This window comes from Opisthocomus hoazin, chromosome 17, assembly GCF_030867145.1.
Source record: "Opisthocomus hoazin isolate bOpiHoa1 chromosome 17, bOpiHoa1.hap1, whole genome shotgun sequence".
Taxonomy (NCBI): Eukaryota; Metazoa; Chordata; class Aves; order Opisthocomiformes; family Opisthocomidae; genus Opisthocomus; species Opisthocomus hoazin.
Genome location: NC_134430.1, coordinates 476545 through 615508, shown reverse-complemented (window position 1 = coordinate 615508; position 138964 = coordinate 476545). Strand labels below are relative to the sequence as shown.

Genomic DNA, 138964 nt, shown 5'->3' with positions numbered 1-138964 from the left:
TAACTGGCTTTATTTTTGTAGTGAACTTATGCATTTTATTGTTTTTTAAGAAACAGGAGATCACAGGTACTTAAGCAATCAGCTAGGCCTCTGCCTGACTAGGTTACTGAGAGTAGCCTTAGAGCTGCTGGAGTATCTCTAATGTGAGAGAACTTTGCTTTTCCTACACCCCTTTCAAAATCTGTAAGAGAAGCAGTACTCCTGGAACTGAGTATAGACGGGGAGAAGAAAGCTTGGACTAGTCAAAACATTGTTTTGCCCTTTCTTCTCATCTAAATTGAGTTGATTCAGCGCATGTCTTTGACAAAGAGTCGTATCCAATAAATGCTGTTTGAACAGAACTTTGAAGTGTGGTTAGCTTTGATTCCTGAAATATTATTCTATGTGGATCGTACAAAGTCAAATAGGTAAAGTGGCATCTGCAGGAGACAACCTGATAATCATTCCTCTGTTTCAGCAGAAAAACTAACATGAGAACATTTTAAGTGGCATGTTAAGAGGACATTCGGAGTAAGGAACTTTGCTTCTCTAACTTTCTCTAAGATTTTTTCTAAAAATAAGCCTGTTTCTTTGTTAGCTAGTGCACTGTCCTTTCCAAAGATACCTTTTTGTCCTTGATGTAAAGCCTCTTTGAAGGGGCTGTAAACAAGGATGTTGAGACTTTGGGAATTTTTCTAGGTTTGGTAAAGTTCTGCTTTTGGCAAAAGCCAAGCCTACAGCACGATTAGTAAGGAAGGCTGGGAAAAGCTGCTGGTGGACGTAACTTACGCTTTGGTGTTAATATTTGATGCAGCATGTGATGTGGGAGAAGGTTTGTAGAACAACATTCATACATGAGTTTCCTTTGAAAAGCAAGCCTGTTACTGTAAATCAAACCTCAAGTCTATACCATGTGTTTGGAAATCACAGGAGGCTTTGGAAGCTTCTGAGTCCCAACTGCAGGTGGCAATGTTGTAAACTACTAAGCTACAAGTACACTTGCCTTGCAACAATTCGTTGTTGAATTCTGGTAACATACTAATTTAAAAAAGCCAGTTCATTAAGCTGTAAATAAAACTGTAACACACTTACTTGGATACAGATGTGTAAGTCTAGATTCTGCTTTATACATGTCTTTAACAGGAAGAGAAAATTACTAGAATGCCTAGCTAGCCCAGAGAATTCTTCTGTTAGCACGGTCTGCGTTTGAAAGCTGTAGTTACGGTCTTTAAGGCCCTGCGTTGACGTGCTTGTTACACTGTCGGCCATTTCGGTCTCCGGTTTAATGCTGAGGTATGGTTTTGTTTCTTAGTAAGTCCAGGAATTAATGTTTTTGCGAGTACTAGACAGTAGTACTATTCCTCTAGAGTAATGAGTCTGGAATGGCGAAGAGGTGCAGATGTGACTGGGCTGCTTCCCCAGACTTCCCAGCGCAGGCGGGGAAGCCTTGTGCCGCGGCAAGCCTGCCCAGCCACTCTGCAGCAGCAGAGGCACACCTTTGTTTCTGACTCCTGGTCTGTGTGCTACATATTCCTGATTCTTCCAGAGGATAAAAGGCCGTATTTGTGCTGTTATTGGGATTAACACATTTTTTTATGCCAGCGGCAAAAAATTGCTTGCGAAATAGCGTTTAGCACCTGGGAGACTGGAAGAAGCAGGCTCTGTAGAGCTCGGCGGCGTTACGACTGCATTTCAGCGTGTACCCGTTTGGGGTGGCTGTGTGCTGAGCTGGGTCTGTAGAGGGTGGGGGGAGTACAGCTCCAGGCTCCTCTTTGCAGAGCTGACGCTGTTGCTCTGCGCTGGGAGCGCCGCGCTTCAACCAACAATGCAGTTGGTATTCAAGCTTCCTTTTCCAGTTATCAGAGTGAGCTAATTGTGTCTGACATGAATTAAAGCTATCTGGCAGCTAATAGCTAAACGGATTAATCACCTAAATCCATTTTGCATGCTGCCTGCACCATGGGTAAGCAGTAGGTCCTTCTGCAGTTTTGTTGCTCGTGTAAATTATCGGCATCACTTCTGGCCCTTTTGCACACTACATGGCAGTTGCATTTTGTTTAACAAAGCCAGAACCTCCCTCTTCAGTACAAGGATTACGGGGGCAACAGGGAAGCTGGCTGACGTTGTTGTGGATTTGGGGGAGGTTTTGTTTGTGTATTGTTATTATGCTAGCCTGGCTGTAGTCTGAACTGCCCTTTAAACAGAGTGATGGGAAATAAAAAGCAACGCAGGGAAATAACCGTTCTGTCAGGCTGGGAGAGGCTGCATCCATCATGGGCTGGAGCAGTTCAGCCTACAGAGAGACCGGTGTCAGCTTGTGTCATCTGAGCTGCTGCTAGGTCTGAGCCGCTGTGGGCATGGCTGCAGGGACTGTCCTCTGAACAGAGCCAGCCTGGAGGGGAAAGGCTAGCAGACAGTGGGGTGTCTTCTTGGAATACCGCTTTTGCATCTTCTCTTCCCAAGAACTGAACTACGTGACCTCCAGGAGCCTGTGTTCTGCATTAATAAGTGAGGCTCTGCAGAAGGAATTAAGGTCGCCCATGTTTTGTGGCTGGTTCCATGAGAAAAAGTGGTTTTGCTGGTTGTAAGTTCAGTCATGATGAGTACAGCCCAGGGCTGAAAGCTGTGGCTTTCTTGTGGGAAGGATGGTTTGAGGAGTAATGACCATGATTTGCTAAAAGATTGCTGAGCACTGACTTTTTAAGATCAAAACTCCTGACCTGGACCAGAGCGCTCTCAAAACAAGTTTCTGTTAAGCTGCAGAAGGAGAGCTGGTGGTATGTTCAGCAGCACAGCCCAGCAGGGAGCAAGCAAGTAGCAGGGCATGTCTGTGTTTCACCAGGGCTTTTATAGTGCTGGAGAACTCTAGTCTTGCAGGGGGAAAAAGCCTTCCTGCCTTCCGCTGGCTGGCTGGCACAGAGCTCAGCCTGCCGACCCTCGGGACAGGGGCTCCTGCTCGCAGCGCGCGGGTGCAGCAGTGTGCTGTGCGCTGGGAGGGTGCTCGGGAGCCGCTGTGCTTGTGCTGCAGCTTTGTCCTGGGTGCGAGAACTCCAAAGTTCAGCCCAAATTCATAATGGAAGTGTGAAACTATTAATCTAGAGAAATAATGAGCAGGATAGGTACCCAGTGAGTTGCCTTCCCCAGGATGTGCTGACATTGAACTCCCACAAAGGGACTGTGTCAGATAATGATCCTAATAGGTGGCTCTTCCAGGCAATTTGATAGATGTGCACTATCAAGCATTGTCAGAAATAGCTCCGTATACAAAGCAAGCGTTTATCATCATGGACACCTTGCAGGTGGCCACTGATTCGGTGACATTGTAAGAAATAAATAGATAACAATTCCCTGCTTGCTGATAGAGGGAGTGATAGTTTAGAACAAATTAGAGCTGTCTCTAGGCAATTTTTACATGCAGGAGTTTTTGATTTGAAGGTGCAGGACAGCACATGCACCTCCTCCAGCTGACTTGTGTAATTCCACCAGAAATCCATGTTTCCTGGGCCAGCTGAAGGCATAACAAGGGGCACTATTCCTTAGCATCACTGAAAGAGGTGTGGAGGGGTTCATAAGTAGTTTCTCTTCTCTAAATAGGTGATTGGGAGAATGAAACCCCTGCCAGTTTGAGTTTGGTTGAACAGACTGCATCTCCAAATCTTCTGTCCAATTGCAGTGTCTGCAGCTAGCAGTAAAGATATCCAGCACACCAAAAATTCATTCGTTTGTGGAATTTGTCAGTGATATTGAAAGCACAGATAAGTCTCAGGAGTCAGGGAAATAACAAGAAAAAGTTATTTTCGAAGAAGATTATTTGCTAATCAATAGAACAAATTGTCCTAGTCAGGGTGCACACAAACCGACTTCTCAGTATGAGTTCCCACATCTCGGTGAGTTGGAGAGGGCTGTGTGGGGACCAGTGAGAAGTTCAAGCTGCTAGTGTCAAGTCTGTGATGCTTGATATGATTCCCTTCGACAAGGACTCAGCTTTCAGTGGCCTTTCTCAGTGGGGACGGGTGCTCTCTCCACTCCCATCCCAGCGTGCGTTTCTGTGCTGCCGGAGTGCAGCTGGGACATTGCACCGGCTCTGCGCTGACTTGATTCTTCCTTCTAGCACTTGATAGCTGAGCCACGTGCAGTTTTTAACGACATAAAAAGGTAATCTCCATCAGGATGATGAGTCCATGGATCCCCGGTCTGCAGCCAGCTGCGCTCCTGCCTGGCTCACAGATCGCGAGGTGCGGCCGGCTGGTTCCTCACCTTGCTCTCCACCCGCTTCTGCCGAAGGGGAATGCGCTCCCTGGAGCCACAGCCGGTGGTGCTGGTGGCTGCTGGCAGATTGCAGCGCGGCAATGAGGAGGCCCAGCCGGCGGCGTTCCGTGGCACGCTGCCGGACTCCCGTCGCACACAGACAAGCGGCCTGCGCTGAAGAGCTGCGATTCCACCTGCGGAAAGAGAAGTCACGGGTGGAGCAGCGATGCGCGTAGGGATTCAGCTCTGTGGCTCATCAAACCTTTCCCTCTGTGATTGCTGATGGAATGAGCGCTCCAAGAGCAGAGTTGCAAGGTTTGAACTATCCTTCCTTAGCTGGGGGCACAGCCTGCCAATGCTGCTTAAGCTTCTTTAACTTTGCTTTTTTTCCCCTCCTTTCTTTATGGTATTTTTTTTTTCAGTGAGGGTTTTTGGTGGGTGGTTTTTTACTTGGTTTTTTTTTGCTAACCGACAAAGATTTAACACAATTAACCTGACTGACATAATTTAACAGTTGGGCACTCAATTATGTGTAATGTATTAATTAGAAGACGTGAGTGGTGATGGGCTTTCCAGGCTGGTGTCTCGCCACAGGGAAGCTGTGCTGTGCAGTGTTTAACGATGGCCACGCGGCTTCGGACAGCCGGGCTCTGCCCATCTCCGTCTGCCGTAATGCAGAGTCCCCTGTGGGAGCTTCCAGCCTTTCAGCTGATCCCGTATTGCGTGTCACTGTGTGGCAGGGATTCCAGGAAACATCAAACACCGTGGTTTGCCTTGGATTGAGCTGCAGCTCGTGTTCCTCTGACTGATGGTGCCGCAGGACTCTGGGTGGATGCTGGAGGTGTGCGGTGGGAGAAGAGCCTTGCCTTCCCACACGTGTGAATGCCCAGAGGTGGGACGGGTGGTCCCTTGGCAGGTACACGACGGCTTAGCAGGGAGGGGGATGTTGGCTCTACGGATCTGGTGTTGGGGTTTCATAAGGAGCCAGAGGGGCTGTAGCTTAGCTTCTGGGAAGGAAATTGGTTGATGGTATGGACAGGTTCCCGGGAAGCTCTTGTTCTGTGTGTGGTACCTGCTGTCCCCTGGTCCACTGCTGTTACTCCTGCGTGGTGGAAAGCACAGCTGCAAGGATTGTGTTTGGTCACAGCCCCTCCCTCGGGGTCCTGCCAGCAGCTGACTGGCAAAATGAGGAGGGCTTTGTCCTCCCTGCGGCAGTGCCAGCCTTCGCTGCCTGCATCTGAGGGTCTGATGCATCCGAGGAGTCTGCTGGGAAGGGAACAGAGTCCCACTCCCCTCTGGCCACGGTGCCGTCCACGCAGGGTGAGAAAGCTGGGTGTGCTGAGTGCCCTCCGGCAAGGAGCACCCTTGTGAGCCCTTTCCTGAGGCGTACATCAACTGTTTCCTTCTGTAAGGGGTGCGCAGGAGGGAGGCTGGGTCTCAGCTTTCACAGCCTCACAACTGGAAGTTTGAGCCTGTCAGGAGACCAAAATAAGTATATTGAATTTATTCATAGATGGCAGCTTTCTTAAAGGCAGGATTTCTTTCACAGCTGTGCTGCAAGTCAGATCCATATTGTCCAGTGAATCTCGTTTACAGCCAGATAATATGAAAACTGATGTGACTGGACCTTACTGTGGAATTGCAGGGTGCCACTGCTCGGCTGTCACATCGGAGCTGGGGAAAGCATAAATGTCCTCTTAAAATACAGTGGTGGGAAACAGAGCTTACAGGGTGCGGACTTCAGAGCAATTTCATCCCGAGCTCTGATGAGAGCGGGGATGAAATTCTCTACTTATCTCAGAAAATTAGTGCCCATAAGCCACAGAGCTTTACATTCCTCTCTCCAAGAAGCATTATTACACTGAAAAATGGGATTAGACAGAATCACTAATTTTAACATCACACACAGAGAACAAAATCCCAGGCACCCTCCCTGTCTCTCCAGGGAAAGATTTATTGCCTGCTACAATGTAATTAATCTAATTTCTCTTAATAAGGGTGAGACAGTTAATAGGGGAGTCACATCCTCGGGCTCAGTTGCTGCCCCTGAGCCAGGGCAGTGCCTGTCCCCCCAGTGCAGCCCCTCACCCCGGCATCAGGCCCTGCCCGGGGGGAGCCAGTGCTGCCTCTGCCTCCCAGGACCTGGCAGAGGCCAGAGATCACCGCAGGAGAGGGCGAAGGGAAGGGAGCGAAGCCCTCTGCCCCGTGGTGCCCCTGCCCGGGTCCCGGCGAGGGACGCAGCCCTGGCTGTGCTCGCTGGGTCGCTGTGGGTGCAGTTACACTTGGGCTCTGCCGAGGAAGAGGGTGCTCGGGGGGAGCAGGAGGGAGCGAGGTGTTTAAGGCGTGAAAGCATGCGGGCTCTGCTCCCAGCACCTCGGGGGGAGCAGCCATCGCTGCCAAAGTGCTCCCAGGAGAGCACCTCCAACTGCAGCCGTGCTTATTTTCGTTATGAGAAAAGATGCTCTTGCAATCTGGTGGTCTAACGGTGTCCGCTGTCTTCTGCTGTGCTGGTGTCGCGCAGCCCTGCAGCAACTGGCTGTGAGCAGCTTTCAAGGGAAAAATCAATAGTTACTGGTTATGGGTCAATCTTCCTCATAACGTCCTTTCGCCGAGCGGGGAAACTGCCACGATTCGTGTACAATGTGAAATTAATTCGTTTGCTGTGAGGTGGTAACTGGAAGTGCTACCAAGGTCTCAGCTGCTGCTGTGACCCCTCCCTGGGCGCGAGCTGAGAAGCCCCGAGCGGGGCTGGGGCACAGCTGCACCCCTGGGTGGAGGGGCCGGGGTGGGGGGAGCGTCGGCCCGTTCCCAGCGTCAAGGCACAGAGCCAGTGGAAACCGGCGGTTCGTCCTTGTCCTGCATCGCTCACAAAAACAGCTCCGGGGGTTGGGTGCTGCCTGCGGCCTCTCCCGGGGAGCTCTGCGGATGGCAGGCAGCATCTGGCAGCGCGGCTCGGCCGAGACGGCCAGGGGGCTCCCGGGAGGGCCCGTCAGTGCGGCGGGTCGCCGGGCTGAAGAAGAGCCCGTCCCAAAGCGCTGCTGGTCTGGGGCGGACAGGCAGGCGCTGGCGGAAGGGCGAGCGGTGGGAACGGACCTGCCACCGTGTCGGCGTTCCTGCGGCGAGCCGGCAGCTGGGGGTCTGTCCTGCTGCCTCTCCCCCCTCGCATCGCTGGAGCCCCGTGCCTCTCGCACCCGCCATCCTGCTGTCCTCCCGGCTGGTGCTCGCCCCGACACCCAGCTCTCGGGGTGCTTGGCCAGGGCTGGTCCCCATGGCGGGGCTGGCTCCCAGCGAGCAGGGACCGTGGAGCCTGTCTGTGCATTTGCTATTACAGCAATTAAATCCAGCTCGGGAGAGGGTTTCTGTAGTTTTCTTTAGGACCCACGCCTGCTGCACGCTGTCTTTCCAGGCCTTTCCTTCTGCAGGGAGCCTCAGTTCACCTTCAGGAAGAACACTAATTGCAGAGTAATTTGGTGTGATGAGCATCTGCAGATGATTCCTTCTGTGAGCAGTAAGTGGATTTTTTCCGTTGCTGCAGCCTGCATTAGCAATGGCAGCATCTCGCTCGGCTCAGCCTTCCTAAGCGTGCGAACGAGGAGGGTCTGAGTTCGTACCTCGCAGCAGCGGCGGCGGCTCCCGCTGTTCTCCCTGTTCTGCTGCAGCGGTGGAAAGCCCTGGGACAAAAAGCTGAGTCAGCACGGAGTCTCCGAGCCCAGCAGCCTCTTCCTTCAGCCGCTTGTGGCTTTCCCTAGGGAAAAGCTGCTGCCAAGTGTCCGAGTGCCCCAGGGAAAGGCTCACGCTCCCCGCTCAGTGCCAGGCCAGCACCATCCCGTCAGCACTTGCTGCACGTCTCCCTGCCCTGCGCCGGGCTGACGCCCTGCCCCGCGTGGGGACAACGGGGACGTGGGTACCTGCCTGGACCCCCGGCCGGTGAGCCTGTGCAGAGTGGGGGCCTGAACACAGAGCCCTGGGGGGAAGCTCTGCAGCCTGCACTGTCAGATGTTCCTGTGTATTGTCTCACTATTCCCTGAACAAAAAGGTTGTGCATTTTCTTCCTACTTCTCCCTGACATGGTCTCTCCGAGAGTCAGAGGCGGAGGGAGCAGGACAGTGAGTAATGGCAGCTTGCAGACGGGTCCCCTCCCCGCCTGCCGTGCGGCAGAGCCGGAGAGGGGCAGGAGGAGGGCTCTGCTGCAGACGGAAAGCTGATTTCCCACTGAGGGTGACCTTGTGGCCCGGGAGCCGGGGAAGCTGGATCCTGATGGCACTTGATTGATGGGATCTGAGGAGCTGTTCTCCCTCAATGTCAGTCAGCCCGCCTCTGCTGCCTGCAAATGAAGGCACAAGAAATCGGGCAGTAGTCAATGCCAGATGGAAAGTGCAATTGAAAGCGCTTCTGTCTGGAGCGTGCGGCCCGGGGGGGAGCTTGGCCAGGACAGTGCTGAGCGCTCGGTTCGCGCGCGCTCAAAAATGCTCCCGCCTGCTCTCGCTGTTGCTCAGTTATTGCACGCGGAGATGACGGGAGACACGCTCGGTAGGAGCCTACGGGCAAGGAAACCGCTCGCCAAGAGCTGCCAGCTCTGAGTCCGGCCAGCTCCAGGCAGCTCTTGCAGGCCAAAGAAGAGATGCTGTTCTCTTGCCAGATAGAAAGGGGCAGAGAGCTGAGGCGCAACAGCTTTGCCCTTCACAGCAAACAGTGTGGGGCAAAGTCACCCTTGGTAGCGGTGAGAGCACCCGGCGGTTCCAAAAATGCACCCCGCAGCTCCCTGGGTCTGGTGCTGTGCAGGCAGGGCTGTGACCATGACAGCCTGAGGACTCATTAACTAATTGATCTGGGCAGGGTCTTGCCAGCTGCAAGGAAGGTCTCTGCTAAGCTCTTCTCCTCTATCTACATCTGCTAATGATCTGGCTTTACCTTCTCACCACTTTTTCTGGCTAAACCCTGGCGCTACAGTCAAACTGCTTCTGGTCTTTGTGTCTATTATTGGCCTAAAAAACAACAATTTGCTTTTGATTAGAAGTAGAAATACTATTTTAAATACAGAGCCACCACATTGCTCTTCCTGCTTCTCAAGATGTCCCTGCACTGGCCATATTCTCGCCCTCTTTGGAGGCTGAAATTGTTTGCTAGAGGCAGAACTGCCTTTTGGCTCCAGAGGTTGCTGAGGGATCTTCCTCTGCGGATATTCCATGGCAGCGCTCTCCTGGCCTGGTGCGCGGCAGCGTTGCAGGGTGTTTCCGTTCCTGGCAGAGCGGGTCGGCTTGATTCTGGGCTAATTCCTGCCTGCGAGAGTGGCAGCAGGAGAGTGCTCCCGGTCCGGCTGCCCTCGCGTCAAGGGGGAGCATGGGGACCCTGCTCCGTGTCCCACCACCCCCGCTCCGGATGGGAGCCCCAGGCGGGAGGGCGCCGCCACCATCCCAGTGAAGCTTTTAATCAGCCAGGGCGGTAAAAGGGAATCTGTCACGTTAAAGTGGAGTCATAAAGCTGCTCTGGAAACCACAGGGCCGTGCAGAATGGCTCAGCTGTGTTTGTTCAGAGCCCAGACATTTTACAGTGCCATAAACCTCCTGGCACGTGGGCTGAGGAGTGTAAATCCTGCTCTTACTCTTCTGCACTGGCTAATGGCAGGGGCATGGGACAGAGAGACACGAGCTGGCACGGGGACTGGGGCTTCACATCACCGTGTCCTTGGTCTCGCACAGCTAGCCTGACGAGATTTATTTTTTGCTGAGTAGACAACTCTGCGCTCCCAGGACACGACAGATGTTGCAGCTTCATCTCTGCAACACTCAAGGTAACGCGACTTGCTGAGCTTCTCAGGCTTCAATGATTTTCCTCTTTGTCACCAGTCTCCACGTCATGTCTCTTCCTCTTCTTTCTCTCGGTGCTGGCCCAAAGCAAGCGTCGTGGCTCCTCATCTGCCCTGACAGTTGGGGTTCTGCTTACAGAGGGGTTTCCTTGCAAAACTGGGATGTGCTGTGGTGGTTGTGCTGGAGGAGCCACTGCTGCAACAGGCTCTGCCAGCAGGTTCGTCCCCGGGGAGCCGGCGTCATGAGTCGAGCACCCAGAGGCACCGTCGGTCTCCGGCATGGGGCTGTCTCCATCGCTCCGGGTTCGGTCCCACTGGGGCTCGGGGACGGAGGATGCATCTCCTCGGCCTCACTGTGCCCACAGGGGCTGCAGCCACCCCAGCACTCGCAGTCCGGAGCAGAGAAGGGGATCCTGGGCGGGACAAGGGGTTTTTTACAGCTGCTTTTCCACCTGCCAGCTCCCTGTGGCTTCCAGCGCGAGCCCTGTTCGTGTGTGGGGACAGGGCAGCACCCTCCACCCACCCTGCTCTGAACGGGGCTGTTCCCTCGCGTCCCGCGGCTCGAGGAGTGACCGGGGTGACAAACTGCCGGTGAAGTTGTTGTGGGGAGTGTGCACAGGCACTAACGGAGTTGTAATGAATTAAATGCTGTTAAAATTGATGCCGGGCTACTGTAATGAATGTGCGTGTGTTGCGAGGATTAGGACACGGGTGTGATGAATATTGTCTATCAGCGCTGATAAAAAGCCTATCATCCCAATACATATTTTCAAAAACTAATTTAAGGCTGAACGAGATTATTAAAAATGAGGAGAGGAAATTGTCTGGGATATATTTAGAGCCCCTTGGTAGGTAAGATGAATTCCAGAAGTCAAAATACCGCCTGTGGGGTGAAAAGGATAGATGCGGATATTGAGGCAGCCCGTGATAAGAAGACAGGGCTGAGGCAGTCCTTCTGCCAGAGGAGAGCAGCTGGGGGAGGAGAGCCCGTGTGCTGGGGACCCGTGTGCTGGGGACCCGTGTGCTGGGCCGATCCCGCTGCGCCGGGGCTGTCCAGGAGCCGTCAGCCCTCGCCGGGGGAGTGGAGCACGGCATTTCTACTGTCCCCGCACATCTCTGCCCCCCAGCCCGGGCTCCGGCCGGTCCCTTCCCACCGCCGTTCACATCTGTGAATGTCTGTGACCGTTTTGCCGCTGCGTGGCGGGCACACGAGCTGCTGTAAGTGCTGGTAAAGGATCCCGGGGGTCCCCTGATGGGAGAGAGCTGCTGCAGAACAAGGTCTAAGAACGGCCTTTGCCATTCATCTTGTGCTCCGTACATCTGGAAATCAGAGTTTTGATCTTGACGGTTCCCTCAGTCTTTCATTTAATCTCTCTGTGCTGTTCACAATGACAAGATCATTAGAAACCCAGATCCTGTTGCAGAGCTCTTCCTCCCGAGCAGTGTGTAACCGCGCGGACGATGCCTGCAAGACAAGAGGCTTAATTGCGTTCTGCTAGCATCCAGGGGGATGTCAGCGAGTCAAATTTAAAGCCAGGCTGGATGGGGGTGGGAAATGCACCTCCATTACTCACCCAGCCTGAATGAGGTTTTGGTTTTATTATCTCCCGAAATAGCCGGTGCCTGGGAGGTGCTGATTGAAGCCATTTGAAAACATGACAACATCCTGAGGACAATAGGTGTCTAATCTAATGAAGCCAGAATGCATTAGCTAAGAGCTGCGTAAAGCGAAGAAAATGCAATTAAAGCATTCCTGAGGACAGATGTCAGCCTACATAGGGGACACTGAGATGAAGACCTCGGCAGAAATCTAATGAAAATAAATGATCTGTTTGAAACATTCCTCAAATCAATAATGGAGTCCAAGCCACCGCCACTCTGCCCCAGCCCTCGGAGGCTGCCACCTTGCTCCTTTCTCACCTGCGTTCTGCCGTGTGCTGCAGAGCCAGGGACAGGTCCGGGGCAGGTCGGGCTCCCGGGAGGACGGTGTCTGGGGGCGAGGGCAGCCGTGAGGACGGGCAGGCTGCAGGCAGGGCTGCCTGTGCATGCCCGGGGCAGGGTTCTGCCGTTCACCTGCTCTGCTCTCTCTTCCCACCCAAAGATTTCCGTTAGAAAATTCATTTGTTGTGCATGCACTGCGCCCAGCGGTGCCGTCCCAACCCAGCCTGGACCCCCGCCTGGGCAGAGCAGGGGGGCACGAGCCCACGGCCCCACTGGATGGCAGCTGCAGGGCTGGTGCCCGCTGGGCAGTCGTTGGCACGGGCTGCAGCTTCGCTCGAGGTCTGTTTGCGTTGGTCAGAAGGGCAGGAGCCGGGTCAGGGGGCTGGGGGCTGGCTGGGGGCTCCGACAGCGGGGCTCAGGCTTGGTGGGTCCTGCTGGCAAAGCTCAAGCCGGGCTGGGTGTCGCGGTGGGTCCCACCATCCGCGAGCTGGGGCAGGCACAAACCCACGGGCGGTTACTGGGCAGGGGCCGGTCGCACGCCCGCCTGCCCGCGCTGTGGACACCGCAAAAGCTTTGCCTTTGCAGCCAAGCAGCCCAAGAGCGCGTCGCTGCCTCATTCCCCCGGTGATCACCAGGCTGCGTGCACGAACAGGGAGCTGCCGTGATTAGCAGCAGTGCTAATCAGCCTGGCCGACAGACTGGGGCATTTCCCAGGCAAACGCCCTGTCCAAGGCTCAGGGGCTCACGTCTTTCGTGCAGTCTGTTGACAACACAGAATCCCGTCTCTCCTTGTAGAATTTTGTAAGTTTTTGTCTCTAAATAACCACTTAAAATACCTCAGGCTGCTGAATTTTAATCAGCCCTTTTCTTCCTTAAAGACTAAATCAGAGAAATCCACAGAACCTCTCAGTGCAGTCAGACATTGATGCATAGGAACCAAATTTCAGAGACTTCATCATCAATAACCACGGCTTCTTGCTGTGTCTTGTATTTTAGGTTCTCAGACTCTCTCTGACAGATTGCCATGTATTCCCTGCTCCTCACTGACACGGGAAGTCTGACGAAATCTTGTTCTGACCCCCTGCATCTCGCCCTCTGCTTCCATCGCTTGATGCTGGGGTGAAAGGCGGCACAGCGCGCCGGCAGCCCTGCGTCCGGGCACTCCCTGCCCCGCAGCGCGGCGGTCTCGGGCCCACTCCCTCCCGCCTGCTGCTCTTTCCGTCGAATGCCGTGCGGGAGCGGCAGCGTGTCGCCGAGCCTCGCTGCTCTTCCCGCCATCGAGGCTGTCTAAGTGAGGTCTGTGATCTGGGGACACGCATCTTCCCCTTGCCTTGTGACCAGTGTAAACAGCTGAATAATTCAAAACTCCAGACCAATATGCTGCTTCTAAAATAAAAAAATCCTGTTTCAACCCACCGAGGTGAGCTGCAGACCCTGCCCGCGGGCGGGTTGCTGGCAGCAGGGCCCCCTCCCCGCAGCCCGGGGCTGCCCGAGAGCAGGCAGGGCCGTCCCTGCCCGTACCCCCTGCCTGCTCGGACCCCCAGCCCGTTTCTGGGGCAGGGCTGGCTCCCCGTGCTGGTCCTTGGCCGCTGACACCCACGGGCACCTCCGGCTGCTCCCCAGCACGAAGCACTGCCCGCAGGAGCGGGGTCCGGCAGGGCCGTCTGCTCCCACCCCCAGACCCCACCATCCCGCCCGCTCCCTGCGCTCCCGGGCTCTGCCCTGCCGGGGGGCCCCCGGGGCACCCCCAGCTCCCGCACCGGTCGTTCTCGGGGCGTGCGGCCCTGCTGCCGGGCTCCGTCGTGCAGCCGGGGCGGGGGACGACGCCACTGCCGCCTCCACGGGTGTTTGGGGAGTGGGGAGGGAGGAAAGGTTCCTTTCCCGTGGCGCCTCGAACCGGACTTGTTTCACGCTCTCTCTCGAGCTCCGCTGTATTGGAGCTACATTTCGGATCTGGGTTTTCGGTTGTACAGCTAACACATTTGCACAGAGACACCTTCCTCTCTCGTTAGACTCTTACTCATGTTGTAAATAGTAATTAAAACCACCCACTTTTGTAAATTGCTGGCAAAAGTAACTCGCATCAAATCACGATTCTTTGGCAAGAGTTTAAATTGACAGCAATAAGTTTATTTCTAGAAGAAAGTTTTATTTTTGGGAGTTTGATTCATTATGTCACATCACATTTTGATGCAGTGTGATGTGATACCTGACACGTTGCATTTCCCCGCAAGTCAAAGCAGAGATTTTTATATCGCTCTGCTTTGTGCTGTGAGACAGCGTGCCAGCTTCTGAGAGCCACCCTGCTCTGATTAGGCGAGATGATACTCTGACAATAATTTTAACAGACTCAGGGAAAGTCTTCTCCTTTCGTGGGCAAATGTTACAGTCATAATAGAGCTTCCTTATAAAATCATTTAAGTGGAAACCAGAACGTGCCCCAGCTGCAGGCACTGTAGACTCTGCTCTGCACTTTGTCACGATTAGGAAGCCAAGGATGTAGCAGAGCCGACTGCGGATGCCCTTCTGCCCAGCTCAGCAAAAGCAGCTGCCCCAAGCGCTTGGATTGCCGGTACTTTGGACGGAAGGGACTCGGGCACATCTGTGAGACGGGTGCTCAGCTCCCGGCCCGGACCCACCGCCCCGAGGGCTCCCCCGAACCCGACAGGCGCCGACGCCGGCAGACACGGCTGGCGTTTGGGGGGGGTCTGCTAAAACGGGGTCTGGTGCGTCGGTTTTAATCTTCACCAGCAAGGATTTGGCAGCATCTTTACTAACACAAGAGACCCTTTTTCTGGGCGGGAACAAGCAAACGCGCAGGGCAGAGACTTGCTAGGAAACGTGCGAGCCCGACCCGCAGACGCCGGCTGGGCTGGAGGCCGCCTGTGCGGGAGCATCGCCCTCGCAGCAGGAGCAGCGCGGCCGACGCGTGACAGCCCCCTGGGTCTTACACTTACACACGTGTCCAGGCAGCACGAGGATAAAGTAATTTCTTCAGGATTCCTGGTGTTTAAATGGTGGCGAGGGAATGACTCTGTCGCTGTTCCTCACATGAACTGCTGTAATGAATTCTGCTTCTCCTGCAAAGCTGCATTATATCATCACTTAACTTCGCCCAGAAACAGCCATAGTAAAAGCAGTCTGGGTCCCTGAGCCTGTTTTTCCCCAGAGACGTACAGCATTACTCATTTACATACCACTTACCCTGGGAGCTTGTATTTACAGTCACAAACCGCTATTTATCCAGCGCACCAATTACCATCACCCCAGAGCACCTAAATCTCACAAAAAGCATTTTCACTGCCCTATCAATCCCTTCATCTCCTGGCGTTTAATAGAATTCACTTAGAAATATTTAGCAGCATAAAATCCCCCTGGCTGAGCGCCATCCCTGCAGCTGCCTGGAGGGATCGCCTGGCCGCCCTGTGCTCGGGACCCTGGGAGCAGTCGCTCCGCTCTGCTCTCCTCCCTGGCCCTGCAGCCACGGCCTCTGCGTGAGCGAGCACGGGCTGCCAGAGCTCCCAGCTGGGCAGCAGCGGTGGCACCGGCACTGGCACCAGTAGGGATGTGCTGGGTACCAGCTTCCCTACCGGGTCCATCTGTCCGTCAGACTGGGCGATCGCTCAGGGCGGGGGGCTGGCACGAGGAGCAGGCCAACAGCTCTCCGTTTCCAAGCTGCATCAGGACGGGTTGCTGGGGATCAGACTGAAATTCTCGTGGTTTGCCCAGAGAAGGTGGCAACCGGGCAGGACGGGGAGAGGCACTGCATGCCTTAGCACAGCTGAAAATAAGCTGCAGCAGGGATCGGTGCGAGATAACTGCCTGCAGGACGCTGCCTGGGTGCATCATGGCACTCGTGGTGGGACATGGCCACTTGCAGAGGACAAATTAAACTGAGCTGCCTAAACATTGCAGTGTGTTTTACTCTCTGCTAAAAAGCACAGGCTGCCCCAGCACGGGAATGTGCCCGTCTCTGCCCTGACTCCTGGCTTCGTGCTTTTTCTTTAAAAAGCAGAGGACCTGTTCCAGGTCTTTGGTCCTGTGGGGCATCCCTGCTGCCTCTGCCCAGGCCAGCTCGCCCGTCGCAGGCGTGGGGAGGGCGCGGTGGGATGCACAGCACACGAGCACCTTGCCCTGCACCGCTGCATTGGGCTGGGTTTGTGAGGGCCTTCCTCTGGCTCTCGTTTGACCCTTGAGGCCCGATCCAGAGCTTCGCTTCTTTTGTCCGCAAATGCAAAAACCCCACCACTGCCCCACTGCTGCCCCACCACGCCTGAGCGCTCTATTAAGCATCCAGCTAACAGAGATGCAGTATTCCCCTGGGAAATTCTCAGCGAGAACAAGTTTCATTGAAGAGAAGGAACTTGCAAGAAAAACCTGAATTGCCCACTTCTAAGTCCTTATCCAAACGTGCAAGGTTTCCCCAAAGTGCCGCTTTGTAACAGATGATCCAGGGCTCCAGCGGGGATAAGAAGCTGCTGCTTTATTTCAGCTCCATTATGGAATTTAAATACTGTGCAAGTTAATGGAGAAGTTTATGACTGTACATAAAGCAGGGAGCTGTGCTCCCACCGCGCTGTGCAGAGACCGAGACCCGCTCTCCGCAGGCTGCAGGTGCCAGGGGGTGCCCAGCCCGCAGCCCCCTGCCCGGGTGCCCCTGCCGCCTGCCCCTCCGCAGATGGCCCGCGGCTGCTCTCCGGAGCCTGGGGCTTCCGCGCCCGCGGCAGCCGGCCCTGCCACGCTGCACGGCTGCGCCACGGCTGCGGGTAAATATTTCATCGCCCATTTGTGGAGTGTGACTTAATGAACATCCATGTTCGGCAGCACCCCCGAGCCTGATGCGGCTGCATCTCTAATGAATGCGTTTGCTCAGCTGTTGCCAATTCCAAGCACTTCATGGAGTTTCTCTCATCGAATGAAAGTTTTATTAGGTGCGATGCAGACCCATGCACGCAACCTCTGCATCGCTCAGCCGCGCTCGCTGGCTTCTGCAGCTTGGGGTGTGCGGCCGGGCACAGGAGCCTCCCAGGGCTGGCAGCAGTCGCGGTGCCCTGTGCAATCCCAGGATGCCAGCTGGTCGCTCAGCCTGTCTGGTCTGATAATAAACCAGGACTCATTAAAATGGCCTTTTAATTACTTACATTCTCTAAGTCAGATGCCAACCTAAAAAAAAAATGGGTGAGAGGACAGGTGCCTGGGGAAAACACCTTATAAGGGCTCTTCATTGCAACAGAAACCCTCTAAACAACTTTGCATTCCTCTTAGAGTCATGGAATGGGTTGGGTTGGAAAGGACCTCAAAGGCCATCCAGTCCAACCCCCCTGCAACGAGCAGGGGCATTTGCCACTAGACCAGGTTGCTCAGAGCCACATACAACCTGACCTTGAATGTTTCCAGCAATGGGGCATCTCCCACCTCTCTGGGCAACCTGTGCCAGTGTTTCACCACCCCCATTGTAACAATTTGTTCCTTACTTCTAGTCTAAATCTACCCTCTTTTAGTTTAAAACCATTACCCATTGTAGGGCAACAGCCCTAATTAAAGTCTGTCCCCATCTTTCTTATAAGCCTCCCTTAAAATACCGAAAGGCAGAAGGAAGGTCTCCCTGCAGCCTTCTCTTCCCCAGGCTGAACAGCCCCAGCTCTCTCAGCCTTTCCTCAGAGCAGAGGTGCTCCAGCCCTCTGAAGGCTGCTTCTTTCCCTCCTTGCCACCAGAGACCTGCCGCCAGCTTGCAGCGAGCAGCTGGGTAAGGACACATCCCGTCCAGCAGCTCCATCCCCATCGCAGGTGTGCTTTGCTTCCAAACACCACGCAGCTAGAGCTGGAAAGGCAGCGGCAGGGGGCACGGCCTCTGTCAGCCCGCGGGCCCCTGCTGTCGGGGCTCCAGACATGGCAGGTTTTTGGAGTGCAGCAGAAGGAAGGCAGAAGATGGCCAGCTCGAGCTCCCCAAGAGGCGGCCATGAGGCAGAGCCTGTGCCGAGGCGATGGCGCAGGGACAGATCCTGACCCCATGACTCAACACTGTTCCGCAGCTTTTGTTGGTGCCCCTTCAGCTGTGGCTGCTGCCCAGGAAAGCAGCCGCTGCACGGAGCGATAACGGCTTCTCTTTGTCTGATGCTGAAGGTGCTTGTCAGCCTCCGCGAGATAAAAAGGCCAAAGACATTTATAACTGTGTAATTAAACGGCTCCTCTGCCTTCCAGGCAGCTCTTGCTGCTGGGCAGATGGCTCTGCTGTCAGCAGGCGATGGTAGGTGCAAAGGCAGCTGAGGTGACCCGCGGAGGCGGCACCTGCTCGGGTGCCGCTGCTGGGCACCCAGCCCCGTGCCAGGGACCTGGAGCAGGACGTGCCGCAAACCCCGGCGCTCGCCCCAGCCCGGGCAACCCTCGGCCGGTTCCTCACCGCGGCCGCTCCGCCGGACAACCCCGGGATGGGCACCCCTGTCCCGCCGCGCGGCCAGCGGCAGAGCGGGACGGTGCCTGTGCCTGGCCCCAGCGAGGGAGCAGCTCCCCGCAGCCCGGTCTCTGCGCGGCGCGGCTGGAACGGAGCCTGCAGCCTCTGCTCGAAGGAGCGGTGGTTCGGGCAGCTGGCGGTGGGCCAAAGCCAGGAGGAAGGCCAGAGCCGGCGCAAGGCAGGCAAAGCCCGGAGCAGCCGAGCCCATCCCCAACAGCTCCGTCTGAGCCGTGCTCACCGTGCCCGCGTGACGCTAACCCGTTACGGTCCGTGCAGTTTCAGCCGTAGCTGTAGCAGCAGAGCGCGGAGCGCTGCCGTACTGCAGGACACGGGCTCGGCTGCCTGTCTCCCGGCCGGGGCTCACACGCTCTGCCCAAGGAAAGCCGAGAGCTGCGGGACGCGCTCCCCTCGCCAGCGCAGCCTCTGCTTTTCCCAGCCGACGGTTTGGCCGTGGCCGTGCCCCAGCGCTCGCCCCGGAGCTGTCAGCTGGCTGCACTTCCCAGGTCATCGCTCCACTGCCAGCCTGCCCGTCGCCCGCTTCACGTGCTCGTCAGTCATTTTGCTGAGGAAAAGGCTGACAAGCCCCACGTGTGGGGTTTTAGCCTTGCCTGCAGCCCCGGCTCGTGCCGAGGGTCAGCGAGCGGTGCAGTTCAGCATGCCGAGGCACGGCTCTCGCGGCCCTTGTCCCTGTCTCTGCAGGATGCCGGGGCTCCGCTGCGGCGTGGCCGTGCCCATGGCATGGCTGCAGCCTGGCACCGCGGCTGGGAGGGGACCCAGCCTTGGCGATGGAGTCCCGGCAGGGAGGTGGGCGCTGGGGAGGGGCAGGAGGAGCTGCGGGATTTTGGCCATGCTCTCCTCACACACCGGGACAGGGAGAGATTGATACGAGGAGGAAAGCTGCATCCGTCCCGGTGACACCTGAACTGACAGATCGCTGATTATGATGACAGATTACACCGGCTCTTCCTGATAATTAGCAGTCATTCATATTTAAATGCTTCTCTTCCTCCAGAGCCAGGCTCTTTTTAATATTCGCCGGGCATGGCTCTCCTCCTGCCCATGCCCTTTCCGTGCTCGGCCCCAAGGCAGCGCGGGGAGGACGGGGGGCACACACCAGCGAGGCCAGGCTTGTCTGAGCCCACCATGCTGCTGTCACCGAGGGCAGTGGCTCGTCCCCTTCTCATCATCCCCTGTGGCAGAGACAGGGCCACGCAGCCCCTCTGCATTAATGTCCAAAAGAGGGAGGGGGAAGGTGATGGGTTCCACGTTGCGGCGGCTGAGTGGGAGCAAGAGGCATGAGCAGACCCGGCTCCTCCATTGCTGTCCCTGCACCACAGACCTGCCCGCGGGGCTGGCCGGGCTGCTTCAACGAGCACCACACAACACGTGTTTTATTCAAAAAATTTCTCCATACAAGGCAGCACCTGCCAAGTGCTGAACTCTTCCCTGACTGATCACTGCTGTATCTTGTGTTTTACTGTGTCTTAGCCATAAAAGCTTATTGATCCCTCCTTTGCCACCAGAGAACCACGTCCTCCCTTACAGTGTGCTCTCCATCAGTGCTGGGGTGAGCCGGGGCAAGAGCCTGCGCTGGGTGCACTGGGGTGCTGGGCTGGGCACACTCAGCTGCGGGCCAGCTGTGAACAGCGTGATAGCCGTGCTGTTTGCCGTGATTTTCCAGACGTTTTCTAGAGCCAGTTTTCTTCCTCAGAGACACTGCATGTGTCAGAAGCCAGTAAGTCCATTGCTGGATGTACGACACATGCACAGTTGCAGACCAGGCTGTAATTTTCCCCTCAAACCTCCGGATCAGGGAAGTAGAATTCCATGGAGAGAGGCTTTCTCTGGTCTGTTGTGCAGAAAATATTCACAGTCTGCTCAGCTCCATCAGCAGAGGGTGAGGGAAGAAGCAGCAGCAGCTTCAATGTCAGCTCGTGCAATCCATCACCGCAACAGGGCAGTCGTAGAACTGTGAGCAGCAGGTTACAAAGACAAAGCTTCCACCCCAGGCAGGGCAGGGAGATGCTGACACTGCTCAGTGCAGCCGCTTGACCCAGTAAGACAGAAAATTTGCCTCCCCGGTAAGCAGTGCGGTGAGCTGCTGAAGCATGGACCCGCGGTGTGACAGCTGGGCAACTCTGCTCCCTGGGTGGCAGAAAGGAAGGAGCCATTCTGGAACCATTAATTAATGCCAGCTAATTATACAGGTGTGTAACAACTCCTTTCTGGGCAATCACTTTCCTTATTTTTATTTTTTTCACCCTTCACACAAGGCATCAAGTGAGACAAGCTCAAACGTGCCAGGGCAGACAGGAGACAGGCTCCTGGGGCTGAGAGCCGGGACGGGGCCCTGGGCTGCTGGCTCCCACAGCCCGGCGGTCATGGACGTGGAGCCGTGCCTGCTGCCCGCTCCGACCGCCTTTCACGGTGCTGCTAACGATTTCTCAGCTCTCCCTGCAAGCCACCGCACGCAGCCTCCAGCAGACTTGTGTCTGTATGACACGATCTCAATTATTAATGGCTCGATTCACACGGCTCGGCAATGGCACAATGGGAGCATCGCGGGGCTGACGCTGACGCTGCCTTTGCTGGCGCTCGTGTCCGCCCGCCGGCCCCGAGGGAGAGCGGTATCCGCAGCTGGAGACCCCCACCACCCCCAGCATCACCCACATCCTCCACCACACCCCCCAGTCGTCTGTGCTGGGGGAAACGCCCCCAGCAGCACAGGGGTCCCCAGCCCTGCCATCGCAGCCAGGAGGGGAGGCATCCCACAGCCCCCAGCCGAGACCTTGCCAGCAAGGTCACAGGAGAGGGGTAAAATCATCACCCACAGAGCCCAGGAGGCAAGAGTGCGGATAACTGGACAAAAAAATACATCTGCTTGGCTGTGACTTGCAATCCACTATTCACAACCCCGCTTCAGAGCTCTAATTATTTCTTTATAGTGCCAATATAGCCCTGGCCAGGCTCCGAGGGAAGACTGGCTGAATTAATTGATCGACAGAAGGCAAATAGACTTCACCCATTTTAAGCACCCATTCAGTTCCTTTTCCTAGCAGCTGTCACCGTTGTCAGCATACCAAAACGAGCCTTTTGTACATGTTCTTTAGCATTAAGCAGCCTAAGAAAAAGAGAAGAAATAAGAACTAGTGAAAGAGTCTCATCGAGTTATTTCTAAACATTGTTTGCGCAGTGTTTGCATTGAACATGCTGGTCATACACTGCTTTCTTTCATTCAATTAAACAATTAATTACATGCCTTGAGCACAGTAACTCTGCAGTGTTTTTCCTCTGCTCAGCAGCATCCCCACACTTACACAGCAACACGTACGTTAGACTGACAATTGCCCTTGCATTGACAGCCCCACACTGCGAGCACTTCCGAGGTCATCCGGTCCCTGGGGTGACGGGGGGGGTTCCTGCCTGCCCGACGTCCAACCGACGGAGCTTTCTGTCCACAACACACACACGCTGTACTAGTTCAGTAATGGGTTCCTTCCCCCCTAACAGAGTGTCAACAGCAAGAATCCACCATGCTGAGTTCCACCGCTGCTGCCACCTCTGCAGCAGGAGCAAAGGCTCTCATCCCAGCACATGCTATTTAATAAAACAATGCTTCATTTCACGCCTTGCTGCTACTAAAAAACTGTTCCTTACCTGACACCTGCTCCCCTTGCTAACGTGGTACTTCTCATCAGAACGCCTGAAATGACCCACACAGACAAGCCAGGGCAGCTTTGGTGGTTGTTTTTTACTTAGGTATTTAGATATCTCATTATTGCAGTCTTCAAGCATAGTTCAATAAATACAAAATTAACAAAAATGTCAATAGATCTTTATTACCATTTATTATTACTATTATTAATTATTCCAAACCAACTGTGATTCCCTGTAGATGACTATAGTTCAAACATGAAATGCACACAGTGTCCCTTATGATATTATATTACATTTGTTTCAAGCTTATAAAAATATATATTGTCTCCTCATGTATGTATTTACAGTATATAACACATGGTTAATGAATATCAAAAAGCACCTGGAGGTGAACCAACTTGATTCCAGCCTGGGTTCCACACGAGGGGGTGTTGCAGGGTGCTGGCGACGGGGCAGCCGTGTCCCCTGCCCGCACCGAGCGGCTCCAAGCCGCAGCGGCTGCAGCCAGAGCTTCCCCAGTCCTGGCTCCCGCACACGAGGACACACGATGGAAACAACGTCCTGCTTCACAGCTGCAAGGCGCCGACGGGACGCGCCGAGGGATCCGGGCTGCTGGCCGGGAGCTTCCCCGCGCAAGAGCGGCGACCGTCCCATGCGCACAGGAGCCTGGGCACAGGCGCTTGCTCAGCTCCGCTCATTCATTACCGGCCTCCACTCTGCCTGAACATCCGAACCCTAACCCTCTCTTTACTAGCTCCAGCAAAGCCTGCAGATTGCAAAATGCTCGTTCTTCTCTGAACAAGCCAATTAATGCTAACGCTGCTGCAGAGAAGCCGAGGGTGCTCACCCAGTCCTGAGCCCTTACTGGCACCAGTGTGACCTGGGCTTCCTCATAGCCAAGGGAGGGGGAAGGAGCCTTGCACCATGTCAGAGGCTGGATGGGCAAAGAGACCGAAATCAGTTTGAGGCATTCCCCTTGGTTCAGCAGCTTCAGAACAGTGTTGCTAATTAATTTAATTATAAGGCATTGAATACTTCCCCAAAGAGAGATGCTGAGAGGATGCAAGTTAATTTTAAAATAATAAAAACAATCTATAGCTTAATCTGCTCATTTTATTGTCTTGAGTGTTGATGAGGAGCTCAATTAGAATTGTTTCTTGTTGCAAGAAGCTAGGTTAGTAAGCGTACTGCCATTACGTGCTTTTTCTTTTCTTTCTTGAAGGAGAGGCCATGAAAGGAAATATCTCGTTCCTGCCGAGTTAGAGCACGGTCCCATCCACAGAACCATACTGTCTAAAAAACCAGCTTTCTGAAACACCACATCTGAGTCCCTCACCGCAGTAAGTCAGAAAAGTAATTAAACACCGAATTTCTTTTGGAAACAGCTAGAGACACTCAAAGAAATAACACCTTCAGCTCTGACTGCAACAGAGAAAGTAGTATGGGAGCCTAATTCAGTGGGGAAACACCACAGAAACGACTGAAGTCTCCGTTTTACCTGGAGCACCCTAGCAGAGCGAGCACCATGCGACTACACGAGCGAAGGGCCCGGGAAGCCGCGGGGCTGCCAGCCCGGCGCAGAGCTCCACGGCTGCGGGAGGGCAGGGACCCCTGCCCGCACGGCCACGGCAGCTTCCCAAGGCTCCACGGCTCCCCGCGAGCTGCCGGGCACTGCGGTGCGGAGGAACGACAGGCTCCACACCAGCTGTGCTGAGGGTTCTCCCCCAGCTCAGCAACGCTCGGAGGGACGGAGGAGCAGAGCCCGGCAGCCCCAGGAACAGCCAGGGCAGCACCCAGGGCCAGCCCCTCCTTGCGCCCGCAGCTTTGGAGACGGGCTCTGTTCTGCGGGGCTCAGGAGGAACGTGCTGCTGCCTGCTCACGGGCAGGTCTGCTTCCCGGGCTCTGCAGCACTCTGTCACCTGTCACCAAGCCCTCCCTGAAAGCAGCCGCACCGACTGGAGCCAGCCTCTCTGGCAGCGACCTCCCAGCACAGCCCCCTGCATCCCAGCGCAGGAGGCTGCTGGAAATCTGAGCAGGGAGATGGGGAGAGGATCCGGAATCAAGTTGGTTCAGCTCCTGGCCTAGAGAACTTTAATATACTTTGTCTATAGATAAAATGTAAACATAAAGAGCATACAAATTGCACTTGATCCTTGGGATCTGGCATTTCTACCAAATGAAGGTTTCGGTTCATCATTATTACTTATCTGGGTGTGAAACCGCAGGATGGCGAGTGACCAACCAGACCGGACAGGGGCCAAACTTTAAGACAAATTATTTCCGTTACAAAACTAACCAAGTGACATTTGGGAATGTTTAAACCGCAGAAGTGGCAGGAAGGAGAGAGCTTGTTTACCCCAGAGAGCAGCGAACTCCCCGGAGCACAGCCCACTGCTGCCGGGACAGCTCCGTCTCAGCTCCGGGTCTGGGCTGGCTCGCTCTCCCTTCCGTGTTCACAGCTGGGAGCTCAGAACCAGCACAGGGGAAGGTGTCCTTCTCCCTGTGGGGCTGCGGGACCCGAGAGCGGCTGGGAGCGTGTGGTGCTCACCACAGCACTGCCCAGGAATGCCAGCACATAGCAGAAAATCAATTATCAACTTTAGCTGACACCTTCTTGAGACCCCTGGCCAGTGAAGTTCAGGCAGAGAGTTCTGATCTCCGACGCAATCAAGCTAAAGTATATCTGAAAAAAGTGAAATCTTGTCAGTCTTGAGCACCCCTGGACCCAGCCTGGCCAAGCGGCCGAGCGCCAGTGAAAAGGAACCACCATGGCTGAGGCTTTACTAAGCAGAACCTGGATCCCTGCAGCAACGTGTTCTGGCAGGGGGGCCAGGACAGCCACCAGCACCTACAGCTGTGCCGCTCTGCTTGGCCACACGACCAGGAGAGCAGGAGGATGCCCGGGCAGGGCTGGTGCCATGCCAGCCGCGCGAGAGGCTCCTCAGGGCCCCTCGCTCAAGCATCACTTAGAGTCTTCTTCCCTCGGAGCAGGCTGACAGGAGGATCTGGCTCGAATGGATTTCCAGCCACGCTGTGAACATCTCCCACAGCACATTCATTCCCTTTGTAAATCTTTGCCTTTCATCATTAATAATTCACTTGCAATACTTACAGATGATAATAAAAGGCCTACAAAACTCTCTACAAGGCTGCAAAGACCAATTTAATTAACTAACTTCAAGGAAACTTGTACTATTAAGCAGACGCTGTTTGTGCCTTCCGTCAGGGATCAGGCCTGTGTCAGTGGGAAGTGCCAGCGTGCAAGGCAGGACACTCCAGCAGCCTCTCCCTTCACTGCTCCCGACCGGCCCAGGGCAGCCAGGCTGCCGGAGGAGGAGGGGAAGGACACTCACCGCAGCCGAGGTGGCCCTTCCAAGGCACGCTGCCAGACCGGGCACGGGAAGCATCCACCCAGAGCACGGCCATGTCCGCTGTCCCTCTGACTCCAAACCAGTTCCAGGTTTCCATCCCATTTCTGGATGAATGGTTCCTTTCTGCTGCTTTGGGTTGAATTAGTGCTGTTCATAAAATCTTTTCCCCTGCAAAAGCTTCCAGACCTAGAGAGGGAAGAGCACTCATCCGTCTCCTGCTCCAAGGCAGTGCAGACGCTGCTGAGCGGGGTGCTCCAGCCCAGCTGACAGCAGGGAGTCCCCAGGCTCTGGTGTCAGCCCGTGACTGGGCACGCAGCCATGCTCTGCCTGCTTCGCTCTGCAGCCTAGGGACAGCAGTCAGAGCCCATCACAGCTGCCCAAGGGGCCAGCACGGGCAAGGTGCGGGAAGCTCTGCCTGCAAAACTGCAAGGCATGAAGCATAGCAGAGAGGCCAAAGCAGCAACAGATGCTTTAGCATCAGTGCTGCGCGGGCGGCAGGTCTCTGCCTGCGGGCTCAGTCTGCGTGCGGGCAGCAGTGCGCTGCCTGCTCTTGCTCTGGTCTGGAAGTTCTTGCCCCACCACTGGGCTCCAGCAGCAAAACGAGGGAGCAGGACCTGCACAAAAGGCAGCGAAGGCTGAGAGCATCAGCAGGGCAGCCCAAGGGCTCCACTGCTTGCCCTCTCTTGGCTATGGCTCTCCTCATCAAAGCTTTTCATTTCTTCCCCTGAAATTGTCCTGTCAAGAGAGCCTTAGAAACGTTCAGCACCATTTGCTCTGCACTTTTGTGGAGAATATTTGGTTTTGTTCACCAACTGTGGTGTCAAGACTCAGTGAAGTAGCTCGTGGAACGGAAGGGACGTGGCTGGGAAAGAGTTTCCTTCCCGCATAGCAGATGGGGAAAGTCACCTTCCAGAAGTTGATCGCTGTGGGTGAGCTGTGCTCTGGTCTCTAAAAATAAAAGCAATAAAAGCTCCTTGTGGGGTTACTAGAACATGTCGGCTTGTATAAAAAATACCCACGGATTTCACCAGTAGGATGCTAGATACAAAAATGCTGTCAGCTGTGGATTAAGACAGTGCACAAATGTCCATCCACCCTGTTAACCTAATTACCATATGAAATGGCATCATTACAGTTTGACTCCTCTTACAAAACAGCGCTAGCAAGAGCCAGGTCCACCGAGGCACACCACACGCGTCCCAGGAATCTTTGGCTTCCCTGGCACAGGGGATGGGAAGCCCTGCTCTCTTGCCACGTGGAATGACTTGTTTGGCAGCAGCCCGGTGGTTCCTACATCCCACCTGAAACCGTGAGGTTTCGGAGTCGGCCCGGCTTGGGGCCGGCTGGCTGTGTCCTCCCGGGTGCGCCACGTCCCTGCTCCGCACCTCTGCTCACACCTGCACGCCGCAGCCATGCATTTGGATCACCTGGGCCCGGAGAGTCTGGATCCCGCTCAGGATGGTCTTCTGGTGCTCCGCCAGCGTGATCCCCAGGCTGAGGACGTCTCTGCAAAACGAGCCTTGCATCAGCCACGGAAAACGAGCCCTAACGGCAAAGTGCTTGGACACCAACCACTCCCAGGCAAGGGCAGCGCAGGTCTGGACCATCAGGCTGCCGTGGACCTGCCAGAGCGAGAAATCCCCAGCCTGTTGCCCCAGCCGAAGCAACACAGACCCGCACCAGGAACCCGGGGGCAACGCGAGCCAGCGCCCAGCCCTGCCCCGCGCTGCCTGTGGAACAACTTATCAGTAAATTGCATTCGATTTGGTGCTGCTCCCTGGAAGGGACAGGCAACGCTACTGTCAGAAACCACAGGTTTAAATCTCAGCTTCAAAAACCAGCAACTGAGAGGCACACCACACGCAGCCCAACCCACGCCAGTGAGCTCCTACAGACACGTTTTGGAAGATCTGTCCTCTTGTTTAGTGACGCCTGACTAACTGCAAAGCAGAGCTTGCTCACGCTGCACCCAGCAACACGAGGTTATACCCAGGAAACCAGTTCACTTACTGGGCTGTCATCCTGGCCACCGACTCCAAGTAGCAGTAGCCTGCAGCGGTGAAGTTGTCTTTGTACCTGCCCATTTCTATCGCTTCCAGCCACTCGCCCACAGAGCTGAAAGACGGGAAGGCTGAGAAGGTACGCTCGGTGAGGGGGATGGAGGTGCTGTGGGACCTGCCAACAAAGCGGGGCGGTGAGGAGGGAGGAGGGCACGCACACGCGCGGTGGGACTGGCCCGCAAAGAGCGGGCAGCAAGCATGAGGGTGGTCACCTGGTGCATGTGGAGCTGGGGCACAGCAGGGCCTCCGGACTCTGCACCATCTTGCTCAGGATGTTGTGGATGTGTGAGAACTTGGGTCTCTGGCTGCGGTCCTTCTGCCAGCAGTCGAGCATGAGCTGGTGGAGGGGCGGCTGGCAGTTCACCGGGGCAGGCAGGCGGAACCCATCCTCCACAGCCTTCATCACCTGCAGCACCAGAGGAGGGCGGAGGGGACGGGGTCAGGCGCTGTGACACAGATCGCAGACAAGCCCCTGGGGCAAGCGTCCCCCCTCACACCCTCCTGGGAGCACCAGCATCTCCTCCATTCACCATGGAGCCACCTACACGCCAGCGGCAATGGCCACGCCGTCATCTACCGCGGGGCTGCCGGGTACTCACATCCTGGTTGGACATGTCCCAGTAGGGTCTCTCGCCGTAGGACATGACTTCCCACATGACGATGCCGAAGCTCCACACATCACTGGCTGGACTGAAGTGATGATACTGGATGGCTTCGGGGGCTGACCAGAGCACCAGGCTCTTCCCACGCTGGACGGGCAGAAGGGGAGAAACGACACGCTCACACAGGGGGATGCAGCCGATGCATGCGGTACCCGGACAGTCGCTCGCCATGCCCTGCCCGGCATCGCAGGGCAGGCACTGAGCAAGACTGCGTGCCACGTGCAGGGTTAGTACGAAGAGAAAACCTCTTCCTCAATTTGTTTTAAAACGGCCACACAACAATATGCTACATGGGAGTGCAAGTCCTAAAATATTAATGGGAGAGGAGAATGTCTCTGGGAAGAGCTGATGGCATTTTATACATTAATATTTAATGAAAACCATTTCAGAGCAGTGCAAACACACAGTCCCTCCACCGCGGCTTGCTCTCCTGTAATTAGCAATCCTCGTCTCGGTGTCTGCAGAGCCCCCTGTGTGCAAAAGGGGAAGCAGGTGACAGCCACCACAGCTAATCATAATTAACAACGGGGAGACCTTAACCCCAAAGCCGCAGCCCCGTGGTGGGAGACGGGTTCTCAGCCCCGGCTCTGCGGGCTGCTCCGTCCCAGCGGCAGCCAGCACCGGGGAAGCTGCTCAAGGGCTTTGCAGCACGACAGCCACCGCTGAGCGACGGCTCTGCCGGCCACGCTCGCCATGTCCGGCACGGTCGCACTTTGCCAGGGACTCTTCGGGATGCTCTGCCGGCGGAGCGCACCAAGTGTGCCTCGCTGCAGCTCGTGATAATGGCTGGAAAAGTCTTCCAAAAGTTCTCCTTTCCGCCACCAGCCTGCTCAGAACTGGCAAACGACCGCTGTGACGCCCGTACCCTGCACGGGGACACGGGCACCGGCTCCCTGCAGGCAGCACACATCAGCTGCCGCCTCCTCAGCGCTGCCAGCGCTCCCTGCAAACAATCCGCGCTCACCTGACTGAGGAATCTGTGCTCTTTAAAATATTAATGCCGCTTAATGTGATACGCTAACAGACCCAGCTGACGCAGGGCGTCCGCGGGGTACCAAAGGAAATACATCTCACTGCTCTGCGGTGACAAAACCTTTGCCACACCCCAAGTGAAAGGCGCCGAAGCAGCGCATGAAAGATGTGGGAGGGCGAGCGGGCCCCAGCGAGGGGCTCTGGGGCCTCGAGGCTCACGGGGTGCCTGCCCAGCCCCCCGGCTCCGCGCCCAGGGGCTCCGGGCAGCTTCCCCACGCGCAGGCAGGCACTCGGGAGACGCGCTGGCTAGCAGAGCTGATAAGGCGTGAGTGTGAATCAAGCAGGACTTAAATTCTTAACTGAAATCCATGAATTTCCTTAGATGTGATAAAAGGGACATAAGGAACCCCGAGGCTGCCAGCGCTGCCTCCAGCCGCTGCCGCCCCTCTGCCGGGTTGTGCAGACGTGCGGCAGGGCTGCGGCCAGAGCCTGAGCCGTGCTGGACGGCTGCTGTGCTGCTCCCTGGCTAAACGCATCGGATTTCTAGTGCAAAAAGAAACTTTAAGATGCAGAGTCTGCATTCTTACATGAGGAAGGAAACGGGAGCCTAGGAAAAATACTGGTTCCGGAGTAGGATTGCTATGTGTCTTATTAACTCCGCCTGTGGAAGCCGGCTGACTTTGGATTTGATCCTTACTCAGCATTCAGAGCAGGACGCAAAGCTCTCCAGTGACACCAGGCCCCAGCCCAAGTGCTCCTGGCCATGGCCATGCATTGCAGCCAGGCAGATCCACCTCTGCCGAGGTTTTGTGGTCAGCATTTTGCTTTCGGGGAACGTTGACAATGACATCTGGAAATACGGCTTACCATGGTGGAGAAGATGGTCTCCATCTTATCTTCTTGCGGACGTCTGAAACCAGTTATTTTGCAAGCCAGGCTGCTGTTCACAAGGACTTTATGGGCAGCAAGGCTTTTATGTATGTAACCCATCTCTGCCAGGTACTTCATGCCAGAGGCAATCCCCTGCAACATGCAAACGAGCTGGGTGGCCGTGAACTGTCCCTCATGCTTCTGTAAAAAAGCGGAGGAAAAGCCAAAGGTGAGTAATGCCCTGTTCAAGCGGCACTGCCAGCAGAGCCCGAGCGGGCGGCAGACCCCGCAGTTACCACCGGCTCCCACCGCACTCACCCTCAGAAAAGTGTCCAGCAGGCCGTTGCCCATGTACTCCATCACGATCATCATGGTAGTCCCTGCACAGACAGAGAAGGAGCACTGCGTGAGCCCTGCCCACTGCTGAGGCAGCTCTAACCTGCAGGCACTAGAGACCCGGGCGCTAACCTCCAGCGCAGTCAGGACAAGGAATTTGTCTCAGACAGTTTGCAATGAGCAGTGGGTCTGAGGCTTTCCTATGGCTCACAGATGGGAATCCACTGGATCCCAATATCAGATGCTCTTTTAATCAGGACACTGAACCACTTCACAAAGGAGGACAGCACTACTCAGTGAAAGCAAAAGCAACCAGCTCAGCCCAAGACTCAGGACAAAAATACCTCCTTACCTAATGAAAAGGCTAGTTAAAATCAGCACACGTGCTCACGTTTCTTTGGATTTACATGAATATCTATTTAACTACAGCATCCGCAGACTAGTTCAGCACACACACTCCCATGAGAGCTGGGAACAGAGAGTCATCTGTTTTACTGACAGAACCCCACTTCAATTTGCTTTTATTAAGAGTGCACAGTTTTGCTGCTAAGCCAGTCCTGCTACCTGGATTTATTAAACTAGCTGTAAGCATTTTATTAGTCATCAGAATGCTAAAATAGCTAACACATGAGGAAACACCTGATTTGCAGAGAGCCAACAGTACTGCACCTCCAGCACCAGGTCATCACCCCGGACCAACGGCGCAAGCACCTTGCTGTGCTGTACAGCCCGGGACCCCCTCACCTCTGGTGATGACCCCCTCCAGGCGGATGACGTTGGAGTGGTCGAACTGGCCCATGGTGCAGGCCTCCGCCAGGAACAAGCACTGCTGCTTCTCCGAGCACCCTGCCCGCAGCGTCTGGATGGCAACTGGCAGCTCTCTCTTGCTGGGCAGCTTCAGGCATCCCCGGCAGATTTCCCCAAACTCCCCTGCGCAGCAGAGAGAGGAGTTCAACAGCCATGGCGGGACTTCTCTCGCAGCCCCTGCTCGGCTCTGCACCTTCCCAAGGACCCCTGCAACCACTTTCGCATCGCTCCTTGGTGCGCTGCCACACACCCCTCTGCCACTCCAGACCATGAGAGAACCAGCTACCGGCCAGCCACCTTCATGGCTCCCTCACAGCTCTCAGTATCGCTGTGTAAGGACGATGCTTTACTGAGCTGCTGCAACGCACTACGAAGACAGGTTTCATACCTATCTATCTATATATATATACACACACACACCCCTGCTACAAAGCAAAGGGCAGCAGCCCTCTTCTGCGAATGTGCTTCCCTTTTGGGGATATTTTTTTTGCTTTGGGACCCCAAAGTGCACTTCTGTAGCACAAGTGATGTGTCTTGCCGTGTAGACAAGCAAGACTTTCCCATCGCTAACCAGAGGATTTGCCAATCCATAAACTCAGGAACACGAGCCCTGCATGGCTGCAGGTTTCCCCCGCAGAGTCTGTCTTCTGTTTTACCATCCTCCCCCATCTTTGTTGAACACGCAACCCTTCACACAAGTTATCAGCATGTGATACTAAAAACACAACACAATTTCTTCCTCCTCTTCCTACACCTCTAAGCCACTCTCTGCTCAAGTGCATATTGCGCTTTTTCCCATGAAGAGAAGATTAACCCCTGGCCGCCGAGTCCATGGTCCCCGGCCTGGCCCTTTCTGCCTCGCAGCTCAGCACGTGAAGGTCTGCTCCTCGTGGAACAGAGCGCGGCACGGCCAGGAGGGTTTCTGCAGCCGTTGAGGCAGAGCATCCCACTCTGCACAGCCACGTGCTTGACAACAGGAGCTACCAAATTCATAACATAAAAGGCCAATATTGGCTTTACAGCAAAAATGTGTAGCTATAAAAAGCTTTATTGATTTGAAAGCCAGGTACTTGTTAGGTCAGCAGTGAGACGAATGCATTCCCAAATTCCTTATATTTAACTGTCTTCCTGACTGATTTCTTTCTTGATTTTTGAAACACCAATTGGCTTCTGAAAGGTATGTGGGATTAGCCTCAGCTCCTCCACTCAGCAACCACAAAGATAATCTCCTCTTCTCCTCAGTGTCCTCTTCCATTCAACACTGTCCCTTAAGCTGGTGGGCAAGCCCTTCCCTTTTCCCTTCCCGCAGCTGAATTTATCCTTAGGAAAAGAAACTACAAAGAACAATCGTGTTTCCCATGTTCTGGCACATATTAGTGATTAAGGCTCTAGGGCCCATTGAGTGGATTTTAATTTGCTTTTAAGTTGCAGGCAGTGAAGTTGATGAAAATCAATAAATCGTTAAGTTCACATATTTCTAAACAGTTTTCATGTTGCTGCCAAACTGCCCCGAAGCAGATAACTGCTGATGCTTTCCGGTCCCCACCGCACTCGGCTGGGTTGTACTTACTGCCTCAGAAAAACAAACGGGAATGCGAAATCAAGCTCCCCAACAAAATACTCACCAGCCCCACTCCCGTCTCCCCACCACAAGCACGCACCCCCCCGAGACAAGAGCAAGAGCAAAGCCGTGCGGCGCTGACGGTGGCAAAGGACGAGGAGCTGCCCTGGGAGCCGACAGCAAGGAGGGCAGAGCCCACGGGCAGCGGCGGGTGGGCCGGCACGCGCCCACGGCACTGCGGGTCGGGCAGGACCGCAGCAGCAGCGTCACGGCAGCACCGCGGCCCTGGCTGCCGGGGCAGGAGGGGAGCGCTCCGGCCGTGGCACGTACAGCCCACGGCACGGCCACTGCCCCACGGCACAGCCACCGCCGCAGAGGGGCTGGCGAGAAGGAACTTGCCTGTCCCAATGATCCTCTCAATTTTAATGCTAGCGTTATCCAGCTCTTTGGCAAAGAGGTGCACGGCCTGCATAGGGTCTTCGCAAGTGTCAGGGTCGATGTACGTCCTCCTGGTTGGCACTTTAACTGCAGGAGAGCAGGAAACGCACAAAGGGCATGTGAGAAAGGCTCGGCAGAGCTCCTGCCCGCCTGCCCCCGGAAACGCTCTCGCAGGTTATCCATCTCCAGGTCTGCTGGCAGGACTACCTTGCCACCTTTTTATAAGCAAAGCAAAAGACACAGCTTTCAGGTTGCTAGGAAATTTCTTGCAGGATTACATGAACCGAATCGCTCTGCTCCACTGCCGCAACCCCCGGGTTAAAGCAGAGCGGCTCCTTCACCCTAGTGCAGCTCCCTCCCAGACGGAGCCTATCTGCCACCCTTGCTAATCCTCAAGTATCCAAATCATCTCTGTTCCCAAGACCTCCAGGAGAGATAATTATAGTAATGAGCAACAGCCATGTTCCAGGTCCCCTTGATTAGCAGCATGGGCAGCAGAATTCCTCCCACAGGCAGCCACCATCTGCCGCACAGCCAGCAGCCCTGCCTGGCAGCACACCCGGCAGCACCGCGCACAGCAACCCCAGCCCTGCAGAACTCCGGGGGGAAACAGCCGCCCGCTTGCTGGGGCCTCTTCAAAACCCTAAGTCACATCTCCTGAAAACAGACAGCCGAAACACATCAGCTCTGCCGCTGGCCGGGCCCCTGCTAGAGCACTGCTGCGTCTCCTCCTCTCCGGGAAGGGGTCACACCACGCCAGGCTTCCCTTCCACCCCGGCTCCATTCGCCTTCCCGGGACGGGGCGGCTGCTGCGCTCCCTCCTCCTGCACGGAAAACCTTTGTCAAGGCACGAGGCCCTTCAAAGCCAGCTGAAATGGCCAAGCTGCATCTGAGAAGCACGAAGGCTCTGCTGCTTCTGACATGCTTCGGGGAGCAGAAGAGCATGTGTGTGCTTCACAGGCATATGCCAGGAATCAAATGAACTCATCAATCCTGACATCTGAATTTCTGTTGACAACTGTTGTCTGCAAAATTATTGCTGCTCAGTAATCAAGAGTAGCCCCAGAAAACAAAGCTGTATTCTCACGTAGCCATTTGTGAAAAGCTGACGGAATAATTCATACACCCCGTGGAAAGCTGAAAGCATTCCCATTTCCTCTGGCACGGCAGTGACCTGCGTATGGGAAGGACGGACACTGGCTTATGAAGCTGTCAAGCCCGCTGTCCCCAGAGAGCCTGACTGCGCTGAGCCACTGCTCTGGGATAATGCGGGATGACAACAGTTCAGAAGCAAGGATTCAGGGCTGCTTTGCTGGGAGCTGGGTTATTAATAGCAACAAATACCGGCATCCCCACACAGTGGCCAGGCTTCACTTACAGTGGAAGTACAGCTCCTCATCCCCGTCCTGGCTGGCTTTGCTGTACCCACACTGCCTGCAACAAGAGTGAAGATGCACACCATTACCTGGGCAGCAGCCTCCCGCTGGGTGCAACAGCCTGAGGTCGCAGTGCTCAGGAGCAGCCCAGCCCCAGGAGCCAGCAGCCTGTTCAAGCCAGCTCCCAGCTCAGAGCCAGCTGCCCCGTGCTGCTGGGAGCCCCTGCCGTGGGGGTCCGCTTCAGCTCTCCTCCCCTGCCCCAAACCTCCTCTGCCCGTGCCCAGGCTGAGCCGCAGCTCCGCTCACCTCCTCCAGACCATCACACCGATCACCATGGACACCAGCACCATCAGCCCAGCGATGGCCACCACCGCGATGATGAGGACGGGGTTCTGCTCGCTGGAGGCCACTGTCACTGCGGGAGGGAAGCAGAGCTGGTTGGCAACGCGCCCTGGGGCAGGTCCAAGGCACGGGGCAGCCCTGGCCGCTCCTCCAGCGCCAGCCTGCATCCTCCAGCAAGGCTGCGGGGCAATCCACCCACAGTGCCAGGCCGCTTTTCACCATCCTCACAACAATTCACATCCTGGTTCAGTTGTAAGAGCTTGAGCTGGTGCAATCAGACCAACACGCAGGGCAACACTGCAGGGACGGATGGAGCAACCCCAGCGCTGTCACACCAGGCTCCTGGTTTTGACAGCACTGAGGACAGGTTCCTGTTTATCGGAGGGACATACTGAAATGTACGGCTTACAAACAGTATTCCTTCATCAGATTAATCCCTTCCCTTCCTCCTTTTGCAAGCAGGGGTATTAGAAAGCCACGTACTATATAAAATTTTTTTTGGCTTCAATTCATTCTGAAAATGTCTTCTGTGTGGCAAACGGATGCAATTTAAAGCCCTGTTAAACACAATCTGCGAGAATCATACTGAGCCAGCCACCTCAGGGCTTTCATTTCTAGCCAGGGTGGGTTATTAAGCCGAAGCCCTACCATCTCTCCAAGCCCTCTTTCAGTCAGTAAAATAAGATGCTTCTGGACTATAGTTATGAATGGAAACTGTGAAAAGGAAAAACCCCAGCAACTAACACTGATACTGGCTGACTTTATTCAGCCAAACGGCTAACAAGCCAAGCGTCTCATGAGCCAGGACGGCAGTGGGGGTAAGCAGTCATCTCCTGTCTGGGGCACACATCCAAGGCCAGCTGGATCTCCAGGCTGGCCTTGCCTCCTCTGCTGCAGCCCACGCATCGGCCACCCTGTCTGTGCAGACCTGGGCAGGACCGTGCCCTCAGCAGTGACACCGGCAGGGACCAACACTTGCTCTCTCCCAGCGTTGTTTGGTGACCCCACGGAAGGGACCTGGTGAGATCTGTTGCAGCACCAACATCGCACCAAGGCAAAACAGCCCCGCAGTCACTCCGGCTCTGCTAAGCCCTTTCTGGGGCAATCTCACTCAAAGAGAAGAGACTCTGTCCCCAGCCTCTACACCAGAGAGGAGCCAGAGACTGGCTGCCCTCGTTGACGAGCACCAAGAGCGAGGTCAGACACCTCCAGGACAGGCAGGCCAGCAGCAGCAACCTTGTTAAAACCAAATAAGAAAATGCAATTAACAGCAAGCCCTGGGAAGCACCTGCTTTTAGACCCAGAGCAGCAGAATCAGAGGAACAGATGCTGCTCCACAGAGCCAAAAGCATCTGGGGCAGGAGCAGCAAGCAGCAGCATCCCCACGATACAGCTCATGCTTCACGCCTGCATGTGTAAGGGACGATGAGCCTTGCCAACACTTACACTCTGCCAGCGTCTCCACTTCAATACTAGGGCTGTGGTTTCCATAGTCTGGCGAGGAAGATGTCCGGATTTGGAAAATATAGAGGGTGCCAGGCTTCAGGTTATTGACCGTCACGGCTGCGGATGTGGTTTTCACAGTTGAGTAACTTTGATCTCTCTGATCCTGTGAAATAATGATACACGGAGATCTAGCTGGACTGACAGCTGCGCCACGGAGCAGGCACAGCACACTATCTTCGCCTCGCCTCTGGGTCTCATCAGGACAGTCTATCTAAACATAAAACCTTCAACAGAAAGAATACATCTACTAGATGTCTCGTTAATAGAAATTACACAGAAAGGTCACATGAAATGGCAGACGGAGCCAGATGATGCACTGTGAAGACGGGCGGAGGACGGGGTGGCGAGGAGCAGCTGTGCCACCCCGCACGGCTCCTCTCCTCCTCGCTCCCCCGTGCCGGGGCTCGGCTGCTGGCACCCTCCAGCCCCCTCCCACTCCCCTGCTACGGCTGCTCGAGCCCTGGGGGTACACACGCGTGTATTAGCACCTGCTGAGTAATCAAAGCTGCCAGCAGCCCTGTTCCCTGGGGCTTTATTCACTTGCCCAGCGACCTACAGATCCCCCTGCCTCCCCTGCGGGAGGGCGATGGGCAGCCCCGCTCCTGCCGCAGCTGCTGGACGGGGGATGGCAGGACGGGCTCTGCCAGGCAGCCGGCGGGACGTGGGGTGACTTGCACCGCTTCTGCGTGCCAGAGCAGCAGATCCCCGTCCGCCTCCTCCCCACGCTCTGTAAAGCAAAACAAGCCCCAGCCCTCCCCTGAGCTCCCACCAAACTTCGCATGCTACCCCGCAGCCACCACCGGAGATTGCTCTCCCAGCCACGTCGGGTCCTTCCGCACAAACTTCCCTGAAGAAGAGGAGGCCACTGCCACCGCAGTCCCGGACCGGGGTTACCCGAGGCCACTTTCCACCAGGAGCAGGGCCAGGCCACGTCCCGTGGCTGCAGCACCGGCCCCTCTGGGATCCCACACGCGTGTGCTGCACCCTCGCTACGCCGGGGACCAGCCCTGACGAGCATCCCAGCCCCGCGACCTGGCACCAGCGCAGGCAGCAGCCGTTCATCGCACCGCTCCCAGGGCCCAGGATGTCGATGCGAATCGCATTTTCCATTTGATACGCTTTCCTTCTTGAATCTCCATAGTTAAATTATGTCTTTAAAAGCAAAAAGTAGCAACTAAGTTGATTTTCATGCCAGCATCAAGATTCTTATTTCAGTGAATAATTGCTGAGCTATGGTTTGAATTCCCTACCCAAGAAGGACATTTCCTCATTTCACGTACCCTGAGTATCTTGTTGCTGCAGCCCATTTGCACAGGAATTACCGTCTCGGGCTTCAGCATTTACCCTCACCCACAGATTCCTCCTTTCAAATCTATCAGATGCTGAAAATCACATTAATATGAATCAGCTTCAAGGTAGTTTGTTTCTAAATACAGAATGCCAACATGTCACCTGCACAGTTTGCTTGACATGTAATCAAGTTTCATAATGAGCCTGAGCACACACAGATAAGGTAATTTGTGGAACTGTGTCATAAACTGCTTTTATTTTGATTTACAGCATCGCCCCTGCTCTCTGCCCACCGGTGTTTCTTCTATAAATTCTCAACCCACCACACCTGTCAAATAACAGCTATTTTTAAAATTAAGAGACTGTCATAAAAACGTTTGCTTGTGCCCCCTCCCATGTGGAACATCACTCACAGCTCACTGAAGTCACAGGTTTGGTGGCACTCAGACTAAACCAGTGAAGACCACAAGGCCCAGCACTTTCCCAGAGAGCAGGCTATGAATACAGGTGTCATCTCATCAGATTTAGAAACCCCGTATGGTTTAGCAGTCCCTGGCTAGCTGGCTAATGGCAAGCATCCAGCCTCAGTTTTCTAATGTCCCTGAAAAAAGCCACCCAATGCATAAAAAAAAATGAGAATGAATGGAAATTATGAGCTTTACTCTTTCTCCCAGGGAGACGCCAACATTAGGGTTGGATGAAATCTTGCTGCAGAGATGGGGGAAAAAAACCACTAATTAACATTTACTCTACAAATATTCCATACTTCCTAAAATTTGCGTAAGCAGATTGCATAACAGTGTCGGAGAGGAAAATACTTTATTGCCCCCATTTGAAGTGCTCCTCTTTCGAGTGCCAGTAAAACCTTCACAACAGCACCGTACACAGACACGGGCTCCCTGCCTCCCTCCCCGCCGCTCCGTCCCACGCAGCGGGGGCCGGCTGCGACCGGGAGCAGCAGCACCGGGCACCGCGCACCCGAGGGCAGACTGGGCTGGCCAGGGAGGTACCCGGGGCACGATCCAGAGCTGGAGCCAGCCCCAGCACCTACCTTCTCGTAGTACTTGACCTCGTACTCGGTGCCATTAGCAGTCGGGAAGCCCGGCTCCTGCCACGACAAGGAGACGCTCTTCTGCTCAACCCTATCCGTGCGGATGTCGGTGACGGGAGTCGGCGCTGAGGAATCAGAGAGGAAAGCAGTGGGTGACGGCGGTGCTGCCGGGGGCAGAGCGTCCCCCCTCTCCGGCAGCGTGCCCCACACCCTCCCTGCGGCCAGCAGCACCCACACCCCCCCTCTCCACGCCAGCACAGTCTGGCACACTTTCTCTCCAGACCCTGCAAATTGCTCCTCACTCCCAATTCATCGGAGCCAGGTCTAGGCTAGCACAGGCTGTAACATGGCACGTGCTGTTGGACAGGAGTGGTGAAAACACTCTTCGTACACAAGAAGTGTTTCAACAAGATGAAAAGAAAAAAGAAATATTCTTGGTTTCTTGCGCCAGTGCTGCAAACACACGCTGAGCCACGCGCACACACAGAACGGCGCAGGGGCCGGCTCGCAGCCCTGGGCGCAGGGACCGCAGGGCAACCCCCACCAGGAGCCCGCGGCCTCTGCAGGAGCGCACAGCGCTGCTCGCTTCGCGAAGCGGCAAGCGACACCAGCAGCGAGGCCAGCCCGGCGCTTAACGCGGGGCTTGCTCCTGCAGACGAAGTTAAGTGCTCCCTGCTGTTTTATACGATTCCCATCAATAAAATATCCCACAGATGCCCTCCTTTATCTCTCAATCTAGCAAACAGACTGAAGAAACTTGAGCAAGTGATCCTGACTGTTACAAAGACATCAGGAAAAGTCACACTCACTTAGTGATCGGCTGTAGAGCAGAGCCCACGGCACACGCCAGCAAAGCAGGCACCAGCCTCAAACATATTTTAAAGGGACTAAGGAAAATCACACAGACTACAAAACATTTCACACTGTGAAAAAAATGTGTTTCGCATCAATATTTTAAGCTCCCCTAACATTGCGTCTATTCTGAAAAAGCAAACATTAAATTATTCACCACTCTGCCTGATTTCATAAACTCCACTCTGCTGTACGTGGGTTAACTCCTCTTAATTAACCAGTGTACCATCAGAAAAGGCATAAACCTAGATGTGGGCGCTGTGCCCCTCCACTGAACGACCCGCTGCATCCGAAACCCGACGGCGGCCCTTCGAGAGGGACAACAGCCAGCACTTACAGAGCTGAACCACGCAGCAGAGCGAGCCTTCTTAGTGCCCAGCCCCAGCTCCGGCACCCAGCCGTCTCCAGGAATGCTCGCCCCACGCGGTCTCGGAGCTGGGGCAGGGCAGAGCAGACCACAACCCACCCGTTTGCTGTCCACTGCTCCCGGCGTGGGGCGAGTGGCAGCTGGAGGGACACCAAGTGCCATGGCCCCCGAAGACTCCTGCGGCCCCGCACGACGACCCTGCCCACGCCGGGCAGAGCCAGCCTCTCCGCCAGTCACCCCAACACAAACAACGCACTGGGCACTGTCCCAGGCAGCTCCTGCGCCAGGGTCCTTCTTTCCAAACCAGAGACGCAGCCTCATCAGTTACCGCACAGCAATCCCAGGCCTGATGCCGCTGCACAGAGGGCAAAGACCCTCGCCCCGGGGCCGGCTCGTCCTGTGCCCCCTAGACCCTCCCGGCCGGGGCTGGGCTGGTGCTGTACCGTCTGCTTCAGAGGACCTAACTCAGCACAAACCGCTTCTCCACAGCCTCAGAAAGGAGAATGCATTTCTGCACTGGCTGCATTATTAATCTGCAACAGATTTAAAAGCCCTTTAAGATAGGAGCCGATGCCTGCCGGGAATACAAATGGCGTCGTCCCACAGTGAACATTTACATAGCTAATGCAGCTCTACTCCTGCAGGTAAACAGCTCCGTTCTCTCCTCAAACACACTTATTTAGCCCCATGCTGAGGCCAGATTAGAAAAAACACCGTATTAATTTTGCCTCCTGCAGACTAAATAGCATCTTTTCTTTTCCCCTGCAAATACAATGAACAACTGCTAATTCCCTCTTGTGACTGCTGAAGGGGAAGGGCAGTGTGAAAGCTGCACTCAGATATATTTAGAGGAGCAGGGATCTGACAGCTAAATAGGGTCTTGTTTCTTTGTTTAATTTTCCCTCTGAATCTGCATATCTGCAGCCAGAACGTCCCTGCTGCTGCCAATGACTTCCCCGAGACCATCGCACCACAGCTGCCGAGGAAGTCACTGCTGCTTCAGGTGTTCCTGAAGTCTCCCTTTCCCCTTGTCACAGCCCTTCTCTGGTGGGCTTTCATGATGAGGGGCTCCAGGTCTCGCTGGAGACGCCACGCTCCGCAGAGCGGCTCCACAAGCTGTGCCACCCATGGCTCCATGTCCTGCCTGCACCCCTGAGCTCGCTGCCCAGGAGACGACCTTCTCCCCGTCTGTGCCCATGGCGCAGGTTAAGCATCACTGCCACGCCTTGCCCGTGGTGCCCAAGCGAGAGGAGCTGGCGGCAGGAGCACCCCGGGAGGGAGACCTTCAGCAGCAAAAAATGTCAGTGTTCCAAGAAACTTCCCGAGCCTCAGCTAATTCTGAGCCACCATCTGCATCCGGAGACTCGACAGCTCGACAAGAGACATTGATTTTGAACAGATTACAAGATTAATTATGCCATAGTCTCTATGCGCATTTCAGCTCCTTCAGGAGCATGCAGTGTTGGGTAAGGGGTCGAGATTCCCACGTACACAGAAGAAAAGCTGCATCACACAGACGAACGCCTAAGGCGCGGGTTGGTATCATGGACTTGCTGCTTCACTCCCTACAGAGGACGGGGCACTTGCTGCCCTTACCCAGCCTCTTGTCCCCTACCCCGACCTGAAGCCCCCAGCGAGGAGGCAGCTCCTGAGCGCCAGTGCCCCTGCCCTCTGCCTGGCACCAGGAGGGAGCCTCTCGAGGAACGGCTCCTCGTCAGACCTCGTCAGGCTCCCCCCTCCCTAGCTTGTACGCTGGCTCAGGAATGGAAGATCTTCCCGGAGCTAAATCCGTCCTTGAACAGCAAAGATCCTAATGAGGAGTGACACCTCCACTGAAGAGCCGTCTGCGGCACAGCACCCACCCAACAGTCTCACAGAAATTATTATCTGAGGGCAGAGGAAGCAACAACACGTGCAAAAACATTTGATCAAATGGTGGGAAAATTATTTATAATAAGATCAAAGTTTAATCTCTTCAGATGAAATTGTTAGCCAGTTCCTGCCAAGAGGTAAGTGACGATCATCTGTCTCCGTTAACTGTGGCTTGGCAAAGGGTTTTCATGCCAATTATTAACGTAACCGCAGAGGAATAGGCAAGGACATGAGAAGCCAGAGCTGATTTTCCTCTGGCACAGCTACCAACTGCGGAGGGACCAAACCCCGCCGGCCGGCCAGGGGCCATGTCCGCGCAGGCAGGCTGGCTGCTCGCTCCCCCTCACGTAAGGGAACAGAAACGTGAAACGTGAAGTGGAAGGGGACACTCACAGTAAGAAATTGTGCCACAGACCAGCACAGAAGACAGACAAAATCAATTTTTTGTCTCCAAAGGATAGCCAATATTTGAATTATCTATGTTAAGGAGGGCTTTTTGTGAACAGACTAAAAATTTTGCTTCTTTGAAGGTAATTCTTTGTGATTTTTAACTGCAGCCAGATCGCAGAGCAGACTCCCCCTTCAGACCCAGGCTGTCACCCAGCTCAGCGCCGGGGCAGAGAGCGGGGCCACAGGCTCCGCAGGCACAGCCAGCTCCCCGCCTGCCCGCGGCGCCAGCCGAGATGCCTCGGGAGCGCTGCAGGTCGGTCTCCATCTCCCGCTCCCACCTGTGCCGCCCGCCACCGCGGAGCACCGGGCCGGTGCCACCGCAGCAAGCTGAAGGGAGTCGGGCACTGCCGCAGCACCAGGCGTGCAGAGCCGAGGACGGTGCCCATGCCGCCTCCAGACCCCGCGTCCTCCAGCGACGAAGCCACCGGCCGCCGCGCAGACCCATGCAGCCCAGCAGTGACACAGGAGGGTAAGGCAGCGCGGGCAGCCGTGTTCTTGGTGCGACGGGGGAGAGGCACCGCTCGCCTCCAGCCACCACGCACTACGCAGCAGCCATACCTGCGGGGCCGGTGGAGACGTTCACCTCGGCGTACTGCTGCCCCGACAGCGGGCTGACGCCCGAGACGCCGTTGACAGCCGCCACGCGGATGGTGTAGTTGACGTGAGGCAGCAGGTTCACCAGGGTGACGGTGCGGTCCACGAGCCCCGTCTGCTGCGGCACGAAGCCCACACCGCTGCCGCACTGCTCACAGCGGCCCCGCAGAGCCGCCGGGCACCGGCCGCACCACAGGCTGTAGGTCAGGTCGCTCCGGCCGCCCGCGTCAGCAGGGGCACTCCACTCCAGGACCAGCGACGACTGCCGCAGGCTGTAGACCAGGTTCCTCGGGGCGGAGGGTGGACCTGGAAGCAGAAGAGCGTCCGTGCACAGGCGCCAGGCCAGCGGCACTGCCCGGGGAGGAGGGCGAGCCTGCGGGGCCCCGGCAGCAGCAGCACAGGCACTGGCGGCAGAGCAAGAGAGCGCGGTCCTGGGCAGCCAGAGCACATGGCCACCCCAGGGACACGGACGCATGGATGCACAGATCACGGTGGGGACACCGGACAGAGGATCCCCGCCGAGGGACGCTCACGCAGCGCATGAGAAGTGCCCGGCTGGACCCGGCGGCTCCCCAGGCTCGGCTGCGAGGGCCCCGGGACACAGCCGCCGGTCGGACACTGCCCAGCCACGCTCGCTCTCGGGCAAAGCGGGAGCGCTTCTCATTGCTGCGCAGGCAGCTCTGCGGCATCCATCACTGGAGTATAGCTGGGGTCCAATCCAATTAACTAGAGGCCATTTAATTAAAATCTGTGATCTGTATTGACTAAATGACTGTGCCCTATATTTACTAGGGAGTCTACAAGCTTGACCGCAATCATCAGATTGTGGGCTCAGCCTGCAAGCTCCCCGGCGCAGGAACAGCCCCTCACCCCCTCCCCGCCGCAGCAGGACCCTCGTGCAGATGGGACACGTGTGCCCAGGCACAGCTCCCACGGGCTGGCGGGGGGACAGCCTCGGACAGCCCCCGGCAGCCGCCCGGCTCTGCGCTGCAGGACAGACGCGGTGTCTGGATGCCTTACAAAGAGACGCCATTTCAGCGAGACGTACGTGTGCAGGAGGCAGATGGTGGGTCTGACGGGGACCTGGAGTAGTTCTTCTGGCACAAACAGAACGTGGAGGCTTCCTCATGCGTGAAGCTGTGCTCAGGGCAAGGAGAGCAGAGAGGGAGACGGAGGGAAAGCTTGTAAAATCCAGGAAGGCAAGCTGAAAAGACGGAGAGAGGGAGTTATGGGAAGAACACCACAAGGTGAATAGGGGACACATTTGATGACTGCATTTCCCCATTTCCTGGGACATCCTTTGCCAGCCACTCACCAGCAGATATCACACTCCAAGCTACCTTCCCTGAGCACCCGCACAATCCTGGCTCCAAGAGAGATGTCCCTTTGGTTTGACCCAGTAGGGACATTTGGGTGCTGTGTCTCTGCACTGACTCCCAGGCTGTGGGACTCTTTCAAGAGGCTGGGAAGGGGCTGAGGAATGGTCAGACATCAGCTGGAGAAACGCGTGAAGGGAGCGGGAGGTTCTGGAGGAATGTTGGGGATGGGGTGGCTGCAGAAAGATCCAGGATATGGAAGACACATGGCTTGGGGTTTAGAGTCAGGTGAGCAGAGCAGAAATCACAAGAGAGCCACAGTAAGATGCAGCAACAAGCCCAAAAGCGGAGGAATATTGAAAACAGAGAAGTCAGAGACCTCATCGGTCACCAGAGGTTCACACACAGATACATCCATACCCAAGCCACGTGGCCATGTCACCGGCAGCTACGGCTTTACCACTGCGGATCGTACAGCCCTCACTGCAGGCAGTGAGCTATGTACTGAAGTTGAACAGCAGCAGTATAAATTTGCTTTTATAGGCCGTACACCCGCCTTCCTTATCCATTGAAAAGTACCTTTGATACAAACACAAGTAATTCACATGCTGGTCAAGGATTTGCTTGATCTTTACTACAAGCAGCAAGCAGCCTAGAAGCAATACCCCTAGCAGGACACCCGGAAGCTACTTCTGCATAAAAGACTTACCACTTTACAAAAACAACTAAAAAAGGCTGCAAAACTCCATAAAGCAGTTTGCAGCAGCTTCAATTTGACCATACAACACCTGAAAAGCGAGCAGCCTGCAAACAAACACGTGCCCGTCGCTGCTGGGTGCCCTGCGCGCACCTCCCGCCTGCTGCGCAGCCGTCCCTCGGCCGGCAGCCCCTCCGCGCCGAGGGTGACCCCAGCGGGGCCAGACCGAGGGGCAGGACTGCGGCTCACCTGGATTGCAAGCCAAACAGAAGCACTCGTGTTTCGCTCGGCTTCTTCATCTTCTCGGTGTGGTGCTGCTGTCTGCTATCCCTTCATCAGCTCCCTGAACAGTTAAACTTAATCACTTGTAAAGTTCCTAGATGAACAGCTCCACTAACGCACTCCCCTCTTTTATCATTTTTAAGGAGTTGGCTGCTGAGACTGTTCCTTTTAAAGCAGATTATTCCAGTGCACCCTGGTTCATTAATTTTTAGCATGATATAAAACTGGCAGCTACAGCTGTGATCTGAGGACAAAGCACTAGACACAGCACAGGGCGGAGAGGATCCTGCCCTGGGATGCTGAAAATGGGTGAACATTGAAGGGGAGGTTATTCCACCTACCACAAGGCTTTTAGAAATCCAGTGCCCTGTAGTCACGCGCGGGGAGGGACCGCAGCACCGTGGCTGAGGTTTGTGCTCCCAGCCGTCCCTTCACCCCCCGGCCGCTGGCACACGACGGACAGCAGCTTGGCAGAGCTAGGAGCAGCAACGCACAGGAAAGATTTTTGCTTCTTTTACACAACAGATACAGCCTCTCAAGGGCTGCCTAAAAGCCTTGCTCCTTGCCAGACAAGTTCTTGTGCTGTTGTGTCACCCAGCGCAAGCAAAGCCTGCAGAAAGGAGCAGATTTGGCCTCCTCAAGCCCATACCAGTCATGCCCAAGCAACGAAGAGAGACTTCCTCGTACCTGGAATGGAAATTGCAACTTTCCAACTGATGTGGACTCAACGCTACATTTCTCTAGCAAAACTGAAGAGTTCAATTGTTAAAATGGAGAATAAAAACATTGGAAACCTTTAAAAAAATGAAGGAATCAAAATTAGCAGATTACTCCTGGATGCCTCTTGGTGGAGGTTCCTAGCTGAACCAGACAAGATGAGCATTTCAGCACCTGCTGCAGTCACCCAGACACACAGGGCGGCCTCGTCGGTGGGCTCTCACCAGCAGAGCTGGTGACCGAGCTGGACACCGGACCCCGCAGCGGTGACTGGTGACGCACGGGTGTCTCTTGCCTGCAAAGTCGGCACTGGGCGAGATGACCCGTGCCCCAGAGGCCCCGTTGCTCTCACTGGCTGTGCTGGAAGCCCAGGCACCCCCGCCAGCTGCCAGGGTCCGCCAGACAGCTGGAGCAGCCTCTCCCAAGAGCTGCTGGAGGACGGATTTCTAGGAAACTGTGGGTTTCTAGGAAGAACGGATGTTTGCTCCCTGATCCTGCAAACTCTCAGCAACAGCCACTGCCAGTACGGGACAGGAGAGCCTGCGGTTCTGTATCCACCACTGCTGTCTCACAGTCTGCATGGCTCCAACATCAGACAAAGCTAACCTTTAAAAGCACAGGCTTGACAAACACAACAGAGAAGTAACATTAAGACAGCGAGCCGCAATGCATAGTAAATGTTATTCCCTACGTAGGGTGCTAGATAAAAAGGAAAAACTAGCAAATGTTTAAATTACTCCCAGAACTGCCAGCTTCCTCTTTATATTTGAGAAACGAAACCAAAACTAAAATTACATTCATACGACAGAGACGTAGTTTGCTTTTTCCCTTAGTTAGACAGCACTGATCACAACACGGGGCAGAAATATCGCCCCAACGCCCCGCACGCACAGGGCACAGCCACTTCCAGAGAGCCAGAGCCTGAGAGCACATCCAACCACGAAGGAGGCGGCAGCCAGATTTCAACAGAGAAACCCACCATAAGCATCTAGCACTTGGAGGTCTCTGCGGAAAGAGCCACCAACAGCAAGCCGAACACGTGCTGCGCCCACCCCCGAGAGGCAGGGAACCGGCAGACCCCCAGACCCCGCGCGATGGGAACAAGGTTTGAACTTCTCCGAACACCGGAGCGGTTCCCCCCAGCTCTGCAGAGACCCGAGCGCACGCCCAGAGCCGGCGCTGCCACTGAACCAGCGCTCGTCCCCGTGCTGGGAGGGCTCGGGGAGTCGGACACACGCCCTGAGAGCGGGGCCATGACAGCAGCTCATGGGCTTCCGTGCTGGGCATCCACCGCAGCCTCCGTCTGCTGCGGCTCCAGCTCGTCCCTCCCCATGGGGAGAAGCCCATCTCGTTACGGCGTCAAAGTCTGAACACTGGTGCGAGGTTCCTGCTCGCACCCTCTGTCAGGCGGAACAGAAAAATCAATCTTGTTTACAAACTTGATGGGACCTGAGCACTAAACCCAGCACGTCCCGCCACCATACCTCGGATTTAAAGGTGAGCCTGACAGTCACATAAATTTGACATCTTGCATTAGGAAACTGAACGTTTTCAACTACAAACATCTTCCAGGTTGTCTCTCTCTGTTTTCTAATAACAAGAAGAAGTTTATGGACGTTTCTGTCAGAAGATATGCTGGTTAGTAACTGCACAGAACTCCTCCGCTTGCATTTCCCAGGAACACGGGCACGCCAGCCCTGCGCCAGCACGTCCCACGAGGAGCCTGGGCGCAGCTCGGCCGGGGGCCTTACTTGTTAATTTTGTTCCTCGGTTGTCTGAACCTTACGCTTGACAAGAACAAAAGTGCCCCAGCACACGCGATGCGTCATGTGTGCACCTCCATTTCTTTTCTCAGATAAACTCCCACTCCCTTGCACCTCATCCCACCAGTGTTTTTCTGGTCCCCAGCTGGTTTACGTGTCCCTGTTATTTCACAGTGCTCGTTTTTGCAGGGGGGAAGGGGCAGCTCTCAAGAGATCAGGCCATCAATTTATAGAATGAAATTCTCTTTTTTGTACACTATTTTCTATCCTATTCCTTGTCCTCTGGTACTACTGCAACTTAATTATTAAATAATAAAATTCAGTAATACATTCTCCTAGAGCCAAAGAGAAGCAGCTGGATAGGTCAGACAGATTAATTGCCTCTCTCCGGCTCCATCATCGCTGCCCACACAAGCTACTCCCTGATCACCCGGCGTGCCTGATCCATTGCACTGACAGAGAGCGCACGTGTTCCCTCCTTGATCTAACGCTGTATGCACACACGATCTAACTAGTAGCAGAACAAGCCACATTGATTTGTGCTGCAGCTTGGCAGATTACCCGGCATGACACACCCACGGGAAGGGTTTCTCTTTACCAACTCATCTGCCGCAGCTCCTCGGACAAGAGCAGACAGCTCTATCCAGAGGAGAAGGCAAGGTCCTCTGTCACGCTCAGCCGGTGCCATAGGGAAAGCAGGGGCAATTGAGGATGCAGCATTGAAAAACCACATGATTTTCTACTCAGCTGGTGTGGGACAGCTTTAGCTTTCCCTCCCCAGCAGTTCAGACATCTCCACCTCACAGCACCACGAAGCCTGCCAACTAGGTGTTTCCAAGCGCAGCTCTTGGGCATAACCTTCCTCTCCAGGCAGGGACTCGGAGTCACAGCTCCAAGGATGCTGAAGCTGCTCCTTCACCAGCAACGAGCTCAACATTTTCTAAGCTGCAGCGAGCCAAGTGCACAAGTTTTGGCCTAAAAATTGGCAGAAGAGTTCCCCAGCTGAAATCCTGATTAATCAGCAAAAGGGCATCAGAGTTTGCGCAGCTTTATCTTGTTAATCAAAGAACAGTGATTACAAGTGACTCGCTATGTGCATCAAGTAGGACAGCCTGACGGCAGGACACAGCCTCTGTAAGCTCCGGGGTTGATCGTAGTCACTGTTCAAGCGAAGCATGGCCAAGATTTTACATGCAGCAGTAAAATGAAGTTATTCATCCCCCTGGCAGTATTTACCAGCTGGTCAGCAGCCTTTTACATTGTGCACTTACCATACCCACTGCCGCAACAACTGACTACCTCAAACAATCAGGTTAGTCTTTGTTTCCATACTTCAAAAAGAAAAGATTAACCACACTGACAAGCGGGAAACTGGGACAGAACAACTGTATGATTTATCTTCCCTGTGAGGGTGGTGAGGCCCTGGCCCAGGCTGCCCAGAGAAGCTGTGGCTGCCCCCTCCCTGGAAGGGTTCGAGGCCAGGTTGGACGGGGCTTTGGGCAACCTGGGCTGGTGGAAGGCGTCCCTGCCCATGGCAGGGGGGTTGGAATGAGATGCTCTATAAGGTCCCTTCCAACCTGAACCATTCTGTGATTCAGGAATAAAACTACTTAACCCAGAAAACTCCATGTTAATATTAATACAAAAAATCAGGCAAAACCCACCAAACATACTTCCTGCCCATCTCCATAGCTGGAAAAAACATGTGTGCATGCGCGTGTTCCCTTCTCCACTTCTCCGGTCACGCTGTGCTACGCTGCTGACAGAGACGGACTCACCTGAAGATCCCACCTGTGGTGCAACTCGGGAAGACCCTTCTAAAGACCGCTTCAGGACGCTGCTGTGGGTCTGCGCTTCCTGGCCCACCTCTATAAAACCAGTGACAGATGCTGGCATGGCCTCCTCTTGCCTTCAGCCATGACCCCCCTTGCCCTCCTGGATATGGGTGTGGACCACCACAGCTCTCGCACCTGGGCCCCGCACCGTGCACCGGAGATGCTGCTTCCTAACAAAAAGGTTATTAGCGATTCTGTACATACCAAGGCGGTTTCTGTTAAGAGCGGCCGTGCTGCGGCACAGCACCCAGCCCAGGGCAGCCAGCCGGTGGGCCACAGAGTCCGGCAGCGAAGGGAAGGGGCACGCAGCGCAGCTCTGCGCAGGCAGACCCCTGTTGGTGCCAGCACCTGGCAAAGACCATGGCCTTGGGTCAGCTCCTCCAGGCAGGACGTCCGTCGCCGGCTGTGGAAGGCGTTCGCTGCCTCAGCAGCGAGCTCCAGCAACGCCCTCGTAGCCACGCTTACCCCTCCTTGCCATTGGGGATCATCATCTTTGTACTGGAGTTTGTTGGCTTGTTTACACCCTCAGCATTTAGTCTTCATGCTTTCCGTGGGTTGTGCCTTTTCTTTTTCCTCTCCGAAGTGTTTCAGGTCAGCTTGTTGACCCACAAACCTTGCAGATATCTTTGAAGAAAGAAAAAAATAACACGAAGGACACTGCCTGCATTAGCACTATTGGACTTCTTCATGTTGCTGTACTCCTGCAGACAGCGGAAGAGCTGCGTGCGTGCCGGCATGAATCAATAACGCCTGCAGCTTCACTCAAAACGCCTATACAGTCATTTATAATTAACACTACAACTCGGTTGTCTTCCAGAATCAATTCCTTTCCATTTTTTGTCATGAAATTGTATTTGACAAAGTTCATCTGCTTTTAACAGGTGTTAATTTTCCCTGCTGAAGTAGGCATTCATAAAAATGCTACTTAGGAAAGACAGCAGCTCGGGGAAACGAGCAGCCGGCGCCCGGGGGTGCCGCAGCGAGAGCCAGCACAGCACCCAGGGGTGCGAGCACCCCAGTAGACTGGCAGCCCCTCGCAGGGGGGGGACAGACGTGGAGCACTGGGCCCCTCCAGCTTGCAGACTTGCACCCAACTCTCACCTAGCAACGGCCAAACTTGCAGTTGCAACCCCCAGAGCACAGAGAGCAGACGTGGCTGCTCCTGCGAGTTACCTAACTCGAGGCACACTGAAGCCCCGCGCCAGCCCCGTCGCGCACCCAGGGGAAGAGGTCTTCTGCTCCCCATGACACAGGCCACCAGCAAATGGCACAAGCCATGCACTGCATCAGCATTCATTTCTTGTGTCTCTGCAAACTCACTGTTATTATCAGCCATACAAAATATGAAGTTGTCCTCAACACGTCTCTCACAGGAGCCATTGCTACTGCTGACCCTCCCTGGGCCAGGCTGGGACATCCAGCCTCCATCTGTCTTAATTCCATTATCAAGCCAAGCAGTGACCGTTCATTAAGTCCCAAACATTTCATCAACGCTTAAGAGGAGAGGTGCTTCACCCCAGCCCGGCAGGAGGGACAGCGCAGCAAGCCCCAAGGAGGAGCACAAAGACCAGCATCGGAGCGGGCAGCCAGAACGACGGCTGTCAGCAAGCGCCGCAGACAAGGACAAGTTGCCCAGAACCAGACAGGGCACCTTGTGCAAAACGCACCGACAGAATAAAGCTTCAGCAGTGCACTGAGCTGGTGAAAGAGCTTTGTCAACAAATGTCCTCGGGTAACAGAGAGACTCCTGCCTTCCCCTTACATGCTGGGTTTGCAATCTTGCCATGTCTTCGTGCAAAAACTGTAATCAATACTTTGCAGGCAGAGAGCGATGCCGTTACCGAGCCCCCCTGTGAGGAAGGGAAAGAAATCGTGTCCAATCTCCGTGCCTGTGCAAGAGGGACAAAGTCAGCACGAGGGAGTGATCAATATGAGCACTGGGTTGGGTCTCCAGCTCCTCTTACCTCGGTTCCTTGCCTGCCAGGATGGGTATTTCAGGCTGTGCCACTTGAGAATTCAAAGGCAGATTGTCTTCCGCAATTTATTTTTTTTTTTTAATAATGGTTTTCAATAACACTTTTCAGCAGCCTACAGTCCAACACATTCCCAGAATCTCTGAAACCTTTAGGACAATGCTACTCTATAATTTTTTCCCTTGTTAAATAATTTGAAGAGCACTGAAATAAAAACGTATGTCCAGAGGCTAGGTCTTTGTGCATCTCCAACAATGAGCTCTTAATAGCTGAAATTAAATTCAGTGATTTACTCCAGAAGAAAATTAAATACCCAAGAATATTTAGTAAGACTTGAAATTTCTAAAAGAACGTCTTTGCTTGACTTCAGTGGCAGTACTGAACGGAACCTCATTGCTATTTATGCAGCAATGCTCCTCAAGGACACACTGAAGCAGGCACATCGCTGAGCCAACTGCAATTTACTGTTGTCTGTCTCCATTCCCTAATGGATCTACCAACCGACGCCCTGCAAAAGACTGACCGACCTGCATCTCCAGCGCACCCTGCCCCTGCCAAGGGCTTCATCTCACACAGACTCCCTCAGCCGTCGGCAAGGGATGTATTTCAAAATGCTGCATTTCAAAATGCTGCATTTCAAGAGTATAACCAGCATGTCCATCTAGCAGCCAGGTATCTATAACCTTAAGCCCGACAAGAATTCTGCAAATGAACTGTGATGCTTGTAATTTTCTGAGTAGCTTGCTCTAAAATTAAGTGTCATGGAGTAATTTGTGTCTGGCTTTGCCACAATTTCCATAGCCATAATTATTTCAGACACACTGTAAAACAGCAATATAATATGCAATCCCGAATGATAAATATCTCCAAGCTTGATCATTACTCCAAAGAGAGACTGAAGATCAAGCATATTTTACACGGGTGTTTCATACGCATGACTGATGGAAAGCAGCACCTACCATAAGGCATTACAGCTACCACGGAGGCCACGGCCGAGGGGGGCGGATACTCCAAACTCACTCAGTACAAAGCTCTCCACACCTTCAAACCGCCACTTTGCCCAGGCCACAGAGGTGCTCCAGCCATGTTCTGCTAGAACACAAGACCCAGGAGGAGAAAGCCAAAGCACAATTCAGAAAGGAAACCGAAATGTAATTTTCCTCAGTCATTGTTCCCTCAGCAACAGGCACAGATCTACGCCTGCCTGCTGTGCAGTCCCCGCTCCGCACCCCACGACCGCCCCGCACAGCCGCAGCGTGCCCGGCTGCAGCCCTGACAAGCGCTGCTGGGCTGCGCACCAGCACCGGCCCCGCCAGCGCCAGCCTGGCTGCGGGATGCCGGGGCTGCACCGGTGACGGGAGCAAAACCCGGTGCTTTGTGCAACTTACAGAATCCCAGGAGAAAAAACAAACTTCTTATGCATAATACGCAAGCATCAGTCAGAAGACAAAATAAACTCCAGAAGCACACACAGGTTTGTCAGCCAGTGTCTAAAAGATGAAACAACACAAAAGCCCCAAGCACTGCACATTTGGATCCAGCTCTTTTGTATTTAAACAGCTTCAGGAGGTATCTTTGCACTAAAGGACAAAATACTGTAATTTACTATTCTAAATTTCTCTAACTTTCAACTGAACTAGTTATTTTTCATCCAAGGACACTGCAGTGACATGACGCCCTGACGGGTCACACGCAACGCACAGGAAAGCATCTTACCACTGCCACTTCCCGCTCCCACCCCAAACTCCTGCTCGGCCAGCAAGCCCCAGCCGCGCAGAGCCCCCCGTTCCCAGCGACATCTCCCGAAAGCAGGCAGCCTGCTGGGAGGGCTCTGCTCCCCCAGCCTGCAGACCCTGCCTTCCTCCCTCCCTGCCGTCCGGCGGATGAGGGGCCGAGCCCCAGGCCAGGAGAGGGGCAGGGGCTGGGGCCAGGCCTCGCGCTCTGGCCGCAGTGGCTCTCCTCACCCCACGCCGCAGCGGCTTCTCCTCTCCCCACGCCTCAGCGGCTTCTCCTCTCCCCAGGCCGCAGCGGCTTCTCCTCTCCCCACGCCGCAGCGGCTTCTCCTCACCCCACGCCGCAGCGCATCGCTGCTGCAGCGCATGGCTGCCCGCCGGCCCCTCGCCGCGGAGCTGCCGACGCAGCCATGTGGCCCCTGAGACTCGCAAGGACACAAGCCTCGCTCGCAGCTGCTGTCATTACGAGAAAGATGGTGCCAGGAGCTCTCGGGGCCAGGCCACTGCTTTGGGACTGGTTTTTTCTTTGTTTGAAGTCGATGCCCGCAGTTCACCAGCAGAAGCAAGTTCACCAGCAGGCACCAGCGCAGCCGGGCAGCGCGTGCGGCAGGAGGGTGCTGCGGGCACTGCCGCGGGCCCCAGGCCCCAGCCCGCACGCTGCCGCTCCCGCAGCCGGGCCTCACGCTCCTCTGGCACCGCAGCCCGGGGGCCCTGCCATCTGCACAGCCCCCTCTGCCCGCACCTCTGCCGATGTGGGCACCCAGCGATGGCCCTTCGCTCTCCCGAGGAAGCGGAGACGAATGCCGCCGCCCGACACCCGCACCTGGGCAAGGCGCTCACCGTGGCAGCCTCAACGGCCGAGCACAAAACGAAAGGGTCCAGCACCAGAGCAACCCCTCTGCCCACCTCCAGCCCGTGACGCTCAGCAGCAACAAGGCAAGCACTGACAGGGGAAGCACAGCTGGACGCAAACGGAAAGGCTGCTTTTTAAGAAAGCACGCACTTTCTCTATTGTAGCACTTCCCTTTGGAAAATAAAAATCAAGGACTTTATCCAAATCCTCTTTTTTACAGAAAGACTTCCTTTTAAATTTGCTCTAAACATTGACCGAGTTCATGTCCAAGTAATGGCTGGCAGCGATGAAGAAACTACTCTATTTCACAGTATTTACAGCTGTGTTTTTGTCCACAAACCTACCACTCCCAGCAGGCAGGATGATCTTCTCAAAGGCTTTACTTACCCGTTTGTTCCCCTGCTATTCCAGACGCCAAGCACAGGAAAGATAACGCCACCCTTCCCGAGGTACCTGTGGCAAGGCACAGGCTGCTGCGAGAGGAGAGGAGAGGAGAGGAGTGCAGCGCTCTCCCTGCCCGCTGGCACAAGAAGTTAGAAGCCTAAGTGGCCGCAAGGGCAACTTGTGTTCGACACAGGGAGAGCAGGGTGCTAGGACAGGCTGCCCAGGCAGGCGGCAAAGCCATGGCGGGGGGGCTCAGAGGAGGACGAACCCCACCGGAGCGGAGCTGGGAGCCCCGCAGCACCGGGAGCCCCAGCCCGGCCGGCTGCCTTTGCACGGGCACGGTTCTGTACGGAGTTACTGCGGGGAGAGGCTGAAAACGGGTTAGGAAAACAGCAACAGCGAAGGACCGCAACAGAAACCACGCTGTGCTGTCACAAATCTTGTCTCCTCATTAACAGCAACAATTATAAGCTGCCATAAAGTGTAATTGTACTACACACAGTGTTCGATTCATCAGGCAATTACAGCCATTAATAACGCGGCCCAGCCTGATGAGCAGAGCGGACTTGCAGTCCGGCGCCCTTCATTCCTCAGCAGACACTGATGCCCCCCACAGCAGACCAGAGCAGCCATTTCTTGCCCACGGCAGCGTCACGCACGCGTTGCGCTTCGCATGGCGGGCAGCCAGCGCCCGCACCCAGGGTCCCCCTCACCGCCCCAACGCCGCGGCCGAGAGCACCGCGGGTGGCAGACCCAGCCCAGTCGCCCACAACAAATTCACTTTAAAACATCATTTTAAGAGCCTGACAAAGCACTAGAAACTACTTCCTCCCTAAACCTGGTTTCACTCGTGTCATCTCTGCACAGGTAAGGGATACAGCCTGCTAATTAGCCCACCATCTCCCAGAACGAGCACGGTGCCAGGCTGCCCTGGGCAGGCGATGCCGGTTGGGGAGAGCAGGGCACAGGGCATTTCCCCAGCACAACGGCAGCGCAGAGCCAGCTCCCACCGCTGCTGTCAGAAGTTGAGGGAAATAAATTGAGAAGGAAACTTAGCTACAGCACAAATTTACGTTTCTGTCAAAGAAGAGTGGCTGACAGATATTTTTGGAAACTGGTCTCCATCATGTTAATTCAACGTCTGGTTGAAGTTGTCTCATTTGCAACAAATCTGGCTGGTAAATATTAACCTTGGGCTTTGTTGAAATTCTCCTTGCAGATATTACAAGGGATTGGATGGAAAGGATGAAGCAGAAAGAGACAACTTTACAGCAAATGTCAGGCAGATCCTCCACATCACGGTTTCATTTACACAAAAGCTATTGCAACACACCACAAAGTAAACGGCATGAAGGGGCCACAGCTCTTGCCTGGTAAAGTTAAGGGTAAAAAGGCACCAGTGCTGAGAAGCCTACCAAACACAGCACAGCGATGGACAGGGACCATCCACAGGACTTCTCACTTGCCGGCCGTGCATCTGCTGTAAATGGGTTTTAAGATCAGGGTGAGCGCAGACCAGCATCTGGCTATAGCTATATATTAGACAAGAAAAGCAGTCTAAATGTATTTATAGTGACAGAACCTCTCCTCTTATTTGAGAATAGATGTTAAACAGATGCTAAAGCTGCTCGGTTCCACCCTAGAGATGGCTGCATCTCAACGATCCCTGAAATGATTCATCAGAAATGTGCAAACCCCTGGAAGCCCGTCAGGAGCACGGGGGCTCCTTCAGAGAAGTGGTGCGACACCAAGATGGACAGTACAAAGGCTCGGCTTTCTCGCAGCAGCAATTAGCAGTGCCGTAAACTCTATTGTCTTTTTCATCTCTCTCTATTTCACTGTCAGGGTACAAATGTTCCACCAGCAGCAGGATGACTTCAGCACTTAAATCACGGTTACGAGGATCACTGTGATCAGAGTGCCACCAGGTCAGCGGGAAGCGAAGCTCGCTCTGTCCGCAGCGAAGCCTGCGCCGCGCGGTCACACCACGGCCGCCACCAGCGCCGCCAGCCAGGCACAGCCCAGCCCGCCGGCACCCACCGCAGTGCTGACACCGGCCCCGCGCCGAGCGGCGAGCCCCCCGCCCCAGCCCCTCTGCCCGGCGAGCGGCCCCGGGGCACCGAGGAAGGCGGACGGCCGAGGGAGCGGACGAGGAGCCACGAAGCGGCACTCGGCACAGCCTGGGGAACCTGGGAGGGGGGCCCGGCCTTCCAACAAACACAGGGTCCAACCCCTCACGGCCACCAGAGCCGTGACGGACTGCGGCCAGGGAGTTCCACGGGCAACGAGGACCCAGTGCACCCCAAAGCCGCCATCATGGGACTGCGGAGGTGGAGCCAGCTTGCTGTTTTAACGTCCCCATACTCGCACCATATTTACCTGCCTCCAGCTCAAGGGCTTTTGTCCTTGTTGAAGAATTGTCACAGCCCTGGATGCTTTCATCAGAAGTCTTTTAATGTTATTCACTTAATGCTATGCTAATGCAGGGCTCTAAAAAACCCAAAAACTTTAAACCCTTAAAAACTATTTTCTGATATTTGACTAGACATCAGACGCTGCTTCACAGAGAGTGACTAATGACCTGCTTTCTATAAGAGGGGGGAAAAACTTAATTATGTCCATTAAATTACTTCAAATATTTTTCCTTAGAGAATATGAATTATTTAAACTCAACACAGAGAAACCTGAAACATTAGCAAAAGCCTTCTGGGACTCGCTATGTAAATTCCCACTCCAAACAGATGGGGAAAGCATGGCGAGCTGCCACGCAGCCACTGAAGCAATGAACAGCGCTGAGATTTCAATTCGATAGTTTTAATGAGGTCTTCTTAAGGAGAACGCCAAGCGAACAGCCACCACCCGGAGCGCCAGGAAAGGCTTCCCACCTCCCGGAGAAAGGCGGCGCGGTTGGCACAGTTCAAACCTGAGGAGCCTCAAGTAGCTCCTGAGGGGCAGACCCGATTCCTCAGGAAAGCTCGTTCTCCTCCTCTACCATACACCTCAAACCTGGAGGAACTGCACCTGCTTGGGACTTCTTTAGCTATTTTCCTCTCAATCAGTTTCCTACCAGGTGAAAAGGCAGAGGTCCGAGGCCTCACCGGGACACCAGGCACATGCAGCAAAGGGTCTTTTCAGGCATATCTCACTGCAGAAACCTCGCGGCTCCGACCGCTCCCCCGCCCCAGAGGAGCTCTCTGCACAGGGCAGCCACACACGCTGCCAGTTAATGACTGATGGCCAATTACAGCTTTCAGAGAGAAGCCCCTGGATGCTGACGGCCGGAGGGACAGCCGCTCCGGGGGCAGGGACGCAGAGCCGCCGCCACACGCGGAGCAGCCGCCACTCGCCAGGGACGGCCGCTGGTTCATGCCGGCACCCGACTTGGTGGGGAGGCAGCCGAGACCACGCTGAGCTGGGACGAGGTGCTGACCACGGCCCAAAACGGGACAGTGCCCGTGAGGAGGCACCAGCCCTGCACCCCTCTCCTTCCAGGGGCTCACACGCTCGGACCGCAGCAGCCCGTGTCCCGCACCCACAGGACTGATCCCACGCCTGGCTCCCGCCTGCCTGTGCAAGCGAGATCAAAGTGGTCACGGCACCAGGGTGACTACGGGGATGTCTGCTAAGGTAGAGGTTACATCCATTTTTACAGCTGTCATTAAACATAACCTTGCGAGTTGCAAAGTCACCAAATTGTTGTGTCAAAAGCATGACAATGGGGATATTAATGTTCTAGAGTAATTTTATAATTACAGATAAAGCTGTGGGAAATGCCTGAGTGCATTCAGAGCTTTGGCACATCTGCCCAGCCAACAGTGTGCTGCAGAGCAGCTACCGGCAACGCACCCCATTTACCCAATTGCCACCCTTCAAATTAAGGTCTGGCTGTTAGCTGGGGACCTGCAATCAACTAAAAGAATCATATTGCTGACCAAAGGCAATTCCACCTGCTTGGGCTGAGCTCAGGCACCGGGCAGACTGGAGCAGTCTGGCAGCAACATGGACTGACACAGACAAAAACTGCCAGAGGACACAGACGGCTTCTTTTACCTCTGCAGCCCCCATCCTTCTCCTCAAAGCCGGGACCACACGTGCATTTCCCTATGGGCACCAGCCACTCGCCCTCCGCGCTGCAGTGCATCCGGGGGGGATTATCCGCGTCCACTTCGGCGTGAGCAACACAAGTGCCCTTAACTTCCACCAAAGTCGCAAAGGCCGTCTCCGCCACCGTGTCCGGAAACACGGCCAGGTTCTGCATGGTGGCGAGGCACTTCTTGTAATAGACCCGCACGGAGACCAGCGCCACGCAGGCACCCACGTCCTGGAAGCCCAGGTGGAAGCCTCTCTTGCTCAGGTGCCCAATCTCCCTCAGCTCAGTGTTCAGCTTCATCTTACGCTCACCCAGGTCCCCCTGCGTGAAGCTCTCATCAGCAGCAATGGTGTCAATCTTGGTGTGCTTGCTCTCATGGACGCTAGGGCCCAGGTCAGAGTCAGACTCGACGTAGTACAGATTGAAAGTCTCCTTGCAGGTGCCCATCACGCCAGGGATGCTGTTGCAGTCCCGCAGGGTGAACTTCAGCTCAATGAAGATCCTCTGGCCATCGCGCCTGGCAATCCAGCCCGTCTGCAGCCAGTTGTTCTGGTTTGGCTCCATGACGTTGCAGACCTGGTACGTGCGTATCGGCTTGTAATTCTCATCCACGCCGCTGATCTCTTCCCACTGGGGAAAGAACACAAAGGGCGGTAACAGCTCGAGAGCTGCCGTGAGCAAGAATCAGCCGCGCTGGCAGGAACACACCGATCGGTATAAATATCACCGCCACAAGCCTCTCCACCTACAGGCCGTGAGATCATAGGCACTGAAGTCCCCAGCCCACCAAAACCCCAGGCTGCAGCAACACAGCGGCGCTGCTGGACCTCCTGACACCCGAGCTCTTCACAGAGGTGCAAACATGGAGACACAACTGGCATCAGACTGTGTAAAACATGAAACTGGGCACATCACCAGCTGAGAAGCCAGAGCCTTTGTCTCCCACACGCTCCTTGGATTTTCTGTCCCCGGGAAGGTGCATCGGCACAGCATTACCACACAGCGCAAAGCTAGATGGGGTTGGGCTACCCAGGGAAGTCAAAGATGGCCAAGCAGACGCGAGGCCAGTCACACCATCACACAAGAACAAATATCTTCGTGAACAGCAGCAGCAGCTTCTCTGTCAGGAGTAGTTTTAGCTGGAACAGAAGTCCTCTGACTGCAAGTATTTCCCCAAAGTTACCAGCAGAGATTCTGATTAGTGAAATGATGATTCAACCCTCACAGCCTTGAGGATGACCTGGCAACCTCCCAGAGCAATTCTTTCTGGGGGTAAATTTATGCAAGATTGCCAAACGCACCCAAACCAGAGTTTCTTCTGCAGACTAACAGCTGGGCAATGCAGATGACTCCAGGATCTATCACTACTCCCTCTGAACGGTTTGTTTCCATTCTGGAAAACAAACACACAGCAGCAAGGAATACAACTCTGACTTTCCTGACACGCTCTCTCCTGCGAGCAGCTATAGACTGACCCTAGCAGCAAAGCAAGGACCAGATCCAACAAACCCTGCGTGATGCAGAGCTCCTGACGACCCCCCCCAGCCCCAGCCCTCTTCCGAGAGCCGAGCTGATCCCCAGGAGTTGCTGGCATGCAAACCGCAACGCAAAGCCTTCACGAGCTGGTGCTCATTTGCTTATTACAGGAGTGTAAAATTCACTTTGAGAGGCGTTCCACGCTGGTCGTACCGCGCACACAACCAATACTTCACTTCTCACTCTGCTCTCCAGCGTGCCCAGCACCGATCGACACGACTGCTGGTGCCGGGCTGCCCTCCCGCCGCAGCCCGAGGGGCCCCTGCGGCTGCCAGCCCCCTCCACCGGCTCCACGCGGGGACTCTGCGGGACAGTCCCACCGCTGCACTTACCCCGTTTGAGGGATGCGAGGTCCAGCCCAGCTCCGCCTGTGACGCCTTCGAGTCCAGCAGGACAACTGCAGGGAAGACGACGCGTCAGAAAGCAAACCCACCGACGCGGGGAACGCCTGTCCATACCCACCCGGCCCCTCCGCTGGGCAGCCCGGCGCCGCGCACCCCTTCCCGGGCGCTGCCGGGCCGAGCGGTGGGCCAGGCCGCAGCGCGGGGAGCAGCTCCCACCCAGCCCCGCCGTCGTGGGAGCACCAAGCGGGACCCACGCTGCAGAGCTGCACACCCCGCGCAGACCTCGCGGCCACGCGGTCGGTGCCCTCACGTAACGAGGGCGACGGCCCCGGGCAGGCCGCAGACCCCGCCAGGGCACTCTGCGGGTCGGTCCCCCCGGCACCGCCGGCCCCGTCCGCAGCGCGCGGCTCCCCAGGAGCTGGCAGCTACCGGCGGCTGCTCTGCAACAAGAATCTCCTCGCCAGACCGGACCCTCCTGCCCCAGCACGGCCCCTCCGCGGGACGGGGCTCGGGCTGTCTCCCCCGGGCTCCCCCTCGCTGGAGGCCGGCCCGTCCCAGGCCCGCGGCGCCGGACAACGCTCGGCCGCTCCCGGGCCCGTCCCGGCGGCGGGGCACGGCGGCTCCGTCCCCGCTCCCGGCCCGGTACCGGCGGCGCGGGCAGCGGGCGCGCAGGGCTCGCCCCTCCCAGCGGAGCCCCCGCGCTGCCCCGTCCCGTCCGGCCGGCGCTGCCCCCCGCGCCCCGAGAGCCGCAGCGCACCCGCCGCACGCAGCCACCGCCGCGCCCGCGGGGAGGAACGGGAAGCGCGCCCGGAGCCGCCGGCTCTGCCGCCCGCCCTCCCGGGAGCACCGGGCACCGCCGCGGGCGGCCGACTCCGCAGCCGATGCGGCGGCACCGAGCGCCGCGGCCGCCGGGCACGGGAACTCGGCACGGCCGGGGGTGCCGGCACACCGGGTACCGGGGCCACGCCGCTCCGCCCGCCCGCCCGGCTCACCCTGCTCGGCGGCGGCGCGGGGCGGCAGCAGCAGCAGCAGCAGCAGTGGCAGTGGCGGCAGTGGCAGTGGCAGCAGTGCCCTGGAGAAGCCGCCGCCGCGCGCCGTCGCCATGACGCCGCCGACTCCGCGCGCCCCGCGCCGCCGCCGCGCTCCTGCCGCCGCGCCCCGCCCCCGCCCCGCGCCGCCAACCGCCGCCGCCGGGGCGTGGCCGTGGGCGGGAACGGCCAATCCGCGGCGGCCGCCGGGGCTCTTGGTGGAAAGGGGCGGGGAGAGGGCGGGCGCGCCGTTCACTCTGAAGCCTACTGCTGGCAGCTGCAGCGCAATCCCCGACCAGCTGCGTCTCACTGCGCGGTCTGCGGGGCGGGGTCCTGCCAGAGCGGGCTGAGCGCAGCGGGGCTGAGCTGTGGGCTGCCTGGGGCCGCTGCCGAGGGCAGGGACTGATCACCCCCCCCCCCCCCCCCCCCCGGGAAACCAGAGGACTGCTGGGGCATGGACAGATGAGACGCTGCGGCCTTCTGGGCACAGCCATGGCTGACAGTGCTGGGCCCCCCGCCGGAAGGCATTTGCTCCCTGCTGCCATCAGCAGGCACTCAGCGGCGAGTCCGGGCTTTACCCCTGCGCCGCGGGGCCCAGGAGAGCAGCGGGGCAGGTCTCGCAGCTGCGCTCGCCTGCCAGGGATGCCCAGGAGAGCATCAGAGAGTGCCAGGACCTCTGTTCTGCCTTTCTGTGCCGAAATTTGATTCCCAGCTTCGTCTCAAGGTCCTCTGAGCCCAGCAGCTGCTGTAGAAGTCCAAGCGGCCAGGAAGAAACCCGGGGACGAGGCAGTGCCAGGCAGGCGGGTCCGGCAGCCCCACGTGCCGGGCAGCGCTGCGGCAGCAGGCGCAGGGCGGGGAGGCTGCGGTGGGGTTGGCGGGGCTGGGGGAGGCAATCCCCCACTTGCTGCAGGCGAGGTGCGTGCCACCCGGCCCCCAGCCTCCTGCGCCGCGGGAGGAACTCGTCGAGGTTTGATCATCACTAATTGTAGGTGTTGCAGGTCCCTGCAAAATTTAGTCAGGCTGAACGCCCATCAGTTTCCCACCCGACGGCTGATGCCCTGACGCCGAAGCTTATGTAGCAACACTTGTTCCTGTGGGATGCTCCCTGCGCTGTGATTATGGGCTGTCAAATGTAAAACACTGCAAGTCTGGAATATAAATACTGAGCTCCATCCAGTGCAGCCTGGCCGGGCCATGGCACCCACGCACGGCCCCTGCTTGTGCCAGTGGGTGCTTGGACCTCGGGCCAAGCCCTGTGCGCAGCCCTCCGAGGGGCACCCCTGGCCTCGCCATCACTACCGGACCCCCGCTGCCGCCGCTGGCAGCGCCCCGTGAGCGCGGTGCAGGACACAGACACTGGCTCGGCAGGCGCGAGGAGCACCCGGAGCAGAGGGCTGTGTCTGGACGCGGAGGGCGGAGGGCTGGGTCGCGCTGGCAGCAGGACTCCCCTGCTAAACCAAAATCCATGCATGAAAGGAGAGGTGCGGCGAGGGCTGCGGGGGGCAGCCCAGTGAATGGGCTGGGGGGAGCGGGGGCTGCCGGGGAAGAGCAGCGATGCGTGTCTGCAGCAACGCACGGCACAAACCTCCCGGTGCCAGACTCTAATGCCTGAAGTCCGCGGTGGCCAACACACACGTGAGTTTGCTGGAGCAGGTATCCAGTGGAAGCCTGCTGCCAGTCAGACTCGGATTTGCACATTGCATAATAAGATTAATTAGATATGGTGATTACAGTTCATTTGCCTTCCGCCCCAGCTCCTAAGCACTCCCTTCCTGCAGTCGATACGACTACCCGTGTGAACACCTTGAACCACACATGAACGTCCCTGCAGGCTCAGGAAACCGGAGCAACCCAGGCACCAGCTCAAAACCCCGTGCGCAATGTTTCTTTAACCTGTTCCACAGGAATCTTGCCTTTCCAAGCATTTTTTTTAACACCTAAGGCATGTTTGCTTTCGAGAGGTTTGGGAGGCATTGCATCTGAGCATGAATCTGCTGGAAATCTGGGGCTCTTGGCCAGTAAAGAGCAAGATGCTGCTGCTGTGGCCATTCTGAAGAAATGGAGGAAACATTTTTCAAGCACGATGAGGATTCACAATTGGTTTTGACAATATATACCTCTAATACTTCTACTTGCTCTCTATGTCTTCCAGCACTCCCCTCCCACCTCAAAGCACCGACCGCCCCATATTCCATCTCAGCCCCAAAAGCTGCTATTCAGCGCCCACAGTAGTCATAGCCTGGCAGATCTGGGGCAGAGACCGGTAACGGGACGCAGACGGCCTGGCTGGATGCCTGCAGCCGGAGGGTGTTTCCAGATCTCCCTCCATTTCTCAGCCCCTCTGGAAACACGACTGCTAGCTTTTCTCTGCGTTAATGTGACCAGCAAGAAAATTCCCATCCATTTGTCAGTGCTCTTGCCGGCTGGGAGAGCTCGGCACGGGCCGGTGCTTTGCTGCGGTGCTGCCGCAGCGAACCAGTGCTTCGAGCCCGGCCGATGCTCCCACCTCGTGCCTGCAGGCCAGGAGCTCCCTGCGAGCCTGGGGTACAGTCCTGGTGACTGGAGTCACAAGTTCACATGACACAAACTCTCCCTCCATCACATTACAAGGCAGGGAAGCGAAAGACAGGTTTTATTTATAATCTTCCTCAAGTGGAAACCAGAAGAAGTGACCCTTGATTAGTGGAGATTTTTTAAGCCACCCAGGAATAAAAGTGATATTTAGTTGTCGTTAAAGGCTCATAACTGCATAACAATTTCATGCTATGTTAACTTCTAGGTTTTCTTTCGCATATAAATTTTTAAGGAGTAAAATAGAAAAACCCAAGCACTTGACCTTTAATCACAGTTATTTGTGTGATCAGTCAAGTGTGGGAAAAAGCTAGTTTGTGCTTGAAAGATGCCCTTTAAAACTAGATTGCTCTAATATGACACACAGCTCGGATGGTGTAATATATGGCATCTCGCTTACCAGCCTCTGGGGCACAGCAGCCTCCCATTTTGCATTCACGCGCAGGATCTCGCTGCTGGTACACTGGAAGGTATTAATGTCATGAAGCCAATCGATACAGACTCCTGGGACGGCTCCATTCACCACCGAGACCCACGGGAGGTGTACGCTCTCGTGTCGCTGAAGAGCCAAACAGGGAAGAGCATTTTCAATGTACATGGAGGATTTGATGTTAGAGATACGTTTCACTAGAAGAAGGACAGGTCATGCTAATAGAGTGCAAAGCTTTCCCATTTACGCGAAAGATTATTCCACTCACTTGTAAAAGCTAAGTATTAGAACAGCTAGAGGTATTTTAATTATGATTTTGAAGTATCATGTTGTTTTGGGGAAATGATCTCATGAATTTTTCTTTGGCAAGACTGGATGACTAAAAGCCATTGCTGGGGTGAAGGAAACAGAGCAGCCTTTTAATTGAGACTCCTGGATTTATTCATTATCAGGCACAGCTGATGACCAGGGACGGGCCTCTGAGCCCAAAGAGACGGGCTGTGGCACAGCCAAGCCAGCGCCAAGGACCTGGCCCCACGAGCTCAGCAAGCAGGCAGAGGGATGCTGTCCCCAGGACGGCACAGCAGACCTGCTACCTCCTCGAGCACCAGTGGCGTAACGAGGGGCCAGTTTCTGTAAGCAAAGAATAATAAGAATAATAAGCAGATATATAATAACAATTATTATTATATATATATAATATAGAGGAAGAAGAAGAAGAAGGAGGAGGAGGAGGAGGAGAGATACACCCGGGTTGTCTGGGCACCTCTGTCACTCACACCCAGCACGCAGGCAGCTTCCCCTTCCCAACTCCCGAGTGCCACCGCAGCCACAGGATGAGCCTGGAGAGACAAGAGTGGGAACGCAAAGACGCCGGCTCACCCAGGCTCCAGATTGCCCGGTGAACTTCTGCAAAGAGCTGGGGCCAGCACAGCCCCGAAAATGTGTAATTCGCCGAGCTGAGCTATTACCTGCTGTAAGTGGAGACAGAAAGGCAGTTTTGAAACCACAGTGAAAATAACCCTCCTGGAAAAAAAATCGATACAAACACCAAGGAAAGAGGATCAGAATCCGAGACCATCAATTCCTGAGATAAAGAGTTGAAAGTCTCAGTGGGAGGACAGCCAGATCTGGACTGAAAAACAAAACTTTGTTTCTTTTGCTGACAAATGACTTTCTATGCTAAAGGACAAAGGAGCCAGGAGGATGCGGGCCTCAGTATGTGGCTGTAAGAGCTGCCCTTGAAGAAAGAAGGAGCAGGCAGAAACCTCACGGCAGCTTTTGCACCTCTCCTTCCTCTTCCACACTTGAAAGGATTTTCTTACAACGGAAGACAGGGGATTTGTGCAATTTCGTGTGGTCTGGGGCATGTCACAAAAACGTGCTCCGGGATGAGTTTTGCTGCTTCTGCTGTGGCGAGGCCGGGGTCAGAGCAGAGCGGGCAGCAGCAATACTGCACACACGCGTCTGGCACTAAGGAATCATCCCACGCAGGAAAGCGGCCGAGTGGGCGCAGCTCAGACGATCCGCACCGGGCATCACCGGCGCCTCGCCACGCTGCGGCCCCGGCCGACCCCGGGGCTCCGACGCTGCTTCCCAGGAGGACCACGCTCCGTCGCAGCCAGTGCCTTCGCAGCCGCCGCTGACAGCGCCGTCTCACAGAATCCCAGCATGGTCAGGGTTGGCAGGGCCCTCTGTGGGTCACCCAGCCCAACCCCCTGCCCAAGCAGGGTCACCCAGAGCAGGCTGCACAGCACCGCAGCCAGCCGGGTTGTGAATATCTCCAGAGAAGGAGACTCCACAGCCTCCCTGGGCAGCCTGGGCCAGGGCTCCGGCACCCTCAGAGGGAAGAAGTTCTTCCTCGGGTTCAGCTGGAGCTTCCTCTGCTTCAGTTTGTGCCCGTTGCCCCTTGTCCTGTCGCTGGGCACCACTGGAAAGAGCCTGGCCCCGTCCTCCTGACCCCCACCCTGCAGATCTCGCCCCTGCTCCATCTCCTTGCTGCTAACCAGTAGAAATCACAGCGAAAATAAAAGTTGGTGTAAAGCTTCCCCGTAAATCTCATCATCAAAGCTGCACAGCCCTGCACAAGGAAAATACTCTGTGTATTAACTCCTTTTACCTTCTGTGTTGTTTGTCTGAAAATAAAAGCAACCAGAGCTATGGATTTCTTTTTAATGGCTTAATTCCTCTGTCAGATGTGTACTCTTTGCTTCAGGATCTCGTTACTATAAATGTTTTGCAGCAGCTCTTTAGCGTTTAAGGTAATCACATAAAAGATCCTTGTCTACATAAAGGCAGCTAATCTGGGTAAATGCCTTTAAGCATCTTTACATTTCTTGCTAATGGATTTCTAGGCAGCCCACAGAGATCCACATTCTAGAAAATAACGTAAAATATAATGTCTAATTTTTTTTAATGCTTCACATTTGTCATATACTGAGAAAATCCAGAGCTCCAGGCAGCGTAAGATCATTATACTTCTATAAGTAATACTCTGTTCTGTCATCATCAGTATGAAAGCAAGCCTTTCACTGGGGGCAAGGATCCACTCAGCGTTAAATTCCAACTCAACCGGAGACAAATTATCACAAGCTATTAATTAGAACCAGACAGGAGGGATCCAGGCGCTGCAATCTGGTGACAGATTCTGAAGGGCATAATGGTGCGTGGCAAACCTTGCCCTCTCCCCACCTCGAGTCATGCTCTGGGAGCAGCAGGAGGGCTCGTGGTGGGCGACGCTGTACCGTGCTTTCTGCTGCGCAGAGCCAAGCAGCTGGCGAAGGCGAGAGGTGAGTGCAAACCCTGGTGCAGAAGCCAGTCCCTCCCAGCGCCCCGCGTCCTTCCCGCCCCTCTGCCCGCTCCCCCCGGCGCTGGGGCAGGACCCTCTGGGCACGGCACAGCACCCTGCTGGCAGCAGCCCCGTCCCCTGCTCCCATCGGGGCCCAGGGCTCACCATGCCCGCAGCCCACCGCAGAGCTGCAGGGACCCAACGCCGGCAAGCCGATGCCACCTCACCCCACCTGGCGTCGAGGGGCTGCGATGGACCCCCGGCCCAGCGATGCCGTACCTGCCCCGCAGCACTCCCGGACCCGGCTGTCCCGGGTTGCACAGCCCAGGCTGGGTGCGAGTCCTCGTGCTGCCTTCAGCTCCAGCCACAAAACCCCTGCACAGGAAAAAGCACCTATTTTAAGAGCTATCTGATGTAATTATCTCTGTGGAGGAGGATCCAATGGATGCACAAGTGCAGACAGGCCACCTAACTCTGCAGATTTATTACACGCATTAATGACGCTCCCTGTGCCGTTCCCGGGGGACTCGGAGCCACAGCGGTGAAGCTCGGTGTCGGTGGCACGTGGGGATGGGGCTGCGCGGCAGAGCTGTCGCCAGTGCCGAGAGCACGAGGCCAGCGAAGCCACCGGCTGCTGGGGGAAGGCAAGCCAGCACCCTCAGCTCTCCTTGGGTGGCATCCAGGGCAGCCACAGCCCTGCAGCTCCCGGGGGTCTGCCCGGCCTCCCCCAGCCCCTCCACAGCGCGGCCATAAGCGGGCTCAGCATGGGGCCAGGCAGAAACCCACCTGCAGCCGAAGGCTGGCCGGGCAAGGGGCCCAGACAGGTAATTAGTATCAGACAGGAGATTTCAAAGGATTATAAATAAACAAAGGGAATCAATTATCTGATAGGAGGTTTGCACCAGTCACTGAGGCCGGAGAGCTGAGGGAGCCCACGCCGTAACAAAGCCAGACAAATGCGATCCCAGCCCAGCCCACAGTGGCACTCAGAGCCCCGTGCGGGGCCAACGCAGGGCTGGGACGCACCAAGGAGAAAGAATTACTTTTTAAATTTCCCAGGAGAAAACGCCAGTTTGCATTTGCTCAGCTCTGTCTCAGCACAGGGAGGGTTTGGTTCATTTTGCTCCTTGCCGAGTACACTGGTGCTTCTGGCTCCGCTCCCGAAGGTCACTCCAGCCCAAGCGCTGCTCGGGCGCACGCAGACGGCGCAGCAGCCCTGCTCGCTGGCCAATGGCTGGCCCGTAGGAGACCTGCAGCAACTGTCTCCGGGTGGCTCCAGCATTTCACGTGGAGCAGTGGGGGTTTGCTGGGTACAAGGAGAGGTGCCGGGGAGCTCCCCTCGCAGCCAGTCACGGTGCCCGGCACCGCCGCCAGCTCACTACGCCGGATGGACCCTGCCCTCCCTCGGCCACGGCACTGCTCCTCCCAACGCCCCGAGCACACGGCAGCCAGGGGACCGGGACGTCCCCTGAGCGTCGTGGCAGTCACCACTGACCGGCCACTGACCGTGACTCCAACACTCACCTGGGCAGCAGTGACTAAGAGGAACCGTCTGGTGCCAACAGAAAAGTAATTTAGAGTTCCAGAGGAACCCAGCTGTAATTTAGTGCTAATTTACGTCCAATTACTTCAAGTAAATATATTGAATTTGGGACTATGTCCTGCCCCACCTGTTCAGTCACTTCTGAGCAGCAGCATCAGAAACGCCAACCTCCTGCGCTGCCACAGCCGACGAGCGCAGGCACCGGCGCTGAGGCCACCCCACCTCAGGACCCCGGAGCCTCCCGGAGCTGCTCTGCCCCTTCGTGCTGACAGCAAGCGCAGACCTTCGTGACGGAGGTGCACAGCACAGCTGTAACCGGGCTGGGGGCGTCCCGACCAGAGAGACCCCCCAGCTCCCCGGGCGAGGCAGGTCCTGCCCCGCAGAGACGCTTTGCGGGCGGTGCGGAACATGGGGCAGGATGCCTGCACCCGGTCTGCGCACAGACCACTTCTCCACACTCAGACTGCCCCTGTGCTGCTGCTTCTCCTCCTCTGATTGAAAGACAGAATTGCAGACTGAGGGCTCTGGTGTCTGAGCCTCTGAGAGCCGGGGTCTGTGACAGAAATGGTGCTACACCTCAAGTATAATGGTGCAAACAACCATTATCATAATTTTGATACCAATTATGTGTAATTTGAACAAAGGAGTTGTCCCAGCTTTGATTTGCTCTCCTTGTATTCCTGGCTACTTTCATTAAAATCACTTACAGAGATTTGCAGCAGTTCTGTTTGAAGCACTGTCATTAGGATTTTCATTTTCAGTGGCGTCGGAAATAATTTCACAGCAGGCTGCTTATGTTTTACAAAGAGATCTGCAGCGTGTGGCCATCACTCATGGTCAGACGCGTTCCAGACCGACCGGTCCTGTGGGTCTCACAGCCGCGTGAGGCGAGCATCCGGCCTCGAGAGCCGGGGAAGGATGGTCCAGAGCAGCTGCGGCTCCCCAGCGAGGAGCTCTCACCACAGCCCGTGCTCTTCCCGGAGCTCCCTCGACTGCTCCGAGCAGTGCTGTGCTGAATTTTGAACCCAAGCCTTTCTAAATTTGAAGACTGAGTAAGTGCCAGGCTGGTTCACGCTGCTCCCGAGGGGACTCGCAGCTCTGTGCGTGCCTCCCCACAGACCCCCAAGGAAGGACCCCACCGTGCCAGCCCACCTCACGTCGATTTCCCTGTTTCACAGTGTTTCCCCTGTTTGCTAAGAGCTTTTTTACATGTAAGTCTTTGTGCTGATCACCATTTAAAATCAATTACCAAGATTCCTAACTTTATTGGCCCCTCAGTAAAGTGGCAGTAAACATCCCCTAACAACAAGGGCACTGAAGGTGCGGCGCTGAGCTGCAGCGGGTTTCCTCGGGGTGAATGCTGCTCTGGCTCCTACTCATTAGACAATCAAAGATGCAAGTTGCTTGACACGCTGATGAAGACAGACACTTTGGGACTCGCTCCGCAACTCAATCACCACAAGGCGCTCGCCAATTATCCCTTAGTCATGTGGTGAGGGTGGCAGGGAGGTCATGCAGAGTGAGACTTTTTCATTTGTCCATGATAAAAGAGGGTAATATACTTTGCAAATTATAATTAGCAATTTACTCCAGCTGGGGCTAATTCCTAGATGCATTTTGCACTCCAGGACTCGGCACTTGGGCAGACTCTAAATAAGGCACCAGCACGGTGCGTCCAGCTCCATTAAAGCTCTCCAGTAATTACAGAGCGTTTGGTGTGCAGCAGAGAGCTGGACGGCTTCCCGCACCTGCGGGTGCTCTGCTCCGCCTGCCGCCGTGCCAGACACGGCCCCCGGAGAGGGACCACCGGGCCCCAGCCTCGCTGCCCCAGGATGCCTGCCCTGGGGTCCTGCCAGCTCCGTCCCAGCGATGGACAGAGGGACCCTTCCCGGCCAGCGCACCCCGGCCCTGCTCGCAGCCACGGGCCCGGCGCTGGCCACCGGTGGAAGGGGCTTTGGGCGAGAAGGCCTGCAGCTCAGGGAAACAAAAACGTCGTTTCGTTATAAAGGTGCACTCACGTCCCAGGGTGAGATTGCCACGTACGTTCGCAAAAATACTGCTTAAATAAACAGAAAGGGAGGAAATGCTGGAGAGAGTGTCCAATCTGCATTATAATTAGGAGAAAGAATAACAAATGGCAGAAACAACCTGTTCCCATCTGCAGCTGCAGTTTGTTCCTACTGTATCTGAAAGGCCATGCACCAGCCGTACCAGGAGCTTTCTCTGGAAATGTATGAATGTTTCATTCAGCAAGAGTGGAAAAAGCGTCTTTTTGCGTATATTGCAGATTCTGCTGTAATGAAGCATCAGAGAGAATTTTATCAACGCGGACACTTTCCACTGTCTCCAGTCTAGCAGCAAACGTGGGGGGCTGCACGCCTGAAAGGTCTCAGTGCAGAGACCCAACACGGGGACAGGAGCCGGGGGTCACCCTGGTGTGGGGCCGGGCCTCTGCCCCACGCAGCAGTTCGGGGTCACCAGAGTCACATCTGGCCAGCCGGAGTCAGAGGGCGCGGTGCTCAGGGGATGCATTTGAGACATTATTCAACCTCAGACTGACTAATTTATCCATAAACCTTCCTAATGAGGCCGATAGTGCAGGAAAGCAGCGTTATTATCTGTAAACAGCAGCGGCTGACAGCATGTTTAATCACAGGCTGCGTAACGGTAACATCGGTAGAGGACACGATTAGACACTTCTCCAATTAGTCACACACCAAAGGCACAGACCGGAGCCCGCGAGTCACTTAACCCACAAACGGGAGGAGCAAAGATCAAACCTGGAGGCTGCCCCGGCGAGGGGGAGGCACTGCGGGCTGGGGGCAGGCAGGGCTGGAGCCGTCCCCGACGCCTCAGCTTGTGCGGCCGGCGAGCTGGGAGAGCCCAGGCACCGCGGCAGAGCCGAAGCCACCGCCCGGCACCGAGCGCCCGGTGCTGCCTTCCAGCTCTGCCAGCTGCCTGCTCCTAACAGGATTTTGTGATCTGCGGTGAATGTGCTAATGGGATAGAGAGGTAAAGAGTTCATCCTACTCACTTTTCTCCGCTTCTTTCCTTTTTTTCTGAGCATTTCACTCTCTCCTGGTTTTCTCTGGCTCACCTCCCCCTGCCTGAGTGCTCCTGAGGTCTGCAGATTAAAAGCATTGCATCAGTAAGATCCAGAAATTACTATGTGAATCCTATTTATCACAAAGCAAATAGTATCTAGCAGGCTGCAGCCTTGGGAGCTGCAGACATTGGCTTACAATGAATGCTGTAAAGGCCACGGAGTTTCCCTGTCCCCAGCCCCTAATCCTGGACAAGGCGGCTGCGGGTGAGCAGGCAGCTTGCCGGCCTGGGGCAAGCGCAGCGGAGAAGAGAGAGCAGCTACCGGGGTCACTGCCGGGGGACGACGGCAAGAGGGGAGCGGGGACAGCGCAGGAGGCACGGGGGTGGAGGAGGCAGAGCCGGCACAAACCGCAGGGAGCACCAGGTGTACCGGGCACCACGAGGCAGCAGAGTACGGCCCCGACCCTGGGATAACGGGGGCTGCAGCATCCCCGCTGCCAAGCCTGCTTCCACAGCAGACAGGATTTTAGCACATGCCCGCTCTTCTTCCTAATCCCAATATCTTGGGTTAAACCAGTAGGTCCTCTGTGGTGAAAGCCAGGTGTTTCGATTTATCTGTGAGAGATCTCATTATCAGATGCAGCAAGACAGACTCTGACCTTTCATGTCAGGGTCCCTTTGAACTTACTTTGCTGCCCCGAGGTACAAAAGAAACCATGAGAAATCAGTTTTCTTTCCTCCAAGACCCCCTAGTTTTCAAGAACTTTTAAAAGGCAGAGAAGCCATAACTGGGACATCTTCTACCTTTAAAAACGTCCTTCATCATGTTAGATTTTGATTAATCAGCCTCCTTCTCTCCCATCACTTCTGCAAGGGAGAGCAATGGAGACCTCCCCGCAGCCTCTCTCTGCAGATGGCGAGGAAGGCTTGGTCGGCTGGAGGAAGGCTCCAGCATCGGTGCCAGCCTGCCCTCCTGGTCCTGGTCCTGCTGGCAGAGAGACCCGGCACCGCTCTGGGTGTGGGACGCTCTGGTGGGTGCTGCCAGTTGATGGTTTCTGCCCCCCAGTACTGCTTGCCACGGCTGCCTCCAGGCTTTGAGACAGTTCCCGTGTCTGCAAACCCCGAGACGCCCCGGCTCGCTCCAGCAGGCACCGGGCCCTCGGGACAAGCATCATTCTCATGGATCAGCCCAACATCGCAGGGGATGAGGCTGCTCGCCCCAGCCCTGGCCCCAGCCCCAGCCCCGGCCCTGATCCACAGCCGCGGGGGCCCTTCTGACTCCGACTGGCAGCAGGCAGCTTCCTCTGCCTGCCAGATGACATGCATAATTCAGGCGAAATATTCATTTAAGACTGTCTGAGCCATGGTAATAAAGCAGACATTATGACAATACAGATCAATAAGTCCAGAGAGGATCCTTTGCTGAAACACGCTGCAATTGTTCAAACTAAGTCTTAATTGTGACAGGAATTGATTTCTCTTTTCTAATATCCCTGACTTTTAATTAAAAGGTAGTTAAGTAGACGATACATTTCCAGGATCATTTAGAGGCAGGACAACATCGCGGAGCATGCACTTAAAATGCAGAAATGGTGCCTTGTTAATGCAATGAGACCGCAGCTCGGGGACTTGCTCCGTGCTGATTCAGCAATGTCGGTGGCTGAGCGGGGCCCAGGGACGCCGGGGCCGCTGTGCCGCTCGCCCAGCCCGAGCCCCTCTCCGCCCCGACCTCAGCAGGGACAAGAGCACATCCCCACTTGTTGTCTCATGTTCCCCAGGGTCCTCCATCCATCTGCATTTCACACCCTCTTGCATACACGAGTGCCTCTAATGGCTCTGATTATCCTGCAGACTCCAGCGCTCTGCTTTGCCCTTGGACAGCAGGACGGGCAGGGACGGGCAGGGTGGGCAGCTCGCCAGGGAAGGCGGTCACCGCAGCACCAGCTGCCCCAGGAGCTCAGCAGGATGGGCACAGCCCCAGCGCTGCCTTTCCCCTGCTCCCATCCCACGGCCACACTCTCCTTGGGATGGTCCCAAGACGTGCCCACAGCAAGGAACAGGCCTGGATGAGGGAACAGTGGAGCCCCTGCGAAGGGAGGGGATGAGCTCCTCCAGCCTGTTTTTTTCACTCCCAGGAAACCCCTCGTCGGCAGGGCTGGCAGTGGCACGGCACAGCAAGACGTGCGAGGAAGCCAACTGTGAACCAGCCAGACGCTTCTCAATCATACTCTATTAGACTAAAACACGCCAAAGCACCTTAATCTGACTGGAGAGAGGCCATTAACATCAGAGACTCCATTAAAAGAAGAAATGGGGCTTTTATCTACTCATCAAGAATCATAAAGCAGAAAACCTTGGAAGACACCCATAAATCCCCTAGCGCATCCCCAGGAAACCCCAGCACTGCAGCCCGCAGCACAGCACAGCGCAGCAGCAGCTCTGGCACAGCAGCTCCCACACCAACCCCACCAACACATCTGCAAGGCCAAGGCATCTGCCCGACAACTGCCCACGACAGAGCCGCAGCCGCCCGCTCTGGACGCAGCAGCATCGCACCAGGTGTCCGAGCCATCCGCGAGCGCGGTCTGTCCCTGCCCAGCCATCCCTTGCCAGAGCACCAGGCTCCCAGGCTGCGGGAGCACCAAGATGGTTTCTGGCTGCGCTTCCCCGCATCACAGCGGCGTTGCCCTGCCTGGACCAGCCCACCCAGCCCTGTGGAGCCGAGCATCCAGGAGAAACCCCTCTCCTGTCTTCCAGGACGGGAGGCCAGACCCAGAGCCAGAGCTTTGCCAGGTTCACACTGCGCAGGCAGACGGGCCCCGAGGGACCATTACCTCCCATCACTTGAGTTCTAATAACAGAGCATGAACAGGACTAATCAAATCTCCCCTGCCTTACCACCCAGCCTGGTTGGTGCTTGGAAAACACGTGTGATGTAGTCAGGAAAGGGGCATTTGGACCAGGCCCACAAGAAACTGAGTGGTAATTCAGCAGTAATTTAGGGCTCTTCCAGCCACCTGGGAGGCAGAGCTGGAGTAGCGAGTCCTCACCAAGCAGCCTCTGCCCCCATCCCCATCCCTTGGCACAGCCGCCCCTCTGCCCCATGCTCAGCAGCTCTGCTGGACTCCACCACGCAGCCCCCCCATGCCAAGCAACCTGACCCGCTCCATACACCCAGGAGACCCCCTTTCCCCCCAGCCCCCCAGAGCAGACCCTGCCAAGCCAGCTCAGACACAGCTGCCACGGCACAGGCAGAGGATGAGAGATGCGTGCCACCTCCTCCCGAGCTCCAGCCATGGGAATGGGGAACACGGCTGGAGCAGCGAGCATCTGGACCACAGCACCTCACCTGCAGGCTGCGAGGGACGGGAAGGCTGCAGAGCTCCAACTCACAGAGGAGCAAAGCCACGTTTTCAAACCTGACATTTTTAACCACAGTGGTTGCAAGCACGTCTGTCATTCGACTATGGCCACAAGCAGCTGTTTACACTCTTCGAAAAGCATCTCCTCTTTACCCTTACAAATAAACACAAGCACCAGTATGGAGCAGTATGGTGAGCTGCCATATCAGTCCTCATCACAGGGCTTTAGAGAGAACAGCAATTAGTTCTCTATACCGGAGCTCCCTGCATAAATATCCTGCTCTGTGCTGACAAACCTACTTGACAGAGCCTTGCTCAAAGCCGGCAGCAGTGGAATTCGGTGAAGCAGCACAAAGCAGGCAGAGGTCCAGGTCCCAGAGACCCTGTCTCTGCATTACAGGTGCTGGGATAGATTTTGGCCATTCTCACAAAATGTATCTGGTATTTACTCTGCTGGTGTGTACCCAAATGGTCAGACACTGCGGCAAATCCTGTTTCGCTAGGACTGATTAGATTAGAGAGCAGAGGTGCTTGAGAGCTTGCTGATATTGCCAGGAAAGAAGAGCAAAGACTGAAGAAGATTCTCAGAAACATCCACGCCCTGCTATTCTTCCTCAAAGCTGTTTGTTCATGCCAGTTCAAAATGCAGAAGCATCACCTTTGACAATACAGTCCATTTATTTATATTATTTGGCTCATTAAATATAAGCCAAAACACAGGCAGTGACAAACGGTCTCCTGGCTTTTTGACCCCCCTCAACAGCCCCACCACGCTGTGTTGCTGCCAAACACACCAAACACAGAGCAACCCCTCCGCTGCTCTGCCCGTCACCGGGCTGCCGCGTGTCCGTGGGCAAGGCGAGGCTCCTCCGGCTGCGAGGACGGGCAAGCCCCATCGCCAGGCCCGCACGTCGTGCCGGGCAGCCGGGCAGGCAGGGAAGGAGCAAGGCCCGCAGCCACACTGCCACAGCCTGCTTCCCCCAAAGCCTCCTGCACAGCAAGAGGAACTCCAGCAGCTGAGCATGCGAACAAACCCCCAAGGGACGGATAACGCTGTCTGGCAGGGACACCGCTCTCCAGAAGGAGTGGGATAACCCAGACAAGTTCCCAAAGAACGTGCGGTGCTATAATAGCTCTTCATGCTGTTAAGCTTTTAATTCATCCAGCTTTGTTACCTTGGATATTTCGTTCTCTAAATCAATGCAGCCTCCAGAATGATAAAAACCTTCACTAATACCACTGGGTTATTGCCTAAAACAACAGCACACGATCTGGTGCTTTTTAGTTTGATTTTGCTGTCGCTTGGGACAGGATTAGAGAGAAATGTATCTACTAATTCTTCCAATATCCTTCAGCAAACATCAGTCCGGACCAAAGAGGACATGAGATGCCAGTGCTAGTAATTGGAAAGAAGCTCTTCACTTGCAGATGGTCGGAGACCCTTGATGGTACCCCAGGCTTTGACATAATTATCACAGGCACAGAGCAGCTGCCAGCCAGCACAGTACTTGAGCAAAAAGCAAGAAAGCTGCTTAATCACACAGCCTCTCTTCCTAAAACGGGGCTTTCATCCTTGTTCAAACCCTTCGCAGGGGTGCTGCGTGAAGCACAAATCAAAGACCACAGAAGGGGCTCACATACACTTAGTGGCTCTCCTTGCTCAGACAGAAATCAGCATTTTGCCTCTGACGGGGTGGAGGCAGGACCCCAGCCCCATGCTGCCAGTGCCGCACCACCACCTGCAGCAGGCGAGTGTCCCCTGCCTCATCCCTCGACCCGTGCTCCCGGTCGCGGCCGTGCTGGTGCGTGGGGACGGGACCGAGCCCATTCCTGCGCCGCAGCGAGCCCCAAGGCATCGGAGGGCGAACGGGCACCTGAGACACAAAGCGCGATGCCTGAGCCCCTCCACAGCCTGACGAGACCACCGTGAATCTGCCAGTAAATCCTCCTGTGAAGCAGCTCAGGGCACTTTCCCCAGGCCAGAGGACGGTGATATGGAAGGCCAGAGGGAATCATGAAGCTCAGGTCTTTCTCCAGTGCAGCCGTTTCTAGCTGATGAACTCCGCTTACAGCAGAAAGTGTTGCCAGGCCTGAAGCACAGTATTGCACTTTGTAATAACAAATCTCATCCCAGATACCTTACTCCTGCATTTTTCTCTGAAATATCCCAGTGCCCTGTGCCTGCAGTGCATTTCGAGCCCCGAGAGGTCCCCCAGCCATCTCCCCACCGCCCCACACCACTGCCCCGCGGCTGCCGTCTCTACCCAGTTCTGACTCGCCTTGCGGTTCTGGCTCTAACCTCAGTTTGTTGCGTTTTAGCCAACCGTTTGTCTCACGTTTGGCTGCAGTGCACGTGGTTTAGATCTCCTGCGCTCCCGGCACGTAACGGCCCGGACGGCTGCCTCGCCGCGGTGCGCATGGGCAGCCGGCCCGGATCGCTTGCTGAGGAACCCACCCTGCGTCTCGCCCCACTTTCCATTCACTGCTGGTTTTTCAGAGCTGTTCATAATCCAGCTAGCTCAAGTGTTGCAGCATCGCAGTGGCCTTTCCCAGACAAGCCAGAAGTTTCCAGCCGGACACCTCTGGCTGTGTGTCAAGTTCCAGCCTCCCCAGCCAGCAAGTCCCACCGCCTGCCAGTCACTACGGTCGCATCCAGTCATTAAGCTGCCATCAGCTGTCGGCCCGCCGTTACACCGCCAGGATGGCTGCAGTCGATGCTGACAGCGCTCCAGGGCTGTGTACACGCCTGCAGAGAGGTTTAGCCTCACCAAACGTGCCCATAAGGGAATGTGACAGTCGAGTCTGAGATGACTTCCCATCCATCCCCGCCTCGCAGGAAGCCACGAGGAGCGTTGCCTTCATTTGCACTGGCAGTGAGTGTAATTAACTTGGGTCCGCAGACAGCCCCAGGCAGGGAGCGGGGCTCTTCGCACACTCACGCACGGCGTGGGAGCCCTGCGGCACCGGGACCAGAGCCGAGGGAACAGCCTGGCCCTTGCGCTCGGCGCAGGACTGCAGTTTATGTTGTGTTTTCTCTTGTAACTCTCTGTTCCCGACCTTGCAACTGTTAACTCTCAAAACCTGACCTTAAGCCTTGCTAAACAAATTTTTCCCCTGCGTTACCGTAACGGCTGTGCGATGCTGGGAATGACGCTCAATCAAGGCAAGCGGCGAAGCAAAGGGTCTCCGCAGGGCACGCCAGGCACGCACGCCGCCAGGAAGCTTTGCCAGCTGCCGGCACAGACCCACGCCTTGCAACACCCGGACGAGGCACGCGTTTGCCTCCCTGCAGAACAGAGCAATAGCAGAAACCCCAGGGAGTTTCGCAGCGTTGGGAAGCAGCACCAAGCGGGGTCAACAGCCAGAGCCCAGGGCCAGGCAGAGACCCCATGGGAGGCAGCCGGGCAGAACCGGGCCAGCGGTGCGTGCCGCAGGGTGGAGGCTGGGACAAGCACGGGCAGGTCCACCGCACCGTAGGCACGGGCCGAGAGCTGGCCACGACCCACCACGGCCCGCCAGCCCTGCGAGACATCCCCTGCCCCAGCCTCCTGCTCACCCACCGGCGCTGCAGAAGGGCGGCCACAGGTAAATCACAGCAGTGACGATGTCTGGGAGGGGGAGCACGAGCAGAGCAGCCAGATGCCACGCAGACTTCAGAGAGCAGTAAAGTAATTAAGTATTGACTGAGAATGTCCTAAGCGAGCCCTGGATGCACATTACATTCTGCTTAACTCAATAATTACCATGTATATTATCCCTTTCTGCACTCTATCTTTATTAAGCTAAAAGGTCTGTAATTAGCTATTTGGTTTAAGATTTTAATTAATTCATATTATGAAATATAATTGCTTATTAGAGATAATATTCCACGTTCTATCACATCAGTATCTCTCTGTAATATTTTAACCAAAATACAATAGTTTGTCACAGTGGGTGAGCAGAGGTTTTATTAATCAGGCACCGGGATGCAAAACATCCTCTACAAAGCGAAAAGAAACCACCAAATCAGTGAACGATTTGGTACAAACCCAGTGTCGGAACCATTCCCCTTCCACGACTGAGCAGGCGCGGCCGCTGCAGCCTACAGCCGTGCCCCCTCCGCCCAGGGGGGTCCTGTCCCGGCTGACCAAGGGCGGCAACATCCCCGTACACGTGTGGCCACACGCCGAGCGCACACAGACGCCCGCACCGCGGGGTGACACTGCTGCCGAGAGCGGCAGCCACCGACGCGGACCACGTAGGAACACGAGCAACAGCCACCACCTCTGCAAGCAGCCAGGGCAGCCCCGTCGCGGCAGCGGCCACGGCAGAGCCGGTGAGCCAGAGAGCAGTCGGCAGGCGGGGAGGCAGCCACGCAATTTGCAGGGAACCATGTTCTTTGCTTAACGAGCCGTGTTAGCAAACCTCACCTGAACTTGTGCCTGAAACTTTGTATTCCCTTCGCATTTGCCAGCGGGCACAGAGAGAGACCGGCTCAGCGAAGAGGCTGCAGCTCCCACTGCCAAACCCAGCTCCATCGCCCACCACCAGCTCGATGGCCCGGCATCTGCGAATGTATTTAGCTGATGATTTAAGCTTTGATTCCGTTTAATTTAGATGTTAGAAGAGTTTTATTTTAGGACTTAATATGTTATTTATGAAGGTATGTCAACACAGCATATCAATTTAGCAGCTGCTGCGAGTTTACTATGAGACGCTGTTTAAGACAGGACAATCTGTCTCGCTATATAATGTCAATTCTGTAGCACTTACACAAATGCAAAATCACTGCAACATTAGAAACAAACAACAGCCATACCAGAGACTTAAAGAAATACCTTGTACACTGCACGATAAATTATTGACTTTATGGCATTTGGTGCTGAATTAAAATGATAAAGTTCTTATCTGCCGAAAGCTGTTTCCATGGTGTTGAAGCAGCAGATGGCCTTTCCTGGAGATAAAGGACTTCAAAGCTTTGCCAGTGCGGAGCAGAACTGGAGATTTAACATATGTATTGTAAAATTTAAGAGGCGAGCACCTGGCGGTGCAGCCTGCCAGAGGCTGGCATGGCTCTGCCTCGCCGGCGGCACGAGCCCCGGGTGTCCGAGCAAGGCCAGCACCCACCGCGACCCCCGCCCAGCCTGCCGTGCGCCCAAAGGCTGTGTGGGCCAAACCCGCTGGTTATCGGGGGCTCTTTCATACTTAGTCAGGAGGGAAACCCCAACAGTCACAGCCTTCCCTTCACTCACACTAACAGTGTGGTGGCCCTGTTTTATGAGTCATTAATTCCTAATAAGAAGAAAACTGCATGATGGGCTTTGGATATGAATAGTTTACTGTATCAGAGACAATCCATGATCTAAATTACCAGCTATAAATCAATTTCTGAATGTTGACATATCTTTAATAATGATAAATGAAGAATTTACGAATGCTGCTAAAGTTCACACCAAGATTTTCATTTATGAGCACGCCGAGCTCCAGTGGAGCCACGAACCCCAGGCCCAGCACCTTGTCCCAGCCTCGGACACCAGTGTGTCCCTCACCCGCACTCCAGCGACCGCCCACCCCTCGTCTCCCTCGGTGCTGCGGGGCTGGAGGTCCCCATGGACCACAGCCAGGCAACTGCCGGGGGGCCCGAGCTTCAGCGGCTGCTGCCTGCTTTGCCAGCTCCTGCCGCCCTCGGCTCCACGCTGCCGTCAGCCGGGACAGCGAGAGGCTCTCTCTCTGTGCAGTGAAGGATGCTCCCCTCATCCGGAACAGATCACTCTCAGGTGGTGCTTCTCCCTGACTCTCTGTTTCTCTTGACTCCACCTGCAGACACCCACTCCCACTGCTGTGAGGGTCCGGGGGGGGGGACAGACAGGGTCACGGGGCGAGCTGTGACTGCCTGAGCTCCCGCAGAGCTCGGGACACCTGAGCAGCACAGGGCTGCTGCCACGAGCTGCCAGGCTGGAGGGAGAGGGGCTGGAGCAGAAAGCTGGGAGCCAGGAGACGCCGAGCCGTCGGCTGCGAGAGGCCAACAGTGACCAGGAAATGGCATGGCCACCTGAAGACAGTCTCATTTTGTACTAGCACCATGGTAAGGGTAGGAGCTCCACCACGTACTTCACACAAACAAGACGTGAATAACCATGGACATAGGCACAGCCCTCCGTCCGTCTGTCCGCTGGCTCTGCCTGTCCGTCTGTGCTACCTGGTGCTTCAGGACGCACCTCCCCTATACGGGCTGTTGTTCTCACGCACGTGTGCCAGGACGGCCTTCTGGGCTGGAAAGCTGCTTTTCATTTGATTTCGATTTACTGGTGGAATTAAGCTGGTGTAAAACAGTGTGTGAAGAGAAAAATTACCATGTCTGTTTAGAGAGCGTAAAATAGGTACTTAACTGTTTGACCACTTAGATGGTGGGCTCCAAATCAATTTTCACCCAGCTCACATCCCACCACAATTAATACGCTGAAAATGATGCCTGTTGGAAGCAAACAGCGAACAATAAACAACCTCAGTGCCTGTCACTCCTCTCCTTCAGCCTTGCACTCTGCCCTTCTGCCCGTGCCTTGCCTGCGCCCTGGACTGCACCCGCAGAGCAGCCACGACCAGCGGCCGCGGGGGCCACAGCCTGGGGGGTCACGGGGTGCTCCCTGTGAAGATGGCAGCTGCTGCGAACCCAGGGCACCTGCTTCGCCGGGGCAGGACAGACCCCCGGTGCGGACGTCCCGGCAGAGCCTCCCACCCCCCCCGGATGGGGCCAGGGGAGCCCCCAGCCCCTTCCCTCTTTGCCCAGGCCATGGAGGGAGCCCCCGGCACCGGGGATGGGGCAGGAGGGAGCTGTGCTTGCCAGAGGTGCTACGCACATTTCAAATTAAAAGCAAAATTACAAAGCAATCCCAGCGACGTCTCTGCACCACGCCCAGCAGGACCTGCCGCTGCCCGCGCGCTGCCCGCCAGCACCCTCACTCCTCCGCCGCGGAGCCAGCCAGCCCACCCCGGCTCGGCACCGGCCTCTGCTTCCCCGGCCGGCAGAGCCGACCCTCGTCCCTCTTCCTCGGGTGAACACAAAGAGGCAAGGCAAGCCAGGCGGCTCAGGAGTCGGCCTGTTCCCGCTGTAACGGGGGTGAGAGCGTGATGGCCGGCACCGGCACCCCCGGGCCAGCACCCAGGGGTGCAGCCAGCACGCCCAGAGCCCCAGCATGGCGGCAGCTCCACGGGGCAGCCCCCTGGCTCTGCGGCAGCGGGCAGGAGACCGGAGGGGACCATCCTGCTCTGCTGTAGTGGGGCTGGAGCTGCTTGTGGTCGCGGAGGGCCGATCCCTCTCCACCCAGCCCCACATTTAACAGAGTCTGGAAGCGGTGCAGCGAGAAGCACCAAGCTATTTGTCCCAAGCCAAGGCCATGACAGCTCCCCAGCCTGCCAGAGAAACATTCATTGCTAAGCAAGTAATTAGTGGCTACAAAATATGACCAATACAATTACACTGAGGGTTTTTCTCCTCTCCCTGTCCAGAGTCTTGGCACTGAACAGTCTTATAATTAGATGACAAAACTGACAGCCAGCTCCAGTGAAACAGCCCACCCTCGCCTTTTGCAGACGCTCCCCAGGTGTTCTGCACCAATAATTACTAATCGAGTTATTTCTTTCAGTATTAAAAAGGCGTTCCACAGGTTATTTGCCCATAGTAGCACAGGCCCAGTGCTGGCAAACAGCCCCGTACCTGCAAAGCCCAGCGGGTCTGGGACGGCTTCAGCTCTGGGCTCACGGACGCTCCCAGATGTGACCCCCCAGCTCAGGACCCTCCCGTGCCCCACAAGCTCCGGGCTCTGCACGGCCGCTCCATCCCCTGAAACTGCCACCCCAGGGCACCCGGCATGGTGCAGCCCACCAGCATCCCACACACACGCTTCTCCGGCACATCGCGATGGGAGCCCTCGACGCAGCTGGGACAGGAACGTGGGCGAGGGACGGGGCAGACCGCAGAGGGAGAGGCAATGCCCAACGAGCCCTGCTCCTCTGGCCTGTGGCTGGGCACAAGGATAACCGGTGTGAGGGAGGACGAGCGGGCACAGAGGCAGCAGCGTGCCTGAGCCTCCTCTCCCGAAGGTCCAGCCTGCTCGCCCGCAGCCAGGTCCTCGCCGGCACGGGGCCATGCCCTCCTCAGCACTGTCTCATCCCAGATGTTCGCAGCTGCTGCTGGTGTGTCCTGGCTCAGTGGCACTGCAATGATGTCATCCATCTGCATTTTCTAAGACTATTTGGCAAAAAAAACCCCAAGTCTATAATTTGTCATTACAATACAGACCTCGAGAACAGCTGAACAAACCACTAATATTGAACAAACAAACAAACAAAAGCCCATAATGGCTTCTATCGAGCAGAGACCCAAAGCTGATGGATGACCTGTAGCAGCACAGGAGAATTATTTGTGAATTGCAATTGATTTCCAAAATCAAAATGTAAATTTTGCCTCACAGATGAAGTATCCAGGGAAGTTCTTGCTTTTAGAAAGTCTTCTCTCTCCCTGTGACTTTTTTTGGGAGAAATAACATTCACTCCAGCCAAGCCCAGATTATTTTGACTGACAAAGAGCGAGCTGGTTGAACTCGGGCGCTGGGGGCTGGCCTGCGCCTGAGCATGGCAGGGTGTCCTCAGCGTCCTCCCAGATGCCCAGATGCTGACACCGGGGCAGAGCGAGCAGCGCATGGTTCAGGACAAGGGCCTGCAGCGCTGGCGTGGCACGGGGCAAACCCCGTGAGCCACCACATCTCCCGAGACTGGCGGCAGTGTGAGCAGTGCCGGCCGCTCCCTCGAGCCAGCGCCGGCAGCAAGGGTCCCAAGCCCTTGCTGCATCTCAGCACAGAGCAGACAGCCACATCCCGCTGTTGCAGGGAACGGTGTGAGATGACTGTCCAAGCTGAAGCACCTAAACCTGTATTTTAGACCCAAATAGGTGCCCACCGAGGTTTCTGAAGGACCAAGCACCCACCACTGCACCACGGCCTTAGTAAGCGGCTCCAGCCCACGGCTTTACCCCAAGAGCCCACGTCTGCGACCAGCGAGCTCCGCAGCTCCTGCTCCGCCGCCTCCAAACTGGGCTCCGCACTTGGGCAGAGCTCCGCACGTCACTGTGAAATCTAAACCCACAGCGCTCGCCCTGAGCTGTTACACACCATTAACAGAGCATCTGCCACGCCGCAAACAGCGCCGAGTGTTCAACGCTTCTCCCGTCACCTACCACTAACAACATTAGTCTTACTGCTACGAACAGAGTGTGCAGCAGAAGGCCAGCGCCCACGAACGCCCGGCAATCTGCACCGTTCGAAACAACCCCTCTCCATCCCGGCACAAAGAGCCGCTGGTGCCTCTGAGCGATCCCGCCTGGGTCCGCAGACCCAGCAGCCCGGGACCGCACTTCCGACATCAGCCCCGCCGGCGGTGGCTGCCACTGGTGCACACGCTGCTCTGCTCCCAGCAGCTCAGCACCCGCTATTCCTCTGCATCCCCAGCCTCTCATCAGTATCTAACCCATGACAAACCCATTACGACGCTAAAGATTGGAATTACTGTGATCCCAGGCAGATGCCTAGGAACTGGCCCAGAGACACAGCAGTGTTTTGCAAAAGGCAGTAATAAATTACTAAAGGTCATCTACAATTTATCACTGCTTTGGATGCCAGACAGTGGCACTGCTTCACCTAGGGAAGCAGCCTCGTGGGTGCCAGAGCATCTGCTCTGACTGAGCCTCTAACAGCAACGTTTTTGCTTATTTTATTGGATTGGAAGTATCCCCAATAAGCACGCTGTCTGCTTGTTTGAGTGATGCCTTTGCCACACAGCACTGTGGATTTACATCCCATCCGCTGTGCACAACTGCTCTGACAACTGGAAAAGCATCTGGGGCGAAGACAAAGCTCTGCCCCACCAGCCCCCCCTGCACACCCCGTCCTGCCCGGCTTGGCCCTGAGGGAAGCGGCACCTCTCAGCATGACCCTGACCGTGAGGGAGAGCCCCTGCGGCGCAGAGACTGCAGAGCTGGCTGGCAAGGGGCACGGGCACAGACCCTTCCTCCCGGCCTCTCCATGCGCTTGGGCCACCCCCTGCTCCCTGGGGCTCTGCTTGAAGGTTGGGTGGGGGGTTGGTAACACCCTAGGGGCTCCAGGACCCTCTCAGCAGAGCCTCCTGCTTGCTGGCTGTCACTGCCCAGTGGGAAGCAGCCCACAAGCCGAGCCCTGCCTGCAGAGCACAGCACCACGGAGGGGCAGCCGCGACAGCCCCCAGCCCCCCATCCAGCCCCTCCAGCGGCTGAGACCCCCCACGACCCACCAGCCACGGATGCTCCCATGGCTCAGCGGCCGCAGCAGTGCCATTCCCCAGCCTGCACCCCATTCCTGTCCTCGCTCCAGGGCTGTCCTCACTCTTTTGGGCTCCGATTCTGCCTCTCCCACAGCCGGGGAGCAGTCAAGGGCACAGACAAACACTACACACAGCGAGACCCTGCCAGTCCACACTGGCAGTTACAGCCTCTCACTTTAGAATCAGGAAAAATAATTACCAGCAACTTTTGGAAGTAAATAAATGTTGGTGAGCTGAGCTGCCTGAATTATTAATGGTCAGTTCAACTGTTCAGACACCTTGGTCATTACTAAGAATATCTGATGCCAATAAAACTCTTTGCCTATGGTGCTGCCAATGTAAAAAAACGTGTATACAAAACCAGCTACCCTCAAGCACAGAGAAATTCTCTGAGAAACAAGCTCAGAGGCTCGCGAATCCCCCAAATGCACCCCTGGTGCAGGCTGGGTCATAATCACCAGGATGGGGCAACTATGCACAAAAAGAGGGGAGCAGGGAGCAGGCTGGGGGACAGCGGGACACCCCAGCAGCAGTGGGAGACCCAGAGGATCCGGAGATATTAAGAAAAGCTCACGTATTCTTTTGTCGCAAGTGCAAGGGCTAGACAGCAGCACATCAGCCACCTGCCCGAGCCAGAGGCTGCTCGGTGCTCGAGCCCGGCAGAGCTGCAGGAGACGCGAGACGTTTCCAGTTTCAGCCCTGCGGCTCCCCAGACTCAGTCCCAGCAGGGATGAGTCTTTGCCGTGCTCGTGAACATGCCAGAAACGGCTGCAGGTGACAGGCACTGCCAGAGAGATAAGACTATGCAGCACTGCACCGTGTTTTCATTTTCAAGGAGCTTTAAGATGCTAAGAAATTAACAGCGGCTTCTCCTGGGCACAGCTTTTGTCCCTGCATGAAGGTCTCGGACACCAGGCTGGCATCGCGGAGACACGCTGCCGCAGCCGGTCTGCAGGCTGGAGCTGCTCTGATTAGGAACAATTAGACGAGAGGGCAGAGAAACCCCGAAGAGAGCGGCTGCCACCAAACCGGGCTCCTGGCAGGGCTCCTGCAGCCGCTGCCAGCGGGGGAGGGTGACGTGGCCCAAGCGGCTGCAGACCTCACCTCACTGCACAGGGAGCAGGGACAGACCACCTTCACCAGCCCTTCCTCCGCTGTCACCCACTGAACGGGGGGGACATCAGCAGGGGCAGGGTTACCCCAGGGGTTGAAACGCACAGGTTCTCTGGGCAGACGGCCCTCCAGCCCCCTGCACCACACCGCCAGCGCCCGGAGCCAGGAGCTGGGTCCCTCAGCCCCAGCAGCCGCCCTCCCTGCAGACCCTCCTGCCTGTGCCCCTGGCCGTGACGGGGACAGGACCCTGCCACTGCGCAGCGCCCGGCCCGGCCTGCGCCTGGCTGGTGGCAGGGGCTGCCTTTCTAGATATCCCCTTCATCTCATCAGAGGCTGCTAGATTTAATTCCCTGCACTTTGGTATAAAGTCAGGGTCCCATCCGGAAAGCAATCTGTGCCTGCCGGAGCAGGCAGTCATAACATTTCCCATTAAAATGCAAATTTGGCTAAGTTTTCTGGCATCTCCTTTCCTTCCTTAAGGTAAAAAGAATATGAACTTGTATTATTTTTTCCATCAATGTTATCTCCCTCTCAGTTTTGTGCTAAGTAAAAAAGCTGCCCGATATACACCTTCCGCAAATTAAATTTGAATTGAGTCTGACAGCACAACAGGGATCCAGATTACGACGAGATGTGCTAGCCTAATTGGAATCATTTCCAGGAGGTTATTCGCAGAAGCGTTAACCACGGCAGGCACAAGTGGAGCCACACGTGGTCTCTGCACCGAGCGCTCATCTCGGCCGAGCTGCCGGGCGCTGCCGGCATCGCGCTCGCGGTGCGGGCCGGAGCGGGGCGGCTGCCGGGCGCTGCGGGACCAGCCTGCTCCCCGCGCCAGCAGCCCCGCAACAGCGGCTTCGCCTCGGCAGCGCGCTGGGCGCCGAGTTCGGTTTTGCTGATGGCTGCAGCCTGCCAACCACCGCCGGCCTTCCCCAGCCGGGCACTGCCCAGCCACGCCGCGGGCGTCCTGCAGCCACCGCCGGACCCGCAGCGCTCCGGGCGCAGCAGCCAGAGCCCACCCGCGACCCAGCCCAACAGCAGGGCCACCCCCCAGCAGCACAGGGGTGGTCCCAGACTGCTCCCCAGCCCCTGGGGCTCCCGGGCAGCCAGACACTGGCCCCAGCCCCATCACAGCCCCAGCCCCACCACGGCCCCAGCCCCAGCAACGTGTTGTGCCCCCCACCAGCAGAGGGGAAGGGACATCTGGGAACAGGCACCGGATTTCGGCCAAACATGCTCCGAATAATTAAACCAATTGTCCTGCTCACATTGCAGCTTTTAGAAGATGGTATTTCATGATTAAAACCCCAAATCCCTGTAGACTCACCATTTCTTTTCCCTTCAGACACCTGGAGGCAGGGCAGCGCTCTCTCCACGCCTCGGGAAGCTTGTCAGAGTCTGAAGGGTATTTAAAGGGTACAAGTATACACCACGGGGAAAAAAAATGAAAGTTATATTTTGATGGTCAGCTACGCAGAAAGCAACAGGGACCAGGCTGCCTGTCCCAGGACTCCCTGCCCAGAACTGCGCTTGACATGGCCTGTCAAAGTCACGCTGAAGCAGAGCGGCTGCAGAATTAACATGGGAGCACGATGAATTAATTACTATCTCCAGCTGCATTTCTAGCGGGGATAATTTCAGGTGCAGTGGTTTGAATGACATCGTTTCAAAGAAAAGTCTCCCATTCTCCTGACTAATTTAAGGTTAACTAAATTTGCTTCTCACCAGGAGACAGCTCATCAGCTCAGCCCACAGCAGCGACAGCTCCGCAAGCTCCCGCGTGTCCCTGAGAAGCGGGAGACACTTTGGGGTTTGTCCCCGAGAAGAAGCAGGGTCCAGCTGTGCCACACTCCCGCTCCTCTCGCAGAGCCCTGACCCATGGCAGCCCCGGCACCTGGGGCTGCAGCCGCCGGCAGCCCTGGCACTGCCGCTCCCACGCTGTCCCACCGCCCCACGCACAGTGGAGGGCCGCCACGTCGTCCCACGCTGTCCCACTGCCCCGCGCACGGCGGAGGGCCGCCATGTCGTCCCACGCTGTCCCACCGCCCCACACACAGTGGAGGGCCGCCACGTCGTCCCACTGCCCCGCGCACGGCGGAGGGCCGCCACGTCATCCCACGCTGTCCCACCGCCCCGCGCACGGCGGAGGGCCGCCATGTCGTCCCATGCTGTCCCACCGCCCCGCGCACGGCGGAGGGCCGCCATGTCGTCCCAAGCGCAGCTGGCCACCGTCTGTGTCCCCTGAAGGCTCCCAGAGCCGCCCGGCGCCGGGCGAGGCCGGCAGAGCTGGTCCCTGCAGGCAGCAGCCCCACCGGGTCCGTCTCTGGGGCCAGCACACCCTGCGCTGCTGTGGAGTCCCAGTCCCACCTCCAGAAACCACGGCCCCACCACAGCGGCCGCTGCGCTCGGCGCGAGCCGTCCCACCCCACCGGCGTGTGGGCCACGAGGCCCGGCCAGCCCCCGCAGCCCCCACAGCCCCCGCGGCCCCTGCGCCGGCCCCACAGCTGCCGCGCGCTGGGCGCACGCCCCACCAGGCCTCACGGCACATGGCGCGCAGGCGGCACGCGACGCACAGCAGAAATCTCCTCATAACCAGTAATTTCATGGCAGTTTGCGTCACGGCAAGACGAGGTGACCACGCCTGGCAGCGCTGCAGCCAGCCCGCTTCCCGCTGCCGTGGGCAGAGCTCGTGGAGAGCATCGCCGCAGACCCTCGGGAACACCAACGGACAGCTTTGTTGCAAAGAGGGGTCTGACCCAGCGCGCTCCCTGTCCCGGAGACCCCAGGCCCTGGGGACAGGAGTGCCCGCGGGGGGCCCCAGGGCCGCGGCGTGGCTCTCCTCCAGGCAGCACCGGCTCCTGGGATCCAGCACACAGCTCAGGTTGCAGCCGAAACCTCCGTCCCCTCGGCAGCAGCAAGTGAATTAGCAGAATCAGCCAGCATTAATCATGCAGAGAATCATTTGCTGGGGAATTAAAAAAAAAAAAACTAATTTAATCAAAATATAATTAAATGAATAGTTAATTTAACAATTCCACAGTGAAAACCCCTTGACCTCTGGAGCTGTCCTCCCTGCAAGCACGGGCTGCTTATCGCTCCAGTGCTTGGCTCTGGTAGAGTGGCACCCCATGGCACCCCGCCCCGGCACATCCCCACCTCGACCCGCCTGGAGCCCTCTCCTTGGCACTCACCCCGCAGCCATCTCCAACGGGGTCAAGACCAGAAAGGGTAAATTACAGCCTTTTCAAAAAAGGGAGGAAAAAAAGACAAGATGGGCATACACAGACCACATTGCCCTTAAGCCCCTGAAAAACTTCAGTCCCAATAAATATTTTTTAAGGAACTGGAAAACAGGAAGAAGACGAGCTGCAGCCAAGTGGAATTTCCTTCAGCAAAGGGAGCTGAGAATAAATCTGACAAATGAGTCTGGAGTGACTTGGGAGAGGGACTGCTGTCTGGGGAAGGGGACTCTCCAGATGGCCTCAAGGTCCCTTCTGTCTCTGTCGTCTACGCTTCTACAGGCTAATTCCTTAAATCAGCATCCTGCGGAAACACGCCAGGCATCCTTCCAGCTCTGGAGCTGGAAGCAGGGCTGGAGGACAATATGAATGGATATGCATGTGTAGCATGTAAAAGGAAACTGTATTTTTGCAATAGGCCCCTACAATCTCCAGAGATAAACTCAGGGGAGCATTTTGCAGCAGCCTCCTCCTGCGACAGCCAAGCCCTGGCTCAGAGATGCAAGGTGTGCAAGACAGGCAGAACATTCCCAGCTGAGAACTGGCTGTCTCGTGGACGCCCCTTCCCATGCGCTGTTTCACAGCCCTCTCCTGTTACAGGCAGACTAATTTCTGCAGCGAAAACAAGAACTGCAGCTCAGCATCCCCCTCTACGTATAAAAATGGCCCAGATACACAAGATCATCTCTCCTGGCTGTAACCAGCCAGTGGGTGAAAAATCCTCACTCTGAGCTTCAAGCATCTGGCAAGGAGGACTGTGCTCCATCTGGAAGCGTTTCCCCACACACTGGACTATCTCCTAGTCAAGGCATTATAAGAAAATAAATCAGAAGGAAATTAACATAAATATTGTTTGAAAGATTTAATCAGCTACAAATTGCAATGTTATGTTTCCAGCTTGATTAGCCCAAGCCTGGTTTTCTTTCTCTGTATTGTGGAGAAGAGTGAAGGCATTTAGAAGCAGCATTGTAGATCTCTGCTTGTGGTGATAGAGGAAAACCTCTCCCTGGCTGGGGCTAGCAGATGCCTCGTGTAGCAGGAGCTCTGGGGGGGCTGCTTCTTGCAGCAGAGATGGTGCCTCCTGTGCCACGCTGCGACGAGGAGGATGCTCCAGCCTTGCAGGCACTTGCTGCTGTGCCCACCAAAGCAGGACTGAGCTGTTTTGCCTTCGACACCATCAGTGGTGGGAGAGGCAGAGCCCTCAGACACAGAGGTCGTGTTTGTGAGTCTCACCCCTGCACAGGCACGGGGCAGTTTTGCCAAAGACGTCCCGACGGCCCCACCAAAGAGACGACTCAAGGCGCACCTGCGCCTGGCAGACCACGCCTGTACTGTGGCACTGCAAAGCCATACAGGTTCACTCAGACTTGCAGAGCTCCAGGAAGGACAAGGAAGAAGTCTAGTGTCAATTACAGCTAGAGATGGCCAAAATGTGTAAAAAATATTAAAGCAATTAAATAAATTCTCTGAGGCACCTTCCTATAACAAGAGTTATTCCTGGACTGCTCCAATTGACGTCCTGCTTCCAAACGATAACCTGAAGTCCATAATAAAGGGTGCTCCAATTATACCAGCTGTGAAGAGTCCTCACGATGACCACCCCTGCCATGTTACAGCTGCACAAAATAAAAAAGGATATGAAAAGCCACAGGCTTTTAGCCACCGACTGCAGCAGCAAGAACGACGTTGTGGACATGGGGAAGCACTCCATACACACCAGTAGGTGAGCTCACGGCGAGAAGCAGGAGTCACCCAGCAACTGCTCGGCATCAGACAGACCCGATCACTCGGCAAGGCTTCCAGACACAACCCCCTGACAGCATTTTTCCCCAACAGCTTCAACAGGGATGGAAGCGGTCAGACACTCAGCAGCTTCACCTCTTGTATCAACACGAACTAAGCCTGGCTGGTCTGTTGCTGCTCATTTGAATTATCGCTATCTGAGTTTGAACTGGCTCTGCTAATGACGTTCTAAAGATGCATCTTTACTTGGAGGGCAAGTGCTAATTAAAATGCAAACCATGTATTTCCTGCTCTGAGTGCTCATGCCAATGTGATTTCAACAAGGGTTGCAAACACAAGAGTCACCCTGATCTGTACTGCTCCTGTGAACTGGCTTATGAAAGTGTTTATAGTTCCACCTACAAGATCTAAAAAGGCATCTCTCTCCACGCCAGCAGAAGCTGTTAGTCTGATCAGCACATCCTAACTGGCAACGAGTGTATTCTCACTGCGCATCTCGGCAGACGGCTCGCAGTGTCCCAGGCACTCGCCACCGCTGCGGGTCCCAACGCCGCATCACCCCCTGCCCACACCGTTCCTGCCACTGAGTCTTTGCACAAAGGCACTCTGCGCAGCAGCAGGGTCCCCTTTTTGGACAGTACCAATGCCACCTGCGTAAACCACAAAGCTTGGGTTTGCTGGGTGCGTTCCAGAGGTGCTGACAGTGCCCGAATGCTGACACACAGGCAGGTCACTTCAGCTGGTGCTGGGTACATCACCCTGACAGCTACAGTGGGCTGCAGACACCCAGAAGTCAGAGGAAAGACGTAATTTATAGTGCCTGCACTTCTTGCAAGGCAACAAGGGCACCAGCCATTTCACCTGTGCCTGATGCGTGCCTCATCCTCTTGATGCCAGTGGCACAATAAAGCTGTCACTTGCAGGGGCACTGACCGCCCCCAGCACGGAACAAGCCAGAAGCAGAGGCACCAGCTGAGATGCTGACATGTTTCCCCAGGTTTCTGCCCACCGAGGCTGCTCACAAAGGCCACGCCAGGCTGTGGCAGAGACAAGGCTTCAGGCACCCCGTAGACCCCAGCGCCAGCCCCTTTCAGACAGGGCTGCTCTGCCCCAGGGCTTTGCCTCACCTTTCCAAAGACCATCGCCACCCACCCAGCTACAGGAAAACAGCTCGTCCTGGCCATGAGGGCCATCGCCTCCACCTGCACGCTTCAAAGTCCCCACAGGGAGGGACGACCTGCTGCAGCAGAGACCCAGCAGCCAGGGAAGTGGCTCCCGGGAGGCCCCTGCGGCTGCGCCGCTCACCTGGCATCACCGCGGCCTGGCCAGCTCCGTCCACGCAGGACGTGTGCCGTGCCTGCGCCAGCACAGAGGTCGGGAGCACAGCTGCACCCCCATTATTGATGGCACAAGATTAGCTTGTCTGAACAGGGGAATACATCACCGTAAAAACAGGAAACATTTGGAAAGTGGATGGCGGGCGTGAGCATGATGAATGAGTGCTGGAGGAGTCTGGCAAAGATCAATGAATAGCTGATGAGCCGAGGAACGCGACGGGGGGGCGGGGGGAAGCTCACCATGCAAATACAGAGGAAGCAGAATCAGGAGGGAAATTGCTCACAACGGTGAGACGTTACGGTGAGCCCCCAAACAGCCTTTACCGGGGATTCAGGCACCCAGCAGCTGGTTCTGGCTCTGCTCAGCGTCGGTGCGAAGCGGGGGCTGTGGCAAGTAGACTGCCCGCACTCACTGCCTTCCAGGGCCCAAGGAGGGACCCCTGCACCCCGCTCTGTCCCTTCCACCAAGTCATGCCCTCTGCTCAGAGCAGTGCCTGTCAGCACTGCAGGGACAGCCGTGGAGGCGAGAGGGTCCTGCGCAGGCAGACAGAAGGGAACTGATCCTTCGCATTTGCCTCAGCCCCTCTGCCCTGCGGGGTACCCGATTTGGAAGGATGAAGTAAGAGCAAAGGCTCGGAGGAGAAGCACCCAGAGACCCCTCACACACACACTTCGCAGATGACAGTACATCACCCAGCCTGGTGCTTCTGGGCTTTTACAGCAGAAGTTCCACAGACAGGCAGTTTCTGTGAAGACATCATTTTGGGGTCAGCTCTGTGTGTATTACAGTCCATTAGCAGCGACTGAGACAGCTGCTCACGAGCAATAAAGATACATAACCGCTCCATGGCACTCAGACACTGGGAAAAATCATCCCAGCGCGGGCTTTGCAAGGACCGGGCACAGCAGGAGAGCAGTGCCGTGTCCTGCCCTCCCCGGCAGCCGCTCACCTGCAGTGGGCAGCTCGACACTCGAGCTGCCGTCTGCACCGCGCCGAGCCCACGCCGGCACAGCCCCAGCGCAGCACTCACTTGTTAATGCTTTTAAGTATCCACAGCGTCAGCCGGTGCAGCTGCCGGCTCCAGGGCTCCCAGCGGCGGCCGAGCACCATCCTGCGATGGGCGACACGGCTCCAGCAGCACAGCAACCCGGCGAGGAAAAGGCTGGAGTCCGGCTCAGCTCACAGGGCTGCTCAGAGACCAAACCTTCATGGACGGAGGCACTGGGGAAGGCAGTGGGAGAGTCATCTCCCAGGACAAACATCCCTGGCGATGCAGCAGTAAGAAGCGTCCTGGTGCAGTAATTTTTGGGCACTTGTGTTTCTAGGCCTTCTGCACGACAGGGCACCTGAGTCGGGTGGGCGCAGGGACGGGACTCCAATAAAAACTGATCCTTGCAATACTGCAGGAACACGTATCACACGGGTGGCGTGGAGACCTGGACTCAGCCACCCCACCATTTCACCCGGTGAGATGTGGCTGCCACACAGAGAAGCGCTTCAGAAAAAAGCACTGGAGGAGAGGCGGCCACAGAACCTCCAGCCTAACGAGGCTGCTGAACACGAGTGGCCATCCACAAGTACCCAAGGACTGCGTCAGCTAGGCACTCACAGGAGGAAGTGTTACAGGGAGCAGGACATCTGCAGGCAGCAGTCACATCTAATTTTCTGCAGATTTAGCAGAGATGACCCTTTCAGAGCTCCTCGGGAATTCACAAGGGGTGCTGTCTCAGGGACCAAAGCTCTGGTTTTTCTCACCGTGCGTACATTCTGGTGCTCAGCGTGGTTAGCTGGGCTCCAGCGTGCATTTCACCACATGCCCTCAGCCTGCAGTGATCACACACCCCTCACTCCGTGAGCAACTCTGTCGGAGCATTTCTCTATCAGCTGACTGTAAGGAGGGGTAAATATTCTTCCCAATTGTCTCCTGTAGGTGAAGCTCAGCCATGCCGTTACATACCTTCTACTTTATCCAGCCTCTCCTATACCAAGGAGTTCTGTGCTGGGCATTGTCCTGTGGTCCACCGTATCCAAATAGCTAATTAGAGCTGGAGCACTAGTGACTATTTACTACTACTGCTCTATGTGCTGGAAACCAAGGGAATGCAGTGATCTATACTAAAAGCTCTTAACTGATTGTTCAGTGTTCCATGTTTTAAAAATTTAGATCTGAAGTTGCTTTATCCCCTTTAGAACCAATGAGAAAAAATATTTGCAACAAAAATGCAACTGAAAACACCATTAATTTGTGCTTTGAAAGAGGCTATGCCCACAGTAGCTTTCCCTTTTTTGCGATTTTAGCCATGCTTGGGCCCTTCTAAACAGCCATAAAATTAATTTATACTTTGTCTATATCAATAAAACGAGAAGTGGCAGCTCTGGATGTAAAACAAGGTTCTATCTATGACGACTCCATACACGTTCTCGCTAAGCCCCTAAGTCCGTCAAACGTGATGGACAACAATATCTAAAAATAAGCACTTCTAACAAAATCATGCAAGTCGCTTACCAGTTTTTAAATTAATAGCAGCTCCATAAACTTTACTTTTCGATGAAGAATAAATACCAGGGGAAACTTTCATCCATTCCCTATTTACTTCAGCTTAGCGCTGTCTTCAGAACAACATCAAGAGAGGGAAGTCCACATTCAAAAAAACAAAGATCAGCACACTAAGAGCCTATTTTCATTCTTTGTATTAGGAGGAAGTCGGGTCTACCTGAACAGCTCTTTTCTAGATAGGGGCCATCTGAATACTGTTAATTTTCAAAAGCACTTACAGTTTCATCTCAGTAGTAGGTTTTGATTACGTTTAGAACAGAGAAAAGCAGCCGGAGAACACCATAGCTATAACATCGTGAAAGCCTGAAAATGCCCTTTTCTGCCTTTGCCTTTCTTCCAGTGCAGGTACAATAAACAAAGACATGGAGAAAGTGCTAAGGGAAGGGTGGATCAGACACCCTCTTCATCATCCCATCCTGAGAACAGTCCAACATTCAAATTAGTGTATTTCAAAGGCCTAATCGAGTTAATAAATCAGACAGGTATTTGGGAACATAACAGCAGCACAAAGATTTTTTCTGGTTTCTCAGACTACAGCAGATGTGATACTAACACACACCCATCGCTCCACTTTCAAACCTTTTTTTTAATCTTTTGTTTATTAACCTCGACATAACCCATCAACCTTATTAAACAAGGCCATGAACACCCATTTCCTGAACGCGCAGGCACACGGTGCCCAGCTTTACCAGCTCTGCAGAGCCTCCTCAGAGTCTGAAGTCTTCAGATGATTCCGGTACCAAGCCATACTTCTGCCTCAGGATTTCCACCGTAGACGTCAGTGCACTGTGAGGTGAAACAGAACCATCAGAAAAACAGTTTTTAAGGATTAAACTGCATTTTCTGAGAAAGTGCAATCAGCTAGACGCAGTACTGCATTCTGAATCAAGGAGAACATGAACTCCAGAAACTAGTGTTTCACACAGAAACTTCTAGAAAGGGGTCTCCTGGGCTTGGAATCTGGAGCGCTCTTTCAGTATTTCTGAGCGTGCTGGTAATTAAGCTAAACAAGATTAACGTGAATGTTTGGGTGCTGTGGGGAAAGCAGCCAAACACAACCCACCCTAACCTGAAAGCTTCATTCCATTTAAAGTAAAGAAAAAGCTACAGTTCTGTTCATCCAAGAGTGCTCACCAGCCAGGACGAATGATGGCGAATTTCCCCGACACAGACAAGTCAACCACAGTCGACCCCAAACGAGCCTCTGGGCTCTGGGCATCCCCTATTTGGCCTCCATCGATGATCAAGGACAGCTGGGGCCACAGGTCTTGGAATTCCTGAAAAGAGAGATGCGGCTAAGAGTCCTGAAGATGGTTTGTCATCGTGTTTCCACAGACACTACTGGACGTTCTGGTGCCAGGGGAGGTGGTCTCTGGCCTCTGCCCTTCCTCTCTCAGGTCAGCTCACTTTCTTCTCTCATGAACACATCCTGGTTTGATTTCTGAGAACAGATTTATCTCAGACATGCAGGATAGCCACCAGGATTCTCTGGTTGAAGACTACTTAACTGCACCAGAAGCACACAAAAAAAGCTACAAGTCTATCGAGACATTTAAGGGCAAGCACCTGGTGTCCGTCTGATACCATGCCCAGCGTACACCATCATCAGGGTCACAAGCTTTGCAAAAAGACTTCTTCCTGAGTGACAGTTACCAGGCTGCGAGGAGCCGTACAGACAGCAGCAGTCTCACTCCACAGCCATCTCTCCTGCAGCAACTTCCGTCTTCCAGATTTGGCACCCGCTCCAAAAGCTGCGCAGAAGCCCTTAAACATTACTTTTCAACTCTGCCCTCCTTGCTTTTTAAAGTGAGGATCACAGCAAGACAGCTACCCCGCACCACATACCCGCAGGCTGCTTAGTTAACTAGAGATTACAATTTAAAAAAAAATAATAATAGCAGCAGAGAAATCCTTGTTTTATTGCTAAAGTGGCTCCCAAACCTGTGAGCCCAGGGCTCTCTCAGACTACTGCAGTAACATCACTTAGTGGCAAAACCAGTCTTACCGAAACCATCAGCGTGCTCCCCTGACAGCTGATGTTAGCGCTCGTTAGAGCCAGTGGTCCAGAGCAAGCTCGTGCCAGCTCCCTAATGAAGGGGTGGTTCGGCACACGAACACCAACCAGCTACAGGGAAGAAGAGAGCACGGTTTTACACGCAGTAACGGCGCTTTTTAACCTCACGTTGCCCAAGGCCCGCTGACGCTCTGCAGAACGAACGCATCGACTCCTGCTGAAGCAGCACTGATGTCAGACGCGCCTTCGTGCGTCAGCCCCTAACGCCGCCTTCTGCCGCGCTGAAGGGAGTCACAGGGAGCCCGGCACAGGGAGCCCGGCACAGGGAGCCCGGCACAGGGACCAGCGCTGGGAAGACGCCGTCGCTGCGGAGCGCGGGCGTGAAGGCAGCAGCACAGCGACAGCGCAGCGGCACGGACCTACCGGCGTGAAGGGGTTCAAGTCCTTGTTCAGCTCCTCCGAGCGCCGTAAGACCACGGTCACCGGCCCCGGGAGCAGGTCCCGCAGCAGCTGGTCTGGCACCTCGACCCGGCAGTACCTGCGCGGCGAGACGCGCGTCACCGGCGGCCCCGGGCCCCCCGCAGCCCCCCGCCGCGCAGCCGGTGCCCCCCCCGCTGACCTGTAGAGCCGGTCCACGTCGCCCAGGCAGATGGCGAGCGGCTTCCCGCCGCGCCGCCCCTTCAGCCGGTAGATGCTGCGCACGGCCGCCGGGTCCTGCGCCAGGCACGCCACGCCGTACACCGTGTCCGTCGGCACCGCCACCAGCCCGCCGGCCCGCAGCGCGCCGGCCGCCGCCGCCACCGCCTCCCGCCAGCCTGCGGCGCGCCGGCGGCTCAGAACGGCGGCCCGGAACGGAGCGGCCCCGCACCCCTCGCCCAGCTCCGCCACCTCCGCCCGGCCCTGCACCCTCCGCCCAGCCCTCAGCCCCAGCTCCGGCCCCCGGCCTCCCAGCGCCGCCAACCCCGCCGGGCGCCGAGCCCGCGCCCCCCGCCCGGCCCCGCCACTCCCGCCCGGCCCCGTACCCCCCCGCCCGGCGCCCCTCCCGCACCTTGCGGGTCCGGCGGGGCCGCGCCGCCGGGCAGCAGCAGACGGGCCCCGCGGCCCAGCCCCAGGCCCGGGCCCGGCGCCCCCTCCCCGGCCCGAGCCAGACCCGCCAGCGCCAGCGCCCCGCGCCGCGCGCTCCTCATGCACGAGCCGCTTCCGGGCCGCAGAGGGCGTCGCGGTGACGCACATCCGGGGGCGCGGCGGCGGGGGCGGAGCCATGGCGGGGGCGGAGCCGCGCGGGCGGCCCACGGTGGGTGTGGGGGGTCGGGAGGTGCCGGGGCGCGGCGCGTGACCGGCCGTGACCGCTATCCCCGCCGCAGGGGCAGGACGCGCTGCGGCGGCTGCTGGAGGCCCGGCAGCGGCAGCTGCGCGCCCGCATCGCCGCCTGCGAGGAGCTGACGGCGGAGATGGCGGCCCTGGCAGCCGGCTGCCGCCCGCCCCGCGCCAGCGCCGGCCCGGGCGAGGGCGGGCGGGGGGCGGCGGGACCGGCGCCGCGGCCGCCCGCCGCCCCCCGCCCCGCGGCGGGGCCGTCGGTGCCTGGCGGCGGGGCTGCGCGGGAGCGGCCGGCGGCAGCGGGCCGGGGCGCAGGGACGGGTCCCCCCGCTGCGGCCGCGGGCGCCGCGCTCTCCCCGGGCACCCAGGCCCGGCCCGACCCCCTCTGCCCTTCGGAATAAAGCGAGTTTGGCGCAGGCCGCGTCCCGTCCCCGCTGCGCTCGCCCGGCGCAGCCTCCACGTCTCCCCCCGGGGCTGGGCCCGGGCCCCGCTGCTGGCCGGACCCGCACTCGGGGGGCGTGGGAGCTGCGCGCTGTTCTGGCACCCGCGGGAGCCGGAGCTGACGGTGGGAGAGGCAGGAAAGAGCTCCGAGCCCCGAGGGCTGGGAGGGGCCCTGCGGCTGGTGGGGGCAGGGGGCTGGGCACAGGGAAAGGCCTTGCTACCACGACGTTTGGTTCAGTCCCTCTTCCTTACTGCCCCTCGCTTTCCCTAAAGCTCCCCTTCTCATTCTTGGAAAGCACTCGGTACCCAAAACCTTCAGCCCAGGGATCCATCTGCACCCCGGGAAATTCTGCCTCCCTCGCTCCCCCCGAGAGCACGGCCACCGGCCCTGCGCCCCTGCTCGACCTCGGGCGCCTGCACTGAACACAGCGGGTGCTGCACGCCAGGGACTACGCCAGCGCTTCCCCTTTTCAAAAACAAAGAGTTGTAGATTGACAGCATCCACTCTGAGTCTTACCCGCACCCGAGTGACCGTGAGGAGACGAAGTCCGGTGATGAAGGTCACTGCTGGTGGGGGAGGGAGGAGGCTGCTGCAGCCACCGCTGTCGTCCGCTGGGGTCTGGAAACGCCTTCCTGCGCCGATCGGCCCCACGGGAAGGAGCATCGCGCTCATCTCCCAGGTAATTCATACATACTCCGAGGAAAAACTATTGTAACACAATGTTTAAATAAGCATTTAATTAGGATTCCATTAGTATTAATATTGCTTTCAATTCCAAAAAAGTTAATTTCCACTTCTTTGCAGATATTTCAAAGTACAATATTAACTTCATACAAAATGAGCAATTAAGCAAACACCATTATTTCACATTTTACATTCTTCAAAAAATACAAATTCATATTTACTCTTTTTTGGGTTTTGGAGATGCTCTTCCTTTGGAAGTACTGTACCTGTAACTAACATCTTCACATTGCTCAATGTAAGCACATTTGTTCCCATGTTTCATAATTAAATAAATTCCTTTAATACCATACACACATTCTGGAAAAACTGGGGTTCTTTTGTTTCATCATCTCCAAGACCGCTGCCCAGCTCCCCGTACGCGTCAAACGGAACAGAAGCCGTCAGGAGACGGCCCAGGGCTCTCCCAGCCCCCCGGGTTCGACCGTGACACAGCTGTCGGTGCTGGACGGCGCCAGGAACCGCCCAGGCTCAAGGTCTGCGCGTCCCTGCCCGCCACGCTGCTGCTGCTCGCTGCGAAACACAACTGCAACTCCCTCGCCAAACAAGGGTCAGACAGAAAGCTCCGGTTTGGTAAGCAAGTGGAAGGACACAAAGCTACACAGCAAGAAATACCAGCTACTGGAACTACGGTACTGCAAAAACATACCCTCGATTTTGCTGAAAAAGATCATATGAAAAAAATTTCTTGTAAGAAAAAGTAGAAACTGCATTTATTTGAGAAAGTGTACACTGCATAATGAACCAAATTTTGGCCAGCTTGCACACCACCAAAAGCATGGTGTGGGATTTTTAAACTAGTTCCAAGAACACACACACTTTGACTATGTACACTACTACATAAATATCCAGTTTAATTTGCATTTCTCAGTGCAGACACAGAATCCAACTTCTAGAACATGAGATATATATCAAGACAAGACGCAAAAAAGTTAAAAGTTCAGCCCTGCCCGTGAGTATCAACTACAGATAACATTTATAAAAACGACATTGTTTCCAAAATATGTTACGGAAAAAATAATGTACCAATTAAAAACTATGCACTCAGAAATTTGTAGGGTTTATTAAAGACATGCTTTTTTTTTTTGCCTTACAGTCCAGGTTGACTCTAACAGTTCTGCCCAGGTAGCTCAGATCACTTACGCCAAGGACACTTCACCCCCAGATCTCCAAGCATTTCAAAAAGACAAGTCTCACTGTCCCCATTGCACAGGGAGGGCACCGAGAGGCCAGGCCATTGCCCAAGGTCTCACAGCCAGCCAGCAGCAGAACAAAGCACGTGGCACCAAGATCCCGTCTGCAACACCTCGTCAACGCGGCTGCCTCTCATTTCAGTCACCAGCTGGCAAAACCAGGAACAGCTTTTCACCTCCCATCAACTCAACGGCAGTCACACCTTAACCGCTCTCCCCCAGCCCTTCGTTCGTTCTCCCAGCCTTATTTATAAGGGGTGCACAAGAGTACTGTAAACAGTTCAACAATGTTGCTGCAGTTGCAAAAACAGCATCTTGGATGACTGCAGAAGCGCCATCCTCCATGAAGTAAGGCAGATAACATGACATCAAAAACGATCGCAAAGACAAATTTTAAAGGTGCAACATGCCTGTTTGCAAACAGCTTGTCACTTCTGTCATACTTGTGTGGCAGAACAGAGCGGAGGACAAGGGAGAAAGGACAGCCACCAATGGACACAGCTGTGTCCAACAGAAGTGACAAGCAGCCCACCAGAAAGCGCGAGAGAAAAGGCCTGCTAAAGCACAGTGCTCTCCGCGGAATATTTGCATAGATTGGACGTTTGCTAATGATGCATAATTTCTCTTGGGTCCAGACAGGGAAGGGCAGCATGTCACTGAGCTAGTTACTATATTCGTTCAGTTAGACAGACACAGACAGACTGACCACACGGGACAAAGATCTTTAGCTACAAGTATTGCACCAAGTTAAGTGCTCATCTTTGCACACCCCTGTTAACTTTTACTCAGAGCAAAAATAAACTTTGTGAAAGTATATACAAAAGAAATTGCAGCAATTGGGTTAAAGATAGAATAACCTAAAGTGCATTTTAGACACCAGTATGAGGTTCTGCGAATTCATCTTTCTGGACACAGTCAGCATTATGGAAGTGCCCAATTCGTACTTTGTTCTATACAATTCAGTACCAGCATTTACACAGTGCTGATTTTCCATCCCTCTATCACCTACAAGCATGAAAAGCAACTCCCGCAGCCTTCAACTGCACGCCAAGTCTGTTTGCCTGGGTCACTGCGTGGTGACTAGAGCTACCGACACTGGTCATTAGACCCATTCTACATGTTTAAGCTTCTGCACCCATCTAGAAACCGTAAGTGACCAAGTAAATCCCCGCAAGCCACAAAACAGCCAAACCTTTAACACAACGACCCAGAGCGGTGCAGTTCTGCTCTCTGATCATTAGAGGGGTTTGTGAAATTTGCCTTTTGCAGAGGGAGGGCATGCTGCTCTCAGAGGCTCCAGCATATCAACAGAACATGCCCCTTTCTGGGAATCCAACATCTTGCCAGATCTACAGTGGCTGAAACTTCCCCCCTTTGTTAAAAATGTTACTGTGAGTATGCCAAATGCTGGGGGAACAAGCGGAAGAGGACAGAAAATTCTCTTGTCCCTCGGAAATCTCAGGGCTTTGCTGTGACTGCCCTCTCTTGCCAGCTGCTCGCGGATCTCCTCCCATCCACGCGTGCTGATGACCACCCCGGCAGCACAGCATTCAGTCCCACGGCCCTGGGGATGATGTAAATGTCCACTGTGAAACACATCAAATACACGCAGCACGGAACACTCTGGAAAGCGAACCAATGATTAAACAATAAAAGTACACATCTGTACAGCACAACCGGGTGGGATGCACAGTCCCTGGTGCAGCGGCCTGTGCATTCACAGAATCAGGCTGCTCTCGCCTCATTACAAGCTCTAATTACTTTCACCTAAATTGCAGCCTGCCTGATGCACGTACAAGAGCGTAACGGCTAACCTAATGTACTTAGAAGTTAGCACAAACATGGAACACATTGCTTTTCCTAGAACACACAAAGGGAAAACAGCAGTTGTGAAGAGAAAACAGCAGAGAGGTTAACCCCCGACACCCACTCAAAAGGACACGTGCGGTACCTCACTGCTGCCAATCACCACGCTTCCAAATCAGCTTCCAATTTCAAAGCCTTCAGTAGATTATTCTATTCATTTCTGTCACAAAGGAGTTTGCTATCTAGTCCAACCAGAAGTGTCTTTTAGGTGGACTAAGTCACGAGCAGCAAAAGTAGCATGAAAAAAACACTTCCCTGAAGGTCGGCAAGGCCCAGAAGAGGCTGCTGAATCCCCCGGCTGTCACATTTCAGGCCACACCTGGTCCCCTTGTCCCCATCAGAGAAAATCCCGCAGCTCCAGGGGGATCTCCTGCGTTAGCAGACCCTCTCACACACACGCATACATCCGCTCACCCTTGCACCATACCACGGGGAGGCATGAGGCCCCTTGCAGCGGGCTGTGCTCCCGGGGAACCCCACGCAGCCCCAGGCGCCCGAGCCGAGCTCTGCGCAGGAGACTCATCCCTGCGAGGATGGTCCCAGCCACACAGCCCTAAGACTGTTTCCTTCGTGTCCAAAGCAGTCCTTGCTGCCACACAACCAAACTGCATTGCAAAATGAAGCTGCAGGAGAAAAACAAAGGGGCCACCATCTCGCTGCCCTCTAGGGATTACCGTTACAAGAACAAAACGTAAACCACTGTTAATCCACGTTTCGTGGATGCAAACCTTATTGCTGCAGGGCCCACATCCCTGCTGCGATGGCACTGCACCACACATCACCACACACAGACACGAAATGCAATCAGCATGTTTCCAGTTCAGCTGGTGTCCCCAGGCTCGTCACTGCAATTACCGAAACGGAGCACTCTGCCCTAGCAGAGTGACACGACATCTCCCAGCCACAAAGCATTCTTTGCACAGCCTCTCCTCCCTCATGTTCGCACCAACAGGACCCAGTTTTCTGCACCCAGCAACGGGAAGCAAGTTGTCAAAGACATGAAAAGACAGTTCCCTCCAGCCCATTTCCATCGGCGCTGTGGTAGGGGATTTGCACGGCAATAGCACGGGAGATGGCGTAAGCCACGGTCTCAGCTAAGACTGCGACAGTGGTGGTGGTAAGGCTAAACAGAGCACGTCACAAGAGGTTAAAAAACCTGCTAATCATCTGGCATCCTGGGGAAGTCTGGCTGCACTCCTATGCTTCTCCCCCCAGCAGGTACAGAGCAGCTCTGATCAAACAAAAAGAGTGAAAGACCTCTATCTTCTAGGAGTTTGCATTCCTAAATCTAGTGTGCAGAGACACTCCACATTAATTGGCTTACAGTTGTTATCTTTGTATCTCACTAATGACAACACTGTAAACTGAATCAAGACTATTTAATATTCTTTAACACAAAAAGACTGACAGCCAAAGCCAGAATGATGGATAAAACACTATAAAATTACATCTTTTAAAATAATGCAGCATAAATAAACCATTTAGAATGAGACTGCATTTATTGCAACATTACAGGCTTTTTGGTGGAAGGGGGGGTTTGTGTTTTATTTACCCTGAGTAGGTTAGAATATAGACTTTCAGTTTGATATGAAAAACTACTATCTTGTGTTAACATCTTTTAGTCAAGAAATAGCCCCGTGCACAAAAAGCTGGCATTGCAGTAGGTTGGAGGCAGATTCAGGCAGAAATTATATAGCTTAACACAAAAAAAAGGAAGCATTTATGGACAGCTGAAGGATAGACTCACTGAATTCAAACTGAATTTACGCTGAAGCATTCTAAAAATTTTCCTAGAGTTGTTCTTGACAAAAGATGAGAGTAACCAGCAAAGGCACCATGCTCCTGATTAAACAGTCACAGGGCTTGTTTAAGAGAATGACTTGTTTCTGAACAGCCAGACAAATCAGAAGAGCAGCAGGCACCAATCTGACTACCTCTGGGACTCACTGCATCCTTCAATGAGAGGCAAAGAAAACAGACACTTAAGCCTGAGTAAGCAGGGGCTCCGATTGTGTTTCCACATTGTGAAACAGCGTGTCTGCCACCACACTTCAAAGTCCTCATGAAATTAAATTAATAGATCTATCACAAACACAAGGTACTTGCGCCCTACTGAAACAAACTCCCCAAAAGTTTCTGTAGGCTTTAGTAACAGTGTTAGTACGAAGCAAACCCAGGCATCAGCTCCCAGCTCAGTGATGTGACATTCGCTTTCCAATAAAATTGCAGATAAATCATCTTCTACAATAATGCCATTTTCTACTACAGCAAATTACTTTCCAGGGCTCCCCTTATAGTGCATGGTTAGTATCAGACACAAGAGACAGAAGAAAATTATAGACCCAAGGAGCTGTAACAAAGACCCACTCACTGCCAGTACCTTAATCCCAACCATAAATGATGTGCAATTGGAGACAAACTAACCCCCCCTTTTTTCTTTTTTAAATCTTTTTGCACACGAGTAACCTTAACTTCTGTGTTCACATATGACAAGCAAAAGTGACAGACAGTGCAGCCAAAACAGTTCATATATAACTTAGCTTTTTTTTTTTTTTCCTTTTCTTTTTTTAGAGATAGATTCTCAAAGATGGATGTACCTGGGACGTGACTAAGATGACATCTGTGAAGCAGAAATAAGCCACAAAACTTCCAAAGAGGAAGGAAAAAGAATCCATCCTTCAGTTTCTGCTTCTAAGAAGAAGGGTTTTACCCTCCAGGTGCAAAGGAAAATCTGGAACATCTTCACTTAGAGAAGCTGCTATGCAAACCAATTTCTTCCTCACCCTGCAGTAGTGCTTCGATTGGAATTATATTAGATGGGGTTTCAGGGCTTTGGAGGGACAGGAAGTCCGACACATCCATGGCACTTAACGTTTCAGTCTGTGAGTCTGAAGGGTTAACTATCTGACTGCTCTGCCCACTCGAAGGAGAAGGGGAAGAGGAAGGAAAGGTCTGAGGCTGCAGCTGGGGAGCTGGCTGCTCCAAAGCTTTTGAATCAGGTGAGGAACATTCCTTCTTAATGGTGGCTTTGTCCTTGGCAGAGTCTCGGCAGGCACACTGACACTGGCAGGCCTCCTCCTGCTTTATAATAATGACAGGAACACTGAGACCAATCTGCTGAACAGGATTTCCTAGAGACAAAACAGAACGGAACTACATAATTTCACAGCAGGAAGAGAGAAATCGTCTTTGTTAAATTACACTGTATGCACCTCGCAGCACAGATTATGTGTTACTTTGTTCAAGCACAACAAATACCTCTACCAGATGATAAACAAGAAAAAAGTTGCAGGTACTCTCTGTTGATGAGCAATCTGTTCAGGCTGAGCCCAGACATTAGAAGTCTAAATTTTTTGTTGCACAGCACAGTATGTCTCTTCTGACAGCCACGGTAAGTTCTACAGCATAAAACCCAACAGAGCGGCCAGTCCCTATGCACCAGCCTCTGAAGATGAGGATACAACATCACACCAGAAATTTCACTCCTTGACATCAACCCAGGTATTTTCCTGTTCGCTCTCTCTAGTCTGCTCTCCTCTCCCATCTTGCTTCTCATGCTTCCTCCTCACTCTTCCTATGCTGCTCTACTTACCTGGCTTCCTTTCTGTTTTAAAATTTAAGTTTTAAATTTTAATTAAGTTTTAAACTTACCAGATCTCTCTTGACTCTGACTAGTTAATCTCTGCAAGATAACAACACTGTGTAGGAAGCATATTATGGAACAGCACTTCTATAGTTGTGTATCATTTTGATGAATCTCACAGATAGTGCTTACCAAAAACAATGGCTAAAGAACTGATTAAGTTTACTACCTGTTTCATGTCTTCATTTAATAGAAAAAAACCCCAAATTATGTCCTTGTATTTCTGCCTCTTATTTTTCTATAGAAGTTCCATTAAAACATCATTTTTAAGACTACTGGATCTAATTTGTGAACCTGATTACATCACAAGTTGTTAGAGAAACTACTATACAACAGATCTCAGCGCAAACCTAAGAGTCTACAGCAGACAGCACTTCAAACCTCAGGTAAGCAAAAAAATAGTTGAAAGCATTTTCTTCAACATTTCTGCAAGCAATAAAATCACCACAAATCCTGGTCAAGATAACTGTACTGCAAACAAAGAGAGAAAAGCAAGTTCTGTGTCAAGCATGCTTACCTGTGTTGCCAGCTACTGGTAATGCAGTGGTAAAAAAAACTTTTTCTACTACTTTTGGAACTTGCGGCTTAAAAGAAAACAAGAAAAAAGCGTGAGTTGATTCCATTCAAATTTCTGGTGTTCAAATTCTAAACATCTGCAAACAAATGAAACAGCTATACACACATCCCAGAATGAACACACAGGAAAACTGATAAAAAATTACAACATTTAGCTTGGTTCTGGGCTATGTTCCAACCATCCCGAAACTCAGAGTATTATTTGAGTAGACCTAAAGATGGGGAGTAACCACCCTCTGCACCACATGCTTGTTAACACAGGTTGTGTTTTTTGACAACTGAATGACTGAATTCTCAATAAAAATGTTGTGCTTGCTCATACCGCTTGTACCTGCAGCCGTTCGTTCTTGACCACTTGCAAGTGAGCAAGTCTAAAGATGGCAACAGTATTCTTAAAGATAAAACACATGAAGTCTCAGCTATCCAGATATACTGGAGAAACAAACATTCTGTTTTTACAGAAAACTTTTCATTATCTTTATCAGGCTACATCAGGAAGAGACAGATTACAAAATGTCTAAACACAAATTTTACAGTGTCTTTCATGCCTCTACTTGTCAAAAGTAACAGATTAAGACCCAGATATGTTCTCAGGCCATGTGGTGCACTGTCCTGGATAAACCAAGACGATACGTGCTGCGAGAAGCCTGTCACTTGGGAAAAGAAGAAAGCAAGATTTTTCTGCACCCTGGCTTTCTCTATTTTCTATTTATTTCTCTATCTATTTTAGGGGCTACACTGGTGACATGCTGATACATATTAACATGATAAGCATTATTTAATATTGCATCTTGATTTGTATCTTACAATTACAGGCTTGATCCCCTGCCTTTTCAAAAGCAAGGACTTTAGAAGGAAAGAGGGATGGTTCAGGCTGTTTCAAACCTGTGCTGGATATACTAACCATTTGTTCTTGGCTTTGCGGAGAACCAGTGGCACCATTTAAGATCCATTGTAAGTTTTGCTCTCCCATGACAATGCTGGACTGCAGAATAGCGGTGCTCTGAGAAGGAGTAATTGTTATAGTTGGATTACTGCTCAGAACAGAGTTCGCACCAACAGGCACAGTCTGAACTACAGCTGGCAGGGGCTCAGTGCCGCTTGATGCTGTTGGGGCAGACACCCCAGCAACCACTGAAAGTCCTGGTACAATGGGCTGTGGTGGTGTCTGAGTGTGCTGCAGGAAGTCTTGGTGACTGGCTGCAAACTGTGTGCTGTGAGGAACAGGCACTTCTGGGGACTGTAAAACAGTTGCAGGATTTCCAAATGCAGCTTGCTGTGAGCTGGTTCCTATGGAGGAGGAAGCAGCAGGTGCTGCTGAGGCTTGTAGTGCTGAATGCGAAGGCTCAGAGATGCCAAGCTGCAGTACAAGTGGAAGAGACAACGATGCCGAGTCTCCTGCAGAAGGCGGAACAGCAGTGACTGAGTCTGCATCACCATTAAAACCTTCAATCAAGGCAGCTGCCAGAAGAAACAACAACAAAAAAAAATAAATACATCGGTTCTCCTAAGATTTGAACACACAACTTTTTCATTTAATTTCTAAGCTAGCTGATAGATTTTTCTTAAGTAAAGTGTTACCACTTTCACAGCTTCACACGAGTGCTCAAAAACATGTAACACTATACAGCGAAATCTAGAAGCAGGTTCCAATTCAGGAAGCTAATAACACTGAACACTACATGCAAGTAGATCAGCCTCATTAGCTGTCTCTAAGAAGCCTTTCTATCAGCGGGTTTGTGCAGCTATGTCAAGAGAGGAAGCTTGAAAACAACGCTTATGTGGAAAGTCCAGGAGCATCAATGCCAGCATTGCACAACAGCATGCTGTAAACACTCGGTCAGTTCCTCTGTCGCTGTCCGAGCGTAACACCGTCTGTGAATACAATGCATTCCAACACAAAAGAATCTCAACACTGAAGTTGGGGTTGTGTTTGCTACTTAAAGTTATGTGGGGCAGTAATCTTCAGTCTGAAAGGCTGAATTAAGTACACGCACGCAGAGGGGGAAGACTGTCAAAAAGCTCTCTCAGATAGTGCAGACACAATTTGTACCTGTCTGCTGAGAGTCATCCTGATTTGCAGTATGATCTGGGCTCTGAAACATAGACTCAAAGATGCTTGCTGGTGAGATTGTGCTAAGGTCTTGTCCATGTGTCTGGCAAGTAGAAAATAAAGAGGAAGATATCAGACAATATTGTATTTCAGGTCTCCAGAAACTTTGCAGAAATCCCAGTCAAGCAGCGTACAAATGTCAGAAACACTTCTCCAATTAACCAGCCCCCTTCAGGAAAGGCAACATTTTTCACTTAGCTAGTGTAAAATGACATTTATTTTGGTTTTAGTACCCACAATCAGATTTACCAACATAATGAGCAACTCCTTACAAAAATAAGTAAGTCCTTCAAAATTAAGGTATATTCTTCTGCATCCATACTTTGTTTAATCCTTATTTCCTGTAATAGTCCATTAGAAATAGACATTAATTTGTTCTTGGCTGTTTGCTAAACTTATTCTGGGGCAGAAATAAAATAGCTCTGCTTAGATTATATCCTGGACCACGCACTACTGTCACCCACACTGCTCTAGGAACAGAATACGTTAAAAAGCTGCATACTGCTTCCACATCAAAGCACAAAAGAATGACGCAGTCTCATCAGTATATAATTTTCCTCTATTTAAAATCTAAGCTAAATCAGCAGTTATCAATAAGCAATAACATTACGGTAAAATCAGATGCAGAGCCTTTAAAAAGAGGTTGAATTAAGCACCGCATATTTTAAAGGAAAATTCCTCTCTTTCACTCCACTATTCTGCTTTTAGACAGAAACACTTATTTTTTGTTCCAACGTTCCAAAAAGGACAGCAATAATACGTCCTATTTACAGGCCCAATGGGGTGTGTAAGCAACATGTTTTGTCAAGAGAGAGCCTCCTGCAAACTGCCAAAAGACACACAAAAGAGCAGCATTCAGTACATCTAAAATAATTCTGTCTGAAGTCACTTATTCTGTGAGAGTACACCTACTCCACTAGCAAAATGAAAGCCTAAAGCAGAGCACGCTGGAGGCCTGAACAAGCGAAATGGAAGCAATCAGCCATACATATCTAATCTGCTGTGTTCTAGTTGACAGGACAAGCACACTGCCAGGAAAAAGCAGAACTCAAATTATGGGTGAGGCAATTCCGGGACAGTAACTCACTGGATTAGAGTTCTCCCGCAGTTCTGAATCTGTTGATATGAGGCTTAAGTCACTCAGACAAAGCGAGTGGCTTGTGTCCTGTAAAGAAAAAGAAATTGAGTCACTTATTTAAAAAAGTGTCAGAAACGTTTTCAATAACTTTTTAGAGTCCATACAATTCTGTCTATGTAGAATTTTTTTTACCTATATGTGACCCAAATCTCAGTTCTAAAATGAAGTGAGCAGTATTATTAAGCAAAGGATATTTAGTAACTATCAAGGATTCTTAATGTCTTTCACACTGCTTCCAGAAAATTAAATAATCTATAATTTTAAATTACCACAGGAACAAATTAGCCTAAAGAAAACAAAAAACTTAAACCTTAACAGTTAGTATTTATTTTACTTCACACGCTTATTAGATGGTATTGACTAAAACATAAGAATCTGCAGGGAAAGCATGATAATATACACAATTGCCTATATACTTGTGTCTGTACTCGGCATACTCATCAAAGCAGCAGTAGCCCAAGTGTTAATTTTAATGTGATCAAAATGAATAGACAAAAATTTTTCTAAATAAAACTTCATAACCAAATATCACGCTAGAAGTTTCAGAAATATTGATCCCACTGTTTATTATCAGCACACTGTAAACACAGTATATGAGAATAAACCCAACGCTGCCACCTGAACATCAGCAGTTTCAGAATTGAAATTGAATTCTTGGTTCAAAAAAGAGGCCACCGTGGGCTTCTTCATGGGAGACAGGGCACCGAGTAGTTACAAATCCCTTTGAAAATCCCAGCCTTAAATGTTACACCATTAGAACAGGCTACAGACCAAACAATTTCCTTCCCCAAGTACAGTTTTTCCTCCATCTAACACAGCAGCACTAGGAAGAAGTGCTACTAACCTCAGATACATTGTTATTGGGAAGTGCGTTATAGGAATGTCCTTTCTCATGACCTTTCATGTGACTCTTGAGACTGTACTGTGTACTAAAAGTCTTCTCGCAGCCATCACTGGGACAGAAGAAGGGTTTTTCCCCTATAGACAGGGCAAAACACATATAATAAACGTACAAACACTGTATGAAACACGTGCTTTTAAAGCACATAGCAGAGTGATAATATTTTATACAAACAAGACTGTGTAATGCCAATTCACGCATTCAGCATCCTTGGGAGTCTTGCAGATAAAAGCTTCCATTTTACCACGTGAACTGACACAAGAACACAACATTTAATTTATACGCATCATTACCGATACATTTGTGAAACACACTCATGAAATTCAAGATCTGTCAAGCATAAATGGAATATTGGGGATGGCCCTGACCCAGGTGTAGCAGTTTGCACTTGGCCTTGGTTAAACTTCATGAGGTTCACATGGGCTCCTCCAGCCTGTGAAGGTCCCTCAGGATGGTATTCCTTCCCTCTAACATATCAGCCACATCATTCAGCTTGGTGTCACCCAGATATTATATATAAGTACAAATTAGGATTCTGAAAGTTAGCATAAACTGAATAAGCTCAATTAAGAGAAAAAACAAACCCTTGGGACTTACCAGTATGTGTCCTAACATGTGTTTTAAGGTGGTGGCTTGCAGCAAAAGCCTTTCCACAACCGTCATGCTCACACCTGAATGAGGCATCACAGAAGAGTTAGCATCAGGCTTATTTGCTTAGTTACAGCCTTTGATCACACTTTGCAAATAGCTCCAGGACTCTAAAAAGCAGGCCTAATGCTAATCTGTGCTAGTAATCAGGTATCTCCCAACAGCTGCCATGCATGCTGCACAGACTATAGCAGGGCTCTGAATAGGACTTGAAAATTCAAGCATGAAGTCGGCATTTTGGGGGCACCCCCTTCATGGAGTGAACATAGCATCCCAGCAGAAAAGCAGCATTGTGTTTGAAAAACACGCTCATCGTGGCATACATTTATGCTTAAAAAACCAGCTTGACTATTCTTGTCTTTGAAGACAGTCATTTCACCCACTTTCACAGACAACTGAGGGAGCTCTAGAACAAACATATGCTAGCCGCCTTCACTTTTTTCTCATGAGAACAGCTTTTAATTCAGCACAGTAATAGCTGCCTTTTGGCAGAGGTGGCCCATTACTTAAGTCCCACAGAAGTAAAAATTGTCATCCAGCAACTTACCGAAATGGCTTTTCTCCTGTGTGTGTTCGAATGTGCTTCCTCAGGTCACTGTGCGTTGTGAAGTATTTACTGCAGCCTTCTGATTCACAGTTAAACGTTTTCCCTGTGTGAAGCCTCTGATGTGCCTTCAACCTAAAAAGCATGCCAAAAAAATACCTCTTATGACCTGCAGAACGAGACAGTCCCTACCCGAGGCAAGCAAGCCATTCATTCAAATATGCAGGACAGGATCAAATGCTTAACGTATTCCGAATTGAAGGTAACCAGCTTATGAAAGTAACTGGCATCAATTCCAAAGCCCTCAAGCAAATCTGAGAAATCCTTGTGTCTGTGCACCATCTCCAATACTACTGTAATATAAATAAGCTAAGTATGTCATCATAGGTTCTGTCATTCTACTCTTGGTGTAGCATCTTCATATTTTGGGGGGGTTATATTTATATCTGTACCTGGAAGAAGCGTAACAACTGTATTCAGACACAAACAAAAAGTAGATGCAACTTGCAAAACAGCAACAGCCACATCTACAAGAGAAACAGGGAGGGACTTCCTACCTGTACAGTGTATTGAACGCCTTTTCACAGCCCTGCACATCACATTCAAACGGCTTTTCCTTAGTGTGCACTCGAACATGGATTTTCAGGCTGTAGGAGGTAAGGAAGGCCTTGCCACAGCCTTCCTGATTGCAGACAAAAGTGTATTCCCCACGATGTGTCTTTTGGTGAGTGCGCAGGTTTCCGGCAGTGCTGTAGGTGCGCGGACAGCCCTCAAAGGTGCACTGGTATCTCTTAACCTAAGAGACAAAATGCTGCATACTTAACAATTTTTAAGCATTTCTGGAATCTATACAGGGTAGAACTGCAGTTAAACATCAAAGGCAATGGAATAGATTTTGACTCCAAAGGCAAAAATATATTGCTGTTTAATTATCAGATAACTTAATATTTCTGCTGCACTATGTGAGGAAGGAGTGGCACACATTGGAAAGCAGGCTTGACCTTACAGAAGAACCTACTAGAAAGGGGGAAAAAGGAGAAACATAATTCGAATTATTTCTAGCTAAAAATCCGAAAATAGTTGGAAAGGACACTAAGAGGCTATCAAACCAATCCACTATTCCCCTATGTAGCACCTGCATTTCACTCAGGTCTTTCTAGCAGAGCTGCTTATTTGTGGAGGAGGAAGACAAGGGAAAATGTACTTTCACAACCTGACCCTCAAAAGCACTGCCCTGTTTGCTGAATTCCTATTAACACCTTGAATGAGAACTATGGTTTTCACCACCTCGTATGGTCTAACCACCAGTCCATTTATTACTTCATTTCATCTCAAAAGCAGCCTTCACTGTGCTTTGTTCTTCTCTTCTGTGTTTACTGAAACAGTCACTGCCTGAACTGTAATGAATCAAACAAGGTGCTTTACATCCAAAGGCAAGTGTTACAGATCTCTCAGCCAGCTATCTAGATCACCAGGAAACAATTTCACACCAAACTAGATTCGGCAGCCTTCCCAGCTTCTGCAACAGGCAGAAAGAGACCACGTAGAAGCTTCCACTGTGCAAGTCATAATGCTTAATTAAATCTCATTCTCTCTTACGAAACGGAAGGAATAAGCCATCCGATATGCTTGAATAAATTTATCTTGAACATTAATTATCAGACTGACGGCTTTCATTTGACTGTTGCAGTTGAGAAACCTTAACATCTCAAAGTGATTAGAGAACCCAAGAGAGAACTTGATGGTTGACAGACAAGAAGCAGAAGAGTAGTCCAAAAAATGCTGATTTGGAAAGGTTTAGAAAGGCAATGTAAACTCGCAATAGAGGCGCAGGAACTTGCAGATTTAGTATTCTAACAAAAAGTCAGGAAGATAATACAGCAGGACATAATCCAACAGTTTTCCTCTTTTCCAAGGCACAAAGCACCTGTCTCATAGTGCCGAGTATTACTGCTTCAGAAAAACAGATACCGAATTGTGGGTTGATACCAGGAGAACCAGATGAACCTACACATAACCTATGGGTAACACTTACGGGTTTCTACCCATCTCATGACCCAACAACTGTTCTTTTCTTCTTTATATACACCCATCAGAAAAGAGTACTTCATAATCACAGTTCTTTACTACCACGGCTTGGAAGCTGAGAACAGAATAACACAGGATGCCTTGATCTATCATCAGGGTAAGTGTAAAATCACTTTATATGAAGTCATTTTCCTCTCAGAATAACAGAAATTTAGGTAATGTGTTAAGTACGTTCTTGGTGTACTTAATTAATAACTGAATATTTCTAAATCCTTCCATAAAATAACTAATTTGATTAATGCTTTGTGTAATATCACACAAATGAAACAACGGGCCCTCAGTAAAACCACTATGAGATCTGCAAATGGCTCTCAAACACATTTGTGTTTGGTCCAAAAACTGTCTCCCATTCATGTACTACAATGGCACAAGAATAAGGACAGTCGAGGGGATCTGGAACACATTATTTATTACACTAACAGTCCTTGGTACTGTTGAAGACTGTATCAGTGCTATAAGGGCCAAAGGCAGGTACACACCTGCAGGTTCTATTTCTCAAATACTCGAAGTAACAGCCCTTAACGGTGTCAGTTCGAGCCACATGTGCTCATCATTTCCTCTGAAGAGCGTGCCTACTAGATCCTACACCAAGTACCTGAGAACTGAGGCACCCAAAGGACACTTCATTGCACACTTTCACTCCCCTCTCCTCTCTACACACAGGTTTGAGTCCTTCATAACAGTACCTACAGAAGGAGGGTCTGAAGCACTGAGACACGCATTTCAGGGTGGTAACAATCAGGCTCTGCCTGTCCAGAACATCACTTCTAGACTTAGGGTAGCCTGGGAAATCAGCTCTTCAATAAGGGCAGGGATTGCCGTATAACTAAACACATCATCCCAACAGCTTTCCTGGAAACACCGTGGTCATACAGTCCCCTGGCACAGACTCACACCAGGTATAATTCGGGGTTTAGGTGGTTCTCCATAAGGAAAGAGAGCTAAATAGTCTCTCAGTTACTTCTAACCTATTTTGTAGGGAACATAATTGCCAGTAGGACCACTTTCCAAAAGCTTTATAAAATCTGAGTATACAGAAGCTGAACAATCTCTCGTGTAGTCTCAATCCATAGTGTCTTGCTGATACCGAAACAAGAGGCTGGCATTTACCATCACCTTCTTTTGATAAAACCTTAGTATTTGGAGAATATTAAAGCAGGTCAGACATACAAGATATCCATACACAGAGCACAGAAATATCATAACTATAAAGGCAGAAAGACATAAGACAACTATGAAATAACCAGCAGTAGTTTTCATTTTAGCTAGTGCTGAACTCAGCTCCTGCCTCTTAGACAGAGTTGACATTCACAGCGTATTGCTAAATGGAGATGAGTTGTACAAGCTATTATCAACACTTATCTCACTACTCTGTTAATCCAGGTAGAAATTTTACTCTCAAATGCAGACTTCAACAGACAATTACACACCCAGCAACTAGTTCTCCATGCTTGACCAACTTCACATGACAGATGAGAAGCCACATTATCCCACAGAACTGCAACTACCATGAAAAGCATTTAGCTATCATAAAATACAGTAGGGGAGGAAAAGACAACCGAAAGAAATTACAGAGTATGGCAAAAGAACAGTATAAAAAAGCATTTTGTCCCAGTAAGACTGAGAGAAAATTACCCATACTAAGGGTCATATCAAAAACTACAGTTCAGGAGCCCTACTGTCAAAACCCCAAAACTTTTCCTTTTTCAAAATATCTTGCCATGTTGAAGAGCCCCTTCTTCCAATTCTCACCACACTCCCATCTAACAAGGGAGACTGCGGATTTGTTTGTGGCTTTTTTTTTGTTTTTATAAAGGGGACGGGGAAGAGGACCTACTCCACACTTTACTGTAACAGCTTTAAATAATTTTTTAAAAAGTGCTAGTTGAGACATATTCATTCAATTTCTTGCAATACTAAATTTCATTTAAGATGAACTGTTTTCTCTTTTTTTCTACAGACACTAGTTACCTAGGCTGCCATAAGTACAGGCAATGTGATGAATTCATATGAGAACATGTAGGGAAATATCATGTTTAGACTCATGACTTGATAGCCTACCAAGAAATTCACAATACGGAGCAAATTCTTGCTAAATCCTTCTCCTCCTGTGATCCAAGATTCACTATAAAGCATTTGACTTCCTACAGATTCGCTAGTCCAGAAATACATGTGTGCTAAAGCAACAAAAATGGTACACTACACCAAAATGAGCTGTTAATGTCTGCATCTGATTCTCCCTTGATTTTGTACAAGACAGTAAAAAGAGGAAAGACCAAAAATGTAAACTGTTTAAGTTGAAAAAACAATCTAGATGATAGGACCAACAGTAACTTGAAGAGGAACAGGTTCTGGATGTCTTCACTTTTTTATCTAGTCATTTAACATTATTAGAAGCACAGTACAGAGAAGGAAGCAGTAATTCCACTGTAAAGCAACTTGCCCTTAATTTATAGTTTAAATCAGGTAAAAGTTATCAATAAATATCCAAGCATTACAATACAGTTACAACAATTAAAAAGTTTGGTTGTGTCGAGTCAGCCAAAACATAAGAGCACAGGCCGATAAACCACAGACACAAGGACAGAAAGCACATTTTATTAGACGGGAAGGGGTACACCACCTTCACCAGGGATCATCAGATTCAGTACAATTTCTGTATCACTACTGAAGTAAATGTTCCCTGTTAGAGTTTTAAGGCAGCTGGAAATTAACATTTTACATACTGCATTACAGGACATTCTCCACAGTACTTCTGGAATACACAAGGGACTTGACACAGGCATGAACTACCTGAAAATCAAGTGAGGAGTCTGTTAAACTTTCTAGGTGTTTACATTTAGGTCTAGAAAGTCAGAGAAAAGGAGATTATTAATTACAGATTAAGGATTTGGTTCCTAGCTGCCAATGCACATATTTAAAGGAAGATGGCAGTAACACTTTCAGTTTAACAGCCTGAACTATGACAAAGGCCTTGCAGTGCTCCCCCTTTGCTCAAAGAGCAAATCTTTATTTCACAAATCATTCTGAGAAGGGTACTGCAGACAGAAGCAATACTACTACCACGTTCCAAGCAAAATAAAACTTTCTGTAAAGCAGCAAAACATGTAATTCTCTTTTCACATTAGGAACATTAGCACATCAAATAAGCACTGATTGTACACATAAAATTGTGTAGATACTGACCATGAAAGACTTGAAGTTATAGCAGCAAGTAGTCAAGACCATGACCACACACAAGCAACAACAAAAAAGAAACACGGCAGCAACAGGAAAAACCACAGATGGCTACAATACAGGGCACACAGAAACAAGGTGCTTTGAAGACAAAGGCTGTGGCTGCACCACACATGCTTTCTGCAAAGGGCTGTGCTGCCTATCCCAAGGAGATGCAGCAGAGGGAAGCCAGAAGAGTCTTAATTAAGCATTTACTTTAGAAGTAGGAACTAACTGTCCAATAATTAACAAGACTGGCAAAAGCCTGACACTGTGCCAAAGTGTACTTAAACTGCTCTGTTTAACTCATCTTGAGTTTACAAGATTCCCCTTAAATTGCTAATTTTTCTGTATCATCACTGAACAAAAAACATACTGAATTTGAAATAGCAGACTATCACCACATTTATTCTTACAAACAGAATTGTAGCGAGAGAAGTATAATATAACAAAAAAAAATTAAAGGTAATTAAATGAAGTGTAAAACCCTCTTTTGCTTCATAAATGTCTAAGGCTGACCCGAAAATTTAAGATGTTATCTTTAGCATTAGAACTGCTACAGATGTTTTAGAAGTATCAAAGAACTGGGCTGCTGACTTTTAGAGACAAGCCAAGTGTTCAGGGGTTTTAGAGCCTTCCCCTCCCTATCTCCAGACAGCTCATCAAGCGTTTGAAACAGCAGGACAAAAAGGGCTTTTACAAGATGGAAGCGTGTCACATATGCTTAGGGCTTATTTCCACTGCACTCAGTGTAACTCGTCCCCACCCCAGAAAGTTAATTCAAGAGATGGAAGATAAATTCAGATAAAGGATTCCATTAGGAAATTCCAGGTCTTACAAGCCTTTTTTAAAAAAGCAGGGGTGACAAAATAAAATCAGTTTAATTGCTTGTGCAGTCATCCACACCTGTGTACCTAGTACATACTGTTCTCTGCAGATTGCAAGCTTATTATCCCACAAAAAGAAAGCAGCAATATGACTGACATACAAAATCTAAATATTTTGGCAGCTAAAACGGTAGGATGCAGAAGCTGCTAATACAAATAATAACTGAGCAAAAGGAGTTCCTTGGACCTGAAAAGGCTTATTGAACAAACCTCAGTCCAGAAGCTCCACAATTGCAGCACTGACCCCCGACAGCCCCATTTCCTCACTGCTGAGCAAGCAATAATGAAGATTCCCTGCTAATCTAAATTATTCAGAGCATTCAAACCCAGCTCCCTTTCTCAGCAAAGGTTCGTTTCTGCAACTCTCTCTTACACTGAATATCAGTTACACAAGCAGTTGATACTCCTGCCACTGCTACTAGCACAGACACTGTACAGACCATCCCTTATTTAACTCAGAAGGGCCAAAAAGGGAGCACAAAGTTGTCACTGTGTTGATATTTTGGTCAACTTTGCATCACTTTTGCACCTAAAAAGCAAGAATCCCAACTCAGTCTGTACAACTACTTTGCGTCACTTTGCAGGCAGGTAGAATTCACTAGAGAAACAGAATTAAAAGTAATCGTCATTTTAAACATGTAAACTGGCTTAAGCTTTCAAAATATAACAGATGGTCATTTAAAGCTTTCCTTACTTCCTTCACACAGTGTCCCTGTGAGTGACACAGTAATGCTACAAGTAAGTTTAAGTTTGGCATCGTGTCATACTTCACCTGCCACCAACAGTCTAGAATTCAACCTGTAACTTGGACACGCTTTTCTCAAGAATGCGGTCAACCACAGTATAACGAAGTTCATGTTCTTTTTAGTTATCTCTGAACTCAGGAAATAATTGCCCAACCAAAAGAAAAATAAAAGACAACTAAAACCACGCACGCTACTAACAGAAATGCATTTTCAGGACTAGATTCCCCTGCTACCTGGTTCGCTACCACATGTCAGAAAGTGCTTCCTGGCTGCTTCATGAGAACGCAGCAGGGTATGAAAGTGAAAACTCACAACACTCACAGCTTTGCTGCTGACCCACTAAGCGACTGCTGGAAACAGCCATGCCTACTAGCACAAAGCATTACTATCACTAAAAGTAACAGGAGATTTAATGCAGTGTAATGCACTCCACTATATGGTGACCTTCAAGAAGAAGGGAAACTTCTGTCTGCCTCCCAGCAAACAGCTTTACAGAAACATTTTTTCAATGCATTTAAGGTCACCAGGTGAAAAGGACTCACAATAAACATAAAATTCAGAACGACATGTAGCTACTCACTTCTTTAAGCTTGGTTTCTGGGCATTCAGACTGCAAAGTGAGCGTCGCTCCTTCGATATTCCTTGGCATAGGAGTTGAACCAGGATTTATTGTTAGATGAATCTGATCTGGGGAAATAATATGTTGCACGTAACCCTGGGACATTCCTTCATGATCTGCTATTAAATGAAATCCTTCTTCGTGACCCTCAGGTAAAAAAGGCAAGTGATCACCACACTGTCCTTCATCCTCATCATCTTCCAGCACGCTGTGGTCCTGCTCTATGAGCACAGTTGTCCTGTCGTAGACCGTCCCGGACGATGAAGAAACCAGCCCGTTCTTGTCAGCAAACCTCATCATATTGTCATCCTGGGCCAGATCGTCCTCCTCCGCTTCATAGCAGGCAGCGGCGCCCTCAGGGCTGTTCTCCCCCATGGCTCACCGCCGCTCAGAGCGATGCCGTGCGCTCGCACCGCGGCGACTCATCTGCAACAGACGGACGGCGGCAGGGGTCAGCGGCGCGGCCCGGGCCCCGCTCCGCCGGCAGCTGCCCCGCGGCCCCGGCCGCCCGCCCAGACCCGGGGCGGGGGCGCTGGGGGAAGGATCGGGAGGGGCCGGGCCGGGCCGGGCCGGGCCGGGCCGGGGAAGCCGCCCCCTCCCCGCGCGCGGCCCCTCCCTCCCGCCCCGCCCCGAGCCGCCCCCGGGCCCAGCGGCGCGGCCCCGCCGCGCTCACCCAGCTCCCGGCCGCGGCGGCACCTCCTTCCCCGCCCCAGCGGCACCATGATTACCAGCACACTCACTTCCGCTTCCGGCCGCGCACGGCCCGACGGGAGCGCCGCGCCCGCCGCGGGGCCTCACGGGACGGCGCTGTCCGGCGGGGGCGGGGCTGCGCCTGCGCACTCGCCGCCGCCGCCGCGGACCCCCCCCCCCCACCTCCCCTCTCCCCCCCGGACCCCTTCCGCCCCGAGCGGCCGCGGTGCCAGCGCCGAGCGAGACCGGCCCCGGGCACGGGAGGGAGCGCTGCCGGCGCCAGAAGGGGAAGGAAACGGGGGCAGCGGTGCCAGAGCAGCAGGCCCCGGCTCGGGACGCAAAGGCCGCGGCCCAGCCTGGCAGCCCGCGCCGCGGAGCAGACGGCGCACGCGCAGCAGGGCCGGCGTTCGGTGGCCTCAGAGCATCGGGACGGAGCGAGGCGGCGGAGGGGAGGGAGAGGAGAGCGGCCCCCGCCCGGGTTAGCGCCGGCTCAGAGCGCGGCGCGGATACCCCGGTGTTACCTCAGCCCCGGGCACCCCGCGCGCGGCAGGCGGCAGCCAGCGACGGGCACCCCGCGCCGCCCTGGGCAGCGGCAGAGCCCGGGGCTCCTCGCGGCCGCGCCGCCTCCCCCCGCGCCCTTCCCCTGGGGGCAGCACCAGACGCACCCGCCCGCGCAGGACTCTGACCAACCGCTTTTCTCGCAGACCCGTCCCCGGCCTCCATCGCTCGCCACCCGCGCTGCTCCCGGTTGCACAGGCAGGGGAGCAGAACGGGAACCACGGAACAGGGCTGCACCAAGCTTTCTACAACGTGAGTTAAACCCAGCCAACATCGAAAGTGGGCAGAGAGGCTGGAAAAATGCACCAGGATCTTTTTATTTAAATAACAAGGACTTAAAAATTCTGAGTTTTAATACAAGTTAAATAAAATACAGTGCAAATACCAGCTTTTATATTTTTGCCTGTCTACATACAGCTTATTTAGAAATTTGCTACACTTTACAGCTTAAACAGCGACACCTGATTCAAGATGCCTGATCTGTGCCTTCAAAAGCCATAGATTGTATAAAATAGTCATATCAAAAAAAAGCCAGTATACTGTACAAAAAATATACAATAATTTGATACCTAAAAATCAGATTGGCTGCATCTGAAATTCATGGTAAATTGTCTTCTCTCAAGAGAAACTGGTGGATAAACTGTTGAGCTTTCCTCTTTTCAGTTATGTCAGGGGTAGGATGTCCAGGAGGAGGTCGAAGTAACAAGCCACCAAATATACTTGCTGCATTTAGAAAAAGAAAAAAAAAAGTGACACACACACACACAAAAAGAGCCGTCAGCAGGAGGATACCAAGGGTAATTCCACCAACCCCAAGCAGTCTAGGTGAGAGAGAACCTGGCTTCAGAATGGGGCAAGACAAAGCTGGTGACTCACGCATCTCTGAGTCACTTCACAACTTTTGTCAGGCTACTGCAACGACGTTTTTCCCATGGACTGTTCGCTCACTATTAAATGCTTCAAGACAGTAGAAGCCATGACCGCACTCACTTTGGAGAAATGTGTTTTGCTATACAAACTGCAAAGCCTGTCCAAAAAGGATGGTTATTTTGCTTGCCTTACCAAGAATATTCACATCCAAATGGTTTTTCCCTGAATTTTTCAGTAGTTCTCGTAGAAATGCCATTAGATACTCAAATACATTTTTATGGCACCTTGGCAGGTTAGAGACAATCTGAGGAGAGGGGAAAAAAACCACAACATTTATATTGAAGACATGGCAATGGCTTAGGGACTTTATCTTCTACCAGCATCACCCTGTCTGTAAATACTAACAGCTCTTAATAACCAAGAAGCACCAGTTCTAGATCCTTCCTATTACCAGATGAGTAAGTTTCTGAGAGCAAAAACCTGTTACTGGTCTGGCATAAAACAGTTTGCCTCCCCTCCCTCCAGAACTACAGAAATGGCCTGACAGCGACGCCGGCGATACCTGGCTGCTCAGTGGGTAGTTGCTGGCACTCTCCAAACAGCTGCTGTAGAACCTGTAGCAGATGACAGGCTCCGGCAGGCTTTCCAGGAAGAGCAGCAGGGCTTCTGCTACCGAGTGGTTGCTGCCAACTGATCCAAAGATGGTTAAGGAAGAGGCATGCACAGCGTGATCTATTTTGGTCATACTTCTGCTGAAATATTAACTTTTGCCTAGGTCTCCAAGAAGTCCTCCTATTGTTCACAGCTTTGAGTTAAATCACTTGAGTCCACATCGCAAGCTGTTTCCACTGGCACTCAGACCCTTGTGTAAACTCATCAACATCGCAAGGAGTTAGCTGAGGCATTGGTACTGATTACAAGGAGTAGTGAGGAACTGCAGATCTGCTACCCCGAGATCAGAGACAGTAATTGAAAAAACATGGCAGGGCACAGAAGACTGATAAAATCTTTTTCAGCTTTGATCACTAAGGCATAGTGAGCCTTACCAGACATCAGTCTAAGGATACGGAGGGTATCATGCATTCCTTTGTCCAAACAATCTCGGATTTGCTCAAACTCTGGTCTGAGGCCTGGCTGCTGAAACAGGTCCTCCTGCAAAGACCACCATTAGTCAGTCTCAATGAAAACAAGTTATGTGGATAAACAGAACAATGTTGTTATAATCTGGCTGGAAAAATCTCTCCAAATTGGTAGTTACAAGCACAAATCCAAGAGCAGCTCTAGTAAGGCTGTGGCATTGCAGTAGAGCACAGTGCACAAGGACAGCTGCTGATGCATGCCCCACACAGACAAGGTCACCATCACAAAACAGTGCAACCTGGGACACCAGGATCACTTATCACAGGTGCCCTTTATTTCTCTTTACCATTGGCCAAACATCCACAGATAGCAATGGTTGCCATTACCAGTATCTTCTTCTAAACTAAACCCAACACAAACAAATTATTTTGTGTTTCCAGTACAAACACTGCCAACCTGCTGGGAAGCACTGCGGTATAGGTGATCCACCATCATCCACAGCTCTTTTGGAATGTCCAGAGGTTTTTCAGCTTGAAGAGTGTCATCACTCATTTCTAGTGGCATCAGGGTCTGAGAGAGGGAGGTGGGGGGAGGAAAAAAAAAAAGGAGGTAGCTAGCCAAGTTCTTCAACTCTGCAAAAATGCTTCACAGAGCTTATACCTGAGAAGACTTCTTAGGAAACTGTGCAGCTTCAGTCACCAGTCTTCGTGCAAGACTAGTACAACAGGCAGCTTGATATCAAAAGTCCAGACAGAAGGAAGCTGCTCTGGTAAACACGCTTCACATACGCTCAGCTCTTTGGAAAAGTTGCATCGTGCCTCACATATACACACACATCTCCATTCCGTGTGGAGAAAGCCAAAGGCTCCAGGGAAAAGGTCTACGTTTAGAAGGAGCACACCTTTTCTAAATGCGCAGGCAGAGCAAATGGGATGTTATTTTCAGTGCTCTCTATATGAAACGGGTTGGTTCATCCACATGAAGAATTAACACAAGGTATGTAGGTGGTGCACGGGAGAGCACCAGCTGTATCAGCATTCTCAGACTAAGGACCAGGGAAGTGGAAGAAGGCTCTTCAGCAATAAACAGGACTTAACATCTAGTTTTAATGGTTCTTGCGGGTTCAGAAGGGAATCTTGTCTTTAACTCACAAGTTTCCGAATGGATTCTGCTGACATGTCCTGAATCGGTTCCCTCATGTAACACAGCGTATGAATGGGAGACCCAAAGCAACTTGGCAAGTAGTTTCCTGTTACAGACAGAAAATAATCCTTCCCTCTGTTAAGATGCAAGACCAAGATATCTTCAAGTTTTTCCTCTCCAGAGTTCAAGTGTGTAGCTGTTGATTTATTAACAAACACCTCCAACTCAATTGTGATCTCAGCATCTGCCAGAAGATGATAAAAAAAACCATACTCAGTTAAAAAAGGTATTAAACCTGTAAGCCTGCAAAGAAGCATAGCATTCTCAAAATAGCAGAGAACTAAGCCAGAAGATGACAACATCAGCTCATTAACATGAGCTGAACAACGGGGCACTCACCTGATAGCAGAAAGCCCTTACTGGGATTAGCAGTCAGCCACTCCTTGCAGTAGGTTTCCTCATCTGGTTTGCTGATGAATTCAAACTGGCAGGGCACTTGTCCATTGCGGATTGTAAACTTCTCTACCTGCAGCTGCATGTATTTAACATCCTCAAAATGGAACTAGAAACAAATGTGAGTCAGGACCATCAGCCAGTTCCACCTTGCCAAGCACCAGCAGCAATTCCTGTCCTGTAGTTTAATCATTAAGCACCAAGATACCCAGATTAACCCTCTTGCTCCCGCGTCCCATCTCTTCCAGGATTACGTAGGATTACAGTTGCTTACTCTGTATGCTAAAGCCATTTGCATCAGTGGGCCCTTTAAAACAAATACTCCCCTCAAATGACCTCAGTGAAACTTGAGAAGAAGACAGCTGTAGCCTCAAATGTCTCATTTGCTTATCTTTTTCAGTCCCCAATACACAAAGCAAGCATCAGTTTTGTGACCTCCTCCAAATCCTTCAGACTTCACATTTTGTGTTTCAAAGAACAAGTCAGAGCAAAGGCCACAAACTACCCTTTCACTCTCTCTCTCCCCACCTCGGGGAGTTACACGCCCTACTTTTCAGCCTGGTACTGTGAATGGAATTTACCTGCATCTAAACAGAAACAAATATTTCTAGGGCTTGTAAACAGAGAACAGTTAGAAGTCAAAATATTCTACTTCTTTGGAACCAGGCCCCAGGGTACAGAATCCATGTGATGTCCTTCTACGGCTGGAATACACATCTGGGGTCTAGGGTTGCTCAGTTTCTCCAGTGAATCACAGCACATGAACACATACCCTACCTCTCTCTGGGAGAGGGTCACCGAGGGAATATTGGCGTTCTCCAGCTTATCCAGGGAGCGGACTATTTCCTCAAAGGCTTTTCGATAGAGCTCCTCGTTCACAACCTTCACCTGAAAAGGACACACACTGCACCAACTGGCATCTACTGTGCCTCTGCAGGAGAGCTGCAACACAGCTGGAAACGAAGCAATTTGATTTTAGCAGCACACTAGCGTATACAACACATGTAATGAACAGAGCCACTTGGACCACTAATGCTCTAGGACTCTTCAGGATCCAACGGCAAAGGACCTTGCCGTAACTAGCAAGAGAGTCACCCCGTCAGCGTGGTTCCCCAAAAAAATTGGTTTGACGACACACTACTGTGTTGTCAATGATGTAGCATTCCTGCACTACAAGTTTCTGTGAAAACTATTAGGAAAATGAGAAAAAAAGGCAAAAGGGAACTTCTGAAAAAACACCTACAGATATTCATGCATTATTTTGCTTAACTGAAGCATCACTTAACACAGCCCTAGCTTACTATGAACAATCCTATCTCAGTATCTTATCTAGCCCACCTTTAAGCCATTGTTCTCTGCCAGTGCCATAAAAGCAGGAGAGGGAAGTCAGTAGGAGAACCTCCCTCCTCCTTCCCCCTCTCCCCACACAGAGGACGAGGTCAGCAGAATTATTTCCTTCAGCACTGACGTACTTACCCCAATATCAAACACAGAGCTGACTGGCTTATGATCGCTGATCTTCAAAGCCATATGGCTGCGATAGCTCAGCTGAGCAATGTTCTGCCCTTTCCAGAGTATCCGATCACACCATGCTGGAACACGACACTTCTCACTAAAACAGAGACAAAAATGACAGTTTCCAGGCACAGTTCAGCTGGAGGAACGATGCAAGGCAGAATACTCCTCTCCCAGAGACTCTGTTTTCCTGGCACGGCCTGAAGCTAGTTGTCTATGGAAATTGTATTTTGCAGAGTTTCCTTGAGTAGTTATAAAAAATTTGCTTTTCTACTCTTAGGTATCTCTATATCATGCTTTACTTTGTACTTCTTCAAAGATGCAATTACTGGTTTTGTTCTTTTGATACAATTAACATACAAAGCAATACTCAGACATACTTTTGACCATAAGAACCATGAAAAATAAGAACTCAGACTCTACATTTAAAGTTCACATTTTATTTTTTTTCACTGACTGCTGCAAAAATTTCATTCCCACACTTGAAGCCAATGTTCCCAGTTTACTAAGAACAGGTCAGCTACTCTGTGTAGTGCATTACAGGAACAATGGTTCTTGCAGTCTTTTGGCAAATGCACTAAGCTACAGACAGCACAAATACACCATTTTGTACCCTAGCTGGTCTGACCTGAGTCAGTATAGCAGATAGCAGCAAATAAAATATCCTAAAAATTTCATGGGGGGGGGGGGGGGGGGGGGAAGAATGACACTGAGTCCTTAATTTTGTAAACCTCTAAGTAAGAGGAAACCCAACGGATTACTCCCAGGAAAAAAAGATTAGGAATATCTGACAAATAGCAGTGGAAGAAAAGCAACATAAAGAGATGTAAACTGAAGATACACTTTGGAGCCAAGGGAGAGGAACAGCAATAATCTCAGAACTGTTGCTGTTCATAGCCATTAGATCTGCAATTCTTTTAGCTTTGTTTTTACTTCCTTCAATGATAACATCAGCCACTGGAGGCATCACATATGAGGCAATCACCGTACCTTGTGTCCCAGTCATCACAGCCAGCATCATATTTGTATGTTGGCTGGAAAGAAATCTCTCCCTCTGTAAAGCCTTCAAAGACTGCATTTGCATTCATTTGCCTCTTTAGCTATGAAACAAAAAAAGACAAAAAATTTCATTTTAAATAAGCTCAAGCACAATTCCCTTATGAGCTAAGAGGGAGATGTTCAGCACCGAGCAGGCTACGGAGCGCGTGTGCCGTTTCTAAGTAGCACCCTCAGCACCACCTGCAGGCAGGCGAGACATCAGTACCTGGTCATACTGGCAAAGCTCTAGAAATGCTTGCTCATCTACAAGCTGCTTCACTTTTGCCACATCCAGCTCCTCCAGACGATAGTTGAGGTCACCCAACCATAAGATCACACTGAAAGAGAACGTACACCAGAAGTCTGCACAGAGGCCTAAAAACGTCCAGAACGCAAGCGGGCCGTGAGCTGGAAGCACAGCTCTGCAGCCATGCCTTCAACCGTCTAACGCAAGCACGAGCTCTTCCAACCTCCACACGATCAGGTGGATGCTGTGTCTGCTTCTCCATCGGAGAGAACAAGTAAGAGTGAAAACTTGAAAGGGAAGCTACATTTTCTACCTTTTACTGATTTTAATTCCTGTTCTGCATGTTTGTCACTACCTCTTAATAAGTGGGGCTTTTAACATTCCACACTGACTAACCCCCACGACCCACTGGGGAAACTGATGCATGTTATTGCCCCATTCCCACTTCACGCTTGAAAATAAACCAAGGTCTGGAAGAGATAAGAAGGCAAGTGACTTGTCAGAACTGTATAAGTGACCACTCTCAAAACCAGGGTTATGGTAAAACATTTCTGGCCCTTCCAGGCTGACAATTAGATCACCAGGCACTGCTTCTCACATCCCTGCTGAGAGAACCTCACACGCCAGTACGTTCATACGGTTCTTCCTTGCCACATGTAGCGATTCACACAGTCAGATGAGAAGCATACTCATGTTTGCCAATAGTGAGAGGAGGCAAATTTGGATCCAACTGGCAGAATTGCATCCGAGAGCAGATGTCTTTGAAGTCCTGGTTCCTCCGCTCATATTCCTCCGTGTGAGCTGCAAGGTGAGAATTCACAATGCACACGCTAGTGTTATGGAATTTAAACCTTATGGCAACACCACCTTTGTTACCCTGAAAGACAAAGACAAAGACATTGGTCAGAAGCTTCTACGCCAACAGATGGATCCACAAATGCGTTACTAGCAGTGGAGAAGCCAGAAGACATCGTGGCAGACCATTTAATTCCAGAAGAAGGAAAAGGCTAAAACACCAGTTAGTGATAACTGCTTCATGAATTCAAGACAGCAACGCATGTGAGGGTTGCACACAGCAACTGAACACAGCAAGCAAGCACATGGAACTCAGTTTGTAATTCAGGAATTAGTTTACACCAAAGGAAATTAAAATCAGTAAGCTTCAGTTACTTCAGCAAGTCCTGAAACCTATTTAGCAACAAACTGGATCTTTCAGCATAAACCATAAAAAAAATTGTAAACGGAGGAGGAAGCACATGGCTTAGCTGATCAAAAATACCTTTGACAAGTTATAGAGGCAATCACAGAATCACAGAATGGTAGGGGTTGGAAGGGACCTCTGTGGGTCATCTAGTCCAACCCCCTGCTGAAGCAGGGTCACCTACAGCAGGCAATGTTCACAGAACCTACAATCAAAAGGCACAGACTTCATTCCAATGGTGTAGAATGGCAAGACGCCAGGAAGTCCTCTTCAGGAAAACTAATCTGCATAGACACGTTTCTTCTGCTTATGTTTCCTTGTCTTTATGCTTTGGGCAAAATCATGGCCAGCATCAAAATCACACAAGAGCAAGGCTCCAGACAGCCCAGCACATGCAATCAGAAAAAAAAGCCTTCGGAGAGGATTCTCCCTCGAGCCCTTTGAGCCTTTGTGAGCACGTGCCAACTCCCTCTAGCAACGCCCTGAGCTGGCACAGGGACAGGACTATGTACTTCTAACGGCAGCTGTCTCCCTTAGCTGAAGGAATGACCACTGCATCTAAGGAGAGGGGCTCTCCAGGGCTCTTCTAAATCTCACCCCTTCTCCTGCACAGTTGCCGTTCTTACCATCCTCCCCATGATTCCAGTTCCCACAGTCTCAATTTCCACCTCGGAGATGTTCAAAGCAAGGTCTGCTTTCACATATAACAGAAGCATGATTCCCACGAGCCGCACAAGTTTCACCTGAAAAACAGATCCTGTTCCATTAAATACTAGAATGGGAGAGGTCTGATGAAAGAATGCACATCACCCGCCAGTCCAGAACATGGGTCATCAAAATACAGATGAAGAAAAAGAGAGTTCCAGGCTCATCCAGTGGACCCGCTGAGCTCACAATACACGGGCACTCCAGCAGCACAGCACAGGAAGGAACTAGGCACCAACATCCCAGTAAATGAAGCTGAAGCCCAAAACAAAACCTACACAGCCCACAGAAGGAGCTTCCCTTCAACAACAGTGATAAGAGACAAAGCAGACCTAAGGAACAGGAGCCAAAACATAAGCAGTATACTGCCAATATACCTTCACAACTCATTCCACCGTGCATTGTGGAGACAGACATGGAAGAACCTCAGATACTTCCTATTCTCTTCCCCCAAGATAGCAGGAGCTTCCTTCACGTGTGGACGCCTAGCTCTGCTCTCCTGTCCTGTCCCCTGCCTCGGCACCCCGCACCGCAACACTACCTACTTCATCTTCAGAGCACTTCTGACTGAGCAAAAGCCTGCAGACAATGAGTCGCTGGAAGACACAGCAACTGAGAACAAGAAAAAGCAGAGGGAAAAGAGGCCCAAGTGGAAAATGATTCTACACTCAAACCTCCCCAAAAGCCACATTTACCTTTGCGTATTTGGCATCTGGGTGCAGACTATCAGTTACAGCTTTAAACCATTCTTCTTCCTTCGGTGTGTCATTGAAAAAGAAGGCTTCTTTACTCAGATCAAGCTCCTGGAAACTGTGTTAGAGGAAGGAACCCATGGATACATGCACTTGTTTATAACTCTCCAGATCTTTCCTCTGGGAAAGAGCTAAATCAATTTATACCCATTGAATTTATAACTGAAAACTCAAATTCAGTGATGCTGATTTTAGAGGTATGTTAAGCTAAATTGCTATCAGTATTAAACTGAATGGCATTACAGATTTTGTAAAACTGCAGTGCCAGAGAGTCCAAACACTACCAGAATAACAGCCCTTTCAGGCTGTGCAAACACACTCTAAAGCTGAGCAGTGGAGTAAGGCAACACAAACATTCCTCAGCTGCAGTGTCTTGGGGGAACATCTCCACGCTACGGAGTCACAAGCAAGCAACCGACAGTCAAGGTTTGGAAGGACACGCCAGAAAGAGACACTCACCCCACACAGTAAATGTCTGGAGGCTCAGCATCGCACCTCAGCCAAGGCTGGAGGCTTTCTCTGGGTGACTGACCGTTCACATTATATGTCCCAACAAAAAATCTGCAAAGACATTAACTAAATCCCACAGCTGCAAATTGTAGAGCTGATGGAAATACCACTGTTACTAACCCATGTACTTAATACTACATATATTTAGGAGTAATATGTTTCCAGGGAGGAATTAGGAAAATATGACAAAGCTAAAATCACTAAAATCATTTAAGTACAGTAGCATCTTTACAGACATGTTTTACAGAAGGACAGATGTTTTTACATACAGCATTAAAGAAAGAAGACTAGAACTGTGCAGTAGCAGTTGAAATAAATTCATGAATGACATGCATGAAAGGATTTTAACCACAGTAAATTTTTTTGTTCTAATTATGTACTACACCCTTATATGTTTCACCCAAGCTTTTATGAGCATAATGGAACAACTACATGAATAAGTAGTGAACAGAAGCAGTAAGAGAGAAGGGCAGAGGGGCACAGTCTGAAACAAGCACAGGAAAAAGCAATCTCAGAAAGGTCACTTTCTCAGCAAGAACCATGAGGCAAGCCTTCACAGAGACATGAATGAAATTCTTCTCTGCTAATGCCCACACGAGGAAAGCAAGCTGTCTGGAAAGCATGGATCCTATTTGCAGGGGTACTACATGAAATAACAAACGTGATTCATTTTGAAAACTTATGCTAACTTACTCCCCCCCAAATAAGTTATTCTCAGGAATGATCGTTACCTGAACCTCTGGATGTGTGTGTAGGAATCCTCCATTTGTACAAGCTGAGATTTAACAATAGTATCTCTTAGTCCAAACTTTGGCTCGGATAAGACGGAACCCTTGTTTGAAACCATTACGCTGGAGGACCGCACCATTTCAGTTGTCACTTCAGGATTGAGTTTGTTTTGCCTGCAAACAAAAGCCAAACTGCATGGTGAAACCCAGGATATACACCCACCCAAACCAGCTATTTCTGCCACCAAGGACTTGATATGCATTTATCAGTCAGTTTCATGAAAGATAATCAATGTTTGGGATAAGCAAACAAGAACCGAAATGAGCGTTTCTTAGAACGATTCAGATCTCTAGATAAAACCAGTTTAACTAGCTGAAATAAGAAACAGTTCTCACCAACCTGGTGCAGCCTGTTGATTCAGAGCAGGCCTTACGCACACCTGGATGTTGATACAAAACCTGTACACATTTCCTGCTGACTGGAGCGAGGAGATGCAAATCTCACCTCCTGCTGCCCCTGCTCAGCCCTTCTGACCTCAGCAGCAGAATGAAAAACTGTTTAAAAAGCCTTCTGGTGGAAAACTCCCAGCTCTGCCTAGAAAGAAGGCAGGAAAGAGTGGGTGGAGTAGAGGTGGTTTTACTTAGTATCTCATGGCTCTGCAAACTCCTTCTGCAACACTAATGATGCCACAGCTTGGGAGTTCCCACAAGCAAGTGGATGGCATGAATTTAAGTTCAACTACCTGCACACCAGTGCCAAGGACAGCACGCAGATTTTGAAGGATATGCAGCAGGGTCCCCAAAGTCCTGGGAACTGGAAAATGAAACTGTAACATCTTAAGAATGTATCTATGAGACATGCTGGCCCTAGGCCAAAGTTCTCTGAATTCAAAATAAACAACACTAGCAGGTCCTGTCCCACTAAACAGCAAAAATACACCCGAACAGGGGACTAGCAGGACTTTCTCTGAGAAACAGTGCTGAACCTCCCACTAAAGTTTTGACAGCATGCTTATGCTGAACATTTTTCTCTCCTAACTAGAATCTGCAGATTCTCTTCTCAAAAAGCTGCCAACTTCTGTTACAGATCCCACCACCTCTGGGGACTGCAACCAAGACAGTTGCTGGCAGATGGGACTAGATGATGCAGCCACAAGATTGCTCGAACACCAGTGTGTGCACAGACCTCACACGCTGGCACCAGAGACCAACTTCCCCACCCGTTTCCCAGCTGAAAACCAGGAAGCCCAGACACAAAGCTCTCTGCATGTTCTTTTTATTCCTCTAGACATCACAGCATCAACAATTTGCCCACCACAGTTCCTTCCATCCATACAGGATCACCCAGCAGCAGCCAGAACTTTGGTGCTATACATATTTACTGCCACTACAGAGAGTTCCTCTGTAGAGAAGAGGCATAGCTAAACCAGCAAAGAAACATTGCCATCGCTTCTGCTCCTCACTAGACCTTCCACAAAGGATGTGCATAACGCTGCCTTCAACTGCTTCACCAAACCTGCACAAGAAGGAAGGGAGCTACCACACCTGGGAGTGCTTTTATCGGTGCTGTTGTGGCTCCAGTTCTGACTAACTGCAAGCTTTTTTCCATTCTGTTTGACACCTTGAGAGCCAACCACTTCTGGAAAAAAACAAAACGTTTCACATTAAACACAAAGTGTTCTTTAATTTATCAACACACTCACGCAAACACTGGCTAAAATTTGTGAGCAGAATATAATTTAGATTTGTGTGGAGAAACAAAGTGCCCTGAAGTCTCTCTTTCAGTTATCTGATAGATTTAGCTTATTTTGACAGAACTGATCTGTGACGATGCAGCTTCCGCTCCAGAGGAAGAACTGACACAAGCATGCCGCGTGGCCACGGACAGCAGCAGCACACAGCAGCTCTGTCGCTGGAGCACGTTGCTGTTGGCTCTCCTGACAGCTAAGCGGAACCAGGACTTAGCAGTACAAAATCCAGGGCTTTACCTTGGAAATCCAAAAAAAGTGTGTTAATAACAGGTTTCTCCTTTCTGAAGCAAAACAGGAAGTACAAAGAAAGGAAGAAAAAAAAAAAACCACAACAAACCAACAAAACCCCACACTGCCATTTAGAGGGCTTGTACCTATCTGCAAATACATTGCAAAGCACAAGTGCCTCCCCCCTCGAAGCAGCCCGGTAGAGAGTCACCACACGAACCCACTGTACCGCAGCAGAAACGAGAGCCTCAATGCAAACTGCACGTTCCTAAAAAAGTCCCAGGGCAGCTACCACGCAAATGTAACTGAATACAGGTGTGACACTGAACACATCACACTCCGTCAGCAACAACTGACCAGTCTCTCAGCATTTTCTTTCAGTTACAACATTCTGCTCCTACAAGTGCCACAATAACAGTTAAAAAAGAGGATTCTCCATGGGGGTTTCCACGTTTAAGATGCACAAACAGCAATCTCCAGATTGTGCTACTTAGCACACAAATCTAATGACGATATAGGAATTGTACTTAAGATTATAAGGTTCTAGTCCTTCAGCTGAGCTTCTCCTTCAGTAAGCACAATACAGAAAAATTCAAGTGTTATTGCTGTCATAGTATGTTCTCCAGGACAAGAGCACAAAACAGAATTTGAAGTACTTTACCTAAGCACTCAGAATATAAACGAGCTGACAAGAAGTGGCCATGTTCTCAGCTTGGAAAAACCTCTTCTGCCAAAGACCCCACTGAGAATAAAGACTGTGTAAGAGGATTTACCAGAGGCCGGCTGCAGCAGAGCACGTGACTCAAAGCTCATTACAGATCACACAGCCAAAGTCACATAGAATCGAGCAGGAGCGTACGCAGTTCAGAGATGCGAAGCGAAGTGTGGTCCCAGTGAGCTGCCACAAAGCCATACATTTTCTCCCTAGGCATTAAGTGCTTAATCAATGCTGCTTGAGCCTCTGCAAGTTCCCCCCATAAAGACCATACAATCTATCTTGCCAGTGACAAGAACCAACCTGGACTTTCACTTTAACGGACAACTGTTACTTCGGTAGCCAGAAAGGAGCAGAAGCTCAGGCTTTATTACCCATAAAGGTCAATGCCACTTGCCAGCACGCAGAAGGCGTTGGTGCCACAACGGCAAGACTCGCGCACCTGCTCAGTGCTGCTGACACGGCTGCTACACAATCCAAAGATCACAGTCGTATATCCCACTTCTGCATTCTAACCTCATTAGTGGAAATCAGTTTTAGGTAGGATTCTACTAAGAAAGAGACTAGCTGTGGAAGAGGGCTGTTTCCTCCAGATAAATTTATGTTTAGATACAGATTGCTCTAGCAAGAGAGATCTGTATGTTAGCAATCTGAAGTGGAATATTTTAGCAACTTAATGACCCTGTTCAATAACTGCAGCACTGGGCACAGAAATAGCGAGCTATGTGCAGAGATTACAGAACAGCAGAATATGTATGGCCCGAATCAGACAGGGTTTGCAGTTAAAAGAGATTTAACCAGCAACAAAGATGTTCATGTCAAAAACGTGCAGTGACATTATAGTACTGTTCTGCAGCAGGAAAATGTATCATACCTTCTGGATAAAGTAAGATTCACACTTAGTGCTCAAAAGCGAGAATTCAATTAGCCTTGTCATTAGTTGTGTCAGTCCTAGCCAGTCTGCTCTTCCCTTCGTGAAAGTGTGAGCAACAGCCCCTGCGGGACCACACCACTCCAGGCTGCGGGGAAGTCAGGTTGTTCTTCTCACTGTTCCAAACGACGCAACACTGCAGTCGTGACTGTGACTGCACGGACTGTAGGTGGGGGCTTTAACCGAAATTGTGAACATAAATGATACAAGGTAAAGCACATTTAAACCATATTTAAATCCCTTTATGGATGCCCTCATTCATTAGCCAGCCTTCATTCACAGAATACATAATGAACTAATATGACTTTACTAGCAAATGGTAGCATTTAGACAGCGTTTAAATGTGCTTTATTTGAGTATGAAAATTGCTCTCAGTATGCACGTTCATTTAAGGACAAAGTGAGTGATAGCTATTCCTGGAAAAATGGCAGACAAAACCTCATTCTATATCAATTTACGTTCCAGACGACCTGAAGTGATGGCAGAGGGCATCTTCTTCTGCTTATACAGAGGGGAAAAGAAAAAAACAAAACCCTAGACTGCTCTGACTGGAGAAAAACACAATGAAGCCTTGAAAAGGCAACTTTGTCAAAGCTCAAGGGCAGGATTTGACAGAAGAGCTGCTTCCCAAGGAGTCACCATTCAGAGCCTTACTGTGCTCCAGATACAACAAAAACGCCCCAGCAAAGGAGCCCGGGGTGCGTTTCTTCCAGCGTGCCCTTCCTCCTCACCACGCCGATGTGCCCAAGTCTCTCCCAGTCAGTTCCAGTTAAAACACGAGGGGTGGTCCGGGATCCCGCCTCGGCTCGACCCGCGCTGCACGGTCACCCGAGATACAAAGCCCAGCCCTCCCCTGTCCGTTTTTAACGCGCGACTGCTGCAGACAGACACGGACCGGAGGAACCCGCAGCACCCGCCCGCGGGGAGCGGGCAGGCCGGACCGGCCGGCAGCGGCCCCGCTCCGACGCCGCACCCCGCGCTCGCTTCCAGGGCCGCTGCAGCGCACCCCGCGACCCCGCGCCGGGGGTGGCGGGGCCCGGGGGCGGCAGGGGGGCGCGGGGGGGCCCGGGGGCGGCCGCCCGCAGCGAGGGTCCAGCGGGGCCGGCCGCGCGCAGCCCCGCGGCAGCCGGGGCGGCGGGACACCGGGCTCACCGGGCTCGCCGCGCAGCCCCCGCCGCTCCCGCCGGGACGCCCGGAGCCCGCCGAGGCGCGGCCGGCAGCCCTGCGCCGCCGTACCTGCGCGCTTCGCCTTACCCCCCCGCCCCGCTCCCCGCGCTCACCTCGGCGGGGCCGCCCGCCCGCAGACATCGCCGCAGCTCGCGCCGCCGCCGCCCGCCCCGCCCCGGAGCGCGCCGCCCCGCCCCCCCGCGCGGCGCCGGCGGCTGCACGAGCGCGCCCCCCGCGGGGGCTCGAAGCTCCGCGACCGACCGGGAGCCGTGGGAACCGGGCGCTGGCGGATGCTATCGGGCCCGGGCTGCCGGCACCGCACCGGGCCTGCTCGCAGGGGCCCTTTCCGCGATTTACCTCAGAACGCCCTTTAAAAACATAAAAATCAGCATTTACACTAATTTTTATTCTGCTCACCCAGCGACAATAACTAATCCTCCAGCAGCAGGTTAAACGCGCTTGGAAAACCCGTTCCTCCAGCTGAGGGGGCGAGAACAGCCGCCAGCGCGGCCCCGCCACGGCGAACCCAGCTCCCGGCCACCGCGAGGCGAGACCCCCGCGCCCCCCGCCCCGCCCCGCCGAGCCGCGCGGTGCCGGGCCCAGAGCGCCTGCGGCACCGGCACCACCGCGACAGCGCCCACCCGCGGCGCGGAGGTCGCCATCCGGTGCCGCGGCACAGCAGGGCTCCGTCAGGCAGCCGAGCCGCGGGCTCGAGGCCTCGCGGACCTTCCGAGCCCCCTCGCGGAGCGGAGGCCGCCGTGGGGCTGGGGCGGGGCGGGACGCACCGGACCGCGCGGGGCCCTGCCGGCTGCGCCACGAGACGCGCGTGCCCCCAGGGCCTTCAGACTGAGCGAAGCGCGGGGGTGGGACAGGCCCCGAACCCCGGCAGAGCCCCCCCCCCCCCGCCCGAGGGGGCGCTGAGCCGCCGCAGAGCGTCAGCACCTCCCCCCCCCCCCCTAGACCCCGCTGCGATCGGGACCCCTCCCCCGCCCGACGCCCCCAGCCGCTGTGGCCACCCCCGGCGCGTGCGCACACGGCCCCGCGCGCAGGGAGCGGACACGCATCGGGGCCTCTTCCCGGCCGCGGCATCTCCGCCGGTGCGGGCAGACCCCGCCCCGTCCCGCCGCGCCCCGCCCGCCAGCGCAGCCTCACGCAACCCCCGAGGCAGCCTCTGCCCCCGCCGCCCCGCCGAGCCCGCGGTCGCGGTGCCAGCGGCGGGATGCGGTCCGGCAGGCCGCCCCCGCGCCGGGCTCCCCCGCATGGCGACCGCTTGCTCCATGCTCCGGGCGGGCCGAGGCCGCTCGGCGCGGCTGTCGCGACGCGTCGCGCCCGGCCCCCCCGCCGCCCCTGCGCGGGCCCGAGCGCCGGCGGAGGGAGCAGCCCGCCATAGCTGCCGCGGGCGCCGCACCTCCGTCCTCGCGAGGACCGCGGCGCGGGATGGCTTTGGGACAGGAGACCCCGGGGTCCGTCCTGCTCCCGCGTGCCGCGGCCGCGCCGGCGCCGAGGCCTGGCAGCCCCCAGCCCTGCGGCTGACGCTGCCTTGCGGCGCGGAAGAGGCTGCCCTTCGGGCAGGGTCCCGCGCCCGCTGCACGAGAGCTGCGGGCCTGCAGCCCCTCACCGGGGCCGGCAGAGCAGAGCCGGTCTGCGGCCGAGGGCAGCTAGCGCAGGCTGTGCCCACGGCCATGGCGCACTCTGCCGTGCTCGAGGACCCCGGCACCGACCGGGGGCACAGGCACACACGGGGCTCCAATTTCTGCAATCTTTTGTTTAAAGAGGCAACCGAGGACAGCAGGATCGGCGTTGACGCGATCGGCAGCGTGTCAGCACCGCTGCCCGAGAAGCTCCGCAGCGGCTGCTCGCGGTGCGGTCGCAGGCCGCGGCGGGGTTCCCAGCACAGGCTCACGCGCACGTCGCGGCTCTGCCTTCAGCAGCAGAGAACCACAGGCGTGAAACAGGATCCCCTAAAACATGAGACACTTCTAGAGTCAGCCCGTTTTCCTGCCTAGGAACTGGAGAAGAAACACGGAGTTACTAATTTTACCTACCCAGACAAGATATTTCAATACCAGAACAGTTTCAAACTAACGTGAGGGTGCCCAGAAAGGCTGCGCTGTAAGCAGATCATTAACTAGAGCAGACCCTGTGCCTTCAGTCAAGGCAGAATTTTCTGGTTTTTAAGCAGGCTTAACACCCTCTTGTTCACACTCCCGAGGGCACTCATTCCAGCGTCTGCAGTCCCAGCAGCACAGAGGCACACGCTGCAGCAGCTCTCAGAAACCCTAATTAGCTTGCAAGTCTCACAGGCCTACAGGTTTTTGGCAGGGCAGGGAAGAATACCTCTTTGTAGGTTCCTTAGTGCACAGATTAAGTGCTTTTCCTCTGGATACACTGGGGGAGTCTCAATTACAAGTATTTAAAACTCACTGAAATGTAAGACACCAAACAGAAGCCCGGACCCACCAGCCCCGGGAAGCTGGAGGATTCAGAGCGGAGCTCAGGGGCGGGAGGTGGGATTCGGGGTCAGC

The 138964-nt window shown here is 53.3% G+C and overlaps 5 protein-coding genes and 1 long non-coding RNA gene across 18 annotated transcripts in view; 2 read left to right on the top strand and 4 right to left on the bottom strand.

Annotated features, from left to right (window-relative positions):
• Window positions 1-382, top strand: part of CDCA8 (cell division cycle associated 8) — a 4783-nt gene extending 4401 nt beyond the window's left edge. Inside the window, exon 10 of the mRNA XM_075437939.1 lies at window positions 1-382. This exon is cut by the window's left edge and continues 582 nt beyond it. The gene's annotated coding sequence lies outside the window, so the exon portion shown is untranslated.
• A 21792-nt stretch (window positions 383-22174) lies between these two features.
• EPHA10 (EPH receptor A10) lies at window positions 22175-61486 on the bottom strand. Of its 2 annotated transcripts, XM_075437797.1 has the most exons (18): window positions 61375-61486; window positions 60371-60435; window positions 58463-59132; window positions 43908-44063; window positions 42824-43165; window positions 38725-38849; window positions 36324-36486; window positions 34842-34950; window positions 34538-34593; window positions 33121-33246; window positions 31098-31283; window positions 30336-30397; window positions 30015-30218; window positions 28113-28262; window positions 27726-27919; window positions 27464-27628; window positions 26839-26959; window positions 22175-25639 (listed from the first exon to the last, which is right to left on the bottom strand). In XM_075437797.1, the coding sequence occupies exons 1-17, from the start codon at window positions 61484-61486 to the stop codon at window positions 26845-26847; spliced, it is 3000 nt and encodes a 999-aa protein (XP_075293912.1). In that variant the 3' UTR covers window positions 22175-25639; window positions 26839-26844. The 2 variants fall into 2 exon arrangements, with proteins under 2 accessions (XP_075293912.1, XP_075293911.1); XM_075437796.1 differs by having other exon boundaries at window positions 22175-26959.
• Window positions 60410-105793, bottom strand: YRDC (yrdC N6-threonylcarbamoyltransferase domain containing). 5 transcript variants are annotated; one of them, XR_012765734.1, is made up of 9 exons: window positions 105636-105793; window positions 99755-99944; window positions 98099-98294; window positions 97903-98017; window positions 97471-97590; window positions 96600-96742; window positions 96155-96251; window positions 71777-71866; window positions 67251-67574 (listed from the first exon to the last, which is right to left on the bottom strand). XR_012765734.1 is itself a non-coding variant. In XM_075437810.1 (8 exons), exons 1-7 carry the CDS (start codon window positions 105711-105713, stop codon window positions 96173-96175), a joined length of 921 nt encoding a protein of 306 aa, XP_075293925.1. In that variant the 5' UTR covers window positions 105714-105793; the 3' UTR covers window positions 60410-60435; window positions 96155-96172. The 5 variants fall into 5 exon arrangements, 4 of the variants coding, with proteins under 4 accessions (XP_075293925.1, XP_075293924.1, XP_075293923.1 ...); XM_075437810.1 differs by lacking the exons at window positions 67251-67574; window positions 71777-71866 and adding an exon at window positions 60410-60435; XM_075437809.1 differs by lacking the exons at window positions 67251-67574; window positions 71777-71866 and adding an exon at window positions 89493-89553.
• Window positions 99907-121415, bottom strand: MTF1 (metal regulatory transcription factor 1). Of its 4 annotated transcripts, none has more exons than XM_075437807.1 (11): window positions 120831-120901; window positions 120119-120583; window positions 113159-113397; window positions 112605-112736; window positions 112007-112080; window positions 111353-111486; window positions 110458-110535; window positions 109311-109413; window positions 108162-108718; window positions 107199-107265; window positions 99907-99944 (listed from the first exon to the last, which is right to left on the bottom strand). In XM_075437807.1, exons 2-11 carry the CDS (start codon window positions 120530-120532, stop codon window positions 99907-99909), a joined length of 1836 nt encoding a protein of 611 aa, XP_075293922.1. In that variant the 5' UTR covers window positions 120533-120583; window positions 120831-120901. The 4 variants fall into 4 exon arrangements, with proteins under 4 accessions (XP_075293922.1, XP_075293919.1, XP_075293920.1 ...); XM_075437804.1 differs by lacking the exons at window positions 99907-99944; window positions 120831-120901 and adding exons at window positions 104519-106169; window positions 121369-121415; XM_075437805.1 differs by lacking the exon at window positions 99907-99944 and adding an exon at window positions 104519-106169 and having other exon boundaries at window positions 120898-120946.
• Window positions 121031-121790, top strand: LOC142363406 (uncharacterized). The gene is made up of 2 exons (XR_012765735.1): window positions 121031-121325; window positions 121552-121790. It is a non-coding gene; the product is annotated as an uncharacterized LOC142363406 (long non-coding RNA).
• On the bottom strand, window positions 121723-136987 carry INPP5B (inositol polyphosphate-5-phosphatase B). 5 transcript variants are annotated; one of them, XM_075437800.1, is made up of 18 exons: window positions 136857-136987; window positions 133193-133286; window positions 131651-131821; window positions 130869-130970; window positions 130353-130467; window positions 129579-129695; window positions 128441-128628; window positions 127731-127842; window positions 127457-127566; window positions 126428-126563; window positions 125729-125839; window positions 124898-125060; window positions 124507-124742; window positions 123812-123925; window positions 123343-123427; window positions 122838-122965; window positions 122468-122579; window positions 121723-122128 (listed from the first exon to the last, which is right to left on the bottom strand). In XM_075437800.1, exons 3-18 carry the CDS (start codon window positions 131785-131787, stop codon window positions 122004-122006), a joined length of 2091 nt encoding a protein of 696 aa, XP_075293915.1. In that variant the 5' UTR covers window positions 131788-131821; window positions 133193-133286; window positions 136857-136987; the 3' UTR covers window positions 121723-122003. The 5 variants fall into 5 exon arrangements, with proteins under 5 accessions (XP_075293915.1, XP_075293913.1, XP_075293916.1 ...); XM_075437798.1 differs by lacking the exon at window positions 136857-136987 and adding an exon at window positions 136553-136601; XM_075437801.1 differs by lacking the exon at window positions 133193-133286.
• Window positions 136988-138964: the final 1977 nt, after the last annotated feature.

Bases quoted from the DNA above. Each gene is read 5' to 3' on its own strand.
- YRDC (XM_075437810.1), bottom strand. From the start codon at position 105,713: ATGGATTCTTTTTCCTTCCTCTTTGGAAGTTTTGTGGCTTATTTCTGC. The intron at 98,018-98,098 runs GTCAGCGGGGGG...CTCGCCGCGCAG, and splicing joins GACGTGGACCGGCTCTACAG to GTACTGCCGGGTCGAGGTGC. The intron at 96,252-96,599 runs GTGAGCACTCTT...TTCACCTCACAG, and splicing joins GCCATCATTCGTCCTGGCTG to TGCACTGACGTCTACGGTGG.
- MTF1 (XM_075437804.1), bottom strand. From the start codon at position 120,532: ATGGGGGAGAACAGCCCTGAGGGCGCCGCTGCCTGCTATGAAGCGGAG. The intron at 108,719-109,310 runs GTACAAATTGTG...TTCTTCTGGCAG, and splicing joins GGATGACTCTCAGCAGACAG to CTGCCTTGATTGAAGGTTTT. The intron at 106,170-107,198 runs GTAAGCATGCTT...TTTTGTCTCTAG, and splicing joins ACCAGTAGCTGGCAACACAG to GAAATCCTGTTCAGCAGATT.
- INPP5B (XM_075437798.1), bottom strand. From the start codon at position 136,580: ATGTCTGCGGGCGGGCGGCCCCGCCGAG. The intron at 125,061-125,728 runs GTAGGGTATGTG...ATTTGTTTCTAG, and splicing joins TGACCCTCTCCCAGAGAGAG to TTCCATTTTGAGGATGTTAA. The intron at 123,428-123,811 runs GTTGGCAGTGTT...TGGTCTTTGCAG, and splicing joins ACCGCAGTGCTTCCCAGCAG to GAGGACCTGTTTCAGCAGCC.
- EPHA10 (XM_075437796.1), bottom strand. From the start codon at position 61,486: ATGGCGACGGCGCGCGGCGGCGGCTTCTCCAGGGCACTGCTGCCACTG. The intron at 60,436-61,374 runs GTGAGCCGGGCG...TCTTCCCTGCAG, and splicing joins CCGCGCCGCCGCCGAGCAGG to TTGTCCTGCTGGACTCGAAG. The intron at 44,064-58,462 runs GTAAAAGAAGCC...CCGTCTTTTCAG, and splicing joins GAAGGATGGGGGCTGCAGAG to CTTGCCTTCCTGGATTTTAC.